This window comes from Syngnathus leptorhynchus, chromosome 9, assembly GCF_054491065.1.
Source record: "Syngnathus leptorhynchus isolate UIUO chromosome 9, UIUO_Slep, whole genome shotgun sequence".
NCBI lineage: Eukaryota > Metazoa > Chordata > Actinopteri > Syngnathiformes > Syngnathidae > Syngnathus > Syngnathus leptorhynchus.
In genome coordinates, this window is record NC_141203.1 from 13,617,945 (window position 1) to 13,755,277 (window position 137,333).

At 48.0% G+C, this 137,333-nt stretch overlaps 10 protein-coding genes and 1 long non-coding RNA gene across 22 annotated transcripts; 5 read left to right on the forward strand and 6 right to left on the reverse strand.

The window, feature by feature from the left end:
- The first annotated feature begins 5,133 nt into the window (after positions 1–5,133).
- Positions 5,134–12,838, forward strand: LOC147051405 (poly(rC)-binding protein 3). The gene is made up of 14 exons (XM_085920756.1): positions 5,134–5,164; positions 5,362–5,461; positions 5,541–5,675; positions 6,810–6,833; positions 6,917–6,949; positions 7,203–7,319; positions 7,379–7,510; positions 8,058–8,186; positions 8,318–8,392; positions 8,563–8,604; positions 9,367–9,445; positions 10,116–10,168; positions 10,259–10,428; positions 10,758–12,838. The coding sequence occupies exons 3-14, from the start codon at positions 5,601–5,603 to the stop codon at positions 10,810–10,812; spliced, it is 984 nt and encodes a 327-aa protein (XP_085776882.1). The 5' UTR covers positions 5,134–5,164; positions 5,362–5,461; positions 5,541–5,600; the 3' UTR covers positions 10,813–12,838.
- Positions 12,839–14,632: 1,794 nt separating this feature from the next.
- On the forward strand, positions 14,633–17,649 carry lrrc3 (leucine rich repeat containing 3). Its single transcript, XM_085920755.1, has 2 exons — positions 14,633–14,682; positions 15,737–17,649. The coding sequence occupies exon 2, from the start codon at positions 15,941–15,943 to the stop codon at positions 16,730–16,732; it is 792 nt and encodes a 263-aa protein (XP_085776881.1). The 5' UTR covers positions 14,633–14,682; positions 15,737–15,940; the 3' UTR covers positions 16,733–17,649.
- Positions 17,650–17,804: 155 nt separating this feature from the next.
- LOC147051407 (protein FAM171B-like) lies at positions 17,805–23,937 on the forward strand. 2 transcript variants are annotated; one of them, XM_085920731.1, is made up of 9 exons: positions 17,805–17,990; positions 19,789–19,915; positions 21,591–21,824; positions 21,918–22,010; positions 22,082–22,240; positions 22,304–22,474; positions 22,539–22,655; positions 22,719–22,842; positions 22,916–23,937. In XM_085920731.1, exons 1-9 carry the CDS (start codon positions 17,892–17,894, stop codon positions 23,715–23,717), a joined length of 1,926 nt encoding a protein of 641 aa, XP_085776857.1. In that variant the 5' UTR covers positions 17,805–17,891; the 3' UTR covers positions 23,718–23,937. The 2 variants fall into 2 exon arrangements, with proteins under 2 accessions (XP_085776857.1, XP_085776858.1); XM_085920732.1 differs by lacking the exon at positions 17,805–17,990 and having other exon boundaries at positions 19,433–19,915.
- Positions 23,938–35,632: 11,695 nt separating this feature from the next.
- Positions 35,633–43,390, reverse strand: LOC147051408 (calcitonin gene-related peptide type 1 receptor). 4 transcript variants are annotated; one of them, XM_085920838.1, is made up of 13 exons: positions 42,909–43,105; positions 38,907–39,005; positions 38,507–38,660; positions 38,295–38,405; positions 38,103–38,215; positions 37,946–38,037; positions 37,741–37,867; positions 37,444–37,597; positions 37,316–37,376; positions 36,646–37,009; positions 36,198–36,239; positions 35,892–36,091; positions 35,633–35,779 (listed from the first exon to the last, which is right to left on the reverse strand). In XM_085920838.1, exons 1-13 carry the CDS (start codon positions 42,909–42,911, stop codon positions 35,773–35,775), a joined length of 1,527 nt encoding a protein of 508 aa, XP_085776964.1. In that variant the 5' UTR covers positions 42,912–43,105; the 3' UTR covers positions 35,633–35,772. The 4 variants fall into 4 exon arrangements, with proteins under 4 accessions (XP_085776964.1, XP_085776966.1, XP_085776965.1 ...); XM_085920840.1 differs by having other exon boundaries at positions 35,637–36,091; positions 36,646–36,864; positions 36,943–37,009; positions 42,909–43,099; XM_085920839.1 differs by lacking the exon at positions 42,909–43,105 and adding an exon at positions 43,212–43,390 and having other exon boundaries at positions 35,637–36,091.
- A 555-nt stretch (positions 43,391–43,945) lies between these two features.
- On the reverse strand, positions 43,946–49,873 carry tfpia (tissue factor pathway inhibitor a). Its single transcript, XM_085920584.1, has 7 exons — positions 49,618–49,873; positions 46,317–46,520; positions 46,035–46,211; positions 45,859–45,918; positions 45,693–45,761; positions 44,838–45,026; positions 43,946–44,613 (listed from the first exon to the last, which is right to left on the reverse strand). Exons 1-7 carry the CDS (start codon positions 49,703–49,705, stop codon positions 44,546–44,548), a joined length of 855 nt encoding a protein of 284 aa, XP_085776710.1. The 5' UTR covers positions 49,706–49,873; the 3' UTR covers positions 43,946–44,545.
- Positions 49,874–65,449: 15,576 nt separating this feature from the next.
- Positions 65,450–72,690, forward strand: gulp1a (GULP PTB domain containing engulfment adaptor 1a). Its single transcript, XM_085920578.1, is given in 11 exon segments — positions 65,450–65,522; positions 67,715–67,776; positions 68,939–69,010; positions 69,572–69,670; positions 69,743–69,880; positions 69,948–70,064; positions 70,146–70,232; positions 70,319–70,543; positions 70,648–70,757; positions 70,928–71,051; positions 72,116–72,690. Coding segments are annotated over 11 exon segments (1,134 nt in total). The 5' UTR covers positions 65,450–65,494; the 3' UTR covers positions 72,188–72,690.
- LOC147051411 (uncharacterized) lies at positions 68,232–71,485 on the reverse strand. The gene is made up of 3 exons (XR_015067267.1): positions 71,318–71,485; positions 68,697–69,031; positions 68,232–68,614 (listed from the first exon to the last, which is right to left on the reverse strand). It is a non-coding gene; the product is annotated as an uncharacterized LOC147051411 (long non-coding RNA).
- Positions 72,691–72,740: 50 nt separating the features above from the next.
- col5a2a (collagen, type V, alpha 2a) lies at positions 72,741–92,439 on the reverse strand. 2 transcript variants are annotated; one of them, XM_085920331.1, is made up of 55 exons: positions 92,230–92,439; positions 85,744–85,980; positions 85,527–85,546; positions 85,415–85,447; positions 85,303–85,335; positions 85,159–85,212; positions 84,659–84,751; positions 84,469–84,540; positions 84,273–84,317; positions 83,715–83,768; positions 83,582–83,635; positions 83,460–83,513; positions 83,319–83,372; positions 83,156–83,209; positions 82,994–83,038; positions 82,782–82,835; positions 82,610–82,654; positions 82,482–82,535; positions 82,275–82,373; positions 82,095–82,139; positions 81,926–82,024; positions 81,793–81,846; positions 81,598–81,705; positions 81,415–81,468; positions 81,202–81,300; positions 81,047–81,100; positions 80,867–80,965; positions 80,738–80,791; positions 80,574–80,627; positions 80,434–80,487; positions 80,250–80,303; positions 80,075–80,119; positions 79,896–79,994; positions 79,645–79,752; positions 79,461–79,514; positions 79,156–79,209; positions 79,020–79,073; positions 78,866–78,919; positions 78,664–78,771; positions 78,518–78,571; positions 78,347–78,400; positions 77,951–78,112; positions 77,600–77,707; positions 77,401–77,508; positions 77,270–77,323; positions 77,087–77,194; positions 76,794–76,847; positions 76,591–76,698; positions 76,197–76,250; positions 76,008–76,115; positions 75,546–75,855; positions 75,177–75,358; positions 74,705–74,947; positions 74,436–74,599; positions 72,741–73,566 (listed from the first exon to the last, which is right to left on the reverse strand). In XM_085920331.1, exons 1-54 carry the CDS (start codon positions 92,312–92,314, stop codon positions 74,453–74,455), a joined length of 4,497 nt encoding a protein of 1,498 aa, XP_085776457.1. In that variant the 5' UTR covers positions 92,315–92,439; the 3' UTR covers positions 72,741–73,566; positions 74,436–74,452. The 2 variants fall into 2 exon arrangements, with proteins under 2 accessions (XP_085776457.1, XP_085776456.1); XM_085920330.1 differs by having other exon boundaries at positions 72,741–74,599.
- Positions 92,440–99,584: 7,145 nt separating this feature from the next.
- slc4a3 (solute carrier family 4 member 3) lies at positions 99,585–111,916 on the forward strand. 4 transcript variants are annotated; one of them, XM_085921311.1, is made up of 22 exons: positions 99,585–99,638; positions 101,373–101,547; positions 101,844–102,073; positions 102,162–102,328; positions 102,410–102,636; positions 104,460–104,605; positions 104,735–104,915; positions 105,131–105,266; positions 107,211–107,388; positions 107,898–108,003; positions 108,400–108,584; positions 108,714–108,933; positions 108,998–109,213; positions 109,290–109,438; positions 109,495–109,689; positions 109,759–109,938; positions 110,045–110,134; positions 110,241–110,407; positions 110,734–110,987; positions 111,073–111,242; positions 111,319–111,492; positions 111,839–111,916. In XM_085921311.1, exons 1-22 carry the CDS (start codon positions 99,585–99,587, stop codon positions 111,914–111,916), a joined length of 3,678 nt encoding a protein of 1,225 aa, XP_085777437.1. The 4 variants fall into 4 exon arrangements, with proteins under 4 accessions (XP_085777437.1, XP_085777436.1, XP_085777435.1 ...); XM_085921310.1 differs by having other exon boundaries at positions 102,162–102,327; positions 102,391–102,636; XM_085921309.1 differs by having other exon boundaries at positions 101,844–102,058; positions 102,096–102,340.
- A 3,905-nt stretch (positions 111,917–115,821) lies between these two features.
- Positions 115,822–117,921, reverse strand: LOC147051414 (receptor activity-modifying protein 2). Of its 4 annotated transcripts, none has more exons than XM_085920900.1 (4): positions 117,587–117,921; positions 117,334–117,406; positions 117,063–117,201; positions 115,822–116,474 (listed from the first exon to the last, which is right to left on the reverse strand). In XM_085920900.1, exons 2-4 carry the CDS (start codon positions 117,374–117,376, stop codon positions 116,240–116,242), a joined length of 417 nt encoding a protein of 138 aa, XP_085777026.1. In that variant the 5' UTR covers positions 117,377–117,406; positions 117,587–117,921; the 3' UTR covers positions 115,822–116,239. The 4 variants fall into 4 exon arrangements, with proteins under 4 accessions (XP_085777026.1, XP_085777027.1, XP_085777028.1 ...); XM_085920901.1 differs by having other exon boundaries at positions 117,852–117,876; XM_085920902.1 differs by having other exon boundaries at positions 117,063–117,198; positions 117,852–117,862.
- A 7,728-nt stretch (positions 117,922–125,649) lies between these two features.
- igfbp5b (insulin-like growth factor binding protein 5b) lies at positions 125,650–134,133 on the reverse strand. Its single transcript, XM_085920745.1, has 4 exons — positions 133,384–134,133; positions 128,524–128,738; positions 128,338–128,457; positions 125,650–128,253 (listed from the first exon to the last, which is right to left on the reverse strand). The coding sequence occupies exons 1-4, from the start codon at positions 133,721–133,723 to the stop codon at positions 128,116–128,118; spliced, it is 813 nt and encodes a 270-aa protein (XP_085776871.1). The 5' UTR covers positions 133,724–134,133; the 3' UTR covers positions 125,650–128,115.
- Between the last annotated feature and the right edge of the window lie 3,200 nt (positions 134,134–137,333).

Below are 137,333 nucleotides of genomic sequence, written 5' to 3' on the forward strand. Positions count from 1 at the left end.
CCTTCTTCCCGACACAAAGGTTTGCCAAACAGTTACTTTTGCCTAAACTCTATATTGTCCATTTTGTTTGTGCCAGAGCCCAGAAACGTAACCATAGTTAGCAGCTGCTAACTATTTATTTTTTATTTTTTTATTATTATTATTATTATTCATTCTTATTTATTATTTATCATAATATGTTTTTAATATATCTATAAATATATTTTATAATATATTTATAATATGATTTCATTCTTATTTTAATGTCACACTGGCTGTGTCTTCTGCACCGCAGTTGATACATTGGCACCCGGCAAGCGTCTTTCACCTGTGCGTGAGCCACGTCCAGCCGGTTTTACACGGGTGCCTCCATTTGCGTGACCAATGTGAGCAGATGAGCTGTGATGGCAGAAGGAACTGACTGGAACAAAACGAATGAAAAACCATGGCATACACACAACGCGCGTCATATTGTGGAGCTGCTTTGTGAGCCGGCACCCAATGTCGAGACGACGGCGGCCGAGGTGTTCGGAAATCCTGCGGCCCATTGACCCCTCTATTTTTAGACGCGCTAATACACACCGGTGCTGGTCGAGCGACAAGTAAATGTTATTGCCGCTTCCAGGGTTATGTTCTGAAGCACGGCGTCGGCGCTCAACGGATCGACCGCACGGGCAGCCCGGCATCCGGTTGGTTCATCAATTAGTCATGCGGCCTCTTCATCGCTGTGCGAGGTTCATGTAAACAATGACATGTTTGGGCCTTGATTAGTACCAGCTCGGACATTTTGACGGGCTACTTTTTGAAATAATAAATAAATCTCATTGTTGAGATTCCAAATTGAGTCTGTAAAAGTCACCAGCTCGGGACTAGCCCGAAAACCTGAAGGTGGAGACTCGCGAGAGCGGCCATATTGTTACTCGTGCAAATCGTTCCTCCGAGTCACTCCAAAAAAAAACAACGAAAAACTGACGATTCGCATCACACCACTGGGAATGATGTGTGTGTGCGTGTGTTTGAGCTGCTTGTCAGATGATGTCAGAAAAAAGTCAAAGCTATTGGAAATCTCGGCTCTTGGCACTCGTCGCTGCCTCTCAGCGTTTTCGCTTGATTAAAAAGCTCCCGGGAGTTTGTAAGCACGCGGTAGGCGAGCCTTCGCTCACTTGCTAGCACGCGCACGCGGACGCACGCGCCTGCCAGCTTAGCATGGCGATTATTCAAGCCTCTTAGGCTAAGCCACGGCACCGGAGTGACGAGCATCATCTCCCCTTCCTCGCACGAGGCAAACCTGTTGTCTGGGAAAGCGGAGACGGCCGGCCGGGATCAGTGACACGGTCCGATGCGTACGCCGGACGTTTTATTTAGACGCCTAATCCAGCCGGCCCGCCGTTCAAAATCTTTCATGGACTCAGAGAGCGGCGTGGTCTCATCCTAAAGTGTCCTCGAGAGTGGAGGAAACCAAATCCACGACTAGGGCAACCTTTTCCCCCCCCCATGTTTTTGGTTCCGTTCCGAGAGAAAAGCCCGATAGGCCGTTTTCCTTCACAACACACTTTCTTCAATGGCAAGTTCCTCCAGTAGTGTCTGTCGCAAACAAAGCAATTGTCATTGTAGTGAAAGACAATTTTTAAAAAGATATTTTTTTTCATTTGCCAGAGCACAGCTAAAGATGTTTTCTTTACTTTTGTCCTTGGTGGTCTTCGGAACACATTGCAGCAGCTCGAGCGGCGCAAGCTGTCGCTTTGTGTCGGCTCAGCACGCCGACCGGGTCGCGGGAGCCTGACCAACAGATTGGCCCCAGCGGGCGACGGAGAAGCAAAGCAACAAAGAGCCCAGGCCGAGGCCGAAGCTCAGACCATTGCTTTAACGTTCCATTTCTTGATCTGCTTTTATTTTTCTATTCAATAATCCGTGCCTTCGAATTAAACATTAAAGTGGAAGACGAGATTCAGCTCGGAGGCGCCGCGACTAAACAGTAAATAATCCGAAGGGAGAAACGTTAACCTTTAACATGTGATGCGCTCGCGTGCACACGTCAGGGTTGTAAACAATGGCTGCATGAAAACGGAATTGACCTTGGACAATAAAACAGAATAACTCTACTAGATGATTTTTTTTTTTTACGCCAGCCAAAGACATGAATAAGTGAAACGCGTGCCTTTAGGAATCTATATTTAGGCTCTTGTATGTTTGGCTCCCAATCAGGTTGACAAGATTGCACGAGAGTTTAAGGAGAGCTTCCAATCCCGTCGCCCGTCCATTCATCATTGAAAATTGCTCTGCGATGCTCGAGGAATGATTCAATTCACCCGAAATCCCGCCAGAAAATTGAAGGTCAACTTGTGGCGGCATTTTCTGCATTCAGTTGTTCTTGTGGGAAGGAGAAGTACATTGAGCCACTAGTCGCTGGGTCGCTCGTTCCGCATGATTAATTGACGAGGCTGAAAGTGTGTCAGAGCAGCTGGTGAGGTGAGGTGAGATCTTGCGCCAGGATGCAGCTTGCTTGCTTTCCTGCGACTCTGGAATGTTTCCAGAGACGGGCAATTCCTTTAGCGGGCCGGCCGGCCCGCCGGCTGAATGAGTTGCACCTTTTCCAGCGTCCTTGGGCCGACCGAGTCAAACTCGACGACGACGCAACCCGAATACGTTCTTCAAATGTATAGCGGGTTTTTTTTGGTTTTTTTGAAAGGTTACAATCTGGAAGAAGTGCTCCAACGTGACAAAAGGCAACATTTGCATGTTGGAGGTTGTTGGTGGTTCCCCCGTCTCGGGGATTAAGAGCTTTTAAGACTCAGACTTCAAAGCCGAGGCGTCTCTTTACTGAAGGTGTGAGGATGTCAAACGCTGCTTAGTCGGACGGGATATTAGCTTTCCCCTGACACGCGCACACACACACTGAAAGCCATAATAATGACTTTGTGCAATTCTGAAACCTAACCCGGGAAGCTTCGTAGGCGATAAAAACATCCTGTCCTCTTTTTGCTTCAAGGGAGAACATTTGAGATTTGTTTCTCCGCAAATCGGTTGGCTTCCACAAAGATCAAGAATTAAAGTCAACTTCCCATACCTGCCGGAACTCGGGCTGTTTTGCGGGGGCGGTCTGGTCTCATTTTCCTTTTTCAACAAGCCCCGCCTTGGATGTGTGCCAATAAACGGAAGCTCGTCTGCTCCTAGTTAGCCTACGCGCAATTGCATGTGGAAATTAGCTTGGACAATCTCCGTTGATTGCGTTTCATTTATGGGCAGTCTTGTTATCGCAAACGCGCAGCGGAGGCCCCGCCCCCACCCACGCTTGAGCGTTTGCCAGTAGCTGTGATGAGCCGGCAGAACTCTCCGACATAAACATGTCCGGCGTCGAGATATATGACGGGCAATTCCATCGCCGCTTGAAGCCCGGCCAATTGCTAAACGGAGGCGCAATCCCCACAAGGGCAAGGGGTCGCTCGCGCAAGGGATGTCAATGTTAAATGGAGGATTATGGAAATATGTCCATCAATTAGCGACCCTTTGTGTGAAGCCATGTCAAAGTCCGTGTCCTTTGATAGCCTTTGCATTTTTTACACAGAATGAATAAAGTGGGGCCCGATCCGGAAGGATTTTGAAAGGCCGCCAATATTTATATTTATTATAAATAAGAAATCCCGCCAAGGCTGCAGCGGGGAAATGCAGCATGACTAATGGCTCATCATGGGCGACAAGGCCCGCCCGGCCATCTTGCGCACAATCGACCACTTTGCTGGCTCCAAATGACTTCAAAGCAGAGTCTTAGGCCGGCCGGCTCCAGCGTCGGCTCCGATTGGAGCGAGTGCTCCGGCTCCGTGGCTCCGGCTAAGCTCTCCCGCCTTTATGTTGGGAAAATGACCGCGACGTGGCTCCTTTTGGAAGCGCGTTTGTCCACCTAAGCGTTTCTTCCGCTTGCTCGGAGCATTCGCTTTGCATGTCTGCGCGTGTCTTTGCGGCATATTCTGCACCGAGTAAATCCATCTTTTTTTGCGACAGACAGTAATCCCGCATTTATTATTTAGGGTTGTGTATGTGTGTGTGTGTGTTCAGCTGAACTTTGACAAATCAGGCCTTTGCGGACTTGAGAGCGGAAATGATCAAACTGGGGCCGTTCATCTGTTTGTGTGCACTCTGCTCAATAATGGATTATTCTATGATATATAATAATGGAAAGGACGGACGGACGAATGTGGTGTGTTCCATTTGGGGGTGTGAAGTGCTTCAGTTGACAAAATGTGTGCCGAAGATGCTGTCGGGATATTTAATGAGAGCCTAAGAGCCACGCTGAGGAGATGGCGCATTAGCCTTTTTCATCATTAAATATTAAAAGTGTCATGGGAGCGCGCTGGGGGCCTTTCCATTGACGTGATAATCGACTTTTTACCCAGAGGGACCTCGGCGCCGCCAACGGCTCCTTTGCCCCTGCAGGAAAGCTGAGGAGAAATCAGATTGCTGCTTCTGAGGATTATCTTAATGTGTATAAGTGTGGAGGGAGGGGGGGCAAAGATTACGCACATTATTCCCTTCCTGGCTTCTTCTTTTGGAGGAAAAGGTCACAGCGGACCGTGCGACTCCAAAGTGTACTTAACCAGGCGAGAGGCACTTGGGTTTCCAAACAAAGTCAAACGAAACGGCACACACACGCAGGGAAACAAATATATTTACCATCGTGACACGTGAGGTCGTCAGGATCGCATTTAAAAAAAATAAAGAAGAGATAGCAAGTGTTAGAATATTCTTCATTTTATTCTTTTTCCCTGGCATTCTTGTTGAAGAAATGCACTCGTTGCAATATTGTAGATTTTCTGTCACAAAATACAATGTAAATATTGTCAAGATTACATCACTGAGAAAAGGGCAATGGTGCATTTGTGGTGTAAGGCCAAAAGAGGGCAGCAACGTCCAGTTGCAAAATCCGTGCACGCGTACCTGAAAGCGGCCGGCAGATGACGCTACAAGCAGCATCATTTGAACCCAAATGCTCGGTTTCATTCACAGAATCACCTCCCCTCACTGTCCCCGGCCGGGGGTCTTGTCTTCTGCGAGCTCACAATGTAAGAAATAATAACAACGAAACCGTGACTATAATATGAACAACATGCATTCATCTTTTGATTTGTGCCCTCTCATTCTCAGATAACTCCTGATTGGATTATTTGGCACCAGGAAAGCTCACCAGAGAGTAAGTAGATGGTGATGACCAAGAAGATGCCACAGGCAGACCCGAAAGTAAATTTGTGCATGCGAGAACGAGCGCTGTTATCACCTCTGACAGCGGTGATGTCATCAAGCCAGGACCACTTGTCACAAATGTGTGGATTGGCTGTCCGTGATTTGCAACGAGGACAAAATGTCCATCACGTGTGTTTCTATGTTCAGACGTCAGCATGAGCTGGTAATCGACTGGAAGGCCGACGGCTGCTGGAGCAAACTCTGCTGTACTTTATGACCTCACAAAAATTCTGCCGCAGAAGCTCTGGTGAGTGGCCCCGCTGCCGGCGCCGCCGCTTTCATGTGGACGACCTTCAATATTTCTTTCCCTGCGTGATGATCGTCAGGTGCCTAGCTGGCCGCCGTCCCATCATATTCCAGGCATCGTCACCCGACCTCCTCCCGCCATGGAGTCGGCCCAAGTCCAGTCGGAGGGCGGCCTCAACGTCACCCTCACCATCCGGCTCCTCATGCACGGAAAAGTAAGCCGACGGTGGCGAATGTGTCAAAGCGTGTGACCGTTGGAGAACAAATACTCCAAGACAAAGTTGGTTTTGAGGTCACACAGAGCTTCCCGCATGCAAATGATCTGCTCAATATGCAGCCTCCGCAGCCACACGAACACAAATCAGCAGGTGGCCTCACTGGGAGGTCAAAGGTCGTTGACAGGGGGGAAACTTCCTTGTTGTTGCATCAGCGTCACTTGTTTGGAATGTCCTTCCTTTGAATGAATCGGGCCACCGCGCCGCACCGCGCCGCACCACACGCTATGTTCCTATAACAGTGGCCCGGATCAAAATGATGGATAAGCAAAAAAATCAAAAGCAGGAGTTTGCTTAGGGGTGACTCGTCTGTTCCAGAAATATAAAACCGGTGAAATCCACTTAGGATGTTAGTACTCGTTCATCTTCTGAATCATTCCCGCTGACAAACCCAAATGGTTCATGGAGTACGTCTGCCTCCTTAGCTTTCCAAAATGAGTCCTCGTCGATGAATTGAAGGCCTTTCGGCGTGAATGTGATCTGCTCTGTACTCCGCTGCGCTCGAGATCCATCCATTCATCCATCTCTCCATCAAGCCGCCCTCCTCCTAACTATCCATTTACGGCCAAGGTCACGCACGGCGAGCCGGAGCCCGTCCCGACAGATCAGCAGTCAATCACACGCAGGCAGACAAATATGAACACTCGCGTTCTCACCTCCAGGCAAGTCGGCTTTGAAGCAGCTGAGGCGCCCCGGCGGAACTGAGCGAGTCCATTTGGTCGGGGAAAAGGGAGCCCCAATGGCAAGCCGGCCTTCCAGATTGATGAGGCTTGTTCCATAGCAAAGCTTTTTTGTTGTTGTTGTTTTAGCAAGCTGTCAACACACATTTGCTCCACCACAGTGAGTTTGTGTGGTTGGACAGGAACAGCAATTGAATCAAAAACTGATTACAACCTTGGCAGGCCTGGAAAAAAAGGCACAAAGGGGAGTCGAGGAGAAATATTTCTTACCAAAAGCCCTGTGGTCGGTTTTGGAATATTCATAGCTACTCGGGGGGCTTTCACCATTGCCATTGTATGCAAATGGCTGATGAACCTCAATTGTACTGACAGATCTCCTTTGTGTGTAATGCAGGAAGTGGGCAGCATCATTGGAAAGGTAGGCTCACCTCCGTCCGTCCGTCCGTCCGTCTCTCCGTCCTCTGCCACAATATTCTAAAGCTGCTCTCTTATTTCATCCAGAAAGGGGAAACGGTGAAAAAAATGCGCGAAGAGGTGAGTGTGCTCATTCGCAACATTTACGAGTGCGCAAAATGGATTCGCATTAGTGGCAGTCAACTAAATTGGTGTCGTTTGCGTCTTTTTGTCATCAATTCCGATGATATCAATTGTTGCTTTTCTTTCTAAATGCACATTTGGGCTGGAATGGATTCACGGCATTTCTGTCTTTAATGGGGAAAATAAATTTGAAGTTAAAAGCGTGGAATCTCAAGTTGTGGCGTGATGGGGTTTATTTTTGGCTTTGCAGAGCGGCGCACGAATCAACATCTCGGAAGGCAACTGCCCCGAGAGGATCGTCACCATCACGGGACCGACGGACACGATCTTCAAGGCCTTTGCCATGATTGCCTATAAATTTGAGGAGGTGAGCGCGAGTGGGAAGCCGTGACGACGTCAATGGTGAACAACGTGTTTTGATGGCAGGACATCATCAACTCCATGAGCAACAGCCCGGCCATCAGCAAGCCGCCGGTCACCTTGAGGCTGGTGGTGCCGGCCAGCCAGTGCGGCTCTCTCATCGGCAAAGGAGGCTCCAAAATCAAAGAAATGCGTGAGGTAGGATCAAAGTTGTACGATTTCATCCGGCAGCCTCGATGAAATACAACGTTGACGTCTATATGCGTCAATGGTAGTGAAAGAGTTCCAACATGAATGCATTCTGCTTTTGCTTTAAGGAGACTTGAATTTTTCTTCGTAATGCAAAACATTCCCCAGAGTCTCTAATGTTATTCTGTCCAAATCTGAAAGCCAGATTCCTGTCCAAATAGGAAAGTAGAGAGACGAGCTTGGCATGTCTGGGAGGGGATAATCTTGTCAGATGAGTTTCTGTTTTCTCTGTTATGGTTGAACCTTTTCTCACAGAACCAAATGATCGGGGGCAACAAAAGAACCTTGTTGGTGCACGTTTCAGCTGAGGAGAGATTTCCCTCCCTCAGGCTGAACCTCGGGGCGCATCCTTATTGCAGCCCATGTCGTAGCAATAAAAAAAACTCTTTCCAGGTATTCCAAGTGGCGAAAGACAATCCAACTAAAGCCTGATACGGTGCCGCCTCAATGAGATGGAGTCGATTGCTGCTCTGAAAAGGCCATGTGGCTTCTCTAGTCCACAGGGGCGCAGGTCCAGGTGGCCGGAGACATGCTGCCCAACTCCACCGAGCGCGCCGTGACAATCTCCGGGACCCCCGAAGCCATCATCCAGTGTGTCAAACAGATTTGCGTCGTCATGCTGGAGGTACAAACATCAGTTCCACTTTCAATTGGATCTGCAATGGGGCCAAAATGTCTGCTTCAAACCAAAAAGATGCCAGAAACTTTTCCAGATTTGATGTCTAATGCTCGTTTGTGTATCCGGCTCTCTCCTAGTCGCCGCCCAAAGGTGCCACGATTCCTTATCGCCCGAAGCCCGCTTCCACCCCTGTCATTTTTTCCGGGGGCCAGGTAAGAGTCCCGGCCTCCGCTATGGATGGCTTTCTACCGAGTACAGAAGGCCCTTTTATTTTTAGATGCGGACACAAAAACGCAAACACACTCCAAGGCACAATCCAGACATGAGAGAAGATCTCCATCTTGGTTTATTGACGACGCCTGTCTTGTGTCTTCCCCCGCAGGCCTACACAATTCAGGGACAATATGCCATTCCACATCCAGATGTGAGTTTTCTTCTCTTCTCACCGTAACATCACGAAATCAAGAGTGAGGATGCGGGAATCGAAACATGACAACCCACCTCCGGCAATCTTTAAAGACAATACGAGATCACAAAAGCGCGGTCCATATAGTCAAAAGTGCAAGTCGCTTAATTTCCAGCCGGCCGGCAGGCCGAGTAATAATCCGCCTTCGTCCGTCCTTGTCGCGAGAGCATCTGAAGAGTCGGTTGCTGTCAGATTGACTAATTTCAAGTTGGGCAGTGATGGATGCGCTCGCGGGTAACCATCGCTCAAGAGCCGACTTGACATCCTCTTAAAAGTCTGTAAAGAGGGAGAACCTGAATCTAAAGCGCACGCCTCCCCCGTTTGAGCTGGGACTACTCAAAAAAAAAAAAAAGGGGTTTTGCTCATTTGCGACGAGTGCATTATTGGGAAAAAAAAAAAAAGGATTTGGATCATTTGTGACGAGTGCAATAATAAAAAGAAAAAGTAAAACAAAAATAAAGTAAAATAAATAAATATAGGCTTTTGGTCATGTGTGACCAGTGCAGTAATATTTAAAAAAAAGGAAAAAAAAAAGGGGTTTTGGTCATTTGCGATGAGCGCAGTAATCAAAGTCAAATTGTCCGAAAGCAGCTTCCTCCTTCCTCTCTCCTTCCTCTCCCTCCCTCCACCATCTTGCTCTCCTCACCGTGTGGACTTTGCCTACATTGTGTTGGTGTGAAGAGTAACCTGTTAGTTGTCCTTTCCCTCCTAACCCTTCAGCAGCTGACCAAGCTCCACCAGCTGGCTATGCAGCAAACCCCCTTTACCCCCCTCGGACAGACCACCCCCGCTTTCCCCGGTACGTACCCACAAGACCCCCCCCCCCCCCCTTCCGTAGACGTGCCTGTCCTTCTCTGTCCTCCTCCATTCTTTCCCTTCTCTCCCCTCCCACCTTGTGGCTTTTTCTTTTCCGTTCAGCCTGACCTGCTCGCTGTGCTTCCTATTCTTTTTTTTTTTTTGAGAAAGCCATTAGGCCTGTGACAAGCAACATGGCCGCTTAATGCAATCATGTGGTAATTATTGTTTGGTAAAGGCCATGCAGCTGTCCTTGAAAACACTTTGCGTTATTTCATTTGTCTAACATGACGACGCTCTAATGGCATAGCGGCTCGCTTAGGGTTGGTTCCAAACTGAAGCGGAATGCGGGAAGTGCCAAACGCTCGGTGCCCGTGATGCAATTGCTAAAAAATGGCTCTTTGGCTCGCTCAGATATCTGCTCTGACCTCCATGATATGAAAATGCAATATGATTGTTTCAATTGAAGCTTCAGTAACATTCCAGATTGTGTTCGGCTCAGCTGTGTGCTCATGCAATTTTTTTAATTTTTCCACTTCCCGGGTGTGGTCAGAAAAATGTCAACTTCCAAAACGCAGTGTGACTTGCGTCAAAATAATGCCTCAAAAATCCCAAGAACTTTCAGCTTTCAACCATTCCTTGTTTGTTTCTTGTGCTTTGTTTGACCAATTCAGGTTTGGAAGCGAGTCCACCGGCCAGCACCCATGAGCTCACCATTCCTAATGACGTGAGCAAGCTTTCAAAAATGTCATTGATGTATTTCTTCAGCTAACCATGTCGTCATCGTATGACCTGTGACAATTGATTTTTATTCCAGCTCATAGGCTGCATCATCGGACGTCAAGGCACCAAAATCAACGAAATCCGCCAAATGTCGGGAGCTCAGATCAAAATCGCCAACGCCATCGAAGGCTCGTCCGAGCGGCAGATCACCATCACCGGGACGCCCGCCAACATCAGTCTGGCTCAGTATCTCATCAATGCCAGGTTTGTGGGACATATTTATTCGTCTGCTGAAACATTCTCAATAATATGATGAAGTTTTTCCCTCAAAACAATTTGAAGAATTGTTTATTCGGTTCACCCTGAAGAAATATGCGTACGTATGCCAATGGCAAAAACAGCCTGGTCACAAACGCTCTTAATCAAAGTCACCTCAAAAGATTTATTTGCTCACATTCTCTGCCCGTGCTGCTGGCAAATCAACTGACACAAGCGTCACAAACAAGGCAAAGTCAAACTCATTCAACACAATTGCAGTGAAAGTCATTATTATTATTATTATTATTATTATTTCCCCTAACTCCCAATGGCAGGTTCAGGGACGTGGCCGCCATGTGGAATGAGCCCTCGGCAATGACAACTTCTTGAAGTGGCTGCCAGGTTTTCAGACAAGTCCCCCCCCCCCCCCCCCCCCATCCCACAACAAATATTCCCCCCGGTTGAAGAGTGAAAACAAAGTGGACTTTTAAAGCAATAATATTTACGAGTCGATTTGACCCGGAGCATGGTTCATCATAATCAAAAGAATCCAAATGAACATTGTGTAAATGTCACAATCAAGTCCAAATGTGAGTGTGTGAATTTTATCAGTAGTAAAGCACTAGCAGCCTAATATAAAACCGACGTTAACAACAAATAATCCCAATCATCTGTTATTTTCTTGTCACACTTTTTTGTTTGTTTTTCTTTTGTTTTTTTTGTTTTGTACTGTCCTAGGTTGACATCGGAAGTCACCGGAATGGCCACACTCTAATTTGTAGCCATCTTCTCTCTGTGAGCCACCTTGAGATCATGCCCTTGATTTATCTATCCTCCATCGTCTCCATGTTGACGCTCAACTTTTGCTGTAAATTCACTTTGAGATGCTTCTGCAACCACTTTGCTTTGCTTTGCTTTGCTTTGCTTTTCCTTTCTACTTCACGTTCCTCGCTCTAAGATTGAGAAGTCTTTTTTTTGTGCAGCAACCCAAAAGAACTTGCTCGGCACTGTGGGATTTTTTGAAATGACAATTCCAGGGGCCCCTTGCTGTGCACAAGTTGTGACTCTTCTGTGATCTTCTCTTTGAATGGCTACACCCAAAATGTTCAGTGTGACCTGCTGCATGTTTAGCCAGTCAAACAATGTACATTTTTTCTTTTATATGTTTAGTAGTATCGTTATTTATTCTCAATTGTTTACAATTGTAAACCTTATATGCCAACAAAAGCCATTTAACATTGCTAGAATTTAATCTAGTGTCAAAAGACAGAATTTTGGGGTGTTTGTATACATTTTCTTGATTTTTGTATTTGACAATCCGTATGGAAGCAAAAATGAAACTGCAGCTGACGCAAGACTTCTATGCAAGACTCTGGCAAAGAAATTTGAGCATCTTCATCCCAATTGCGATATCCCATCCCGCGCGCACCCGACTCGCTTCCGAGCCCAAAAGGTCACAATCATGCCACACGGTGGTGTAAATCCAGCCAAGAAATCTAATGATGCCTATCGCAATGATGTCACTGCAGCTTTGACTCGTCATTTGTCGTATTGGCATTCCAATCCTGTAGGGGGCAGCATATCGGTGGAAAACGTATCAATGAATCTGTTTTATGAAATAGTTTTGTAGTTCATTTGTCGTATCGGCATTCCAATCCAGTAGGGGGCAGCGTATTGGTGGGAAAGTCCTAAATCTTTTTCGGTGCGCATTGTGGAGGCGACGCTGTAATCAGGGCGACAAACAGACAAAAGCCATTTTTCATGGTCTTTGAGCGAAAAGTGAGATGGTATCGGTGCTGAAGCATCACCTTGACAACCCTTTTCCAGCCAACGCATTCAAGTCAAGATCTCCGGGGACTAGAATGGGACAGAGATATAATGAGCATCTTGCCTTCCCCCACTCCACTCCAATCCCAAATGGTAACCTTCCAATGTTTGCTAAAGATCACCATCGAAAGGTCGAGACGAGGTGCAAAATGCCGCACGTCGAGGCGGGGCATCCTAGTCAAGTGGGAGATGGTCTCGGGAAGAAGGACGTCATTTTCAAAGTCATTAGCTGTCATCGATGTCGTGATGGAACTGCATTGTTGGTTTTGACGAACCTACAGGTCCAGCGTAAGAGCAAAGGGCAGCCAATAAAGTTCCAGCCATCATTTCATTTTGTGGACGAAGCCTCCCCTCGACTCTCAGGGATCGGAAGAATCGCAACGGCGCTGTTGTGGTTGTCTTGAAGACTTTTCTCTTCATATCTGAGCAGGCTTCATCTGTTGGATCTTGCTCAGTTTTGATTTTAAAGCGGACGTGTGTTTTCCTGAGACCCACCCCGCCCATCTGTACTTTGCAAAGATCTCCGTTGCCTTTGCTCATGTCATCATGTTGTTCTTGTTTTGTAAAAAGAAAATAAAGTTGGAGTTGTCTTTGTCCCAACCTGGGACTTTGCTCTCGTGTTCTCGTGAGGTGTGGACGACCCAAAAATGATTGAGATCAGGTCGTGTTCTCGTGACGACACACAAACACGGTCCGACGTGCGCTCAAACGACACGTAATGCAAACAAATGGGAAGACCTCGCAAGGACGTTGATCACGCCACAAATGCGCCAGAAGAGCATCTTTCATTTCAAACGACAAGCCTCATTAAGGGAGCCAAGAACTTAATTTCCTGCTTTCCAGGGTCCATTGTTGATGTTGTCTCTTGTCATGTTGTGTTTGTGCTGGTGGTTGACCTCGTTGATTTTTGGAGAGAAACGTCCGTTTTCAATTTGCCTTTTGGGAGCGCTTTTGCCCTTCGCAGGCAATTTTGTTCTGACGGAACGGCAACGTTGCACCTATAATCAATCGGCCCAGCATTTCCTCTTTTCTCCAAAAGCGAATCTATCACTGAACAATACAGCAAGCAAGTGGAGCACTTAAGGCTGGCGCCTGTCGCAAAACAAAGAAATACTCACAGCTCCTGTAATAATGGGAGCCGTGGCCTACTTTTGAAACCCGAGGGAAGCGGTCAGTGGAAACTCATTTTCCCTAACCCAAATGACTATGCCTGCTTGGCCAAATGAAACATTACCTGCAGCAACCGTCGGACTGCTGGCTTTTTGATGTGCCGGTGATGAACTGAACGATGGCAACGCACCCGATCCTCCACATTGCTTCAGCGAGTCACGTAATTAGCTGAATCAGGAGGCCACCATCTTGATTGGACGAATTGATTTCAGTGAGGCAGACGGATCGCTTTGATTATCCACACGTTGTGCTTTTTTTTTTTTTTTGTCTCCACAATTTCAAACACTTCCCAGGTGTCCAGATCAGATCGCTTTTGACATGTCACGCTGCCGAGTATGACTTTTGTCACCATGACGACGGGCAGCAGAATTTCAGTCACATGGGGGCTGGCTACCCGTTTAGCAAAGGTTTCTCGACTTGTCTGAAAGGCATTTTTTCCAAATAAGCGACGTGCAACAGGTTTTTACAAAACAATCGCACTAAACGTGCAGCCTCATAAAACGAGCGCCCTGAATTTTCTGCTTGTATTTTCACTGGCGGCGGCAGCACTTGGGCACCGAGTTGCGAAATTACAATTTGTCCATTGGATACACGTGTGCATTCGGCATGTGAATGAGTTTTAAACTGAAACAACGGACGTTTTGCAAAAGGTCCCCATTCATATCATTGCATGGGAATTATTGCGACAGCAAATGTGTTTTGTTGTGTGAAATGTGTCGGAAAGGTCAAAGAAAGCCCGGTGCGGTCAAAAGCAAAGGACAAAAAACCCCGGCTCCGTTGTTCAATGTCACGCTTGATGGGTGGCCGAGACTGGCAAATATTTGTTGAAATGGTGAAAGTACGTGACCACATTTCCTATTTCTTGTACATACGAGAAAGCAAATGAAATATTTATTGATGTGATTGTTTGTTGAGTCACATCCAGGCGGAAATTTGAAACGAGTTCATCAACCCCCGGACAGAGACGCACGCTCGCGAGACATTCCACCTGGAACGAGGAGCATCCTCCTCCTCCTCCTCCTCCTCCTCCTCCTCCTGTTCATCATCTTTCGAGCAGCACACGGAAAGCGCCCACCTCCACGAGTGAGGCGTGATAACTTCCAGCCGCTTACGTTTTCAGCAGAAGGTTGTACTTTTTGCAGAGCTTTCTGAGCAGAGGATCCTGCTTCTTTTTTCATGGTATGAGAAAGTTCCCGTCGCAGCCTCGTCGGATGGGGACACAATGGAGCGGCGTTTTCCTTCTCAAAGAAAAATGTGCCAAAGGTAAGTACCTTTTGTGTACTCCTTATGAATCAATCAAACGTGATCATCACGCCTGCTATGTTCATTTTGTTCTGCTCTTTTATCTGAGATGTTTGTCTTCATCTCTCTCGCTCTCCATTATCCATCCATCCATCCATCATGTGTATTTTCTATATGATTTTAATGATGTGGTCAAGCCACAACCTCCCTGCGGCGTGTGCGTGCGTGCGTGCGTCACATGTTCAGCTGAGTTCCGAAGAAGACAAAAATGAGAAGCTTATTTATGACCACGCTTGTGTGTCTGTGGCCGTGGGCTACTGAACCCCTGCAAGTGGCACCATGTGGTGGTGGGGGGGAGCGCAAATATGATTGGACGGCAGCGCATCCAGGGCTTCATTTGTACGAGCAATTAAGCCCACCAGTAAAATGATGATACTGGCGAGACGGACCCAATTTGCTGCTGTGAGCCGTTGCTGTGTTTCAAAGAAATGACACTTCACTTGACTTATGAGTCTGGCGCCCACACTTGTGTGTCCTTTGGCTTTTTGGCAGTGTAATCCGTCCATCCGTCCGTCCATCCATCCGTCCATCCTTCCAGCCACGGCTGGTGCAATTTGGGGAAAAAAGCAAGCCACAAACGATTGACTCTGTGGTGTAATTTGGCTCATGATGAGCGGGCAAGTCGGCCAGAGCCGACCGACTCTTTGTCAAGGGGCAATTAGAAAGCCAATTTTCCATCATAGGTTTTCATCAAAAGAAAACGAGGCGGCTTTCTTGTTTGCAAAGAGCGTAATGACTATTGACGGATACACAGCATGGAGTCAATCACATTTCACGCCAACGTGATGACCACACAATAAAAACACCCCTCGTCCCTTTTCCAGTTGAGTAAAAGAATCTCGCTGCTTGATGAAATGTCATTGATGTGGATCGTAAACAGTCCCCTTGACTCGTTTGCAGGAATTTGTCATTTGTCGGCAGAAAATGGAAATCTCACGCTGCATTTCTGAAGCGGTGATGGCGACAAGGTCCCCTTTCCTTGCTAGTAACATGGTCTTTCATTTTGATTTTCCAGCCATGACGCTTGCTACTTTGCCATCTGGAATGGTACCGCAGATTCCCACTTGGATATTAGCTCGCATGAGCTCTCCTGAAATCAAGGCTCCAAGACGGATGGACGGCGAGACATAATCGGAAGCTTCGAAACGCCATTCTCCTCGACGATGAATTGTAAAATCAGTTGAGCGCTTTGAGCCGAGCGGACCCTCGAGGAATCGACATGCGGGAGCTGCCGGGCCCCGGCGTGGCCGGCAAATCCCCAGGACGCTTGACAGCCGTGCGGGCTTTGCTCTTTGGACTCTTCTTGGCCAGCGCGTCTTCGTGTCCCAGCGGCTGCCACTGTACGGAAAAGAGCGGCGGCGCCGCCGTGGTCCGATGCACCGCCGGCAACCTGGAGAAGATCCCGTCGGACCTCCCGAGAGACACCGTAGCTCTGATCTTGGCCTCCAATCACATTAGCGAGATCCCCAACCGCGCTTTCCGAGAGCTCCCCCGCCTTCGGGAGTTGGACCTGTCCAACAACGAAATCGAGACAGTGGACGCGGCGGCTTTTCACGGGCTCTCCGACAGCTTGCTGGCACTGGATCTGGCCAACAATCGCATCCGGAGCGTGCCCAAGGAGGCCTTTGCCCACCTGCGGGCCAAAATCAACCTCTCCAATAACCCTTGGCACTGCGAGTGCGTCCTGCAGGAGGTGCTGCGCGAGCTGAGGCTGGACCCCGAGTCGGTGAAGGACATGCTGTGCCACACGGCCGTGCGGGAGGAATACGCCGGCAAGGCGCTGATCCAAATTCTGGACTCGGGGATCAATTTCTGCAACTTCCACCACAAGACCACCGACGTGGCCATGTTCGTCACCATGTTCGGCTGGTTCTCCATGGTGATCGGCTACGTGGTCTACTACGTGCGGCACAACCGGGAGGACGCCAGGAGGCACCTGGAGTACCTCAAGTCCCTGCCCAGCAGCTCTCACGTCGCCAAAGATCTCGACACCGTCAGCACCGTTCTCTAGCGGGATGCCCTTTGTCTTCAAGTGTGTGGGCCACTGGACAGATTTTTACATTTTCATGGAAGGGACATTTCCGTTTGTTCCCAAAGATGCCAATTACAGGGGCTCCTTGGTTTATGCCCACCTCCCAAATGAAAAGGGATGGGTCTAAAGAGCCCCTTTCCAGCTCCTTCACTGCCAGCATTTTGCAAGGCCACAGAGAGCGCCATCCACCCTAGCAGGAAAGCGTAGCAAAAAAAAGTTTGTGCGTGTGTGTGTGTGTGTGTGTGCGTGAGCGAGAAGCAACTCAGTGCGTAAATCTTGAAAGCACACAAACGGCCACTTAACTAGCGTTATTGTCAGACTCCATTACCGGCACATGTTTTTTATGTGCAGAGTTATTTTCCAAGCCCCCAGCGTAGCTTTAGCTTTTATGAGCGCGTGTTGTCTGCGTGGCGGCGGCGGCGGCAGCCTCGCCAGGGTCCATTGGGCTTTGGGCTGGGCTCGGTTGGCATTGTATCGATGCTCTGCTTCTTCTGTTTCTCCACCGTTTGTGCATTGTGACTCTCTATGCTGTTTTGACGTTTTAGCCAATGTAATGGTGACGTGAACATTGCATTAGAATGTTGTACTTCACGAAAAAAGAAAAAAAATGGGTCGTAGCATTTTGGGGAAGTCATGGATGGATGGATGCTTGTTGCAGTGGTGACAATTTAAGCACAATATATCAGTTTGGCCTCTGGAGTGCTACTAAAATATTTCGATTTGCGGTTCAATTTGATAGCAATGAACCGTTGCCAAGTGCCTGCGCCAACCAACTTTGTCTTTTGGGTCACAAGAAAATGGGATGGCTCCACTTGCGCATTTCTTTCTGTGATGCCACTCCAAGGGCTCTGTTCATTTGGTCCAATTGTCCCGTTTGTAATTTGCATTTGAGTGGACGGTGTTTGTCAATAAAGCATCCTTTCAAGAACAATACTTTTTTTAGGCTGAAAAGGGGTTTTGCGACATCTGTCAAATCGATTTTCAGCGACTCAGTAATCCTTCGATTGACGAAAAGGTGAGTGCATTGATACGAAGACCTTTGACTTGATGATTGCTTCATTCATTTCTCTGTGAAGGGAGACAACAAAAGTCAAGAGAAGGGAGATGTGCGCTTTCCACAATCAAGGGACAGACGGAAATGGAAATCAAGACGTTTGCGGGGCGATGCAAAACAGGACAACGGGAAAAGACAAAGTCGTTGGTGGAAACCAAGCACGGAACCTTCGTCAGTGACCAAGTCAGTGGCCCGAGGAAAGGAATGATGCTTTGTTATTTCAATAATTCTGCATTTTGGAGGACGTTCCTCTTGAAATCAATAGACTTAAAAAAAAAAAAAAAAAAAAAAATCCAGGTCAGACAGTGACAGGCAGCGAAGCGTAGCCAATCTGATTTTCAATCAGACGACCTCAGAGCAATTTTTAGTAAATTGATTTTCCAAACGGGGACATATGCAAGCGCGGTGACTAACGCTCCATAGATATTTTATTTATCTGGTGAGGGAAATGAAATAAAAGCCATCAGGATTTTATAGCGCTCTCATGAATAGCAACGCCGTCCTTGAGAAGAGCACTAAAGTTTATCCTCGGGTTGCGCCATTCAATTTGACAAAAGTATCTCGGCGCGACATCAAACGAAGACATTTGCACTTTTTATTTCACATTCAAGGCTTCGGCCCAAAAAGTGCAAGATGATGACGGACCCGCATCGAACCGCCAGTGCACCCAGCCACTCATTTGGTCATGGAACAATTGGATGCTCTCCAGCTGACCCCAATCGTTGGCTGGCCTTTCTATTGACTAAACGCTAATGGCCAACGCGAGTAGCGCGTGGTGCACGCGACCGTCCGTCCGTCTCTACATGGCCGTCAAGCAAGGTCTTCCTCGCTCTTTGACATTAGCACCGCTGCCGGTGGTCCAGCTGGGCTATTTTGAAGAGGAACGCAGCTGCGACAGGCAAACACCCTTTTTGCTTTTCTCTTCATTAACGATGTCGCTTGGGCCTTGCAGACATTTAAATGCTGCTGCTGCCGCTGCTGTTTTACAATTAAAAAAAGAAATAATTCGTCACTCCAGAAGTGACAGAAATTGAAAAGGTTCTCTCGCAATGCTATTTGTGCAATGCTGTTTTTCACATGCATCACGAAAATGACGTTTTCAGGATCCGATTCAGATCATCAGTTAAATATAAGCTAAAGAAAGTAGATGGAGGTTTCGTCCTGTTCTTATTTGATCAATGCTGTGTTGCAAAAAGGCACCTTTACATTCATAGGAGCAAACATGTCACAATCGTCAGAAAACTGCCTCGGCTTTTTGTAAATATTTGATGACGTCTTTCAAGGAATGCTACTTGGTAGTCACTTTTGTTGCCAGTGGTGCGGATCTGCGTTGAGTTAGTCCTCGGAGACCTTTTTTACTTAATATTGACAGCTGCACACTTGACTTTGTAGCAAAGTGTCACTTTGTCAGTCTTGTGCCATGAAAAACAAGAGAAAATGTGACGTCTGTAGGAACAACTGTAATCAAAGCTGCAAATATACACCGCAATCGGGCTGTCTTTGTCGCCCTCTAACGGTCACAACAATTACTTTGTTTTGAGTTGAGGATTTGTTAGGCGATAGTCGGTCGACTCGGCTTCTTGTTCTGTTACTGACCCACGTTCATGTTGGAGGATGCAATTTTATCTTGCTTACATAACAATATGACGAGACGAAAGCGTGACCTAACAAAAACACATAGCAAGGGACATCAACAAAACGATGCTATAATACTGGAATTGTATCAAAATAGATTTAAAGTGACAAATACAGGCGTCCTCACGCAGCCTCGAGGGGGCGGAGTCCCCCCCCCCTTTTTTTCTCTCTCTCTCTCTCTCTACCGCCCCCAACGACGCTGACAGCAAAGATGGATGCCCCTCGAACAAGTTATTGATGACGCTTGCGCGATACTTTTGCAACAGAGCTTTTCTTAACTCCCCTCCTTGTTTTTCTGCAAAACATGCTGGTGTCATTTTTGCTCTCTGTTCTGGTTTTATGCAAGAGCGAAGCGACGGGCGCGTTCCCCCGCAGCGGAACCGGGACGAGCGCCCCTCTCCCTCCTCTGCATGTAGATGAGGATGAAGACGAGGGCAACTTTGCTCCGCAGCCGGACGCCGAGCCTTCGGACGGTTCGTATTGTACGCTCGAGCCCAAACTTACGTCGACCAACATTTATTTAGCTACATTTACCACTTCTCATGACTAATTCATTGCGTGTGGGAGGAGCGCGCTGGTGGTGGCTGCGAGCGTCACATGAGCCCGTCTGTCCCACACACACACAGGCAGCCAGCCGCACTTGGAAGCGGACCAAGTGCCTTGCCTTTCTTTGCCCCTTGCTTGCCATCCTCCCTTGGCTCTCAGCCGTTTCTCACCGGAATTTCTTTGGAAGCTGTGCCTAGTTAGCGGCTGAAAGAAGTCTTTTCATTTGTTTTACATGCCGACACTGAGCAGCGGGACTTTAAAGGGTGGCGCAACATGTGTAGACAGACAATATAACAAAACGGCTTTTTTCTTCTGCAAAAAAAAAAAAAAAAAACACATGACTAATGTTATTACAGAATCTTACGGAGTCATCTGTGGGAGTTGAATGAAACTCTTCAATTGTCTACATGACTGTATTATACTGCCGCCTGGTGGCCAAGCAACAATGTGCAGCCTCTGCACCTACGCTTGATCCAGATTTGTCTTTAGCGTGCGTTTTCCTCTTTCTGTGGAATGCATGACCTAATTCTGACACAAACAAAACTGCCCATGTTTTAGATCAGTTCAAGTGGGTGAGGGCTGTGTATGGGATCCCCGCCCCCCAATAGCTAAGTCGCTGGAGGCCCATCTGTTCCTGACTGTCTGGCGGTCGCGCAGACCCGAGCACTCGTGATTGTGTTTCGCAGGTTAACAGTGGGATGAGGTGGCTATATCTTCTTGAATGATTGTCTTTCAGATGGATGGATGTGTTGAAGCTCCAGCGCCCGTAACACGACGAGCCGTGTCTCATCCACATCACTGGCTTCATTTCATTTCATTTCATTTCATTTCAATCGTCATCGTAAAGCTCTTTGCCGGCCGCTTGGCCAAATGGGGGGATTATTGTAATCTGGCGCGAGACATCTCCACATTTTGTGAGCCCCCACTTGAAGAGCCTCGTTGTGTTTATGGAAGAACACTCACAAGCAGCAGTCCACTTCATCTAGCCTATTTTACTGCGGAGGCTGAACAGTGTCGGTGCTTGTTTGACAAGAGCGGGAGTGAGGCGCGATGAAGAGCCGCGATGCGGGATCATTTTGTGATCTGCCTTTGGCACTTGCTGCTGGACTCTTACGTAAAGCGAGCGAACGAGTGGCGTGTCCGTTCCTATAAACTAAGCCCGGGCCGTGCTCACGGGCGGGGGCGGCATTAGCAGGAAGAAAAAAAAAAACACGCACACACACGCACGAGCGCGTGATGTGACAGTAACATTTGGGGGGGGGGGCAAGAAATACTCAAATCGAGGCTCACACATTAAATAAATAAATAAAATCAACAGCATTCGAGGAGACTTCGATTTTGTCCGTTTTAATCAATGCATGGCTCTGTGATGGATTTTAACAGCGCGCTGAACTGTGGAGGATTTACTTCATTGTGAATTCAACACGGATGCTCACCCGATTCTTGTTGTCGTGGCCACGAAGCAGCAATTGTCTCCACAGCGTGATAGCGGCTAATTGGATTTGTGCACATGATCATGACTCACCGACGCGGCAGAGAATTTACGTTTGCTAATTGGCCGTATGACCGACGGAGTCCCTCAATCGCTCGTTGCGTCGGCAGGTTGGACCTTCACCCTGAAGGTGCAGGTGACCGACATGCTGACTCGTCAGTACCTGGCTCGGGCGGAGGTGGATCTTCACGTCAACTACACCAGAACCAAAACGATTCTCACGGGGGAGGACGGCGGCGTTTTGCTCCAAGTGCCTTTTCAAAGCGGCTCGCCTGTCACAGTGCGGGCGTGCAAGGACGGCTACGTTTGCGCGTCGCTTCCCTGCGAGACTGTCAGGAGGCCAAGTAAGTATCCAAGTATCACCGCTCAAGTGGGGAGCCGGCCACCCGGCCGGCCGGCCGGCCGACCGGCTTCTAAGTGGCTTCTTTGCGTTTCAGTCTTCTCTTCGGTGACTGTGCCCCTACGTCGCCTGACGCAAGGGAACGTGTGGCTTTTTGAAGACTCCTTCCTGATCAGCGACAAAGCTTCGGGTAAGGCAGCGTTCGGAAGCCGTCTCAGCGTTTCGCGAGCAAAAGCTGCAAAATGGTGGATTGCGCCGCAGATGCTTCGTGGCGACCCGTTGTCCAGTTCCCCAAAAGCCTGCTGAACCTGAACGAGAGTAGCGACGTGGCCTCTTTGAAAGCCTACTTGACCGTCCCCGAGCCACCTTCAGCGGGAGGGGGCTTTCTCCGCGCCTTGGGCGTCATGAGCAGCACAGCAGGTTTGGACACCTGCCCATGGTGATCAAAACGCATTTTTGAACAACTGTGTTTCTCTTACCAAGGATACATCAGCACGGAGTTGAAACCGGCGGCAGCCGTTAGCGTGCGGCTATTCCGCGGGGACACGGAGCTGCATATCGGCGGCCCCGTGAAGATCAGCCTGACGCTCCCCGACAACTGCGGACTAGGGTCTTCAAATGCTCTTCCGGCGTGGTTCTACAACCGCACCACCGGTGGGTCGCTGGCTCGCATCACGTCATCCAACTTGCTCACCACCTGCTTGCTTTTGTCATTTAGGCGGCTGGATGAGACGGGGATTAGGGACGCTGGTGTCGGAAGGTGGAAAACTCAGATGGACGTTCAGCGCTCCTCATCTGGGTTACTGGATGGCGGCGCCGGTGCCGACGCGTGGAGGTAAGTAAGCGCTGCCCTCAAATTCAAACCGAGCAATCTTCATCATCAATCTTTGCTCTTCAGATTTCATTGGAGCTGACATCCTGGGTGACTTCTTTGCCCGCCATTGGTCTTTTGTGGCGCTGGCCCTTGGAGGAATGCTCTGTTTTGTCGCCTGTCTTCTTGCTGCCTTGTTGTATTGTCAGAGGTAAGCCATCGGATGGCTCTCGCTCTTTGTGTGAAGAGCTTCATTTCAAAGTCTTCTCGCTGTTCTGTCGAAGCTCCGCGAGGAAAACGAAGGTGACGCACGCCCCGCCGAAAAAGGACCGAGCCACGACCACCGGCAGCGATGAAGACATTGAAGGATCTTCTCCATCTCAGCGTGGCCTGAAGCATCCAAGAAGGGAGGAGCACTGCCATGTCGCCGTACCCGTCCACGAGGGCGACGTTTGCACCGCAGCGGCCCAACCCGAGATCCCTTCGAGCGACGCGACGGAGCCGATACGAGTTCCGGAATCTTTGACGGACGCTCTGTTGTTCTACAGCCAGCCCGTGGCCATTTTGCACGCGTCGGCGTTTTTCCAAGCCAAAGACCAACCGCAGCAGCCCCGCTGGACTGAGGCCACGGAAGCCAGCCAAGACAGCTCCAGCCCAAATCTGTCACAAGGCTCCATTCAGAACCAGGAAGGAGATCCCGAAGCTCACGCACAAAATACTTTGCTGCCGACAAGCAGAGGCCAGCGCGGTCTCCTGGAATCGGCGTCGGTTCCGGAAACCTTAAGTCGACTGAGGAGCAGCAGGCGATCGATGGAGGCCACCGGCGAGCTTTCCAAAGCGCCGTCGTGGCAGCCGCCGCGGGCCTGGTTTGTGAGTCTGGAGGGCAAACCGGCGGCCGAGATCCGTTACGCCGTGGAGGAGCAACAGCGGAGAAGAACAATTGCGGGGAGTCAAGAAACCAGCTTGGATTCCGGCGTGGATATGATCGAGATGAACCAGACGCCCGGCCGGAGAGCTGTCACTCTGGAACGCAAGGGCACCTTTGTCAAGAGGGCGGCTGGCGAAAAACATACGGCGCCGCAGTGAAATCCTCGCTTGGATGTGGCTCTCTGCACGTTTCTTTTTCAATCTGCATTTTAGCAAGACGAGCCGGTGTGGTATCTCGTTGCTAGCGCATGAACTCTCGCTTGCCACTAAATTCCGTTTCAAAGGTTCTTTGCATGAGTTGCTTGTGATCTCCACTTTTGTTTGCCTTGATGTGCGGCAATAAATGCACGTTTCATTTATTTGTGGGGTTGGGGGGGTTCTGACTGACATTTTTTTTCAAGTTAATAAATGAAGTTTGTGCAAATGAAGCGCTCTCTTTTCACGTTAATTGTTCTGCATTTTAGAGCGCTGCACCGAGGTAGCTTGTATTATATCCTCGCCGTGCATTTGAATGAGCGACTGGGTGTTGCACGGCTCGGGAACTTCCGCGAGAGGGCAGACTTGCACAAGCTCTGTTTCCGGAAGGTGTTTACATGGCACACGCACGTCAAAACATACGAGTGTCATGTATGAAGGGGTGAAAAACATGCAAGGGCAGGGCTGCTGGGTAGATGGTCTGCATGTCTGTCCGACAGCCGACAGGTTCTGGGTTTGAATCCTGGCTCAGGCCCTCCACGGTGCATGTTCCTGCTCGAACCGTGATGGCTTTTACTTCGGCTTCTCTGGCTTCCTTCTCCCGCGGAGCAGAAGGGCAAAAGCTCGCTTGATCTTGATTTGACGTAAGTATGCCGGAATTGCCCATCCTTGAGTTCGACTAATAGTTACTAACAGGTTGTTGTTGTTGTTGTTGTTTTTTTTGCAACAAAATTTTGAACATGTTTTTAAAGAAACAGTTGAAACGCTTAAAACGCTTGCCGAATGTCTGACGAACGTCTTTGCGATTGTTTGCAACTTTGAATGAAGACAGAGAAAAAAATCCACATTCCGGCCCCGCTAACTTGCTCATCTGAGATGCACGCAAGCGATCATCCGTGCTGTACACACACACACACACACACACACACACACACACACACACACACACACACACACACACACACACACACACACACACACGCACACACACGCGCGCGCGTGCGCTCTCGCCACCGCTGAAAATAGAATGGCTCGGCGTGAATGAGTTCCAAAATAGCTTGCGCTTAAAGACGCTTGGCGAAAGATAGCCCGACTGATTCCGTTGCTCCTCAAGTGACATCGGCCGGCTTTCCCACATTGGCCTGGTTGTGTGGCCCCGCTGCGCACATTTTGCAAACGCCTTCTCTGTCTCCAGAGGCTGGGAATTAGTCGGCCGTTTTGGTTTGTGCAAAGCCCTTGCAAAAGTTGAATCAAGTAACATAACTCTTATTGCACGTTTGACTCCAAAAGACATTTCTAAATGTGATGACAGCTTTTCTCTGGCAAACGCGAGAAATATGTCAAATGTCATCAAGTCACATTGCCGAGCAAAAGCCCGGACGAGTCGCTTGAAAACGTCATCCGGTCGTGCGCACACAAGACAAACGTCGCTCATAAAGCCGGGATGGAATGTCGTCGCGTGCCTTTTCGGCAAATGCGGAGCAGATGTCTTTTCCCGTCTCGTATAGGTCACGTTAAATGTAAAGGAAGCGTTCTGACTCGCAACTTTGTTTCTTTGTGGCCTGCACGTTTTGTTTTGTTTCGTTGCGGGAGATTGAGCTCCACATCTACTTGTTTTCAATGTGTTTGGGAATTAAGGGGGACGGGCGTTTTAATTTTCAATCAGATGAATTCAGACATGATAACAAAAGGTGTTTTCATTTTTCAGAGCTGCAGAAATTTGTAATGGCCCAATCAGACGAATGGCCGCCATGCGGATCAGCCGGCGAGGTCTCTGGCCTGTGGCGAAGGTGACCCGGGCCTCAGCTGTGCAAATAAAAGGAAGCACGCCGGATGAATGTGTTTGAGTCGCCCGCCGTGTTTGCGCTTTGCCACCTGTATGCCGACAGATAAGGCTCGGACTTTTTTGGACGCGTTTGCTTGAAGGTGAAATGGCTGATGGAAAGCGCTCGGATCCGCGTATCAAACGGCCAAAAGGCCCGACCGCTAATTGGGAAGCGTAAACGTGCGGCCGGCCGCAGGATTCGATGTGACGGGAGACTGCGGCAAATGTTGAAATGTCAGCTTAATTGAAGCAAATCATCTCGGTCGGGGTCGTGGCGCGGTCAGGAAGACGAGGGGGTCGGGGGGGGGGGGGCGGGGGGGGTCTATCCTTAGCGCTCTGTAACGCAATCGTGGCCGGCGAGCACCTTGAATGTGATGCAAATTTCATCCATTAAGTCAGAACCGAGTCGAAGGGGAAGAAAGTGAGAGCCAGCCAGCCATTGCGTGTTTTATTTGCATTTCCCCCTGCCTTCCCCCTCAACATTTTCTTCCCCGGGGCCGAAGCGCAACTCGCGTTGTGTTTTTGCAAGCCCGTTGCTCCTCTCCTGTCTGTCTGTTTTCATCGTCAACACCTGGTGCGCAAATGCCGCTCGCTTCTTACGTAACGCTGTTGGCCAACGCTCGGCGCTCGTAAAGCATGTCCGCCTCTTGACCGGCCCACTCAGCCTTTGCTTCCAAAGCGATCCTTCTGCGTTCTACTGCTGCCTGCCATGGCGTTGCGAGCACAGCCGGGCCGAGAGAGACAGACAAATAGATAGCGAGACAGATGGATAACGAGAGAGAAAGAGAGAGCCAAAGAGAGAGAGAGAGAGAGAGAGAGAGACGCAAGAATTGGGCTTCCCGGGTCAAATAACCTCCCAGATGAAACCATGACCAGAAGTCGCAGCAGATGTCGGGATGGGTCGGCTTCCACTCCCGGTACCGAGACGGACGTGTATTGGAAATGCAGTCGGACAGAATGAGGTTGAGTATGCATTATTAAGTCTCCTTTCAAATGTCGTCGTGTGCCCCGCCTTCATCTGGCCACCAGTCTCGGGAGAGCCTGAAGAGCCACGTTGCGCTCCAAAAGGCATCCTGAGCAATGGCGTGCGTCCCTGTCATCTCTGACCCACTTGTAACCTTTGCCCAAGATCGGCCGAATCATAACAACGCCACTTCCTTCCTCTTCCTCACTCCGGGTCGCTGGATAACACATGTGGCAGCTGCTTTTGTTGATGATGAGAAAGAAAGGGGAAAAAAAAAAGCAATATTGTTGAGATCTTTCTAATCCGCCCAAGCGTTTTCACACTGTTGATGCAACACTTTGCTCACTGAGCACAGGCTTGTTGAAATAATATTCCCCAGATTCCACACTCTTTGTGTTTGACATGCAAAAGTACCTCAGGGATCAATATTCAGCCTCCAGCCATTTAGGAACGTGGCCACAAAACATTCATTTAACTTGTCAGAGAGTGCGACGGATGAAAATCAACACACAATATCATCTTTTTCCTCGAAATAGAAGTGACCCCTCACAGATTTGCGGCCAGTGGTGCTTTTATTGTTTGCCCTCCCCCAATGATTCATACATCCGACGTGGTATTGTTTAATCCGTACGTAAAAAATAGCCGGGAATGGTTCAAATCATTCCGCCGCGTGATATTAATACATCTTGTCTTGTAAACAAATCCAAAGCCTTCCCGGATCCGCCGCCGTGCCCTTTTGTTCTTGGTATTGTGCAGCGTGGAACGTGTTCTTCCTCCAGCCAAAGGCTTGACAGGAAGCGGCGTGACAAAAAGGTTCAGCAAACATATGCGAGGAGAGGAGGGAGGGTGGGAGGGAAGGAGGGAAGGAGGGAGGGAGGTCATCAGCTGTTCTGCGAGCCTCAAGTTCACCAGCCAGTCAAACTGTGCCATTTTCTCCCCCCCTCGTTCTACCGACGTCCGTAGTACATTGGCTTGAGTGCTTGCATCTGGGATTGATTTGGGTGTGTTGTTCTTCATGCGAGGCCTGGACCCTTTCCTTTGCAGAACTGGGTGACAAATTATCTGCTAAAAATGTCATCCGCTATCAGATCCGAGGGGCTTAGCTGAGCTTCCACCGTGTGAATTACATGCATGGCCAAGTGGAAAGTTGATTTTTTTTTTTGTAACATTGCACCTTCATTCAAAAAAAGATTACAGTCTACACTCGCAAAAATATGTTTTATTTGATTTCTTTTTCTTTGATTGAATATTTTTAGAAAGCGTCCCGTGTCAAATGTTTCCTGCACTTTTTCTTTCCGGCGACTTGACTGTCCCATCCTTTGACTTGACGGCATTATGGAAACATTGACAGCACCATCAAGTAGGAGCTTTTCTAATTTGATTTGGTAATTGGATTGTCGAAGGCAGGGGAATCTCCATTACCTCGGATGGGAGACAGTCGGCACCGTGACTTCCTTCCTTCGTGGACTCCATCCTTTGGATGTCATCAGCCAACATAAACATAACAACATGCAAGGGGTTTCAAACTAGGCTACGGGCTTTTGAAACCCTTAGCCTAGTTTTAAGAAATGACACGGGTCTAATGAATATCATCTCGCCGGCAATCTCGGGTCTCCGGAGCAACTGCGCCACGTCGTCTCCTCGTGCTTTGGCCTCCCGTCCTTCAGTCTTATCGTTTATTAACGGGAAACAGATTGCAATAAACACCAGAGCGCCACGCATCGACATCGTCTTCATGACATTCGTCCCGGCGTAGTTGTTAATCTCTGCGAGAGGCCAGAAGCGAGACTTTCAAGTGTAATCTGATGAGGTCCCAACTCCAGATGAGCATCATCTGCATTTCATTGTTTTGCTTTCTTGTTGTTGTTGTTGTGGCTCCAGATAGGGAGGAGTGATGCATTAAGGAGCTTCAAATATTTTACTGAAGGAGTCATGTCAAGACAAGTTATCCGTTGAATCTTTCCGTTGAATTCATGTTATATACAATGGCCAAAAAGGAAATATTTGGATGAAATGACCTTTAGAAAAAAAATCCTTCTGCATGACACAATATATTGCTGTCGTTCATTTATTCTTCTTCTTTATTTAAATAAAAAAAGAATGAGGCCATGTTCAGCAAATGTGGACATTTTCACTCGACAGTGACGACGATGCGCTTGCTTCTCGACAACTGAAGTCCAGCCAACGGTGACATCATCGGGGCTCTCCCCGACGAAGGCCGCGTTCAAGACGTCATCCGTGGGCGGACGTTACGCAATGGTCCATCCAGCAAACGTTATTTTGTGCCAGTTGACTGCCACTCCAAGTGGGCTCGCAGGTCACGTGACTCATTGTTGTGATGACTCATCTGCGCCACCGCCGTGTTGGAAACTCACAGGACAAAAGAACTTACCGTCTATTTTTAGAAGCGCCACTGTACATCCTCACGTTAGCGCAAAGCTCCCCGTTCAGTGCGCTTAGGGGACGATGGATGGATGGATGGATGGATGGATGGATGGATGGATGGATGGATGGATGGATGGATGGATGGATGGATGGATGGATGGCTTATTCGCATTTCCGAATCAGACAGATTGCCACACAGAGTTTGAAGGACACATTTTATGCCTCCCATCATATTTTTTTTCTAAATAGCTCCAGGATCAGGAATTATTGGACGTTAGCTATTCATTCACCAGCTCAGTGGCCTAGTGGTAGAGTGTCCGCCCTGAGACTGGAATGTTTTGGGTTCAAACCCCGGAGAGGTCATTTCAAAGAGTTTCAAAATGCCATTACCTCCCTGCTTGGTACTCAGCATTAAGGGTTGGAATTGGAGGGTTAGATCACCAAATGATTCTCTTCTCCCCCAGGGCATGGATCAAAATGGTGATGTGCATTCCAGTTCTTTTAAGTGAAGTGAATCTTTAGAATCAGTTCACTCAAAAGATTCGTTCAAACAAATCGCCCCCCCCCCCACCCATATACACACTGATCCGTTTTTTTGCCACACTCACCCTCACCTCCTGATTTGCTGTTTGATCTGTGACGTCACTCGGACACGCTATTAGGTACACTGCCATTTTCAGCTGTACCTAATCACAGGCCACTTCATTAGGGAAAAAGCTTAAGTGAAAGTGAAAAATACCACACCCGCCATCACCCCTACTTTCTGATTGGCTGTTGGATCTGTGACGTCACTCGGACACGCTATTAGGTACACCGCCATTTTCAGGTGTACCTAATCACAGGCCACTTCATTAGGGAAAAATCACGGTCAAAATTTAAATGAAAGTGAAAAGTGCCACACCCAAACAACCCCCCACTTTCTGATTGGCTGGTTGATCGGTGACGTCACTCGGACACTCCATTAGGTACACCGCCATTTTCAGGTGTACCTAATCACTGGCCACTTCATTAGGGAAAAATCATGGTCAAAATTTAAATGAAAGTGAAAAGTGCCACACCCAAACAACCCCCCTCTTTCTGATTGGCTGTTTGATCTGTGACGTCACTCGGACACTCCATTAGGTACACCGCCATTTTCAGGTGTACCTAATCACAGGCCACTTCATTAGGGAAAAATCACGGTCAAAATTTAAATGAAAGTGAAAAGTGCCACACCCAAACAACCCCCCACTTTCTGATTGGCTGGTTGATCGGTGACGTCACTCGGACACTCCATTAGGTACACCGCCATTTTCAGGTGTACCTAATCACAGGCCACTTCATTAGGGAAAAATCACGGTCAAAATTTAAATGAAAGTGAAAAGTGCCACACCCAAACAACCCCCCACTTTCTGATTGGCTGGTTGATCGGTGACGTCACTCGGACACTCCATTAGGTACACCGCCATTTTCAGGTGTACCTAATCACAGGCCACTTCATTAGGGAAAAATCACGGTCAAAATTTAAATGAAAGTGAAAAGTGCCACACCCAAACAACCCCCCACTTTCTGATTGGCTGGTTGATCGGTGACGTCACTCGGACACTCCATTAGGTACACTGCCATTTTCAGGTGTACCTAATCACAGGCCACTTCATTAGGGAAAAATCACGGTCAAAATTTAAATGAAAGTGAAAAGTGCCACACCCAAACAACCCCCCACTTTCTGATTGGCTGGTTGATCGGTGACGTCACTCGGACACTCCATTAGGTACACTGCCATTTTCAGGTGTACCTAATCACAGGCCACTTCATTAGGGAAAAATCACGGTCAAAATTTAAATGAAAGTGAAAAGTGCCACACCCAAACAACCCCCCACTTTCTGATTGGCTGGTTGATCGGTGACGTCACTCGGACACTCCATTAGGTACACCGCCATTTTCAGGTGTACCTAATCACAGGCCACTTCATTAGGGAAAAATCATGGTCAAAATTTAAATGAAAGTGAAAAGTGCCACACCCAAACAACCCCCCACTTTCTGATTGGCTGGTTGATCGGTGACGTCACTCGGACACTCCATTAGGTACACCGCCATTTTCAGGTGTACCTAATCACAGGCCACTTCATTAGGGAAAAATCATGGTCAAGATTTAAATGAAAGTGAAAAGTGCCACACCCAAACAACCCCCCTCTTTCTGATTGGCTGTTTATCTGTGACGTCACTCGGACACTCTATTAGGTACACCGCCATTTTCAGGTGAACCTAATCACAGGCCACTTCATTAGGGAAAAATCACGGTCAAAATTTAAATGAAAGTGAAAAGTGCCACACCCAAACAACCCCCCACTTTCTGATTGGCTGGTTGATCGGTGACGTCACTCGGACACTCCATTAGGTACACTGCCATTTTCAGGTGTACCTAATCACAGGCCACTTCATTAGGGAAAAATCACGGTCAAAATTTAAATGAAAGTGAAAAGTGCCACACCCAAACAACCCCCCACTTTCTGATTGGCTGGTTGATCGGTGACGTCACTCGGACACTCCATTAGGTACACCGCCATTTTCAGGTGTACCTAATCACCGGCCACTTCATTAGGGAAAAATCATGGTCAAAATTTAAATGAAAGTGAAAAGTGCCACACCCAAACAACCCCCCTCTTTCTGATTGGCTGTTTATCTGTGACGTCACTCGGACACTCTATTAGGTACACCGCCATTTTCAGGTGTACCTAATCACAGGCCACTTCATTAGGGAAAAATCACGGTCAAAATTTAAATGAAAGTGAAAAGTGCCACACCCAAACAACCCCCCACTTTCTGATTGGCTGGTTGATCGGTGACGTCACTTGGACACTCCATTAGGTACACCGCCATTTTCAGGTGTACCTAATCACAGGCCACTTCATTAGGGAAAAATCACGGTCAAAATTTAAATGAAAGTGAAAAGTGCCACACCCAAACAACCCCCCACTTTCTGATTGGCTGGTTGATCGGTGACGTTACTCGGACACTCCATTAGGTACACCGCCATTTTCAGGTGTACCTAATCACAGGCCACTTCATTAGGGAAAAATCACGGTCAAAATTTAAATGAAAGTGAAAAGTGCCACACCCAAACAACCCCCCACTTTCTGATTGGCTGGTTGATCGGTGACGTCACTCGGACACTCCATTAGGTACACCGCCATTTTCAGGTGTACCTAATCACAGGCCACTTCATTAGGGAAAAATCACGGTCAAAATTTAAATGAAAGTGAAAAGTGCCACACCCAAACAACCCCCCACTTTCTGATTGGCTGGTTGATCGGTGACGTCACTCGGACACTCCATTAGGTACACCGCCATTTTCAGGTGTACCTAATCACAGGCCACTTCATTAGGGAAAAATCACGGTCAAAATTTAAATGAAAGTGAAAAGTGCCACACCCAAACAACCCCCCACTTTCTGATTGGCTGGTTGATCGGTGACGTCACTCGGACACTCCATTAGGTACACCGCCATTTTCAGGTGTACCTAATCACAGGCCACTTCATTAGGGAAAAATCACGGTCAAAATTTAAATGAAAGTGAAAAGTGCCACACCCAAACAACCCCCCACTTTCTGATTGGCTGGTTGATCGGTGACGTCACTCGGACACTCCATTAGGTACACCGCCAATTTCAGGTGTACCTAATCACAGGCCACTTCATTAGGGAAAAATCATGGTCAAAATTTAAATGAAAGTGAAAAGTGCCACACCCAAACAACCCCCCTCTTTCTGATTGGCTGGTTGATCTGTGACGTAATTTGGACACTCCATTAGGTACACCGCAATTTTCAGGCTCGTTCGCAAAGATTCAGGAGTGAGTGACATACAGCGTTGCTGCTATGCCAGCCGACACACGTTATGCCGACATTGATGTTTTAATTTTGTATTTGTTGGATTGTAGTTGATGGCGTTAATATACCGAATATGTTTGTGTTTGAATAAAAGGTAGAAAAAAATCCGTTATGATGACATTTGTTATTTTGGGGGACACCAACTCATATAACAACGTAATACACATACGTATTGTCATATAAAGCAGTTAAATCACTCTCGTTCACTGTTCTTTTCAACGAATCGTTCACTCACGAGCCAACACTAGAACCCCAGACCACAAAGGTTCAAGGACGCTGGCGCTCTTTGTCACTCAAGACCGAGGCGGCTGCACCCTTTCTCCCGACTGTTGACTTTGCTAATGTGTTTTTCTCCAAGTGGGCACTGCTTGACGGAGCGGCTGAGCGGAGGAGCTCAAGCAAATGTTGAAAATAGGGATGACAATCGCAGGAAGACGTCCGCGCGTCGGAGCCTCTCGGTCATTAGCGGGCCAGCCAGACGTTTCCTTGAGCGATAGCGGCGGCCGGACTTGGTCTCCCGATCGGGCGTCCCGACCGCTCGGCTCCACAAACAGGCGGCCCGGCCCGCGCGCGTCTTCCTCTTCCGAATGCCCCGCTTGGTGATGGAGCGCTTGATGAATGACAGCTTGAAACGTTACAAAATCCTCTTTAAAGTCCACGTTACAAAAAGTTCCCGATTGCTGCACAAAGGAGTGAGTGAGTGAGTGAGTGAGTGAGTGAGTGAGTGAGTGAGTGAGTGAGTGAGTGAGTGAGTGAGTGAGTGAGTGAGTGAGTGAGTGAGCGAGTGAGTGAGTGAGTGAGCGAGCGAGCGAGCGAGCGAGCGTGCGTGCGTCTGTTCGTGTTCTTTGTCCAGCTCATGTCAGGACACGTTTGTCATCAGCAGCTCTCCTGCTCTCCTCTCGCTGCTTCCTGGAATCTCCTGGAGCTGGATGTCGACGCAGCAGCAAAGCACTTTCACAAGCTCAAAAAGCAAAACAAAAAGCTGCCAGTTGCTGACACAGAGTGTTTCTTTCCAAAGCGCAGAGGACACGTTGAAATGAACACACCTACAGTCTTTGTATATTTGGATTTGATAGCTTCTATTTGAAATCTGAATATGAAACGCTCGCCATTGTTTTCAACCATACTTTGAAACTCGGAGCCTAGTTTAGAACCAAGCAATATCCCTGTTCACGTGAAAGAGTGCTGCTTTTATGGTACGTGATACTTTGGTCACCATCGACTCTCAAAGGACTTCAAAACTGGCTAGGATAGTTTTATTCGACAAAATCACCAAACTAATTGTTGAAGAGCAAAACGTTTTATTCAGCGTGAACTGCTTTGGTCATTTGGGAAAGGGAACAAAAATATCACGTGTGCTTCATTTGGAGATTGTGCACGAGTGGGCCCGAATGCCCGACGACAACACGGACAATAACGCCAACGCTATACGGAAATGGTGGTTCGCCTTTATTAGGGCAGTGTAAGAAAGAGGCGCCGAGTTATATTTCTTCACAATGAACTCGAGAAGCAAAACAAAGCTTGCAGACAAACAAGTGCTGCCTTTGACACGACGGCCACGTCACGTCGTTCACTTCAGTGGAATATTCATAAAAATAGACATTGAATGCAAATATAGTTGCTTTGTCCACGTCACAGAATTTGTTACATTCAAAACAGCAGAACTAGAGTGGAGCTCGACGACCTGAAGGTGGTTGCAAAATAAATCGATGACCACATCATCGTCAATCAAATTGCAATGTTTCGCAACCAACCAATCAGCATTCTTTGGCAGATTGCGACCTTTCTCAAGATGGAAACTTTCAGCGATGATCAGTTGGCCAAATGTCAACATGTGCCCAAAAATTGGCTCCAACCTCAAAGTTGGCTCAAAGTTGGAGGGGTCCGATATTTGCATTCATACGGTGGTTTTGCACGCACAACAATTGCGTCCAAAGTAATGATAAGAATAATCATTCAAAAAAACGTTGAATGAGCTATTTACAACTTGAGGTTGAGAAACATTTTTCATTCGGATGCCAGAACCTCATAAAACCTGCCCTTGGCAATCACGTTCATTCCAATGATTGAAGTCGACAAAATGAGCTATATACGTACTACATGAAACTCATTTCTTCATCATACGGCACTGTAGCGGTGTGCAACGATAACAGTCAAATGACAAACTTTTGCTCATTTCAATGCTTGACCCCGCCCCCCCCCTTTCCAGTGTTAGCAGGAGCTCTGGCTCCGCCTCTTCTTCAGAAAGAGAAAGCTCGAATGCTTTTCAAATGTGGCTAGAGGAATACGAGGTACGTACGCATATGAGAATTGGACCGACGCAAAAAGAAAGCTTATCAACAGCGCAAATAAATATTTTCAGAATCAACAGGAATAATAATGGATAAATTAAGATGGTGGGGAAAAAATAGTTACACGGAGCATCCGTGCTTTGTAAGTGAGGGGAGGGGGAATAAAGCTAAAGCTCATCTTCATGGCGCAGCCTCGAAACCAATTGGGCCGAACCAACCTTAACCCGTTTTGGGCTGCAAAGGCGATCGCTGTACAAGCAGAGAAATGTTGCCAAAATGGCCGACTTCCTGTTCAATTTGGACTTTTTCACGCATCCTGTTATGACGGAAAAAAAATCATCAGGAGGCATACGTTCCACTTGCTGTGGCACAAAATCTGGAGGTGAGCACGGAAGATATGTGCCGTGTCGTGTTGGAAAAGCTATTGGACAGAAACAGAGTCAAAGTCAGTCTCGAAGATCACAGGAAACTAGCGTGTCGTCTCGGAAGGCCTGCTCATTCGGGCTCATTTCTTCACATTGGCCACACTTCAAGTCCTTCAAAATACGGGCTGAGAAATGTCTCCTAAATGGCCGACTTCCTGTCGTCGAGACTTTGTCCGCTGATAAGAGGCACGTGCAGCCATTTTGAAACCGATGCCAGGGATTCCCAAGCTTCATTGGAAACCCTGAAATACGATTCTGGTGATTCAGTTGCTGGGAAAAGGAGAAGAAACTGTGATTCCAAGAGGGTCTTGTCACTTTGGCATGAGCCAGCTCAAAGGCATTGCCCGCCCGCCCGTCTTCTCAGGCGAAGGGGTTTTCCGACCTGAGGATGGACGCGTCGGCGTCGTGGCACCCTTTGCCGTTCATGTGCTCTGAGTGGCCGTCGATGCTGTAGCAACCCTGCACCTCGGTGATGGACGAAGCCGTGTAGGACGCCGAGCGCAGGGCGTCCGAGTGGTTCCCGGCGCCGCTGCCGAACTGCAGGTTGTACTGGTTCCAGTGTCTCCGTAACACCGCTTGGACCTTACGGGAGAAAAGGCAGGATTATCGGCCCATCCAAAATGGGCGAGCGAGCGTCTCGCGTGGACGTGACATTTGGATCCAATACAAAGAAGGAACCAAGTCTTACTTCTCCGTTGAAGAAGCAGAAGATGGTGGCTACCAGCAGACCCTGTCAAGCAAACAAAGGAAAAGGCCGTGAGGGCGGTCGGACGCGATAACCATCAAAATCGGGGCCCCAAACTTGTGGCCAGTTTGTTTAGGCCTCTTGCTTCCTGCGGCGCCTTGCCCATCCTGGAAGCGCTCGCGGCCATCAGATAGCAAGTCGGCCCGGCAGCCCGGACGGAGCCCGCCCGCCCGCCCGCCCGCCCATGTCAACACTTGTGCGCCATTTCTACCTTCCTTCCCACTGCCCGCGACCGCAGCAATACAAAAATGAATGAATAACTTAATTCAATAAAAATAGAAAAATAAATACAGAAAAATACAAATTAAAACAAAAAAAATGGAAATAAATAAAACTCGTCTTCCTTCAAAAATGTCGACGGCATGACAAGAAAGAGCGAAACGGCGCTCACCTGGTAGTGCATGAGAATGTGCATGATGTAGTCATAGATCTCGGAGGAAACGCGTCCGTCCGGCTTGTAGGGGAGCAACACGTACTGGATGCCCAGCAGCGGCACCAGGATGAGTGTGGCTCGCACCGCCTTCATGTACAAACTGGACTCGGCTTGGTGGGTCACCTTCAGCTTGGTGATGAGCACTCTCACGATGTTCAGCAGGAAGAACAAGTTGACCTGAGGGAGGTGGCGAGCGGGCAAGCGGATGAGCTGCGACCTTTGATCAGCGTCCGAAGAATTGACAAAGGTTCTTACCAGGAGAGCAGCGCAGATGGGACCGTGGATGATGTAGAGCAGTGATGTTTTGGAGCTGATCCAACAGCTAATGTGCACAAGACAACAGGAGAGGGAGGGGCGGATAATTCACGATTAATGTGACATGTGGCGGATGAACCAGAGAGCCTGCCGGCAGGATTTTCGTCTCGTCTCATCAGAACTGAAGCAAATTCAATACTAGCTGGACGTTTTTGTTGTGATTTTTAATATGGACTTTTTTAATATGGATTTTTATGGGTGTTTTTGTGGTATGGATTTTTACGTGCATTTTTTTTACAGATTTCTTTTCATCTAATAAATAAATGGCTAGCAAGTAGCGTGCAACATCTACGTCCGTCGTTTGTTCCCTTACTTGTCATTGTAGTAGTAACTTCTTGCAATGGCATGAATGGAAGCAGGAATGAGCGGGAAACCTGATAAAAAAAATCCAAACAGTCAATTCTCTAGTTGCCGCGATGACGACCTACTGAGCCGACGTACCCCAGCCGAGCAGATAGTACCACATGAGGTGCTGCTTCTCGGCAAAGACGGCCACCACGATGAGGGTGTGCAGGTAAATGCCCTCGCACAGCATCCAGAAGTAGTTGCAGCCAAAGAGGTAGAGATGAATGAACTGCGACACTTTGCAGCTTGTCTGAGCCGGAAAAGCAACAAAAAAAACATTTGGCGTGCAGCGCTTTTGCTTCTTCTCGAGAAGCAGCGAAATGAGCCAAAGCAACACAGCAGCAGCTGCAATTCTTCAGTGGGCGGAGCTAATGACCGTCAAGATTCACTCACTGGATTCCTCTGCACCAGCTCCTGGTTGTTTGCCACAGCTGTCAACCAAATGATGGTGATGACGGAGTTGAGGACAAAAGAGAAGAAGAGGTTCTTGTGCAGCGTGATCCTCTGGCAACTTAAACTCCTGTCGGGAGAGGCATAACGAGGATTCGGTCACAAGATCCGCGTGAGCGAACGACGCAGTGAAGAAACGATGACGCACTTGAAGTGGAAGAATATTCCAAGAGAGACAAAGAGGGAGGTCAGCGACAGTCCGTGTCCGATGAGAGCCAAGTAGAAGAGATTCATTGCTGTCTGCGGGGAACACAGACAAACACTTAGTTCCTTCCCATCCGAGTGGATTTTTATTTTCTTCTTACCACTCTGCCTTCGCTGGTGTGCTCGTTGCAGCGCGTGTAGTTGGTCCACGTGCGGTTGCTTTCAGGATGCAGGAACCACTGGCCGCTGGCCGAGCAGATCTTTGTCACCATTTCTGCAGACGAGGAGAGCAAAATACATCATGCTCAACCCAAATGGACACTGGGTAGGGGGGGGGTGCACGAGTGAGTCACCCGAAGGATCGAAATCCTGAAAGTAGTCTGGGCAGTGCTGTTCGGAGGTGACGCCAGCCATGGTGTCGTCCCAACACAACCAGCCGTCCCAGGTGCGGTTGCACAAGGCCTCTGCAAGCACAAAAGGCAAGCAAACGCTGCAGTCGGCCCTCCGCCGCCAGTCAACCTCTAGCCGGGCAGCCGGGCAGCCGGGCAGCCGGGCGGCTGGCTACCTTGCTTGTCCGAAGGCTTGTCCTTCAGGATCTTCTGGTAGCACTCAAACTGGGCCGTGACGATTTTGTTCCTGGTCAGGCCCATGTCGTGATACACGTTGGTCGGATGCTGCTGCTGGCTTTCGTTGACCTCCAAACTTGCCCTAACGCACAGCTGCAAGGACAAATGCACACAAATGCTACGTTGCTCATCTGACCAGCGGTCAGGCCCCACATGAGCATTTTCGTGCTCTTTGGTGGTCTTTTGCGCTCCCCCTCCTCGTTGATATTTTATGCTAATGACAAAAAACAGTGTTGGGTTCTGGGTATTTTGGCAATAGCAAAATCAGACACAGCCTGAGGGTTGACATGTTGAGAAAAAAAAAATTCCACTTAGTTGTGTGAGAGCAGGCACCCATACCGTTGCGAGGGAACACGTTAGCATAAGTGCCACGAGTCCATTCCTGCCGGCGCTCGACATCCTCCTGTTGGGCATTTTACGGAGTTTGCAGCTGCGGATCTGGAACACAAGATTGAAAATGACAAGATGAGGTAAAAGCTCGGGCGGGGGCGGCTTTAAAACAAGCCAAGAGACTTTCAACGCTCCCATCTTGTAATAGAACGTGTCTTGTTTGCAGCAGCAGCGCATTTCATGTTTGCGTTGCTGCAGAGCTGAGATGAACAAACAATGGACGAGTGTCCCACGTGCTAATTGAGGTTGGAAAAAGCCACAGGGGCACTTGAAAATGGATAATTCAAGCCAAGCGCAAATCAGCGGCTCCCGGCTAATCTGCGGTTACCGGCGGCTAACTCGCTCAGTGACTCCCGCTGTCGCTCCATCTGGCTGGAATCTGCATGTTCATTAGGCGGCATTTGGGGTATCACTTGATGAAGGGCAACAATTACCAAATCTGAGTCATCGAGGTTGCCCACGGTTTTGGCTGCAAACAGAACCACCGCACCGTGGTTAGTGCAAAGTGGAGGCGGCCTCAAGCTTGAAAAGTGCTTGAACTGAAGAGGAACTGGCGAGCAGGAAGGATCAGCTTGGAAGCCTTTCCTCTCTCAGTCAGCCATACCAAATATAGCCTGAGGACATTTCCCCTGGGATCAGCTGGACATTTGAGCATCACAAAATCTATACACTAACACATGTCCCTAAACACGAAATGGACCCTCGTGTCAACGGCGCCAGATGTCATGGAAAAGAAAACACATTCCCACGGATGTGAGGGCGGAGCTTCCTTTCAGTGCCAATCAAGGCCCTTGACGCCTTATCTGCGGAGCTCTTGAGGAGCCGGGTCTACGCTTCGCATAAAGCATACTGCATGCATGAAGAGTCAATGTAGCGCCACAAACCAGAGCGCCCTTTGCCAATCAATTCAATCAATGAAGCAGAGGGCGACAATCACGGGAAAGCGACATAAGCGTCGGGCACAAAGTAGCTACCGTTGAGTTTGGCAAAAGTGAAAGGATTTGCGGTTTCTGTGTCGATTGCTGCAGTCCATCTGTTGTCAAGACGCGCGCATTCCGTGCAGGTACACCACGAGAACGCCGCTTTCCCTGCAGGCATGTTTCCATATTCTGTTTCTGGCCATGACTTTGGCGGCTTTTCTCATAACGAGGCGATCCTGTTCCAGGGGCCTCTTGTCTGCGCAAGGGAAAAATTGTACAAATAGCTTGATAAAAATACACAGCTTAAAAATAAAGTTGGCCCCGGCCGGGCCGTGCGCGACACCTGCAATGTTACTGGCACTTGGCCCGAGCGCTCATCTAAATGTTTGGATGCACTTTGCGCACATCGTCACCTTGTTGAAAATGGCCTCACCTACTGGCGCGCAGCGATCCGCTGGCAAAAGCGGCTTCATTCCTCTAACTTGGGCCCGTCCGTCTTTTAGCGAGAGCTCCAAAAGCAAAGAGGAGCCGCTCACGTGGACCTTCCCCACATTCTATCGAATTGAGTCAAAAATGAGGACAATCTTGTTGATATCTGTTCATTTGATCCAGCAGCTTTGGGCTTTATTATCATCTGTTTGTGTAGGGGCTGTGAAAACTCGCCGCGAGCCAGAACAAACCCCCCCCCCCCCCCCTTCATGTTCCCATGAAAAATATGCGCTAATACAAAGGTTCTTCATCAAGTGACAAGTGAACTTGTCCCGATCCGGAACCATTTGAAGGAATGCAAGCGAAAACCTCCCCGTCGGCCACCGCGCTGGACCTCCAACCGAGCGCTTTGCTTCAGAACTAAAAGTTCCTCGGTGGGCTTACGTAAGAATCGTCTCAAATGTTCTGATTTCTCTCGAGCGGTGCTATGGACTCGATCAAGCAATTCAAAGCAGTTATGACAGCGAGGCACGGGCCTTTGGAGCTAATTGGGAGCCCGACCGAGAGGTGACCTGCAGACACCCAGCGGCCCTCCCAAATACTCGGGAAAGGCAAAAGTGGCTGGACCATACACAAAGCAACATTTTCATACTTTGCTCCAAATGATTGAAAGGTTAGCGCGTGGTAACAAAGCGGCACCGCAAGTTCACCTTTGGAGGACAGATGCACTCCAAGCCCCCGGGGGCCATTTCCTCTCTGTGCGCTCTCTGCCAGGTGACCCTTCCCTCCCACACTGTAAATCAGGAAGCCCGTGTCAGGCCGGCTGCTTTGTTTAGCTCTCCCAAACACGGAACACTTTGAGAGAGTGCACGCGCGGCCGCGGCGGTTTCTTTCCATGCACTGTCCGCCGGCGGGCGGGCGGGCGGGCAGACTTGGCGCGCACAAACAAAGCCTCCCTCCCTCCCTCCCCCTGGCCGTGAAGCACCTCGTGCGCCCAAATTAACTGGGATCGTAAAACACGGTCCTTCATAATGGATGAGCGGAAATATTACCTCAAAAGCTTTTTGAAACTGAAGCTGAAGGTACCGACCGCTGCAACGGTGCCGTCGCTCCTTTGTGCACTTTGAGCCGGAGGAAGTGGAATCGTTTTACTGTCGTTGCGTCAAATCATTTCAAATAATAAGACTGACGAAAGCGATTAAAAGCAAGCTAGATCGACGATAAGGAAATGAGCGGCGGGGATTAAAATAATGGATTAAAAGGAGAGATTCACAAGAACGCTGCAGTGGAGTTTTCGGCTCCGACTGAAATGAATTGTGACGCTTTGAGCGGACCTCGTTCAGGTTGGGACGTTTGTTCGGCACAGGAACATGACACAAGGTGTCACGGCTTCGGGCCCGTGACAGCAAAATGTCGTGTGCACGCTGAATGAGATTCCACTGACAAGAGTTTGTAAACGCCATGGCGTGTTTGGGAAGGCATCCACCGAGATGGTCTGCAGGGCTTTGGTGGCATGTCTGGAGCGCACCACCGTGCTTGGCTCTTTTCAAGACTGGCGCTGTAAACACCCGGGGGGGGGGGGGGGGGGGACTGTTTGCCAGCCATTCCCACCGACCGGTCACATAAAGATGTCAGAGCCACATGGATCCCAGCCCTATTTGGCAGGACTCCCAACTGGCAAGTTTGAAAGCTTCACAATCCTCGCACATCAAGCATCTGATCCGCCAGTCTTAAAATCCCAACGCTTACGATGGCTAACCATGCAAATGGAGCGCGCTGGCATTTTCGTCATCCATACGAATGTGACGACACAAGTAAAAAAAAAAATTTAAAAAAAAGCTAGTTAAGGCAAATATGTGGCCTGCCACCCAGAACCGCCCCGACCCCAGTACATTTGTTTGTTTCCCAACTTTTGTTTACATTTCTTTTAGCTGATATTTATTTCATATTCTTAGTCTTTTAAAAGACTAAAGTCAAATTTGACCCCAGATTCCAAATAGTTCAACTGGAGATTGAGCAAAGCACACGTTGAGACAAACTTTGTGTTTCCGAGCCACAAGTGTATCTGGAACAGATTACAAATGCCTGCTTACTGCTCAATGATAGAATTTCCCAATGTCTGCATATTGTAAAGCATAACTAAAGAAAAACAATAACCTATCAACTCCAACGGCTCACGTTTTGAAAAATGTACAAACAAACAACTTAGAACTTCCAAGTTCAAATACGTGTAGTTTTCTTGGAGTTTTGCCGCGGGTAGCTACTTACAACAACTCGTGACAGCGATAATGGAACAAACGCGACAGATTTCGCAGGTCCGATAACACACGACAAGAAGCAAAGGATTTGGCTCGGGGCTCGCCCGCCCACTCCAGCTGGAAAAGCACTGAATGTTGCGACGCGCGCTTTCAAAATATTCGCACTGGCTCCAATCTGGCGATGCTGCAATCAAATCAAACCAAACAGGCAACGAGATCCAAAGTATGCACGAAGAGAAGAAAGAGCGCGTGAGTTCAGAAGCAAAAGCAGATTGCCATTTGTCAGCCGACCAGTGCGCATGTCGATCGGGGGAAAAGGGGGGGGGGGGGAAGGGGGTACTTACCATTAAAAGAGGAATGCATAACCGAACGGAAACCCTGCCGGCACATCCATGTTGTTATTAGTCGTTGGCGTGATTGCTAATGGACCGACGGCACGGCACGGCACAGCACAGCACGGCACGGCACGGCACAGGAGGCGGGTGGGCTGGCTTGCTGGTGCCATCTATGCATTACGCATCAACACGCACGGCTGAGCAAACTGCAACCGCGCATTCATTCCGCTCTGCATCACCGCGATAACCCCGCCGCCGCCGCTTAAAAACACACCGCACACACTCACGTCACAAATTACGACCGTGTCTTACCGCGGAGGTTGCTTCCAAAGAGGCAAATAGCAAAGGCGTCCGTCCACTCTTGCGTGTCGTCGCAGTAAATCGACAAGATGCATACGAAGCACTGCAAAGTAAGACTGTGTGCTGCCGCCGCCGCTGCTGCTGCTGCTGCTGCTGTCAGGTTGGCGTTGGGAAGCAGCCCACCGCTTCCTGTGACGTCACACTCAGCTCGGCGCATCTGCGTGCGCGCACGCACGGGGTTGTGCTCATTCACACATAACGCGGAGGATTTTATTGTGATTTAATATAGAACAAAAATGGAAATGAGTTTATAAATAGTTAAATGTTTTGTTTCGACTCGTTTCACGTTGATCATGAGAGTCATGAGACAACTGCAGTTGTAAAAAAAAAAAAGAAAAAAAGAATAACCTATGGAATGAGGTTTTGGAGCTTTTCAAGATAATCTGAATTAAAAAAAAAAAAAACAGTGGCCTGAGTCATGAATATGAGTCTGGTTACTTTCTTCGGCCGCTTTATGGAATCTGTCTGCATGGGGCGTCTTGTACGATGAAATCTCAAAGCCATTCCAAAGCGGAATGTCGTGAATGGCTGTTTATACTCATCATTCCCAAGGGTGAATCATAACAGGAAAAAGGCTCAAGGAATGATGCAGGATGTCAGTCATTTGTGTTTGAACTTTGCCATGCAGGCTGGAAGCGGCAGGTATTCGAGACTTCATTGCCAAAGCAATTTTTGGCAACGTCAAGCTTTGACGACCATTCGGAGGGAAAAGTGGATGGAAGTGGAGTCAGTGCATCCAAACTGCTGACTGAAGCCTGTACAACGTCTGCTGTCACCACCAATACAAATGCGAATTTTAACATTCGCCACTACACGCGAGACAAGGAAAATACAAGCCAAGAACAAAAACTCAGCAAAGGCTATCTTTTATATGTTCAGTAAAAAAATAGGCATCAATCGGTGCGCAAAGCAAAACATTTGGGAACAATTCTCAGTCTGGCCCTGGGTTGACACTGCATGACGTTTTTAAAATTGACTCAAGCGATGGTGCAGACATGCTTGGAGAAACGAGAGCACGGCCGGGATCATGAAACAATACTGCCCCCTTGTGCGGCTTTAAACAACATCGTCAGCCTGATCACAGAATGTTGATGTGAATGACATCTTTGGAATTTAATCACAGTGGCAAAACAAAAGTGCTTTTTGTCCAGGACAAAGCAAAGCGTTTCTTATCAAAAATATACAGCAAGCTCAAAAGCTACACGATTTTTTTTTTTTTTTTTTTTTTACATGGTGATGAATACGGCTTATTCGTGCCAAAGCCAGCGCAAGTGTGGCCAACGTCTTCAGACGGAACCCCGAAGAATGTTGGGGATATTTTTCTTCCTTATTCGAATCATCTTCACGCCACCACCTGCCAAAGACAAACAAAAGTCGGTCCAATTAAAACAAGCAAACATTTCTTCTCGTGACATTCTTTGACTCGGCCGTCGGACGGCACCAAAGCTCAACAAATATGTCACAGCTGTAGAGTAAGCGGCGCTACGGCGTTTCCAGGGCAACAGCTTTATCTTTAGCTTCGCCCCAATTGCCCAGGTAACCAATCCTCCTATAACAAGGAAAAGAAAAAAGACGTACCCTTTTGACTTTTAATGCACTTGCGGATGCACTGCCGGCGGTGTTTGAAGTTGTTGCCGTTGCCTCCGCAGCCGCTGTAGAGGAACTCGTGACAGCGCTTCGTCTCGGCATGGTAAGCAAACCTACGCACGCTGCCGTCGCACGTTCCTCTCTCTGCGGGACCCGAGCACGCATCTGGCAGCGTCGCATCTGTAAAGATCAGATCTGTAAAGAGCGCTCGCATTTCCCCCGAGGCGGGGCCCCAAATTTGAAACATGAACGTCATCAAGCACAAAACCACAAGAAAGAGCAGCATCCAAGAGGGATGGGCGCAAAATATTTTTGAAGTCATAGAAATGTAAATGTGCTGCTCATCAAGTCACAAATTCTCCAGTCACATTTGATGAGTGAGTCCAAATTGAAAGCAGGCAGAAGAACTGTGGTTGTGCATGTAGGTGTTGTTACCGCCACGAGAGGGCGGTGTTTCATATCCATTGAAAAGGAGATGTAGAAATGTAGACGTAAATGTGCTGCTCATCAAGTCACAAATTCGTCAGTCACGTTTGATGAGTTCAAAGTAGGCAGAAGAACTGTGGTTGTGCATGTAGGTTTTGTTATAGCCGCAAGAGGGCGGTGTTTCATATCAATTGCACAAGAGAAAAGGCTCGCTGAGCTGGCTGGCTCATGTTTTTGAATCCTTCTTTGTCTTTGGGTCAATTTAAAGGTCTGACGTGATTGAGACAATCAAAAACAACAACAACAACAAAAAAGACTAGTACTTGACTGGCCGTGGGAATGTTTGGAAGTTCTTGTCAGGGTTCCCGGAGCCCAAAAATTCAAGGTTTGCATTTGTTTGTCTTTCTGCAGTTTTGTTACCTTGCGAATGGTCCGGAGCCGTGTTGTTCGTTTGCACCACATTCTGATTCATGATGACTGTCTGCTCACCTGAGAAATCAGATCAAAATATTTGGGGGATGGAATCTGCAATTTGATGTAACAGCGAAAAGAATCCCATGTCACATTTAGATCCTTGAACTCTTACCAGTTAAGGTTGGCTGCACACCCATGGTTTCTCTGGCACTGTTCTGGACCGTGGCGGTTTCTACATCAGCACAAAGCGTGCAAAAGGACAAGATGAGACAAAAAGCAAAAATTCTAAATCGTTGGTTTGACGTTGATTGGCTGTCAACAGGTTTGGTCAGATGATCGAGGACGTACCTTGTTTTTGACATCTGGCCCGGCACTCGCCGATGCTCCTGAAATTGTTGGCGTTGCCAAAGCAGCCGCCGTAATAGAAGCGCTTGCAGCGTTGACTGCTGCTGTCAAAGAAGAAACGCGTGACCAGGCCGCGGCAGGGGCCTTCCGCTTCGGGTAAATGGCACGGGTTTTTATCCTCTACCAAAACAAGACAGACAGGCAGAAAGCCGGAGTGGCACCGTGGACAAAACCGACCAAAAGTCACACAGATGACAACATGACATTCCACGGTGGGCCACCCACCCGACACCAGACAGGTTTCTTGGCAGGCCTCCGGCGTTTCGAAGTTGTTGGCGTTTCCTCCGCAGCCGCCGTACTCAAAGAGCTCACAGCGGCCCGTGTCCACGTTGAAGAAGTAGTTGCTCTTCAAGGAGCGGCAAGGCCCCGGGTCCGCCTTCATGGCGCACAGCTCGTTGAAGATGAAAAGCTCCGTCGGGGCTCCGGCCTCTGAAAAGCAAAATGAAGGCACGTGTCCATTCTGACATATGAAGGCCGAGTCACGTCAAGAACGGGACACAATTTAGTCCGTAGAAATCATCAAATGGAATCCTATAGTAATAGAGGTTCCACCTTATCACGAAAGCTTTGGGGCACTAAATGTATTTTTTTTCCCACTTTTATCAGCAGCTTCTGTTTCAGCCATTTATAATAGAAGTTGTGGCCATCGGCATCGTCCCTCAGTTTCTTCCGTGATGAGTGTTTTTGCTGAGACGGTGCTTTTCATCGTGCAGCCTAAAGCAGCATCGCAAAAAGTTAGGAGATGAACTTTACCTTCCTGCAAAGTTGCTAGCGAGAGAGAGCAAAGCCACCAGCATTAGCGCAAGCGCTCAGACTTCAATACGTGACCTCAGTGTTTGGGGGGCATCCTGGAATCTGATCTGTGGATACCGTTTTGTACACGCTCCTGAAAATAAATCAAAGCTTCCCTCGCCCTCACAAAACGCAAGTGTATGAAAAATGGAGCGTGCCCCATTGATGCCCCGCCACCCCCACTTTTCATCTGTGTCTCTTGGCCCGCTGCGAACATGCGAGAGGATTGCCAAGAGTTGTTTTCGTGCAACACACACAAAGAACAAGAAGCTTTTCGTACGTATGCAGGAGGGGTCTTGATGTAACAGGAAGTCAAGTGACTCGCTGTACAATAGAAGAGCAGGCCACCAAAAAACATCACTTTCAATTCAGTCATAGTTCACTGGCATGAACTTTTTTTTTCCGGTCAATCAATGTATTTGTTTAAGGTTGGGTCAGATTGCAACACCTGGTCACTGTCGAAAAAGGGTGCGGCCGCCACGTAAGACTCAGTTGATCTAATTTCTCAGAACAGTTCCTTCAGGCGAGTCACCAAATGGGCTGGAGGTGACTCATAGCTTGTCCCCAGGCCACGCTTTTCAACACCATCATATAATTGCCACCCATGGATGGTTTCATCAACAACCTTTGGCATTGATAGGTAAATAAATAAAAATCTGATTTGGATGGGTAAATACTCACAAAATTAGCAGAAAAATAAATCAAGTCTAATTAATAAATCCATTTCTTTTTTGGAAAAATTTTAATTATTTTCAATCTCCAATTTGGCGGACCACATGTAATACCGCCACGGGTCGCAGACCACCGATTGACAACCCCCGGTTCACACCACATTTAATTGATGCATGATGTCGATTGTACCGCGTTGATCATTTAAAACCTCACAACAGACTCGGGAGCCACGGGCAAATCGTGTTAATCGACGACAAGGCGCGCGCGATGAATTCATTTTTAATCAGCGACCGAAGCGGCGAGGGAGCAAAGACGGCACAGAGCGGAGGAGATTGATGGCGCGTAGATCCACGGTCTTTGTCGAGCCGTATGTTCACGTCAAATCAGATGTAACCGTTTGTTTTTTGTCCTCCCGCAAGAGGCTTATTGTGTTCTTATTGCAAAAGGTAAACAACCGCCGCCACATGTGTGCCAACTGCAAATATCATCCGCCCGTTTTTGGAGGCACACTTGTGGAGATGAAGAATCAACGTGATGGCAGCTCTCTGCTGAAACGGACTTCGAATGAGCCAAATGAGAAAAGCGTACGCAGTCGTGGCTCTGTGCGCGCGCACACGCCATGCGTTCCATTGCGATTGTGCGGCCGATTTGACAAGTGCGCTGGAACAGAAAGATCGGATATTCGCACTTGTCACAAAATACGCGAGTAATCCCTCATCGGACATTTCCAGTGAAATACAGGCTCGCTGTTATCATTGACTGGCTGCGTATCCTTTGACAGTCACCACTTCCTGAACCCATAGGAAGGTCCCAAAATAGGACTCGTGCCAGAAATAGAGATAATGCGTCCTCAGCTTCAAGTTTGCAATCGGTAAAAGTAAAGCAACGGCGAAGGCGCCACGGCGCCGATTGCTATTCGGCCCGCACGCGTGCGTGCGTGAGTGAGTGCGTGCGCAAACATAAGAGAAGCATTTGCCTGAGATCGCATGCAGTCATGCGTCATTAATCATCTGGCCAACAATACCGGTGTCACGCCCAACAAGAACCGCTGCAAAGCTCCAACACGCAGAGCTCCGAGCGTGAAAGATCAGATCACATTTCATGAAAGGTGCACTCTGTTTTTTTTTTTGGTTTTTTTTTTGCCAAGCACAACCCAAACAGATGCACATTTATCCTCATTTCTTTCTCTAATTATAAGTAATTAATTATCGGCATTAACATTTATTAAATGCCTGGCCATTTCATTAGGCTGCTTTTGCATATTTAGGCTGAGCAGGACCATTTTGTGTCAGGAGATGAACAGAAGAAGCAAAACATTAGCTGGGCAGTGAAGCGTGTTCATGTTTGATGCTTTCATTTGGCTACTTCTTGTAAATAAAGACAGAATATGACAAGCGCGCATTCCCGAGGCTTGACCAGAAATAAGAGAGGGCCGGCCAGCCGAGTCCATGGCGATTCCCATCATGATCAGCATCCATCGAGGGAGCAACCTAATGAATGCAGACGACGTCTGGCCATAAAAACTGCGTGGCGACGAGCGCACAGCTTTCGGTTTCATTACGGTAAAGGACATCGACAATAGATTGATACGTTTTGCTTCAATTCCAATTCAAATAATCCTAGATAATGACGAACAAAGACTTTACTGTGTTTCTGCCGCACACGGTGATTCACAAATGTGTCAAAGGAGCACCAACTACTAGTAAGACAGACTTATTTGTCTAAAGTATCGACGGCGGTGGCATCGGCATCCTTTGCAAAAACCGATACCTTGAAAGATTGCCGGTATCGTGCGGGCTTTTTTTAAAAATATTTTATGGATAACAGGAAATGTTCTATTTCTGTGACCTGATATGGCAGCACAACAGCCCGGCCCAATAATATTTTTTGCGTGAGTGTGTGGATGTGGACTTTGGACGTGTCTTGACATGGCTGGAACAATCCGTGTGTGTGCTAACTGACTATAACGCGCTCACGTTGAACTACTACATCTCATCCGAGTCGCTTCAGGTTGAGGGATTGCAAGGTAAACAATTTGGGGAAACGTTTTGTGTCGTCTTACCTTGCGCGGTTGCGCTGCAGGTCCCCAAAAGGCAGACGCACAAAAGCCACCGGCGCCGCCGCTGCTTGTCGTCGTTGCAAGGAAGCATAACTCGATGCTGGTGGTGGTGCTGAAGAACCGGCAGCCCGTCCCGATCCGTCGCGACTGGCAAGTTAGGACGCGGAGAAGGGAAACTTGTGTTGACGCACTCGAAGCTTGTCAACTTGCGGTGTGGGCGCGCGCACTTCCCTTTGATTAAAGTGACGGCTGCGCGCACGACGATAGCGTTCAAGAAATGGTCAGTCACTTCCTGTCCACGGAATTGCAACTTCTGTGCAATTTGATGATGTCATTATTTTACGTGCTAAGCAGTACACGTTCTGTATACACACTAAGATAATAAAAAAAAAAATCCGTTCGAAAAGATGTTATCTTCTGTTGAGTCCAAATTAAACCAGTGCAAACATCTGCTTGTACTTTGAAAGACAATATATGGATTTATTTTCTGCACTGTCGATTTGAAATCATGTTTTTTAAGCAATGGTTGTTTGTTTTATCGATTCATTGGAAAATGATCAACATAAAAATGGATGATTAAGATCATGGTAAATCGCAGCTGTAGTGTCTTTCCAAAGAGGCCGTGTTTGAAAATGGAAGTGAACGTCCGTCGATTTGAGTTGAAGCAGCCATTTTGGCTGATTTACAGGGTCATCATTGGAAAAACTTTGAGAGGGGGATTCCCCAATGGAGAGCAGGTACACAAGACAGATGGGCGACGAGAAATTGTTTTGCTGAGGCCCTCTGAAAGATGAATGAATAATCACACTGAGGATTGGCTGTGAAAAATGAGGTGCGAGGGGCCATTCATCACGTTTAATGACATTGTCTTTATTCTATCTTCAAGTATTTGCTGAATTCAAATGATTTCTCATGACTTTAGTTTTAGCTATGTTTCCTCACAGTATATCTCGTGCGTCTGTGAAGCGAGGCAAGCCGATAAGAGCGTCGTGGGCTCGAGGCTTCCTGGAAATGCAAAGGACATTAGCCGACTTTTTTCATCCTTCTCGCCCCTCGACATGATTTACGGCCATGTTGGAAGCGCTTCAGCTTCCGTCATAACACATTTGGAGTGCCTGCGCCAATTGGTCTCATTTTGCCACAGTCACGACTCTCTTCAATAAAACACCCAAGGATAATAATGCTGAATGAAAAAGGAAAATATCCCGTCGCCATATTTATATATTCCCTATGCTACTGCATTTATTTGTATAGTGCAGCGACGTTGTGGAAAATGGACTTTTTAATTGCTTGTACGTCAAACAAAAGTTGCGTCCCCGGAGTGTCGGCCCACCCGCCAAGTGTGAAATTAAACACACTTGTACCTGCGTAAAATGTGCTGTGGAAATGCTTTGATTGTTGCCCGCCCCGCTCGTTCGACTTCCGAAAAAGGATTTGAAAAGAAGCGCACCTGTCTATGTAAATAATCCCTAAATAAATAAATAAATAAATACATGTTAGCTTCCGGCTGCTTTTGAAAGTTCCTGCTGATTACAAAGCCTCAAATGAATTTGGTTAGTTGCATTTCAACCCGTGTGTGCATGTGTGTGTAATGTAGTTAGTTGCACATGTCAGCAGACAAGAATGTGCCTGTTAGATTATTCAAACTGCACTCTTACTCACGTGCCTCTGTGCTTTGATAGCCCCCCACACACACACACACACACACACATACCGTCATCCGGATGGACAAAAGTTCAATAAAGTTACCAGATCTGCAGCAAAGCTGGCTGGAATTTCCTGTGCACGTCTTTTCCCACACTCCCAAGTCTCATGTCGTTGCGATCAAAAGCATTGGTGACACTTCTGCTGGAGATTTTGTCCCCGTTGGTCAAGAAATGCTGGCTCGGGAGGTGTGATGCAATTGATCAAGGGTGACTTTTAGCGCTATTAGCCCTTTTAGCGGCCATCTCAGATGACGAAAAAAGTTGCACTTTCCCTGAAACACCAAACTCCAAAGGTGACCTGCATGAGGTGCTGACGTCACTCGGAGTGAAATGATTGCGGCCTTTATGAAAGCGGGCGGGCGTGCGGGCGTTGGTCACAGCAGCTGTCTCGAAGGCGAATCTCTCCAGCCGGAGTCGTAAGCAGTCGCTACGTGACGTCTGCTTCATTACTTTGCTCGCCGTGTACACCATTCATGTCTCATGACAATACACGCATGAAGCTTGATGTCAATCTCCGGAGCCTGAAGGGATTCCGCCCGTAACTTTGCACACAAACGGCTGTTCCACGAGTATCGGATTATGGTTGGGGTTGGGGTAACTTTTTATTTTAGGATGAAAATTCAAATCTGCATTCTGTTGGTAACCAGCCCACGGTGTCGCCTGCTTTATGAATATGCTGCCTCTGTTGGCCCTGAGGAAGGGGGGGGGGGGGATTTTTTTCATACCCAAGGACAGAAAGACGCAGCAATGACTCTGGCAATGGCTGTGTGGAAAGAAATAAACACATTTATTTGCTTTTTTTTCTCTCTCTCATCGTACGCAAAACAGCCATGATAAAAATTGCTGTAAATAAGTACGCATTCAAGAGAGCAATTCAATGCTTCAGTGTGAATATTAAAAAAAAAAAAAAGGCTAAAACTAAACTTGTAAAAGGCTAAAGTTAAGAAAAGGTCACAGTTGGAATACAATTTGAAACACAAGATGGAGATTTGTCCAAAGGTGTGATGGGACATTCACAACGGCAAACGCAATTCCTCAAATACGCCGCTCTTAAAGAGCTGTTGGAACAAATTCACTTTCTGATTTTTAATATATGTTTAGCCGCCCCCAAGGAGAAATTCAATTTGCGCTCGGTGGGCGGATGCAACTCGCAGTTGGCCATACAGTGCGATTCTGCTGACTCACATGTTTCACAAGTGCCCCCCCCCCCCGACATTCTTTGGTCAAAATACACAAAGGGTAAAGAATTACAGCATTCACCTCTGAGGACTGGAGTGCCAATTGAAAGCCCCCTAAAATAACCAGGGGTCAGAGGTCAAAGCATCTCCAATCGTCACCCAATTACCACGAGGATGAGCTCAGCACGTGCATTGACGTCTTTCACCTCCAAATGTCTCATCAAGCTGCCCGGGGGAACAGATAAGTGTCCACTAAATTGCATCTGGTCACCTGACAGTGCGCTCTTTGACCTTGAGAGACTCCTTAAAGTGCTCTGACTCATTTTCGGTTTTCAGTTTGGAACTCAGCGTACGGTTACCTAATAAATGCGATGAATGAAATTCCAGCATTGATTGGCTTTGCTTAGAAGGACACCATGGAGCGGAGCTATCAGCCTCGTGAAGAATATGACGACAGCTGCTTAGCACAGTCCAATGAATAAGATATGAGGGACATCTTTTTGAAAGATTCAAGTCAAAAACAAAACACGGATGGGTAAGTTATGCAGTGAAAAGCTGCAAGGAGAAAAACAGATCAAAACTGTAAATTGTAAAGTAGTCAAAAAAAAAAAACCATACAACAACAATGTCTGCCCACCGACAGATAAAATAATGGACTTCACTCAGGCTTAGTCACCATGACGGACTAGGGGCAGTAATTGACTGTGTGCTACGTTGGCGCCAACTAGTGGCGGGTGAAAGAACCACCATCCAAGTACAGTTCAGTTGTTGGCTCCATCTAGTGGCGGGTGAAAGAACCACCATCCAAGTACAGTTCAATTGTTTTTCACTTTTCAATCAAATTCGTTTGTACTCGCTTGATCTGGCTACAGTTTCATTGAACTTTTCTGTAAACTACATTTCAATAAAAGCGGCAATGTTTATGTACACGATTGTCTCTTAACCTTGGTCACTCGAAGAGCACAATTGTTTTCTTTCTGCAGAGTTTAGAAGCACTCAATGCAAGAAAATATCAAGGCCTTGGAAGCCATGGGACTCAATTTGCCTGAGAATGTTTTCCACCGGAGGCTCGAGAGGGGCCGAATGCTGGCCGATGCCAAAATGGTGAATGGCTCATTCAACCGAAAGGACACTGGTGGGCCTGGCCCAGAAGAATGCGTGCGCCCGGCGCTCTTTTGTTTTTGCTTTTGCTTGCGGGTCAATTGACATATTTGCTTGGTGGAGTGCCAACATTCATCAAGGGCTGGCTTGGCATTCTTTCAAACCTTTGTGTCCATTTTCTTCAACATTTGGTGTCACAGCTGCCCCGCCCCGCACCAAAGCTAGATGGAGTCGAGAATCACCTTTGCCGGTCCCTTAAGAGAACTTGGACAATGAGATATCCTTCCATGCTCCTCTTAGCGGCTTAAGCGCACGGGGCAGCTATCGACCAATTTCGTCTGGACCCGAGACAAGCCTAAGGCCCGACCGACCGCTCGATGAAAAAAATAAAAAATAAAGTGCATTTGGACGCAGATGACAGCGAGTGCCAACTACACCATTAAATCAAGCGTGAGGCCAAAGAGAAAGAGCTCTATAGTCAAGGCAAAATAAATGAGAAATCACATGAATCATAGAATTTTGATGCACGGCCAATATTCAAGACCTTCTGAGCCAGCTGCAGTTTTTTTTTTCCACGGTGAGATTAGTTAGCGGAGGCCGAAAGACACTTTCACGCTTGACTGCAAACCTTTGGAGGATTTTGCCACTCCGGCGGCTTTACTCTTGGTTGCTTGGACACAATGCATTTGACCCGCTCACCTTCATCTGGCCACACAAAGGAAAAGATCAATATTTTGTTTTGTCACCTGCCAATTTCATTTCCTGTGATTGTGAGCTATGTTTTGAGTTGTGACCACGGAACAAACAAAAGTCACATCTCAAGGCATGACTCGTCAGTGTCAGTTTACGAATGATCATTTGGAAGGTTTAATATCAGGTGTGATAAACGCTTAGGCTGAGCCGCGTCATCGACCGGCAGAAATTGAGTGACAGGGAGGAAATCAAATCAGATTTTTATTATGGAGATTTTCATTACGGCGGCGGCAGCGGCTCCCCTCGCACTCCCTCCCCTTCATGGTTTGAGCAGCAATTCCTTTTTGATGAAGTCTGATACGCCGATTACTCCTAATGAGACAATCTGCCGGCCCGGCTTGGAAACAAAAAGAAGAAAAACACACGGCACTCGCTAATGTGAAAGCACATTGCCTCTTGGCCAGCTGAAGACTTCAAATATGACCTGAGCAATATTTTCACGCCGCCCTGCAATTTGAGAGAGAGTTTGCGCCTTTAATGCACTCTTAGCCCCGCCTCCCGGCCCTCGGTCGGAAGCTGCCGAGTGACATCATTTGAAAACCAGAGACGGGCGAGCCGTCGGGCTCGAGCTCATTTGGGCTGATTAAAATGCAGGCCAGTGAAAGAATGGCGTTGTCCTCAAACAAAGCCTCTTTGATGATTGGCGCTAATACCTTCATCTCACGAGCGCCCACTAATCACACTTGTCTAATGATACAAATTGGAAATGCAAATTTGAATGCAAATGGTGAGCATCGGTCGGTGTTGGCCACGTGATGATTTTCTATCCGCCGGTTTGTAGCTCACGGCTGGTCCGCCCGGTTCTTGTGTCAGAGACGAATTTGTCTCCCCGCTGGGCTTGTCTTTTTCACCAGGCCAAGCTATTAGCGGCCCGCAGCTTTGCCTCGCTTTGCTCCCGCTGCGACCGTAGTCGCTTCCAAAGGCGCGAGCTGAAAATAGACTCGCCTTTACTTTGACCCGCTTGTAAGCTTGTCATTGTCCGGCAAATCTGGAATATAACGGAAGCGGCACAATGAAGGCTTTTTCTGTCAGTCCAATAAGCAAAGTTGTCGCCACCGTGCGGCACGGAAACGACCCCAAACGAGATCCTGCACGCTGGCGTTTTGTCCCACCATTGGAGATTTTTTTTTTGCAAATGTTTGGCTGGCCCCAAATGGATCCTGTTTATTGAACCAGTGACATAACAACTGAGCTCATTTCTTACACTCGTGGATGTAAACTAGGTCTCTCTTTTTCCCCCCATGGAAACAACATGCAGCAAAAACATCAGCCCCCAACTGATGCTGGCATTTGCCTTGCATGAAGCACAAAATCTATTTTCCACATAACACACGCCGCTCGTCGCCTCGGTTGGGAATTGAAACCTGCAGACTGACAGACGCTTTTGACACCTTTGGTTTTGAAATGACAATCGACAATGACATGACAGCTCAAGTGAATCCATCCGAACGGGAAGCGGCTTGTTTGAATGACCTCGTTTTGCGCCGTCGTAGAGTGCTTGCTCCGATGCGCACGTTTGTCACCACGTCGTCGCAGCGGGTTAGCATACCGAAAGTGCAACGTCATCACCGTTCTTTGTGAAGTTGCCCAGTCAGTTGGGGGTCATCAGGATAATCATGGCGCTTTGGCAAAGAACAAGCGCGGCAATTCCAGTTGACAATCTGCCAGCTTCCTTGAGAGAAGAACACTCAGCATTCCCATTTTTGACATGATTATCGGACTCTTTGAATAATTAGGTCGCACACCGCCCTGGCTTGCACGTTCTAGCAACCCAGTTGGCCAACTCAGAGTTTGCATTGTAGTGCTACTTTTCAATCATTGCTAATTGCGTCCACAAGAGGACGCGCTGACAACCGCTGAGGCGTCACTTCCATCTGTCACTTGCGTATGAGGATGGACAGACGGACGGACGGACGGACGGGCGGGCGGACGGACGGATGGACGGATGGACGGATGGATGACTTCACTGCGTACCAGGATTGCAATGCTACGTGATGAAAGATGTTTTTGTCGTGTCGCGTGCCACTTCATTTCAAGCAAATTTCGGTGGTGACCCAAAGGCTGGTGTGCCCATGTTCTGCATGATCGTTGGAGGCTGCGCGCTCACTGACGTCACAAGCCGTGAGGGAGGAGAGAGAGAGAGAGAGAGGAAGAAGAGGAGGAGGAGAAAGAGGAGGAGAATGAGCAGTGACATTGTTGGTTGGATGTGCGCGTCGAGCAGGGGCGGGAGACACCGGACCGGACCAGACCGGACCGGAGAGGAGAGGAGAGGCAGGCTCGCTGGGTCTTTATCGTGGGGATACGGGGACTCGTCCACCGTAAGTGAAGACGCGTCTCTTTTGCTTCGAGCGAAAAGTTGCAAGTTGACTGTTGCGCTCGCTCGCTGGCTCGCTCGGTCGCTCTTTCTTGTGCGCAATTGTTGCTGAATTGCTCGAGCGGTCAGCGCCTTGGCAGAACGGGGGGAAAGTTTGTTGCGCAAGTCCGCAGAAGGTGCTCGAGCCTTTCTTTTCTCTCTCTAGTTTGGAAAAACACGATCTAATTACGGCTTCGTGATTCGAGTGCATATTTTGAACGCAGTTGAATATGCTCTCCCTCTACTCTCCAAATGTTTTGGTAGAATCGGGAAAGCGGGGGAGTGGTGGGGGGGGTTAGTAAATCATGCGAGTGTCATTTTCCTCATGCATCCTCGACTATAGATGGATCGAGCTGACCTTTGATGAGGGAAGCGGGCTCGACCCGGATTGGTCGCCGGCCAATCTCAGGCCACTTACCGACAAACAATCATTTAGGCATGCACGAGATCACGCAAAGTGCACTGAGGAAGAAGCTGCTGTAGAATATTGTGAATGGCATTTAGCGACATAGTCAAGTCTCATGCACCAACATGGTCGGTCGGTCGGAGGTGGTGGTGCTGCTCACACGCTGCGCAGGAGGAGCGCTTCGCACGCGAATCTCTCAGCTGAGAGCTTGTGGATGGATGGCATCTTCACTCCTGTCTGTCTGTCTGTCTGTCTGTCTGGATGGATGGATGGATGGATGGATGGATGGATGGACGGACAGACAGACAGATGTTGTCGTTTCAGGGAGACGTTGTTTACGCTCACTATGTAAACTTGACCCTTGAGTTGGCAGCTTAATTGTTCAGACACACCGTGCTTCTACCTCAAAGCATTTGTATCTCAAATCATTTGTGTCCATTGAAATGAATGCCAATGCAATTCATTCATGACAGCCTCTCCCTGCAATCAAGCTGTATATTGGAGCTGAGGATGAGGAGCAGAGCAGAGCAGAGCAGAGCGGAGTGCAGACAGATGTATGCCTCCAACTTGAAATTGGAAATGGGACGGGGGGGAACGGAACCATCCTCACTCAGTCCCGTCTGATTATCGTTGACTTTGCTAATTTGGACGAGTGTGACATCATCGGCGCCGTGATCAGGACGCCTCTGATCTCCTGGTGAAAGGAGACTGAATCTCTCCACTTTCACCTGGAACCACCTCAAACAATATATTATATATAGGTATATGCTATATTATACGTTATAGTTATTATATGCAATATAGTTGTATTGGTCAATCTATACGTTATCGTTATTATATGCAATATGGCTGTTGTATCCATCAATGTGGATATTGCTGCAGCCTTCTACTGTTGTCATATTGGTGAATTCCTCCTGTCAGATTAGCGTGCACGTTCCCCGTTGTAGGCTTTCTTCTCGACTTTACGCAAAGGCCTCATCCGTCAACAAGATCACACGCGGTGACTGATAACATGGCGAGAAGGAGTCGATGTTCATCGTTTTGTCAGTGTCAGCCGCAGCCCCGTCGCCATGGCTTCAGCTTTCCATCTTAAGAGCTTCCGTGTCAGTTGACGTGTGTGGAAACATGAAAGAGCTGCTAATCCGTAACCGTTTTGCATCTGTTCCTTGTGGAAAATGAAAACGACAAGATTAGAGGCTGGCTGATTCCAGCCCGCTTGCCTCTGATTCCGCCATCTCATCGTGATTTATGTCAACACACAAACGCGGCTAATAAGTGAAACGCCCGCCCAAGTCAAGATAATGAATATTTGTCAGCTGCGGGGCAAATGCTTAACTTGTCATCTGAATAATGGCGGCTATCGTCAAGGACGGCAGCCAAAGCCCGCCATCACAAACGGGGAACGATGCCGTTAGCTTACTACAAAAGTCTTTTGAGTCACGTAAAGCGGACTGGCTTGCTTTTCACGAGATTCGGGTCAGCGTTTGACACCGTGGGCTGTCTTTACAAGATCTCTTCAAAGTCAATCACTCTTTCGACCTTGTCCGACACGTTTGCGGCTGATTCAAGGAGTCCCATTGGGGCTGCTGACAGACTGACTGCTTTGAGAGACTTTTAGTCGCCATTGAAAGGAGCCATTGTTTGGTTTGGACTTTTTGCCCCACACCACGGTACCGAATCGTGCTAGCGACAGGAGCTACGAGGAGGCGCCGGCTGCGCTTTCCAAATGCACCCGCAAAGGCTAGCAAGAGCTTTTCCCAAAGTATACTTTTCCTCTTTCCGCTGACCTTTTAAAAGCGGTTTCCCGCGCTGCAGTCGACAGGGCTCACGTTCTGCCTCGGCTGCCCGGCTTTGCCATTTCGGTCCCGATTCACGTGTCAAGCTCGCCCCCGCAGTCCGGGAGGAGCGGACGGTGACGGATACTAATCACTTTGCCCGTCGCCGAGTCCGTCCGACATCACAGCTTAAGTGGCTTTTTTTTTCGGTGTCACGTGAAAGCGCATATAAGAATGCCAAGACATCTCCGAGTCGATCCGTTTGCCTTTTCATGGTTAGCTTGAGCTGATTGCGGAAGTGGAAGGATCCTGACCTCCGCCTTGAACCGCTTCATCAAAATGAACTCGAGGGAGTCTGAAAATGTGTTTGGCTTGCTCAGTCGCTCGCAAGGCCATTTGTCTGTCACCAGGGTGACAACCAAGGATCGCCCCCTCGCTAAGATTGTTTTGGCCCGTGTCCCACGCTTGCGCTGAAGTCGCTCCGAGGCTCCGTCTGCCCGAGTTGAGTCGGCGCGGCTTTGAACGAACGCCATTCGAAACGGGCCTCCCGTTCCACTTCTGACTAGATTGACATTTCCGAGCGCTTGCTCTGCTCGCCAAGTTGTCCATTAAAAGCCGTGGCTCCAGTTCAAACGCAAAATATCAGTTGAATGTCAGGGTATTGACACGGCCGGAAGCCAGGGAGAGCAACGCAGCTCTACGAGCAATGGCCGCTCCTTTCAAACAGGTTGAGTCAATCGATCGGGAGCCGCAGCGGGTGAACGAGGCTACTTTTCCGCTCAATCGTTTCTTTGATTGTTCACGTGAAAGCAAAACGTCAACCATTTCCATTTGGGTCCCTCTGATAAGCTTTGCTGAGGCCCACTTTACCAAGATGCCTTTTGGCCACAGAAGCTTAATCATTCCTTTTAATCAAGAGTCGGCCCTGAGGAAAATCATTGACTTAGCAGGCGTGACGAGGTGGCCTGCCGCTGCTGCTCCAGCAGCTACTAATGATTGACAGCCTAAAACGCGGGGGTCAAACGCGAGGCCCGGGGGCCAGATACGGCCCGCCACATTGCATGTGGCTCGCAAAGACCAATTATGCATCGACTTCATGTGTCACTACTAAAATTACAAAGTGTCTACAAAACATTGAAAAATCGCAAGCAATTTTTATTAGGATTCATCTATTGAAAATATTTGAACCTCATCAGTTTGTTGTGTAGCCTATACTGTATATCATATAAGGCGTCGACAGTCATAATGGCCCTCCGAAGGAAACTATGACTTTGATGCGGCCCATGACAAAAATAAGTTCTACACCCCTGGCCTAAAATGATCCAAGACCACTTCCCTAATGGGAACCTCCAAGCGCCGCTCGCCTCTCCTGTTCCGCTTCATGCCGATTCCGTCTTAACCACTTCCTCATTCCCAATGTGGACTCCCCCCGTGGCAGGCTAACTGAAAGCAGGCCGCCTACGCCCCACCGCATCCACTCAAGGTAATGCTTCTACAATCTCACACGCCGCCGGCCAGGATGTTTTCTGCGCCGCTCCATAAATAATCAGATGTGAGTTTCATTTTCACAAAAGCCGCAGCGCGTAAATAAACACAGGAGAGGATAAGACAATCGGCTCCGTTGCAGGAGATCAGCGAGTGGACGTGGAGTCACACTTGTACACTGGACACGTCACTTGTATGCCTTTGGGGGCAGTCGCGCAATTTTGCAGCAATAAGTGAAGCTGCACAAGCACTCTAGGGAGAAAAAAGCAACAACCTTCCTCACAATTATTTTGACTGATCCTGCACAATGATTACAACTGATTCATTTCTTTCAAAACCTTGTTCCTATTCAAGCATCAAAACTCAACGAGTTCACAGGAGCGTGAAGGTCTCCCGCCCCATTCGTCCGTGCACGTTGAGCAGCGTTACTTGAAAGACGTCCAAAGGTAATATGATGTGATTCATCGTTTAATTAAAACTTCCCCCGGCCGCAAATTGATTCCCTCATTAAGTAAGCAAACGGGATGCAGACGATCGGGTTTGACGGCTCATAATGAGCGTGGCGATAAATTAATGCCCCCAAAAAGGTGAAGCGCACTGCTTGACGGTGGACAATAAATAAATACAATTAAAATATAAAAAGGCAGCCACTTCTCTCTTTTGGAGAAAAGACAAGCACCCATTTAAGGGAGTTGTGAAGAGAAGTTCCAAGCAGGGGATTTGTGTTTCCAGAAAGAGCCTGTTTGCTCACTTTTGGCAAAATGAATTCCCATCAAAGTGAAGTCAGCTCACACGTTCAACATGTATGCCCCAAGGGAGTCCTGCGCTTTTAAGATCCAGCCGCCAAATATAAACAGAGGCGGGTCTCCCGTGACAACCACCTAGATAGCTAGTCCAAGGTGGAGCTGGCTTCTCACTCCAAAAGTCAGCTCATTTAGCCATGAATAGCAAATGAAGCGGCCCACCGGGTCTCCATTAAAAGCTCAAAATCGGCGGCCGGACAAATCATTTCGTCGACGTGAATGGCTATCACCATGTATAGACTGTATTAGCTTAATGCAGTCCGGGAGGGAGGAGGGCGGGCCACTTGCCGCAGTGCTCCATCATCTCCTACAGGTCGGACGCTAAGTGATTTTTCTTGTCTCTTTCTGTCGAGAGATGAGCCGGCGCTCAGGAGAGCCTTTAGATGAGTGTGGCGTAGTAAAAAAAAAAAAAAAAAAAAAAGAGCTCAAGCTCACTTTACAAATATGTCTTTGGAGGTGAGCTATTATCCGATAACTCCATCTTTGTTAATGCGGGAAGGGAGAGACAACGGTAGGGGAGCAGAAGCCTTTTCCACAACAACCCCCCCCCCCCCAATCACTGACATTTATACCTCAGAGGACCTGCCTCAGATTGTCACACAACATTTCCGCCATAGACTAATAAGACCAGAAACGCATCACGGGATTTGTGTGAAACGCCAGAGACGGATGAATATTTGGTTGCGTGCGCGCAAACAAAAGCCTTCATGATGGCGCGTTTATTCACGACAGCCAGAGATGCTGAAATATGGCCCAGTGAAATATAAACGGTGGCGTCGAAAGCCTCGTTCAGAACCAAGGAGATTGTCACCGTGATTAAAAGGGCCTTCATATTGCCTGCCGATTGCGAGCGTAAATCGTGACGTCGCGTCGAGCTTCAATCAGCCAGAGTTGCTTTGCCTCTGTCGGAGAGCGACAACTTCACTTTTTTAAAGTGTTGCTGTGGGAGGAAAAAAATGACTGGGTGGAATTTCAGAAGGAGCTCCAAGCCGACCTTGACAGCTCAACAGCTGCTCAGTGTTACGCTTCTCCAACACGGAAAAATTCCAGAGGTCGACTCAAGATCATTTTGAAATTTCAGCTAAAAGCACACACCAGAAGAAGTGTTGCCGTTTTTAAACGGGCCTTCCATTTTGCGACAGCGGGTTTCCGGCCAAGCGCAGGGGAGAGAATTGATTAGAGGAAAGGTGTCTAAGCAAGCTGTGAAAACGCCCGCTGAGGTTGAAATTTTCTCTCAGCCATCGGCCAACCTGCTCGCGGCTATGCCCGTTAGCATCCGGCCAAACGCACCTTTGTGTTTGTTTGACTGCTGATGCGAGGACTTTCTTCCACACTCCCGCTGCTAAGAGACGTGAGGACAGGAACGCTCCCCTGCTCCCAAAATATCGGCACCTGGCTACCTTTCTGGTTACTCGATTTACACGTAGCCTCAAATGCGTATTGATCGTAGCGCTTGGCTAAAGTCCGGGTGACTGCCCAAGGCTGTGGCTGACTGCCTCTGTTCTAAAGACTCTTGACAGCTTTTAATAAGGCCTTCTTCAGACTCGCTGCCACATCCTGCTTGCGTTCACAGGTCCGACAATCCCGCACGCCACGCTGGATGTTCATTCGACGACTGTCAGTTCCCTTTTGTGACGTCTTCTGATTTGAGATGACGTGTTGCCGTTTCTTCCATTGAGAGTAGATGAGACGCGTTTGCCATCCCGCTTCTCCGCCCACAAAGACGCACGCAAGCCCGACAAGAAGTCCAAATAATTGGAGCCGTCGTTCGCGAGATGGAAGACCGTGGGACGGCTTTGCCACATGATGTCGTTAGCTTCAACATTCAAAGTCTCTCTTTGTGTCCGGACCACCGATGTCCAATCGGTTTGGGACAAATTCATAATGAGTCAGTTCAAGGCCTTAAAGCAACAATCGAAATGGCGGGGTGAAAAACGGGCCACGCTTTAACTGTGGCCAGTGGCGGTTTGGTGCCTTCAAGCGCAGTGCGCATGCTGTGGCCAAGTCGCCGAGTCAGCAAAAGTCTTGAGATTTACTTTCGCAACGAGTCAGACAGTCGAGGTAGCCCGACCGATACGAGACATTTTGTTTTCAGTGAAAGCCTTGGACTTGTGCTTCGGAATGTGCGGCCAGGAGTTCGCCACACCTGCGTTTCAAAGATGGAATAACACGGCAAGTGTGAAGGGGCCAAGCCCACATCCGCTTTCTCATGCACGAGTCAAAAAGTGGCGTGCCAACACAAGCACGGCCACACCCAAAGGACCCACCTCGGCGCGCACACGCACATGCAAGAAATGTGCATGGCAAAGTATTTGTGCCAAGTTTGCGTCCATGTCGTTTCCAAAACGGGGGCGCTCTGATCAAGTTGTCATCGTTGCAACGATATGGAACCCGACGTTTCCGATTATAGGCCGCTGCCGTGATGATGAATCACACTTGGGGAGGGAGAAAGGTCAGACTGCAACCTTTGCCGAGCTGCCTTTTATAAGTCACGTCTGGTCCGCCACCATACATCTCGGGGGCCCTCTCGCTAGCACTCCCAAAGAATTCCGGACAAACAGTGGGCGGTTGGTTAGAGGGAGGCGAAGGTGAAGTATCGCATGTCCGTTTCTTGTTGAGTTTGCAAAGTCCTCCGCATCTGGCCGGCAGCTGGAAAGCCTTAGCGTGGCTTCCTTTGTGCTCTCGAGGCACGTGAGTTGCTTCCATCTTGGCGTTCTTGCTGCTGGCGTGCTTTTGCCAAATGCCAGCAAGCAGAGACAGAGAGAGAGAGACAGAGGGAGAGACGGAGGGAGGTCAGGTGCCGTCTTTGTGCCTGCCACTGGTTGAGTCAGTGGCATTTGTTGCCGCTTCAATAGAAAGTCGTGTTCTTCTGTTAGCGCGTAGCATTTTCACTAGGCGACTAAAAGGACCTTTGTCGATTTTCTCTCACCACCTGAGCGCTCGCTATGTTAAGCAGTTGGATCTCCAACTTCTCCTTTTTCTGCCAGCTTTTTGGCAAACGCTATCGGCGTGCTATTATCTATCTCAAGTAGTGAGACTTCAGGGATTATCTGACGCACGGCTTTTGTTTTGTTGTTTTGTGCGCGAAGCAAACAAAGATATTTTCGAGAAACACAAAAGAATTCCGTTAGCGCTAGGATTTGTTGATGAAGTGGAGTGTGGCCATGTGTTGAGCAATCAATATTCATGTTCTCCAAGCGGTGAAGCCTCAGGGTTCCGAGATGTTCGAGCCTGGAAGTGAACCAAGCTGTTTTGCTGCAGTCGGTCAACATGGTGAGACTGCGGAGGGAGTTGGCAGAGTTGTGTCAAGTCTGCGACTGTGTGTGTGTGTGTGTGTGTGTGTCAGCTCTCCTGCAGCTCCGTCACCAGACAGGATGCTATTAAAGCAGGCCAAACACTGCGGCAAGCCGCCAATCATGCCAAGTGACCTCACAGCCTGGTGTCAGGAGAAGTTTCTCACTTGACGTCATCGGCGTGGCTTACTTTCAGGAGCAAGAAAAGAGAAGCAGCATCAGCTTTGGAGGCATTCCTTATTTTCTGACCACTTTTTATATTATTTTTTATTATTCTTTGTTTTAATTATGATTTTTTTTTATGATTATTTATTCTCATTATGATTAACTTGAAGGCAATATTAGCCGCGAGCCGTGCTAAATGGAAAATGCCAGTCAACGCATGTTGTGAAATTGCAAAAGTCATTAGTTTGCAACAATCTGTCTACCTTTGGTGGCCAGTCTGGCATATTTCCCCACAGTAAAAGTGTCGAGAATATTGATCGGAGGGGACATGTGGTGGCTGACAGCCACCCACTCACCTCACGTCTGGACATTTTGTCCTTGCATGCACATAGATTATTCAACTCTCTGGATAATGCATTAAAAAAAAGAAACTTGTTTGATGGGGAGACACGCCAGCACTCGGTTGTGGCGGACTTGCAGAGTTGAGACTACGTCGAAGGATTTTGGAAGCAAAATGAAAACATGAAGAATAACTCCATTCTGTGATTGAAAGTCATTTCAGGTTTAGGATCACAAAAAAGAACAACCATTCTAACTTTCTACTTTGCATTTCAGGACAAAAAAAAATCCCCTCTCATATTTTGAAATGAAGATGTTAAATATGAGGCAGTAAGCGCAAAAGGCCCCCCGAGGAATAAATGTGCTCGCGCTCTGGCAAGATTGGAAAGCTGACGGAGTTGTTTTCCTATTTTCGCCAGACGCTCACTTTGAGTTAAATGGCTTTCTCCTCTGCTCTCCCAGGTGGAATATCTGAAGACGTCGGGGAGGGGGAGGAGCCGCCGCGCGGCGTACATTTTCCACTATGAATCGTGCCTTCAACAGGAAAAAAGGTGAGCCGAAAAAACCCAACAACATTTAGATCAATAAATAGAAATAGCCTGAGTTGAGTCCAAACAAAAGATGAACAAAAACAACATCAAAAAGAAAAAAGGCAAACAAAATGGGGCACTGCAGAGAAAATAAACATCCGGCCGGGCTGGAGGAATGTTGACACTATTTGGAGGTGACCCCGCCTATGAAAATTTGGAGGTTCCTTTTGGGGAAAACAGTCACCATCTGCTCTTCAGCTGCAACTCATCAGGGCAGGAGCAATTTGGGGGTGCTGTCCAAATTGTACCAGACCAGGGTTAGGGGTTAGGGTTAAGGCCAGGCCAGGCCAGGCCAGGCCAGGTGGCTATCATGAGGTTTGGGCGCCACAATTCACATGTGGAATGAGTTTAGCACGCGCAGGGGGAGGTGCTAATGTCCAAATGGCTCAAACTGAACATTGACCAAGATGCCAACTTCTACCGGCCCGTTTACATTTTCAAGTGATTCTTTTGGTGAAACATGGTAGTGTTTATTCAACAGATTTGATCGATATCGCCTCGGATACGATTGTAAATAATTCCATCCGTGCTTTGTTTGACAAAGGTCCTTGAAAAAATATCAAAGTGATGGACAGCTGTGACGGCCTTGACAGCGGCTTGGCTGAGAACGCAATTAGTTCCCCGAAGCGTTCATTACCCAAACTGAAAGATAACGTTAGACACGGACAAGGCCGAGCTCGACTTGAGGAGCCGAGGGAGAAAAATCATCGATGCAAAAGTCGACATCCGGAACCAGACAAAGTAAACAAAGCACCCGCACGGGAATAATATTGAAAGAGCAAATGAGCGCAAATGAGAAATCCAAAATGGAGTCAGAGCGTGGAAGATTACCCGCTGTGAGCATTTGTCAGATGGGGATGTCCCCGCTGCCCTCTTCTCCTGATTGCTACAGCCGACTTGGGCTTTGGCGAAAATTGAAGTCAACAGGAACCAAGACGCAAAATCCCTTTGCGACCTTATTTCGTTTTATTTGATTATTTAAAGGCCTGCTCAGTCGCGCGTTGGGTAAAAGTGGATGCCTCTTCCCGCCATCGGTATTCCTTCCAAGATACGAAATGAAATTGAAATATATCGAGATTTGTATCCAACGGTCTTCTTGGAAATGGCACATTTACACATTTCAAATCCAAATGACGTCTGCATCACAGCTGCCCTCTTGAACTATATCAAATGGAATATTTTCTAGGCGTTGTGTTTAGACGAGCGTGCCCTCGCAGTACAATTGCTGATGTCGGCAGAAGTGTGATAAAGGTTGTCCCTGGAGCCCGTGGCTTTCTTTTTCTTTTCTTTTCTTTTCGTGATTGGTGGCGCATACTGCTTGTCTGCATGTTTGCCATGTCACTGCATCATAAATCAAGACTTCTTTATCCATCGTTTCTTGATTTCAGGAGGGACATACAATGTAAACGCAGCCCAGTTAGCTCAATGCCGACACGCTACGGATCGACCCGATCTCGTCTGTCGTGCAAAATTGAGCAACCTTTGCTACACTTTCTGAGCCCGTGGCGGCTTCACCGAGTATTTTCATGGTGATTAGGTTTGGCCTGTGATTGCCACGCAGCGCAAAACTTCATAGCTCAGCCTAATGACAATGAAGGCTGCGCAAATGAAGACTAATTACGATCAATGCGGCCTCGTGCACACGCACAAGGCGGGACACGTGATTTGTTTTCACCTCCTAAGTGCTCTCAACAACTTGAGAAGGTGGCGATAAGCCACTCATAGATGAATTAGAAAAGAACGGAGCTCTTATCGCTCGCTGCTAAATGATGCGCTTCTTGCTGCACAATTGATCCATTACATCTCAAAAGTGAGCCTGCAGAACCGTTTGCTTGCTTGATCTTGCAATGGTAGAAGGGAGAACTTGCCGAGCCAAGCATGAACGGGAGATTATGGTCCATAGTCGCTTTTAATAGCTTAACCATTTTTTCCTTTTTGGAACAGAGCTTACAAAAAGTCCCCGACTGCCTACTGTTGGGCCAATCGCAATCAGAAGGATTTGCCACTCTGAGCAATAAAAATCATAATAATCACTTTGAAAACATCCCACAGTACGCGAGATTGTTTGAGAGGCTACTAATCGGGACTTTGCTGACTGGAAAGTGAGAATAATGTCGACAATTAAATGCGGACTGGTGCGTTTTTGTGCTCAGAGAAATCATGGATGCACATGCCCGAGGCCCTGGCCAAGCACTACATCGCCTACAACGCCAAGGTATGTTTTTGTTTTCGCCACAAGCTCTCCATATCAATTGCTCATGACGTTTTGAAATCTCACCTCCGAAACAGACCAAAGAAGGCCCTAAAAAGCTTTCAATTACCAAACGCAAACGGCATGGCCACGTTTGCGTGGATCGTTACTTTGAATGGACTCTCACCAGGTGTAAATCTTTGCTCTCATTGCCGCGTTAATTGCATCCGCTCCCGAGACAGCCACGGTTTGTTATTTCCTCCGGCTGGGTGAGCCTCTCGTCTCGGTTTGCGCCGCAAAATGACCGGGAGGACTCGCCTGTCACGCTTCTCCTCTTCGACTCTGGCCATATTTGTATTTCTTCTATTTGTTTATCTTGATTGGTGCACCTATATATTCCCGTAGATCAAAGTCTTTGCAGAAACATTTGAATTCGATGGCTATTGTCGAGTGCGGCTGGAGTCTTGGTTTTTATTGCCGTTAGACTTGAGAAACCGATTAGCTTTTATACTACGGCCTCAAACAGGGAGCGGGGAATTACCGGTGGAATAAAAATAAGAAATTCAGCGTTTGCTTAGGACACGGAGGCATCTTTTATTGGGTGTAATGGGCCAGGCAAGACAGTAATCCACATATAGAGCGGGCTTCATGCCGCGTCATTAGCTGGCAAGCCAAGCAGCAAACAAAAGCAAAGCCTCGGAATGATTCGTAGCTATTCGAAGCACCGAGGTGAGCCGCCGACGTCTGCTCGAGCTCGTTTCAGGGCCGGCCCGGGTCACGCCCGCGTTTATGATGCCTGATATTGAAAGAAGCCGGCTTCAGTTTTCTGCTCCTGCTGCACCATGGTGTTGGACAGCTCCATCTGTTGGTGAATGATGGAGCTGCGTGCAGAATTCGAGGCGAGGGCAAATTCAGTTGCCAGATGTTTTCAAAGATTGACTTACAATTAAAAGCAGAGGAGGGTTCATCTCAGAGAGCCACGACTCATCACACCGCGGCCATTACTGGAGTCTCGTTACGCCCTTTCCGTGTCCACGATTGGAGAGGGCTCCAGCATTGGTGTATGCTCTGCGATCGAAAACTTTGCACTTTGGTTTTGGAATTGATCTATCGTGACACCAGCCCTGGAACTTCTGGCACACTTGAAAATCACCGTGATTGTCATGTGACTTGCGTTCTCTTCCAGTTCCTTGGTAACACCGAGGTGGAGGCCCCGAAAGGAACGGAGGTTGTCAAGGATGCCGTGAGAAAGCTCAAGGTAAAAGGACGACTCCACACACTACGGCCAGAAGGAGCAAAAAAATAAATAGTGTGGTGAAACTAAGATGAAGATTAAAAACTCAGAGCAGACGGTTGCTGTGATAAATATTAGCTCGCCCGCCAGCCACTGGCAAGGTGCCTTTGAACTTTACCTTCTGAGCGTAGATGATATTTAGTGACTCGACGCGGCGGGTGATAAAAGACATCATTTATCTACCGTAAAACTGTTTTCAAATTCCCAAGTTAAATCCCAGAGTGATTTAGAAAAAAAAAAAAAAAATAAAACCCGACAGTGTACACAGTTGAGCCAATAAATCAACAGTGGGCAGCAGCGCCTACGTTAGCGCCGTCCGTCTTCCAGACAGCTCCCGACGTAGCCAGACCTCGCTTTGGACTAAATATTCGCTTTTCTTGTCTTTGATGACACAAGAACAAAAGACCCAGAACGCCGCTTGGTTTCATGATTGTCATTAGCGGCTAAGGGGAACGTCGCCAGCGCCATGGCAACGGCCGACTCGCGTCGCTGGTAAAGCCGATCAACTAACGTGGGAAATTGAAGTTTCAGAGACACATCAAGAAGTCAGAGGGACAGAAAACCCCCAAAGTGGAGCTGCAGATTTCCATTTATGGCGTGAAAATTCTCGAGCCCAAGACGAAAGTAAGCGCTTCGACGTGGAGCGTCTGCTTTTGGCGCCGTGCGAGCCCTTTGACGGCCATTTTGTTTTTCCAGGAGGTGCAGCACAACTGTCAGTTACACAGAATATCCTTCTGCGCGGACGACAAAACAGACAAACGGATATTCACCTTCATTTGCAAGGACTCCGAGTGCAACAAGCACCAGTGCTACGTCTTTGACAGCGAAAAGTGTGTAAGTGGCCGACCTTCCCGCCGAGCCAGTCGCCGCTCCACGTCACTTGAGTGGAATATGGCCACAGGCGGAAGAGATCACGCTCACCATCGGCCAAGCCTTCGACTTGGCCTACAAGAAGTTCCTGGAGTCCGGAGGCAAAGATGTGGAAACCAGGAAGCAGATTGGAAGTCTGCAGAAAAGAGTATGTCCGACTTTTTTTTTTTTTCCAACTTAACTGCAGCTTGCACCGTTTGTATCTATCTATGTTGTGTTTTTCGTGTAGATTCAAGAACTGGAGAGTGAAAACACAGACTTGAAGCAGCAGCTCCAAGAGCTGGAAGAGCAGTTGATGATCGCACATGTACCCCCAGTGAGGACCGATCGCACATTTCAGTCGTCTCCGCCGCAGCTCTCGACTAACCACGTGCGGCGCACGTCGGGCCTCTTTCTTCTCAGCCGCTGTATGTAAACGAAGCTAACCAAGCGTACGTGCTGCGGCGGCCTTCCTCTCTCTCGTGGTGTCACGACATCAACTCTTGCCTGGAGATCTCCTCTGTCACCCTCACGCCTATGAGCTCGCCAGAGTCCAACCTGTCTGCCGGCCTACTAACGCCCCCGTCTGCCAAATCCGCTGTCCTTCCTCCTAAAGCTCCCGAGGGATGCGGCGTCCCGCGACCTCGCGTAAACTCCCGCGCTCTTTTTTTGTGCTTTTGTCTCGTTGACTCGTGCCCGCCGTCCGTCCCTCTGTCCGTCCGTCTTACGCCGATGATCGCCACTTTCCGCAGGCCGGGAGCGTCTCCGTGCAAGCGCAGTCGACAGACGTTTTTGACATGGTTCCCTTCTCGCCCGGGACGGCGCCGGGACCCACGCGAGCCAGCAACGGCTGCCCGACAGCGCTGACCGCGGCGCCGACCGCGGCGCCAACCGCGGCGCCAACCGCGGCGCCAACCGCGGCGCCAACCGCAGCGCCAACCGCAGCGCCAACCGCAGCACCGCCAACCGCAGCACCGCCCAACATAGGTGCCCAACTCGCACCTCACTTTTTGCTGCCAGCAAAAGTCTGAGTCCCACTTGGTGAATGTGTGTGTCCGAAGGGAAAGACCTATTTGGCGCAGAGCCGTTTGATCCCTTCACCTGCGGCTCGGCCGACTTCCCTCCAGATATTCAGTCCAAGCTGGATGAAATGCAGGTGAGCGCCAATCGTGAGCATGACAAATGACAGCAAGATGGAAGCCCAACTCAAGCTGCCATTTTTCATGGTCAATCTTAGAAATGCTTGTCAAACATGGATAAGCGAACAAGGACATTTTCAGTGGCGTTCGTCAAAACGTTTGACTTTTTCAAGCATGTTTTGTTGTCGGTCAGGTAAAGAATCCTCAAACCTTCTGAGTATAAAAGCCCAACCCGAACACACAATTTACACACAATGAGCACAAGTGGGCTTGTCATAATTACCAATTGTTGGAATTTCGCTCCTGTGACGTCGTCGGCCTCCTCCAAAATGATGCGTGAAGCTGTTGTCGCCATTCCAACGTTTGTGCAAGCTGTCAAATGCGCTATGAACGTGGCGTCCCTATTGGGTCCTTTTTAAAACCTCTGCTGCCAATTACCGTTTGGTGATTGGCAGTCAGGCCAACCAAGTCCGATTCTGGAGTTGACTGACAGGCTGGCTGCACTCTTGCCCAATCCGGGTTTCACACACGCACATAAACGGCCGCGCCCTCCAAAGCTCGAGGTGCTTTTATGCCGAGTATCTCCAGCAGGTGGCGACATTGAATGCTTTTGTGTGCTTGAAGCTTTGCCTCCCTCATTCTTGACACTTGGACAACTTTTGAAACGTTTCTCTTTGTCCTCTGCTTGCAGCGTCAGAGATGGTTTGTACTTTTTTCCTCTCTCTGCCTTCGTGTCATCTGTTGGACTTTTTTTTTCTTTGTGATGCATGCTGGTTGCGCTTTGAGAAGGTCTTTTTGATCCATCCTTACAGTTGAAGATCTGCTCATACGACTGGCACCGATTACAAGTTACTAATAGATATACCGTTATATGCCATAGAAATTAAATTTTCAAGAAAAACACTGTCACGATTCTTTTTTTCCCCAAGATGAAAACATTATAGAGTCTTTTTTTTTTTTCTTTTTCCAGTTGATGCATGCTACATCTTTGGTTTAAAGGCACATTTAGGTATTAGAGAATGTGTGTCATCCATTTGCACGAGTTCCAACACTCTTTGACACTGGTGTAACTGCTTTCCAGGAGGGGTTCAAAATGGGACTAACTCTGGAGGGAGCCGTCTTCTCTCTGGACCCGCTTGACGGCCGCTGCTGAAGATGTCTTTTGTCGTCTTCTTTCAAATCGTTTGTACCATTTTTGTACAAGTGCCAAAACGCGCTCCCCGGCCCAGTTGGGATGTCCCCATTTCTTTTGGTTTGTTTCTACATGGATTTGCATTTAGATTGTTTTGTTGTGTTCAATATTTGCAGCTCGGGCGCATAATTGAGAGAGACATATTTTTGTAAAAACTGGAAGGGATTGTTTTGACGACATTTGCTTTGGATGCAGTATGTGTGATTCAAGCTGCCAATGAAATATGGAGGACATATTTGACTTATCATTAACGCGGTACACATCTTGTTCAAATGTAATCCATCTTGTCTTATTTTTTTTCCTCAATTTAATTTGCTTTTTTGTTCATTGCTGTCTAACCTTGTCTTCTTGCACCATGAGGCACTTTTGGATGGGGGGGGGGGCTACTGTACGAAATGACAATATGCAGTACAATGTCCATTATTTTTACTTGTTAAGTCCCACCACATTTACTAAAAATAAAATCTGACTATAAAAAGTCATCGCTTTGTCATCTGAAACAACAACAGGCGGAGTGAATGAATTGCAATGTTTATTTCAAAGGATGAAACTCAAATGCATCCAGTGTGGGCAAAAAAAGGAAAATGGGTTTGTCTTCCTTTTGCCTTCTCTGCCTCAGAAAGGTTAAAAAAAACCTAAAATAAATAAGTCGGAATGAGCACCAGATGATCACATTAGAATGACTGGAAGGCACATTGAACAGCTCAAGTTACAAAGCAGCCATCCTGTTGTACTAAATACAAATCTTATCAATACAGTTTGTCAATATGTGTGCAAAAAGACAAAATTAACATTCAAGCAACAAATTCTTAAATTAACATGACAAGAGTTTAGGGGATTAACAAGCATTTTGTTTAATTTGTTGCATAGCAGGAGATACAAAGCAAATAGGCACTCATAGCCACCTCGGTCTATTCAAAGAAAAAAATGGTAAATGATTTGAAGATTATATAAAAACCCAGTTTAATGAAAAGGGACAACCGACATGCATAAAAAAAAAGCAGAATAAGCTGTGCTACCGTTGACTGTTTCAGTACTATTAGAAGTAAAAAAAGAAAAACATTACAAAGCACGACGGAAGGTTCCGCACCGTGATAACTTGGAGGAGTTAGCATCATGCTACTTCACAAAACAGCGGCGCCTAGATATGGAAAAAAAATCTTGCACGGGTGGATGTCAGTCTCGGTGACGAGGTAGCTAACAAAGGAAATGGCAATCGGGATATTTTTTGGGGGGTGTGGACATCTGCAGAGTCCTCCTTGGATTAAAATGAAAAAGAAAAATGGCCGACGTGTTCCCAGATAGGTGGTGTGTTGGAATCTTTGCTGTTCTGCGCTGAGCTATCAAAGAGATGAACAATCTTTTAAGATTTAAAACACCTTGTGTGTGTGTACCAGGCCATAAAATTGTACAATTGGGCGTATTTTTGGAATATTGACTTTTTAATAGCTTTTATACCAACTGTTGGGTGGGTCATCAAAGTCAAAAGGGAAGCAAAGCTGCGGGGAGTTTTGTTGGACACACATTTAGCATTAGCATTAGCCTCTGATGCATGGTGGAGGTATGGACACACTTGGAAATTTGGGGGTGGATGGATTTGCAGCACCCAATCGACACAAGCATGAAGTGCTGCTTCCGTCTTTCTGTGGCTGGTCATTTATTTTCCCCCAAACTGTGGGCTGCGTATCCGTTAGTAGAAACCGCTTACCACGGTTGAGCCCGAGAGCCGCCTCTGGGTAACGAAAGCTTTACTCCGCATTGCTTTGGCAGAATGCCACGAGACGGGACCGCCCCCTCATAATAGGCTAAGTTTGTTGGCTCTTGAGGCACCTCGATGAAATTGCAAAATGTCCCCCTAAGTTGCTCCACTGCATGGTAAACAAGGTAAACATTTCAAATTTATAAGTCTTTATTTGGACATTTACGTTTTAGTGGTGAAAAAAAACAAAAAAAACAAATCAGGAAACGTTGGACCTCAATGAGGCAGAAAGTCAAGACATACATAGTAAAACGAAAGGGAATGCTTTGAATGGCACCAATTGTTAATTTGTTGGAATTTTTCAAACTTTCTGCGCATAGCTTTGAAATCTTTGGATGTGTTCAGAGTTGAAAGGCACAATAAATATCTCGCCACAGGGCCAGAATAGTCCTCAGTACTCGTATGTACAATGTGGCTGATCGGGGTCAGCTGTCAGTTCAATAGTCTCACCATGTGACGTTTTGGTTCTATAAGAAGCACACTGGCCCGATATCGATGCCAAACTCTTGATTGGGGCCGCCAATGTCCACAGGGGCGAGATCCACAATGGGAAGTCGGGCGGTTTTCTGTGTCCTGTACTCAAACACTGTCTTGCCCCAGTTGCCGTTTGCTTGCTGGAAAAGGACAAGAAAAACAAACAAACAAACAAACAAACAAACAAACATTTGACTCATTCGTTAGCACGTATGGAAGCTTGGAAGTGGGATGAGCAAACTTACAGTGCAGGAGTCTTCCACCACGGTGTATCTGAAGCGGTTGTTGCCCTCGGCTTTGAGCTCCAGGTCGTTGGAGGCTTTGAGGACCACGGCCTTCTTGAGGTTGCCCGCCTTCTGATCCTTGTAACCCACAGAGTTCTTGCAGTGGTAGGTGATAGACTGAGACGCTTCTTTGGACAGTAGGCGAATGAAGGTCATCTGCACTCTCAGGGCATTTGCAGACTGCTCTTTGTTGCCGTAAGTAAACTGCAATGAGACGCCACAACCAAAGGAAGTGATGCAGGCCGGCCGGGGGATTTGCATTTTAATTGACTGTATTGTGGAAAATCTACAACCGCGGTAATCCTGCCCCCATTGCAGGTGGTACAGTCCAGACCAGCCCCACAACCGGGTGAAAAATATGTGCAATTGTTGGAAAAAATGCAAACACAAAGGTGAAGCCATCGTGAGAAAAAAATGTTTTCAAAGCACTCACAAGTGTTCCTCTGTTGATGTCAGCTCCAAACCACACAGGTTTGTTCTTGGAAGAGCTCCACCAGTTTTTACGAGGTAGGCTGGCTGGGTTGGCGGAGATGCACGTCTCCCCGGTATCCAGGTTGCAGTACACTTTAATGGCATCCTCAGCGCTGCCTTGGTTAGGGTCCACCCAGAATTCTCCTGTATCACAGAGGGAAATAAACGGCTAAGTGACAGAGTTTAAGTCTGTAAAAACAAGCCAGTTTGCATTTGAAGATTCACTGCAAGCCCTCCCAGTTAACATGGATTTGACATCAATAGCTGTCAATGGCAGTCAAAGACTTGGCTCAGGAACCTTCAGTTGGGAATAGCGTCTTTGGTCACTAACCGCTCTTTTTCGAGGGGTAGCATCTCTTGAGATCATCGCAGGTCCTGGCAGGGTGCTTGCGGCTGCCGTCTGGACTCTTCATGCTGTCCATCTGGCTGCTGAGAGCTTTGAGGGTGGCCTGCACGCCAGGGTCCACCGGTAAGACGCTGGAGTTGTTGGTGTTGGGTTGAGCCTCATCTTCGCTGAACTCTGGTGGTGGAGGGGGGGCATCTTCGTAATCGTGAAGGCCTCCAAACAAATCGTCCATAGCTGCCACGGGAGGTCCTGGTGGTCCAGGAAGGCCTGGGGGTCCAGGTTCTCCTGGAGGGCCCTGTGTTTCAAGGAAGTTAGTTACACTGTATCGTGCAAGATGTGCAAAAAGCTCAACCACCAAACTGTTGAAAACATGTTGAGCAATTTATGTGCGGTTTCAGTTTTTACTAGTTGCTTCCACTCTTTCATGATTGTCTCATGAGAAAATACCTCAGGTCCAATTTCTCCTGAGATTCCACGTGTTCCTGGAGGTCCCATGGGCCCAGGCTGTCCAATGTATCCTTCTTTTCCAGGCGGCCCGATAGGACCAGGTGGCCCCTGAAAATTATCCAAGTACAAACAGTAAAAACAATTGTCGTATCAAATAATTAAGGAAATGAGAGGACGTTTTTCAATTACCCGTGCACCATTTGGTCCAATGATTCCAGAAGCTCCCTGTTCACCTGTTGTACCCTAAAAGGCCAAAATATTATTTTGGATGGTCTTGTTTTTTTAGACACAAATCTTAATGGAAAACAATCACATGTGAACATGTATGTCAGAGGTCCTCAAGCCTGTTCCCGGAGGGCCAGTGTCCTTCTTGATTTCTATGCCTCCTACCGTTATGCAGCTTCTGCAGACCTTGCTGACTATCCGACCATTTGAGACATACTGTATCTAACACGCTGGACACCAGCCCTCAAGGAACAGGCTTCCCTGATGTATGTTACCAGCAGAGCAATGTTGCTTCTTGCGGCAGTCTCTAAGTAGAAGGAATACATTTCTGTGATTGCTGTGATAAGCTGGAACTTACAGGAGGCCCAGGAAGACCCTGCAAACCGGTAAATCCACGATGACCCTTCTGGCCTCTCTCTCCATGATCACCCAGATCACCCTTATCTCCACGTGGTCCTTGGGGTCCCTGCGATACAAGTGCACAACAAGTTATGACTGATTGAAAGCCGCAATGGTATTGCCTTCCAACATCAATTTCAAGTCAGGGAAGAGCGAGCTCACCACTAGTCCTCTCTTTCCTGCCGATCCGGGAGGACCAACAGGTCCTCTGGAGCCCTGCAAAATAAAGAAAAAGGCTTCAGGGACTGCCAACACCTCTGCTCCTACATTTTAATACCCAAATCCTTCCAGCATGTGGAGTTGAGTTCATTCAAGCACTAACATGTCCTCAGAATGTTTTAAATGAATCAGGCTTAAGATACAAGACGCAGTTGTACCACGAGGGAGAGACAAAGTGATACTCTGACTACCTTTGGGCAAACAAGATACACGTAGTATGAGAAAAATCAGCTTACAGCGTGGCCTCGTTTTCCAGCTTCCCCAGCTACACCAACGGGACCCGAGGGGCCCGGAAGTCCCTGAGGACCAGCCAAACCCTCTGGACCATGATCCCCTCTGTCTCCCTGCAAAGGTATCAACAATTGGTTTCTTGCAACATTTAAAACCGCTTACATATTAACGTCCTCTTTTGATCGTACCCGTTGTCCAAGAACACCTTCTTTGCCTGGTGGACCATCGGAACCAGCGGGGCCCTGAGGATCAAAGACAAGCATGAAGGCGCAAAAAACGTACTTGGACAACCACAGACACAGTTCGAAAGACTACTGACATCAGGACCGGGATCACCACGTGGTCCATTGGCACCTGGAACGCCAACTGGTCCCGGAGGACCTTTGTCTCCGGTTGATCCAGGGGATCCCTGTTTTCCTGGCAGTCCCTAAAAGTCAAAAAGACTGGTGAATGCACCGACCAATTTTGCTGTATAACATCTAATGTATGGAAGCGTCATAACAAAAGCAGATACTGACTGCTGGCCCTGGGAGACCTGGCATTCCCCGTTCTCCTCGTGCACCTGGAAGACCCACAATGCCTCTCTGTCCTGTAGTTCCCGCTGGCCCTGGAGGACCATCAGGACCCTAAAGTAAAGTTCACAAACACAATATTTAATACTGAGAAATTCCAACGTTAGCTCATTGAGCTGGTTCTGTGTTTTAACTGCAAATTGAATATGTTTATTGTACACTGACCTATAAAAATCCTAAAGAAACTACACAACACTCGTGCTTTAATTCAAATTGAAAATTGTGTGGAGAACATGTTAAGATGAGCTGGTGTAATTCAATTCAGAGTATTTTCCCCAACAAAAGAGTCACTCCAACCGTAGGGCCGTCTTCTCCAGAATCTCCCTTGTCTCCTGAGGTTCCCGGAGGTCCTGGTGGTCCTCGCTCTCCTTGTCTTCCATTTGCTCCATGGTCACCACGAAGACCGGCAGGACCCTCTTTTCCAGGTGCTCCCAGTGGTCCAGGTTCACCAATTGGACCCTGAGGGGATTGTGTGTTCATGATAGGGAACCTGATCAAGACTGTCACTATATTTTATATGGTTTACGCACAACAGGTGTCCACAAGTTAAAAACTGTTTTGTGCTTCATGCGTCCTTACTTGAAAATGTATCATATGAGCTGTACTCCTTCCATTCAAGCAAAACCGCTAAATCCTGACACATATTTGGTATTCCAGATTGGTCTGGAATGCCTGAAATACTGCAATACTTACAGTTGGACCTGGTGGGCCAACTCTTCCTGCAGATCCAGGGAAACCGGTGGGCCCCTAGGGACAAAACATGACACAAGATCATTGTTGTTAACGTTCCTCCTTTTGCTCACTGATTGCTTTATGTTCAGTCACATGATCAAAACATTTTTTGTGATTATAAAATTCCCATACCGGTGCACCCTGTGTTCCTCTTCCGCCTTTTAGTCCAGCAACACCAATCGGCCCCTTGAAAATGAGATCAAACATTTGACTTGTATGCAGGAATTGCTTTGATTAACATTTAGAAACGCTGTCGGCTTGTCATTATTATAACGTACAGGAGGACCATGAGCACCAGCTAAGCCTTGCGGTCCAGGGGATCCAGCATCTCCTTTCTGGCCGGGTTCCCCTGTCTCCCCTTTTACTCCAGGCTGGCCATCGGGACCCTGTGATGAAATAGTAAAAGAGGCACCGGACCTTTTTTAAAACACTGCCTCGGGTAATGTTCCTGTGTCCTCGAGGCAATCAATGACAACTTACAGGCGGTCCAGCAAAACCAACTGAACCAATTGGGCCAGGGTCACCTCTGGCTCCCTGCAAACGATGAGCAAATTGTCAGCCTATATTGTTTGCAGTAACCGGGACTATGCAATAAATTGCACCTACGCAATTAAATCACTGGCACAATACTCACAGGCACTCCTCTAGAACCTAGAGGTCCAGCAGGTCCTTTAGGTCCAGGTTCTCCCTGAAATATGTCACATACTTACTTAAATTGCTCCAGATGCATTGTCCTTTGAAAAGCAGTCATAGGTTCTGAAAAACACTACCTTTTCACCACTGGGCCCTGCAGGTCCTAATGGGCCAACTGGTCCAGGTGCACCCTGAAAACACAGGAAATGCACAGACATTTAAATATACCGTTGGCCCCATTGCCGTTCAGTGGTGAAAGCCAGTAGAGATAATATCATGGCTTGAGCATCCATGTTTTTTTTCTGAGGGGGCTTTGAATCGTTCCAGTTATGGAAGCACAAAGTGAACTTTAGGTCCTCAGAAACAAAAAAAGAAAAACAAGTTCATCTGGAGAGAAAAAAACTCCCAATGTGTGACATGGGTCAAGAATACAATTGCTCACCCTTGCTCCGTCATTTCCAGGTGTACCTTCTGAGCCTTTCTCACCAATGGCTCCCTGCACATAAGACAACACAATATTGCGAGTGTTCACTTTGGGTTGTACCTCAATCACAACTCCATTCATTCGAACTTGCTTCTTCCAATTTCACAAGCGAAATAAAATCGAAAATAATGGGAACACTTACTCTGTCACCTTTCGGTCCAGATGGGCCAGAAATGCCTCTTTCCCCTGGCATCCCCTGAAGACCTGGAGGACCCACATCACCAAGGGCACCAGCAGGACCAGGACTACCCTTCATGGACAAGCAGAGAATGTCACTTCAATACATAATGTCTCCTTAGCTAATTTAGTGGCTGTAGCGAATCGATCTTGCCTATCGACAACAACCTACTACGAATTTCACGTTGAATCTTGACTGTGCTTGACATCTTTTACCTTTGGCCCGTCGGGACCAGGAGCTCCTGGGATTCCCTTGGGTCCCTGCAGACCAACTGGACCCAGCTCGCCTCTCTCCCCTGGAGTGCCGCGCTCACCCTGCGGAAGAAACCCAACCAGTTCTCAAAGGATACCCACACCATGCATTAAGGACATTCTGAGAAATAAAGTCCACCTACCCTAGGTCCAATTTGGCCAACTGCACCAAGCTCTCCAGGAATACCCTGAAAGAAAAATATCACATGCTTGCTAAGTAAACCCGTATATCACTCAAAATCATAAAATGTTATGATTGTAATCACTAATAAGATAAAGAATGTGATTGCATCAATTTTTAACTTAAATTATACTCACGAGGTCACCTGGTTTCCCAGATTCTCCAGGGGGACCTTGATTTCCTGGTAAACCCTGATCAAACAATAGACACATCAGTACCTGATATTTTTCTGAACAACATTATAAATGTTGACAAAATTTAGCTCTGTCATTAACATGGCCAATGCCTACTGCAGTTAAATGAGATACTTGGCTAACACACCTGGAATCCATTTACACCTGGGGGTCCCTGTTCTCCTCTGTCACCCGCAACACCCTGTTGATTGATTTAGTATTTAGCACTTTAGTCAGTTCTGATAATGGTAGAGGAGCCAAAAGGACTTTAAAGGTGATAGCGCTTACTGATGGGCCTGGTGGACCGGCAGGTCCAACCTCTCCATCTTTTCCAGGAGGACCCTGAAGGACAAAAGCACAAAGGTCAGTCCTGGAAAATCAAATTGATGTCATAGTCAAGTTTCAAGACAAAAAAACAACAACAACAACAACACACATTCCAGCTTACTCACCCTTTGACCAGCTACTCCAGCAGATCCTTGTTCACCTGTCTTTCCCGGATCCCCCTTTTGAAGGCAGCACATGTTTGGAATTTGAGATCAACACGTAGGTGAAATGGGTAGCTTCAAAATGGGACTTACATTAAATCCCTTGGGGCCTGGTATTCCCATCGTTCCTGCAGGTCCTCTGTTGCCAATGGAGCCCGCAGGGCCTGGGCGACCATCTTCACCAGGCCCACCCTAAATGACAAGCGAAGCCATACATAGACTTAACCCAATTCCCACATATAATGTCAAAAGGGATAAAGGACATTCACATACCACTGGCCCTGGCTTTCCCTCTGCCCCCTGCACTCCAGGAGTACCAGTAAGACCCTTTGGAGAGCACATTGAAAGGTCAGCGATGGAAACGTTTAAGACTGACCCGATGGACCAACGGAGACTGCTGCTAAAAATGTCAAAGTTGTCAGTGTTACCCTTGCACCTGGTAGACCAGGTTCTCCTGTACGACCAGGGTCTCCTAAGGAACCCTTTGGTCCTGATGGGCCTGATATTCCACGATCTCCCTGAGAACCCTTCAGATATAAATACAATATAGATGGAATTTATGAAATATACACCATAATTACACAGACAAATGTATATAAGGCAACTTGAAATGGAGTCGTGATATAAAAGAAGAACTCTACCTTGGGTCCAGGCAAACCATCTGCACCGGGGAATCCTCGATTACCTGGGGAACCCTGTAAACACAGCCAAAGTTACCCTTTGATTCCCAATCATGTCAAAGACAAACACTGCTAATAAGCATATGGTAGCTTTGAGACTTCTAAATGCCGAAGGTTACGGCCTGAAGATGAATGATGACTCACTCTCTCACCAACAGCACCAATTGGACCAACAGTTCCTGGGTCTCCCCGAAGTCCTCGCTTTCCTTCCTCACCCTGGGGGCCAAGCACTCCCTGGGATCCTGGGGGACCCTAGAAATATGACACCGGAGGGGAAATGAATGACAGACGTGACCTCTGTGACACGTATGAGCAATACAGTGTATGAGATCATCTTACAACTTCTCCTTTGGGTCCAGCCTCCCCCTTAAATCCTGGTACACCAACATCTCCCTAAACAAAAACAGAATATCAATCAAAAGCAATCAACCATTGGCAAAATGCAAAATCCAACCTGATGTAGTCAACGTACCAGTTGTCCTTTGATGCCAGGCTGGCCTGTGCTTCCTTGAGGTCCGGGAGGTCCCGAGGGTCCAAGATGCCCGCCTGGGCCTTGTGGACCAAGGTTTCCCTGTAATAGTTCAGCCTTGTAATCCAAGCCTTTTGACATATTTTTATTTCAATTGCGTTGTTTTACATACCACTGGGCCTTTGGTTCCTGGGCCACCATCTGTACCCATAGGTCCCTTTGGATGCAGAACACGAGCATTTGGGTGACACGTCATAGGAATATTGCATATGCATATCAGTCTTTAGAATTGACAAAAGAAAATTCCAAATGTTTCCTGTGTTGAGAAGTGTGACATGAAAGAAGGCATTACCCTTAGGCCAACTGCTCCAGGTCTCCCCAGATGACCGGTCTCTCCTCTTTGCCCTTGAGGGCCCTCTGGACCCCGTACACCAGTGGGGCCAGGTTGTCCCTACGATACACAAACACAGATGAAATACAAGTACATAGAAATCAAAATGTTTTCTTGTTTTTAAATTATACATCGGATCTCCTTGAGCATGTCATTGGAGGAACTTGCCTTCATGCCTGGCGTTCCCGGGTATCCGGGAGGGCCACTGAGACCCAGGGGACCCTGCAGACCAATACAAATTATAAACAAAGTTATACTCAACCTCCTTAAAGTCAAATGGGTGATAGCTGACTTACAATTGGACCTGGTTTTCCAATGTTACCAGGTAGGCCACGTTTACCCTGGGATCAAAAAACAGCCAAACAAAAACCTGTTAGTCATGAAATGTATTTGTCCTCATACTCAGTCATGCCTGTGGTGAGAAGATATCGTGGCAGAAAGTTTCCCCAGAAATGATTTGCTGCATACCGCTGCGCCACCAGGGCCAGAGCGGCCCCTTTCTCCAGGCATCCCAGCAGGACCCTGTAAACACAGAGCTTGATTGTTTTTACTGTCCTCCAATTCCAACGTGTCGTTTGGTCCATAAATTCCGGTATTTAGCAACATGTGTGGTTATTTTGCAACAACTGTTCTAGCGATAGTCAATACAAGCTCATTGGATAATTAGCCATGATACTGACCATTGGTCCAGGTGCTCCCATTGGACCAGGTGGCCCTGTGGAACCCTGAGAAGGCATTAAGAAACATTGATTATATTGTTGTCCTATCCAAAGGGAACATGAGCCTTTCAGGTCTGCTTAATATGCATACGATTTGCCAAACCAACACCAGCCTCATTATACCTTGGATCCAACAGCTCCATATTCTCCTTTTTGCCCAAGAAGTCCTGCGTGTCCCTAATAAAAACGATGATACGTCATCTTAATTGGTATAAATGCAGGAAAAACATGGTATAAATTGTAGAGTATTGACATCACGTTAACCAGTGAAAACACTTTCACTCACTCTGTGACCTTTTAGCCCAGGAGGCCCTGGTGTACCTGGAAATCCTCTTGCTCCCTAAAATGAGTCCAAATATTGTTGGTGAATTATGATTATCCTTCAACACGGCACAACAGGGTCAGAGCCCAGGACAAATGTTCATACTTGGGAACCTGGGAATCCAACTTCTCCGCTATTTCCTGGCTTGCCTGCTTCACCCTGTGTGAGGACAATGGGTCAACAAAGACTGCTGCCGTTTGCAGTAAGATATTTCAGGCTTAACATACGTCTTCTCCTGGTTTCCCTGAGGGGCCCTCGGGTCCTCTTTGCCCAGGCGGACCCTAAAAATGCACATTTCCCTTGTTAACATTTGGACAACTGCATAGTATCTGCTCATGGAAAATGGAGAGGCCGTTATACCATGTGCCCTGGATCGCCAACATCTCCTGCAGGTCCTTGTGTTCCAGCCTGACCCTTTTCGAGACAAGAGAAACAAAGATTCAAGAAAGGTGCAAGCAGCAATGAACAGGTCCTTGCAGCTCCTTTTTTTGTAGAAATTGCTGAATTTGGCATTGACTGTTTGTTTCCTGTTGGCACTGCGGTCGTTCCCGAGTAGGCCTTTCACAGAGAACGAGCCTTGAAATTTTGCTGAAATTACTACTTCAAACCAAAATGGCTAACCCCCTGTTTTTTTTCCAAGTATGGGTCCAGGAGACATTTTGATTTCGCCCCGTTATGACAAACATTCCCACCAATAAGTGTCAACTGGTAAAACTTCTGTCAAGGATTCCAGAGGGTGCCAAAGAATTTTAGGGGTTAGGGTGAAGACAACTTTTAGTTCTAAAAGTACCGTACATGTCAAATATTATAATGTGCAACATGTTCATCGGGACTCAAGGGCACTTGTAGCAGCTGATGACGTTTTAGGCATATTGAGGGCCCCAAAAGGCGATTTGCTGGTCAGAATATTGGACTTACAGGGGCACCACTTTGCCCGGGAGGTCCTCTTGCTCCAGCTTCACCCTAAAGCAAACAAACAGTTGATCAAATAACCGTTTTCATTTCAAGGATAAAAAAAAAAACACAATAATGAACTTTGTGGAGGAGGGGGTTCAAAGCAATGAGTAAATTTCGGGGAAATGTTTTTTACATTTGTGTTGTGCGAACATCTTACCCTTGAGCCGGTCAACATGCTTTGCGGTGCATTCTTTCCTTCCAACACTCCGGCCATCTGCGAGCCGAGACCCTGCAGTTGAAGCGGACCATGAGTTGGTGTTGCATGAATAAGGGGGACGGAAAGGATTCTCTTGGACTCTTTGTATGTGGAGCATTGCAGTAGGTGGGGGTTGGTGATCATCACTTACTCCAGGATGAGTTGGGTGTCCAGGAGGTCCAGCTTCACCGGGCTGACCCGGAACTCCTGGCTCTCCATCGTAACCGGGAGAGCCTCGCAGTCCCTGGAAGCAAACGGAAGACTGTACTCGCACTGTCTGAACCTGTGTCATGTTGTGAGTCATAGTCTGGTGACCCGTCCAGGGGGTAAGCTTGCCTCCCACCCCAACGTTGTTTCTAGGGCAGACGCCACAAATGCTATGGAAAATAAGCTTGGCCAGAAAAGATGACTCTTATTTGGACAAGCTACAGTTTCCTGTCTTTTTCAAATGAACCGGGTTGATGTTCCCTTATGGCCAAACAAGGCTCTAAGCCTCAGCACCCTTTTTCAGCATGGACTGATTGCTGCTCTGTGACTGTGTGTTGCCCCTTTGATTGACTGTCAGCCAGTCAGCCTGCTAGGATTAGCTCCGGCTATTCCTCAAAACGTACAAAATGGATGGAGGCAAGGATTTAAGTGTCTGCAACTTACGGGCCTTCCTTTGTTTCCTCTGGGTCCTCTTGCTCCTGGACCACCAGGCGGTCCCTATGAGAGGCAAAGATGTAAATATGAGAATGCTTTGCATTGCACCTTGCAGTGTGTGTACCATCTGTAGCCTATTGCCAAGATGCTCACCATAGGTCCAGAACGACCTCGAATCCCAGTCACCTGCAGGTACAACCGGTTAGATTTGGCTTGGTTTTCCTTAATGGTCTGAGGAGACGTGTTAAACAAAGAGCATACTCACGATTGGGACCTCCCCAGGCTCTCCTTTCTGCCCCTGCAATCACAGACAGACAGATGAAACAAATCAAGCAAACCAAATATGTGGCTACACTTGTGTAAATCCGGTTGCCTACCTGGTAACCTCTGCCCCCACCTACAGACAAAACAAAAGCATACATTAGTAGTTTTCCCTGAATGCATTGTTTGTGTGGACTGTTGATGTAAGATGGGACAGGTACATGAATGGGGCAGAGCAATTTTACATTGCCAGAATGCTCTATTTGAACTGAAACTGAGATCAAATTATTTTGAAAAATATTCATCATTAGTTTCAGGTTGACTGTCTCTCACCATATGAGCCGCCGCCGCCGCCGCCGCCCCCGCCCCGGCTGGGGGTTTCACTCTGGCAAATGGGACAGCACTCTCCCTCGGGGACGACCACCTTCTCACAGTTGCTCAGCTCCTCGCACTGAATGTTGTCGCAGAGGACCTGGCCGTTGTCGCAGACGCAGATTCGGCAGGGCTCCGGCTTCCAGATGTCCCTGTTGGGGAACACTTGGCCATCTGCTTTGCAGCTGCCATCGCCTCCTAGGAGCACAGGAAAGGCCTTGTTGGAGCCGCCGGCTTGAGAGAGGAGGATCGTGCCATTTGAAAAGGCTCTGAATGCTCAAACTAACTTCCTATTTATTTGTCAGATAAAGAGGAAATTGGCATTTTCATTGCTTGCATGCAAGCAGTTGGGTATCAGGAGGGACGTTCCATCATTTCAAGATGTCACATTGATTAACACATTGAGTGTCAAGTTTCTACCATGTTGGAGCTCAGTCACTCTCATGTCAAAGGCAAAAAGGTAAGCGAAGATGCAGCATTAGCACAGAGTAGTCGCTGGTAAAAGTTGTCAACGTCAAGCCAGCAGCAACTCAGCTGTAGCAAAGAATGCAAACATGCTGTACACGGGAGAATTTACCCCAAATAACCAACCAAAAGGTTTTAGCACCCATGCTCAGGTAAACCAGGCGGAACCTGACGCTACAAACATGATGAAAAAAAGCTTCTGGAAAATGTTTCAGCAAAGCTCCCAGTTGCTAGACATGACATCATTTCCACCAGAGGATTCGTCTCTGAAATGAACTCATTGAAGCACACCAGAGAAAACCTTTTCAAGCGTTCATCACCTAACATTGTCGTCTTTGAAGAAAAAGCACGTTGTTTTTTGTTTTTTTTTGCCCACACAAAGCACAACTCTGATGACATTTTGCTATCTCCTTGTAAAATATCTGTTCACATTATTGTGGACAATAAAAAGAGCACAATGTCAAGCAAGCTATCAAACAAATCACCACTGGTTCCTTCTCCAGCCCCCAAACAGCAGGGGGCAGCTCAGCTGCAGGTAAGTCTTACCAGACCACCACAGGGAGAGCAAAGTTACCTGGCTTCTTCTTAAAGCAGGCGATGCATTTAGCATGCACAAGCCAAAACAATCCGATGATTATATTCCAGTGTTAAAGCAAAGTAAGAGCTCACGGTTACAGCAGCCGTTGACAGACTGAATACAAAAAAGGAAAGCCATATCCGAGAATGCCAATGTAAACGGTATTTGAGCTGCTCGTGCCTCGACATGACAAGAACGTAACGCGTGGCAATTAAAGGCTGTCCGTTACGTGCACTGTAAGGGAGTCTATGATTAAAGAATGAAAAATATTCATCAATCATTTTTTGGGTGTGTTGCAGGTGTGGAAAAATCGTCCAATCACCTTGACTGCCATCACACGACAACCTCGTGTACAACTGGAAAGGGATTTCTCGGTATTTCACAACATTGCATATTTCATGGAAGAGCCGCGTGGTTTTCAGTGGGGGTCTCAAAAGCCCGACCGCAAGTCTGGAAGAGTGAGATGTTCACCCCCGCCCGTGTCCCACGCTTTTCCATAAACGTACGAAGCACAGCTCGCTAATGACAAAGAATAAAAACCATCCGTGTGTCAGCGTGATGTGGATTTTCCACCAGGCAGCTCACAGAGGAGCCATTTTCCTCTCAGCGTCAAACAAAACATGGAGTCGGGAGCACGACCCGGGCCTCGCGACTTTTTGTGCACCGAAAGACGAATATCGCTTATATCTTCGCTAACCTGTGTACATATCATGCCAGACAAAGCCAAAAGCAGCCCCGAAGCAAACACGGCGTTTGCCGCCATTTGCTCAACCGGCTGCTTTGTTTTAAGGCTCTGGCCTGTTTAGCTTTGTAATGCGTTGAGGATTTGCCGCATTACTGGCTGTTGATAAGGCTTAGCGGCCGAGGTTTGAACACGCTCCTCTGCTTGGCCTCTCCAAACAAAAGTTGACATTCTCCAGAAAGGGAGGAGCTGTGTGCCAGGAAAGTTAAAACAGTGGACAGCTTACATGTTCGGGCTGCCCCCCCCCCCCTTCTCCAAAATGTCACTGTTTACGAATGGCCATGGTTTGCTAAGATGGAGCCTTGCTGGAAACCATGGGAGAATTTGTCTACCAGCGTTTTTACAACTTTAGACAGGTTAGCATGGCTCGCCATCTATTGGTTTGGTTTGGCCGTCAGTTCTCAAACTCAAAGACCAATTGAATTCCATAGGAATGCTGGTGGAGATTTATGAGCCCTTCTCTAAGAATCATTTTCTTTGGAGAGAGAGAGAAAACTGGAAAGATAAATCCACCACCCCTGACAGTTGTTGCAGGGTGTGAGAGGTGTTGTGACTGGCAGGAGGAATGATGCCTTGCCTGAAATGAAAAAGTCTACAAATGTCTCCATGGGCTCTGTCTCCATTTTGTTATAGTTGTGAGAAAGAAATGCAGCTGCTGGGATTTGGTGCTTCTATCCATGCACTGCATCGTATTTTACGCCCCCCCCAGGCCAGGAATGCTGGACCACTGGCAAGTATGAGATTACATTCACATGTTAGTATTTTACATTGAAAAAGCATTTTGTCATTCACTTTACAGGAGCTAACCGACACACCATACCCGCTTACGTCACAGGACGTAATGACTGACGCTCGAGTCAATCGAGTCGAGCCCTGTAAAAAGCGAGCGGCGCCATACGAGTCGTTTGCCGTGCTCGGACAACGTTTGTCTGAAGGTCAAAACGATCAGATGATGTTTATTTAATTCTTCTTATCTGAGCTCAGCCTTGCTATTGTTATTGGGCGACAAAAGCCGACGCGCTCAAGGGGATTGTGTATCTTCAAAGAAAACAGCAAGCCACCGTCGTTCTACAAGTAGACCGGCATTTCCAAGAGCCCGACAACATTTGATTGGTTTAATTACACAAGGTTTAATTCTCCTTGTTTTATGACTATAAACTCAACTCAAATCAACTGTTTCCAGGCTGTGTGAATGCAGAGGATTTGCAGGGCTTGTTGGAAGCCCCGCCCCTTCCCTCATCTCCAACACTCGCATACTTTACACAACATGTCATGCACATCTGTGTGGGCCGCGGCAACGCTTTGCTCGTGGTGGACACAGTCACCAATAAACCCCCTCAGCAACTCTTTCTGTTGTTTACGTTGAATTGAAAGAACAAGTTCAGAACAGCGCGTCAAATATGGAGATGAATGGTTGCCTTTGCCCCTTTCCTCAGGAATGTCTTTAATGGCCGTGGGTCAGTTGGACCCACGTGCGTGTTCCGTCGTCCAAAAGTATCGGAAAAGAAAAACGATCATTAAGCATTTGACAAACAAAGACATGAGCTCCAAATGATGAAAATACGATAATTGAACCGGGTCAAAGTGAACCAGGCCCAATAATGGTGTTCCAGAGCACCGGCGTTGTGCCCCAATATGGGAGAGTGTGCTCAAATACTAATGCAGCCCTTCTGTATCCCGCTGAAAAAGACAAAGCGCGCTTTTTAAATTCACGTCACCTTTAAAACGTGTCGGGTAATAGCAACATGCTTTACACACAAGCGAGGACCTTCCCCAAAATAATAACAATAGGCTTTGGAATTGGATTCAGAAATGTCATAGCTTACAACTAGAGCAGGCCTTTATGGGTCAAACACAAGATTGACGTGAATGTGTTCGTTTTTATAGGTATCGCAAAGACGTCAGCTTGAAACGAGGGAATCCTCCGGCCCAAAGCGCTTCCAATGGCTTTTGCAGGTGTTCGGCCGACAAACGGGAACATCTGCATTTCTGTCAAACGACAAGCGGAACCTTTGGATGGATTTGCGAAAGACATTTGAAACAACGCTAACGTCAAGCCAATAACAAAATGGGCTTCCATTGCAAAATCCATGTTACAAGATGAAAGAACAGAATCCTGCCAAGGAAGCTCTTCACATTAGTGAGAGAGAGAAAAAAAAGGTGTCTGTCCAACAAGCCGCAGAGCCCAAACACACGGACCGCATTGCAAAGCTTCGGCGGCCGGCGGGACCTCGCTCGGACTCCCGCAACCTGCAATTATGGCCTCCGCTCACCAATTTGTGGCTCTCGTCAAAGTGAGCTTGACTTGTTTTGAGGGACTGCCGCAAAGAACATTTACACTCACGCTGCTTGTTGCTCTGACAACACAGCGACGCGTTCAAATCTATCATGTCCTGATTGGTTTCGGTTCATCGACATTTTGCAGTGGGAAGATAATTAAGTGTGGCATTTTGTGGCAGTTGAGAGTTTTGGAGAGTAGCAAGTCAAGGCCAAACAAAACGGACGATGCCTAGGACAGCTTGTCCGTCACGCGTGGGTTGAAATGTTCCATTTCAAGTTGCCCTTCCGCATATCTGCCCGGCGACGGGGGCCCTTTCCTTTGCTAATATTTTCCAAATAGGGCCAAAGCGGCGAGTTTGAACATCTGGAAAGCATCGCTTCTCAGTTCTCCCCTCGTCACCACTGCTCCCCCCGTCCGCCCCGGCCTCCGTTTGTTGACTGCAATCGTTTGGTTCCCGTCCATCGATGCTCCTTAAGTCAGTGGCTTCGGCCGCCGAGACGAGACGAGCGACACCTCGACTGACGTGGCCCCTTTAGAACGGACACCCCGAGGCCAAAGTGTGCAACGATACCCCCCCCCCCCCAGAAACGTGTCACCGAGCCAGAGCTGAAAAATGCAGCGTGTGCTTTTAATGGAAGCCGTCTGCCGACCCGCTCCAGTTTGGCTGTTTGGACCGTGAAAAGCGGCGCAATTGTGGTGGAAAAACAACTGGAAACAATTTGCAAAAGCCCCAAAAAGTAGCTCATGTGCATTTCATTGATTTGGAAAAGCAGTTTCGAGCCATTTCGTTCTCTGAGAGGAGACGTTAACGTGAATATTAAATTAAAGTCAGCTCATTTACTTGAGCTCTTTAGTAGTTATTTACATTTGACATTTGGATTATGAGGAGAAGCGTTTCTCCAAGAGTTTGAGAATCCCTCATCAGTCATCCACAAAAAAAATAAGAAATCACGTGCAAGCAAGCTGTCCACACGTGCACGCATCTTACTTCCATCCAGCACCATGTAAGCGCACAAATGTGAGCTAGACCTTCAAAGCATCCCACCAAGTTCTCGCAAATCTTTCCAGCAAACCCGTTGCCCTCCAGACAACTTTTTTTTTTTTTCTGGATTGACTTTTCTGCCAAAAACCATTTGGACAGAAACGTGTCAGCTTGCAGCAATGCGGGCCTCATCGACGGCCGACCGCACGCGCTGGACTTTTCCATCTCAAAAGTTTCGTCACCGTTTCTTGATCTTTCTTCTCATGAACGATGCCATCCAATAATAAGTTCAAGTTAAAAAGATGAAACATATTTTCCTTTTGGAGAAAAAAGAAGCACCAGAGATCTCCACCGTTTCCGTGGAAGGATTACTTCAAGAGCCAGTTGTGCTACAAGGTTAGGAAAAAGTACAGGAAGGGAAACATCTACTAAAATGTGATTTTGTACATTTGTGCTTTGAATTGTTTCCCAGTGAAGAGCTAGCTTGATGGCTAGTCCACTCAAATATTCCAACGGCATCACCTCCACGGCTAAAATAATTCAAAAGGGCTACATTTCGTTCAAAATATCCATAATAGCCTACATTTACCACAAGGTGGCGCTCTATCATCAGCATTGTGCGAAAACAGACTCAGTTAACAACTACATAAAAAAAAGAAAAGAAAATTAACCAGCACAGTAGCTGCAGTGAGACAAGTGACATCATCACTGTGTGACGACGTCATGAGATCTCATTCTACTACTGAGGAATAAAAGAAAAAAGCACAGGTCAGCTAAAACAAGCACACTCAGGTGTTCCATCCCCGACTTTAGCAGACCCCCCCAACTCAACGCCCGAGTCCTCTTGGGCCTTCCCGTGACTCAGAGACTCCAGCCCACCTTCTCCACCAACGTTCCCGCCCCCCGCCCGCCCGCCTCCCCCAATCCTCAAGTCCCTTCCTTCACATCTGCCCCAAATTAACATAGCAGCGAGTCCATGTTCCCTCCCCGACGCCTTAGCAATGAAATTGTCTTTGCAGATGTACAATGTAGCGCAATGGTGGGGGGGGGGGGGGGGGAGCTGCGGGCTTGTGGTAAGACAGAATGAATGTTCCAATGATGCAAGTTGTGCAAGAGTCATGGAAAACCGCAAAGGTGCTTGTTTCCTTCTTCAATTGCAATTACTGACAGATGTCCACATTTCTCCGACGTCTCCCAACGTCCTAAAACAACAACTTTTTCACAGCTCATCCGACACAACGCATCCCCCGAGCATCTCCTGCGGCCGAGCGGGTCGCCCTGCATTGAAAGCACTGCCAAAGGTCTTGTTTGACATGAAAACAAGATGAGCACTCAGCTTTTTCAGCAGCACAGCAATCAGACGATCAAATAAACAATGCGAGGTGGCTCACTTTACTTACCATCATCCTGGCTTGTAACAATCAAAACCTGAGCGCTGGAGAGCAGCAAAAAAAGGAAAGTCCTCAAATGCACAAAGTCCATCATGAGCGAAAAAAGGGGGAGAAGGGGAGAAAAGAAAAAGAGGGGAGAAGAAAGCGATGAGCTTATGACTGCATGAATAGCAAGCAGCTTCTCTCCTTGTAAGCAACGAGCAGACCCAACCCAGACTGCTTGAGTGCTCCCTTCCCGTCCCGTCCCGTCCCTTCCCTTCTTTTCTTTTCTTTTTTTTCTTTCTGTAGTTACAGCTTTAAATGAGAAGAATGCTGGCCAGCCTAATTTTCCTCCCCCTTTTGTCAGCCCTCTCCCGTTCCATCCCATCCCATCTCGTTCCATCCCATCCCATCCCATCCCATCCCTCTGGCACTACAGCCGTGTTCACAACTTTCCGAGCCTTCTTTGTGCTCAACACCTTCAGGAGCATTTGTGATTCACTTTTCACGAGTGACAAAACAATCGTTTCGTAGTCATATTGTCGTTTTATTTGTCCCCCAGTATGAAATTGCTCATTTGGCAAATTTGTACATTGAAAAGATTGTTAGTAACAATGAAACGGGTGAACCAAGAAGATCCGATCCGCGTGTGACGTTTGGATGGCTGAACGTGAGTTAAACTGACCTGGAAACATTTTCGCTGTTGCTGAGGAACAGACGCGACAAGGGAGTTAAGGTCTCCAAATAATGACGGCTACCCCCGACTCTCCTCCCCTAATTTAATGGGGACAATTTCAGATCTGAACAAGCCACAAGTGTCGTCTGTACGCAATCGTAAAAACACTTGCATTCGACCGCATCAAACGACGAGCTTTTTTTCTCTTTGGGCGGCCATAAAACCGAGAATACCATTTACGGGCGCAATCCGCTAGCAAACACGCCAACTGTTGAGTCGGGCTCTCCGTGAGAGGTCATCTTTGGATGGACAAAGATCGGCACTGCGGGTGGCCATCAGAGTGGGTGGTCGACATGGAGGAATCCAAATTTCAAGGTGGCCACTGACCACGTGGGATCTGCTTCCCGTGACCTGCTCCAATCTTCAACCGCAAAATTCCCAGGTTTTGTTGAAAACACTCCGAGGCGCCACGTTACTGTAGCAAATATTAAGCGAGGCAAGTCGCCGCGAAATGACAAGTCGAGTCAAGTCCTCGCAAACACGTCAGGAGCCGGGTTCAGAAAGTCGGCGCACCATATTCACGCGTGACTTAGCACTGTCCTGCTGCAAGCTTGCTTTGCTAACTAACAAAACATCGTCCATGACTTGATTGTCTCATGCTAGCAAAGATTGGAAGAGCTGGAGAGAAGGTAAGTCGTGACTTCCTGAAGGAAGCTCGGGCCATCGCGTTCCCACTCCGTGCATGTTTCACTGACTGCCAAGGATGTCATTTCCCCAACATGCGCTTTCTCATCTGCTCAAGTCATCTTGCTCCCACCCCAACAAGCGCAACAAGACGCTCGAGGCCCATAAAACGCAGACCGAAACAAAACACCAGTCGGGAAAACAAGAAGAGTAAATGTGAGGCAAATCAAACGTGTTTGCAGTTCTTTGTCAGCGACGCTGTTGCCTGCCAACGTCTTGGGAATCACCAAATACACAGGATTCACTTCCCCTATCTGTCTTTAGCTCTTCCTCTTTGCCATGAAGTAAAGACATTTTAGTCAGCTGCTATAAAAAGACATTTGCATCTTGGCTCGCTCGCCGTTCCTACTCGTAGCGATTCCGGCAGCTCGATGAGCAAGACGGCAGAGCGCTGGAAAGTTAACCAAACAAGTCCCGGCAACAAAAAGGAATGCCGCTACGGGTGACAAATGATCACGCATAGCCAAAAGACTGCAGTCATCAGTCACACACTCGGGGAGCTTCTCCGAGCCAGAGTGGAAGAAATGGGAAAACAAAAAGTTGTTGTCAAGCCACTGGCGGAAAAGTCACAGCACCGCATTGAAATTTGTGTTCTGCGTTCGCCGCCCAAACTCATACAACCGTAGCGGAATAAGGTCGAGGCGATTATGGCACTCGTGGGTATTCCTGCCAATTTGGGCCGCAATTCCACCAGTGGGAGGAAATCTTTTTCACCTTGTGGAAAATGTGAGGAGGGCCGCGGCCCTGGCGCATGAGTCATTAGCCAGCTATCTTTGGGGGGTGGGGGCAAGTCTTGCCTCGGCCAGCCGGACTTGTTTACTTTGTAGACAGAAGAGTTGGGAGGCACATGAGGGGACGAGAGGACGGTCATTAAAGTTTCCGGGACCGTCTTGCGGAGTTGAACACGTGACCGCCCGCCCCGTGTCGGAAGTACTTCATTTGTCAAGTTCGCTGTTGGAGATTGACAGCTGCCATGGCCAATGGCCCATGACCAACTTGAAAAGCAGAAGGTTCCTACTCAATCCCAAGTTGGACTGATGCTTGGCTGTCTCCATTTTTCTGAAATGGACGGGAATGTGAGGAAAATGATCATTGCCATTGAGTGCCAAAGACAAATCGCTTGAAGGACACGCTTACCCTGAATTATTTGACCTAGGCCATGGCAAACTCAGTCAAAGTTCAGCTTTAACCAATTGCAAAGCTCTTTGCTCCAACAGCTGAGACATTTTAGATCACTGGGTTGAAAATGGCGGAGTAGCAAATGCAGAAGGCCTCCGAGCGCCGTTAACCGCAAGCTTGGAAGTAATTCTGCAAACGGAGGCAGAAAATGTCCAGAGCTTTTGGAATAACGCCGTCTCGTCTTACAGTCTATAGTGAAGGAGATGAGGTCAGCCCAAGTCTGGAAGTACAAAATGTGGAGGGTTAAAAAAAAAAAAAAAGCATTATTATTTATTGGAGTGACTCAGAGCTTGTCTAGCAATGGCGTCCTCTAGTGATGCCACATCTTTATTGGTTGGATTTTGCCTTTGTGGTTTCCACAGCCAAGGATGGGTGGGGATGGTGGAGGGGTCCCAGCACATTGCTCAGTGCAAAAACACAAAGCCGCTTCTGTCAACCAAATGACGCCTTATCATTGGCAGGGGCTCAAAAAAGTAACTTCAAGCCTCTCTTAGCTGGTTGTGCAGCTGGCAGACCTGAATCTCCGTAATGCTTTTTTTTCCACCGCAGAGAGAGCTGAAAGTCGCCGTGGTCGCCGAGCTGATTGAGGGATGGGGAAGCAAAGGTGACCTGAGGCAGATGGCAGATGCGTGAGTCATGACAGCCGTATTTGCAGAACTCTTGCAGTTGCTCCCGGGAAGGAGGGATCAGGAGCAGCGCCTGCAGCGCCTGCCGCTTATCTTTTGATTTCACCGACAGCGTGCTCGGCTTCCTCCACAATAATTCATGGAGCTCAGCTTTCTTATCGGGTACGGACCTGTTTGCTGTGAAAGGAAAAGCTAAGTGGGTTGCTCCACCAGTCAAGATGCTCGCTCGTTCCTTCAAAGCCAGCCTCCTTTATTTTTATTTATTCATTTCTTTAAATCTATATCTTTGTAGCTCTTCAAGTCGGCCTTAGTGTGCAACGAATGTACACTGAAGCTCAAGTCAAAAAATGACCTCATTGCTCCTCCCCGCCCCCCTCCCTTGAACTGGGAGGGCAGAGTCATTATCGTTGTTTCCTGTCAATGCAACTGGCCTGGAATCCCCCGCTTTGAATCAATTTAACCCTTAAAAGTGCTGAGTCATGGCCTCGAGTGCTGGCCAAGGGACAGAAAAGGTTGAGAGGGCAAAGCCTCCCATCTGGGCTGTGCGCTCAATGACGGACGGGGGGAAGCTCGCTGATCCTGGCTTGCAGCTGCCCCCCACTTTCCTCCAGGGAAGCGCGTCTGCTTTCTTCACATTGTTTGGCGTACAGCTTCCACCACAGCCATTTGCATCGTGCAACTGTTCCTTTAAGAAGTGGCTCAAAGCGAGCTCCCCAAAGTTCTGATTTTCATCTTCAGCCATGTTTACTTTCGACATAGTATCATTCGCCTTGCGCTCTGAGAAGGGGCCGAACATAAGCTCCGCCCGAAATACGCCTTCTAACGGAATGAGATGATTATTTGACGAGGTAATCCATCATCTGAACAAAAGTGGAAGGGGAAGGCCTCGCCGTGCCTCCCCCTTTCAAAAGCTGCGAGTCTCCACTTGCCTCGGCCAGATGAAGGACGCCTGATAAGAGTGCAGCGGTTCAAGAAAAAGGACAATCTGTGTTGTATTTTTTCATATTTTCACGAGAAAAAGCTGTGGGCTGATAGCAAACGGCGGGCCATGAGAAAAAGCTGCTGGCTGATAGCGAACAGCGGGCCACTGCCCTTTTCCTCGCGATAGTATTCCGATGGCATGACTTCATCTTCTGCACACAGAAGCTCCTTCATTTGAAATGCTGTCAGATTTTCTAAACCCGAGTAAGTGTGAGGCTCCGTGATTTACAGCCAGCCTCAGTGTTCAACGAGTCTCGCCCTTTTGAAGGATGAGCGCAAGTTTCCAGGTCACGCACGGTAGGTGTGTCACAAGTCTGAACGGGAAAATGGGCAGAAAGGTGCACAAGGCAGTGACACAAAAATATGGCCCCAAATGAGCTTGAAGGGCCATTTCCTACGAAGGGCCCTGTAATCGCTTGACAGGCTGATATTTATGGTTGCAAAAGTAGTTACACCCGATGCTTTTGTACAGGTTGTTGTCTGTTGAGTGAAACATCAAATAAACTGCAAAATATCAGACATCAAATCTCTTGTTCAACACAGTTCTTCAAATGTACAGTCAAGGACTTTTTGTTTTTTTAATCAGCCCAAAAATGTTTTGTTTTTTTAAATATGTGACAATTCCACAAATTGGCGATGGAAGCTCACCTTTTTTTCTTTCAATTTTGAAGAAGGCCAAAGGTTTCTCCCATCTGAGCGGCCAGCTGTCGAGTGTTTGTGTCTGATTTTAACACTATCAGCTTTTCAACAACAACACTTTTCATTTTTCACCTCCAATGGGCACGTCGCAAAAACTCTAATTGAAGTTTACGTCCACCTAATGTGTCCTTTCCCAGGAGTTTGGTTGAGATTCTTTGCTAGATTGAAGTAAAGTCCTGCACATTTGATGGCCCATCTTGTTCACTGTACCGATTTATATTGGAAGTTAGGCTGGCTGCCTTCTAGTGGCACATCGATTTATATTTGAAATGAGGCTGCCTTCTAGCGGCAACATGAAGAAATGTCATTTGTCTCTGAACATTGTTTCATCACAAGACCTTTCTATTGTTCGGAGTAAAATGAACCTAATGAGATCTAAAGCTAGAAGACTTGCTTGTTACAGAACCACACATGAACTATTTTCTCAGGTGAACATGTGCAAATTGGAAACAAAAAGACAACTTCAAAGCATGGAAAATGCAGCTTAAGTTTTTGGTATGGTCAGCCGACCACGACTAATGGTGTGCTGTCGTGCGCTTCCTTGCATGTTGTCCATACAGCACTTGAGCAGGTTGTCCTCCACAGTCACGTGATCACGAGGAGATTTTTTTTTTTTTCTTCCAACCCATCCAAAAAAAAAAACACTTGGCGTGTTCTCGAGGACTGAGGACTTAACTTCCTGTTTTTGTTCGCGGATTGCCGTGCAACTGCCCCAGGTATGAAGTCGAAGGCGTGCTTGCGTGCACGCTGGAGTAGGAATAGGATGCTGAGTCGCGGTTTCCCCCCCCCCCCCCCCATTGCATGAACGGGGGCGGGGGTGAAAAATCAAAGCAATATTTTTGCAGAAGGACCGATGCATGTTTGCAAGCGCGCAATAAGTGAGGGCGTCCTTGCAGGTTTGTCTTTCTTCAGCGTGCATCGCGCGTCGTTATTGCGAGCCTCCAAAAAGCTGGCGACGTGTAGCAAAATAACGGCGAGGGGAAAAAAATAAAAAATAAAAAAAGCATCGCTTGCTGCAAGTCGCGCGTGCATCGCCGGGGTGGCTGCAAGGTCACACACACACACACACACACACGCATGATGTCGTCATGACTCGGCAGGAATGAGGACGATGCCGGAGTGATGCTGCGATGCGAGGCTGGATGTTGTTGTCGTTGTGCACAAGGACACGGACAGTGACGACACCTGTCGTCGTGGGATGATGACAAATCCTTTTAGAAGTACATCAGGAAAAAATCCGCCATGTGTCTTGTGTTGTGTGTGTCATTCGCGAAGTGGCGTCCACGTTTGTGTTGTGTTCGTTATATGTGTGTGTTTGATAACGCTAATGCGGGTATTATTCTTAGTTCGCCGTGCTCACGTTCTCCATTCTTCGGCTGCATGATTTTATTTGTGGATTTGTTCTATTTTTGTCATCCAAAGCACCTGATATGGATTACAACTATATTCAAATAGCTAACCCTGTTTACTCTACACACACATTGACAGTTGCAATTTGCATGACCGTTTTGTTTGTTTTTTTGTTAAATGCCAAATAATCCCAATCTTTGGATATTTTCATCCCATCTTGGTCTGATTGCAACACGAGCAATAATAGCCTGTGTAGAAATAGAATCGCTGTAAAATAATCAATAACTGGCAATTTAAGTCTAATAAAGAAATCCCAGATGTTAAAAAGTCAGCTGTGATGGAGCAAGCCTCGGTTGCCACGGTAACAAAAGATGTCCTCTTCATTTGCATGAGACAAACCAGCCCAAAATACACCTTTCATTTCAACCACTTCCAAAGTGGGAAATGACTTTGAATGCTGTTGCATGTAGAAAGACTTCATCTGTGTTTCTTTTCAAATGCAGCCCATCTCCAATAAACGTCAACATTCATAAGTGGGACAACTAAATGGTCACGTGTCCATGCGGCGAATGCTTTGTGTATTTGTGCAGTCAAGTGGCTGGAAATGTCTCACGGGGAGCAAAAGAGAAAAGAAAGCTGAGCTCATAGCAAGTGAGACTTTTCTGTGACAGCAGCTCCAAATAAAAGTGGGTCAATAAAAGCTGCCTACAAATTGCAAAATAATAATAATCATTTTAAATTCTTTTATTGGCTTGATGGAATCGACATGGATGTTGGCGAACTTACTAGTGACATCTAGATTTAATATTCCAGGTAATTTGATTCCCTTTGTATTTGTCTGTCTTGCCTTCCATGCACCTTCCATTTTGGCTGTGTCATCCATCAATCATCAGGCGTGGCACATTGCACAGAGGCAGCACAACGTAAATCATGACTTGGTGTGGATCTGTTGCGTAGGTGATGCCAGGCCCAAGGCTTCCTGGACGCCAGTTAGTGAAAGAGAAGGGCTGAACGCCGCCGCCCTCCCTCAGCTTCCCGCCAGCCCCCATCCGGCAGCGCCCCTGCGACAGTAGCCGACTCCTGGCGGATCTCGCCGCCCTGGTCACAAACAAGGCAGAGGGCCAAAATCCATGGCGACGGGCGGTCGTGCTCCTGACATTGATGTTTTGATCAACCTGCACCAGGTAACATTCCAGTTGCGATTCCAAAAATGTGAATGCTGAAAAGCAGACACTCAACTTGAGCGCTAAGGATTTCAAACTAAATGTTATGTTACATTGAAACAATTGGGGGAAAAAAATCAGTCTGCATTATCAACAAATCAAATTGCTTTGTTGGTGTGATGAATAAGCTCAACAATTTGAAGTTGAAAATGCTCCACAAATGTGCACAGATGATTGTGAAAACAAGTTTGGAGCTGTTACTTGCTTGTGATCATGCAGAGCCAAGTGCAAATGTTCCGCCGACGTGACAAGAAGCAATCACGATGTGGGTACACCACTAAAAAAAAAAAAAATCACAAATGAACAAAATCATGTTCGATTTGCTGCCAAACTCACATTCACCTGTTGGACCACATAAGCTGTGTGTAGCTCCACACACACACACACACACACACACACACACACACACACACACACACACACACACACACACACACACACACACACACACACACACACGCACACACATTGAGCGCCCGTGTCCCAATTGACACTTCGTGACTGGCTTTTCCTCCTCAGCTATAAGTGAGAGCCGTGTTAGTTTTAGTAGCCAGAGTTGAGCCATCTGCCACGGGAATGAAGACAAAAGGATTCCAAATGGACCCCAAGCTTCGAGTCTTGAGCAACACGCACTAAAAAAGGAACACCTTTAACTGGAGTGCCTTCGTGTGCTGAGGTATTTCCCATTTTGCGACTTGCTTCTTTTTCCCTCTCCACCTTCTTTTTGGTTTCTCCTTCATCCAAGAAAGTGCTCAAGGTGATGGATGGACAATGACCCCGACTACAAAAGCAGCCAAAGAGGAAGGAAGCAAGCCGTGCAATGGTCAAGCCAATCCCCTGACGGGAATCTGAATGAGCACGCTGAAGGCCAAAGTGTCCAGGCAACAAGAGCGGAGGCGTGGAGGCATCCCTGCACCCAAAAACTATGAGACCCCCCCCCCCAAAAAAAAAAAAAAACATTGGGCAAAGCGGGTTTCTGGCTTTTAATGCCTTGCTCACGTATTTCAAGGCATCCTGTCCCTTCATCCCACCGGTCATTAGGATTCAATGGAGCCAGCCCAGAGCGGAGAAATATGAGAGCATTCGGAGGAGGACTCAGTCACAGCAATGGCAGGCAGAGGGTCCCGTGGCCCATAGCCACTTGACCTATCAAAAGCGGCTAACCACCAGCCGTCATCGTCTCCGGAGGCCGTCGTGGAGCCGAGCGCATTAGTCATGTGCGGCTTGTTTTCATGCTCACTCTTCTTCCATGTTTTCATGCTCATTGTTGCTTGCTCTGCTGCGACATGCCGGAACTATGCGTAGACGTCGCCGAGGAGCTGTGTCGTCACGTTATGCTGCGAAGCCGCTCGAAATAACGCTCATGCTCAACCCGCGAGTGCCCCCAACCATTTTTTGCATTCTTGCTCAAATGCCTTACGGTGCCACGAGATGGCATTAAAGGCTTGGCTCAATTGATACAAGAGAGCAGATTGTGCTCAGGTGGAACATCTCTGCTCCAGGACAATCTTTGTACGTATGGGAGAAGAAATAACTTTAGCCTGGGTCGTTACTGGGCATCCATAAAGTTGCTCCTTTCAGTTTGTGATGAAAAAGCTCAGAAAGAAACAGAGATGACTTCATCTTTCCAAAACGATTCTACAGCAGATGGTGCTATTGCACTAAACATTGAGACTTGATTTTTTTTTTTTTCAGATGAGGGAGAATGGAGACAATGAGGAAGAATCATCGTCTGTTCACCAGAAAGAAGGGGAGACGGACGACTGGGAGAAAGCGCTGTCTGTCCAATACTTTGCCGATGTCATCAGTGATTCGCCATCCACCAGTGGAGACCGGATGGGCCCGCACTACACAGAAAAAGATTTTGATTGTGGGTACACCTTGCACCGTGTTGCGGTCCAGTCGCTCTTTTGCATTTGAGCTTGTGTTCATATGAAACGCCTTGGAAGATATGTGAGGTAGTCTTCAATTGTGAGAACTTGTGAGGGAGGGAGGACTGCGCCGCTGTGGGCGTGGACAAAATGACTTAAGTCATGGCCAGTTAAAGTGGCTCCTCTCATTCCCTTTAAATGTGTGGGATGAGTTAAAAGTAGGGTCAGGATGACTTTGAACACAAAATATTTTGATATGGCTGCCAATCCATCGTGATCGTTTGTCTGCATCCAGATCACCGGCACACAATTCATCACGTCCATCACCCCCTCTCCACTCGCTTGCCCGTAACGCAATGCTTTCGCAAGAGGGTGCACGGTGCCGAGCGCAGGCGCAAAAAGAAACGCAAGAAAAGAAAAACGTCCCTGCCTCCCTCCGATGTGACGCCCACCATCCACGAGGTCGACGAGGAGGAGGCCGAGTGTGAAATGGAAAGGCGGGAGGCTGTGGCCGGTGACGCGCAGGTAATATTTTGATTTGAATTAGTGCGGTCGGGCTCGGTTGCCGCCCCGCACTGCACTTCTCTCACCTCCATCTTGTGCTTGCTCTCAGTTTAGTTTGGAGAGTCGAGAGCACTTGGACCAAGCTCTTCCAGTCGCATCCGTCCACACGGAAAATGAAGAACGGCGCCGGGCCCAGAAAGGCCCGATCTCTCGCGACGGGAAGCTTCGCTCCGGAGGACAAGATGTCATCGAGCACCTGGAGGAGGAGCCAAAGGAGTCCCGCAACAGGTAGGTCGGCTTACGTACGAGTCGGCACCTTGGTTTGGTTCCAAAGCGCCGACGGGCATTCTGTCCCAGCGCGATCCCGGGATGCCAGTCGTCCGCCGGCGCCGCCACCCCGAGCTGGTTCTGTCGAAAGGCCGCCCACCATCGCGCGGCCGGCGCCCAGCGTTGCAACTACGACCTGAGGGAGCGCATTTGCATCGGCAGCATGACGGCGACCGAGACGGCCGTCTATCAACAAGTGCCAACCGATGAAGCTGAGGCCCAGATGTTGGCCAGCGTCGACTTGGATGACATGAAAAGTGAGTGAGGTGGAACGGAGGCCCGTTTGTTTTGGATGGGCCATTGCGGTACCCAGCTTGCATATTACCAAGGCACAGGGAAAACGTTAGTGGTGGGCAGTCATTAACTCAGCCCGCAGTCGATTCCCCTTCACCAGCGACCCTGCCTCTGGCCTTTCCTGCTTTGCCAGACTGGAGTAATCATTGACTGCATAGAAACGGGGCCACTCAAGTCACAGCTGCCGGCGGGCCGTGCTTCACGGTGACGGGCCGTGCGTGTGCTTTGGCTGGAATCTACCATTTAAGAGCTTTGGTCGCGTTGTCTGCGGTGTGTTCCGATTGTCTCAGGGCAGAGAAGCTTCTCATGGCAGCTCCGTTGTTTTCGAACTCCTGTCGGCCGGCTGCTGTATATCGGAATTTCCAACGTGTGGCACTAATAAAAGAATGTCACAGTCCAAACCACACACGTCAAGATTGCGTTTCAGAAATCTTGCTTGTACGGTAGCCGAGACTTTCTGAAGGGACTTTTCAAATGGGAGGGCCTTTTAGAATGGTCATTTAGACAAAACAGAAGAAAAAAAAAAACTATTATCAGGACAAATCTGGGCTTAACACACCTCAGACTGAAGGATCATCTTTTGGGACACTCTCATCGTATAAGCTGGTCCAAAACAGACCACGTACGCAGACGCCATTGAGGTCCGGCAAATGAATGCTTCCGTCATCAGCGTTTTGGTGTTTTTGTTCTGGGCAGCAGGCTCGGCTTGGCCCTCTCGCCCTGGAACGCTAGCTTGGAGTTTACTCTACTATACCAATGAAAACATCAGATCGTCCACTCTGATTCACTCTGGATGGATCGTTATGGCACAGCCTCAGAATCAATAGCCCGTGGACGAAACCCAAAACAAGAGAGGCAATGCGATTCAGTTCTCCCAAAGAAGACCACGCCTTTTCTGCCCTTTACCACCGTGGCCAAAGGAAACCTCGCCAGTGTTGTTCGCACTCCTCTCCGGAAAGGTCCTCATCTTCCGGCTCCCAGGTTTGACTTTGAAAAGAGTTGCCGGGCCCTGGATGAGCAGTAAGCCCACCTGGAGCGAGGAGGACCGCAGGAGGTACCAGTCGCGGAGATGACGGATCTGGACGGACAAGAGGAGAAGTGCGATGGATCCGAGCGCTGCTCTGGCGTCCACAAAGGCTCGGGCACTCCGAGGCAGCGGCAGAGCGAGCGCCAAGGCTCGCTGTCCGTCGTGGAAGGCTTTGAAGACTTCGAGGAGTTTGTCTTTGATTTTGACGACTATGACTTGCTGGAGTCCATTCACACTCAACTGGGGTCTCCGGACGATTCCATCCGTAAGTTGTTTGGGTCCCAACATAACGTTTTCGCCAAGCCTTTGATTCTATTTCTGGCCGCAAAATCAATGGATGTGAGTTTCCACTGATGATAAAGAATGCTATGGGGCGCATGTCAGAGGGCCCCGTTGGTATCGAGTGAATTGACGAGGCGCTCGGCCGCTGCCGCCGTTTCCCGTGCTTCCATTGATCCGGTGGCATCCGTTTGGCTTTGGGCTCAGCCGCAGCTGGAGCGGAAAGAAATTTCATTGACAATCACTGCGTTCCATTCTACTATTTCCATCCTCATTTTTGCGTTCATGGTTCTGAAGTGACCAGGAAAGGATTTCCTTGGCAATTCAGCTGATGTCATATCGGCACAGTAAAAACAATATAGTATTACAAATATACGTAGAGTGTATGATCAGTAAGACGATATACGGTGGAGTCAGCATGATGCCAACGAGGCGCTTTGCAAGTTGATCCCTCCCAAAAAGGTCCGGCTTTTCCTGCAGGTCACAGATTTGAAGACAACCCCGGGGTGAGACGCCACTTAGTCAAGAAGTCGTCCCGGTTTCAGATGGGCCGTACCAGCAACAGTTCCACGCCGCTGTCCAGCCTGAAGATGAAGAAACGAGCGTCGGAGAAGAAGATTCACGAGGTTTGGGGCACTCACGATCAGGTTTTTGCTAGGGATTGGTGATGTCCTTTGTGTCGCGGGTCAAGGCAAGGACCGATACCCCGGTGCAAGACTGGACGACTCGACTTATGTGGTTTTGTGATATTACAGTTGTTTGTGGAGCTCAACGAGCTGATTGTGGAGAAGGACCATGAAATGCGTTGGAAGGAGCGCGCCCGCTGGATCAAGTTTGAGGAGGATGTCGAGGAGGAGACGGAACGCTGGGGCAAACCTCACGTAGCTTCGCTGTCATTTCGCAGCCTCCTGGAGCTTCGCCGCACCATCACGCACGGTAAAGGGACTCTTGCGTGGCCTTTCTCCCAAACACGCATACTCGGTTCAATGAAGACTCTTTGTCTCCAAGTATGAATGCGAGTAGACGGTTAAAAGCTGATCAAATAAGTCAACAACAATGTATTCGCACAAGGACGTCAGGACTAACCGTCGGTGCCGGTGAGCGGAAACCGAGAAGCCCGCTATGTCTGAACTGACTCTGATCTTTCCAAGGTGCGATCCTTCTGGACCTGGAGCAGAACTCTCTTCCGGGAATTGCCCACTTGGTGGTGGAGACCATGATCATCTCTGATCAAATTAGAGCTGAAGACAGATCCTGCGTGCTCAGGGCTCTGCTGCTCAAACACAGGTCGGTTAGCAGGCCCATTTTCTTCCTCCACGCGGTTTATTGTCAAGCGTGTTGGTTTTGGTTAAGCTAATGACACATTGAACAGCATCAGTGCGTAGTGAGAACACGACAGGATGTCGTTAGCAAAATTGATCCTGAAAGTTCAATCGTAAGTGTTCATCTGGTTCATCGTAAGTTGTTCACTGGATCTCAGACTCCATGGGATTTTTTTTCTTTCACTCTTTGTGTCGGCTACTCGTTGTTCTCAGTGGCTTCAATGGCAGAATTTTGGCTAGATGTCAACATACGCAAGGAGACACGGGGAAGATGGGAGCTGGCCTCTTCCTTATTCTCCTGCTTTTGGTGTTAGAAAAATGCTGACGCAGTGAACCCGCAGTGGGAATTTCCAGAATGTTAGCTTTAACAAGACTTGGCTCATCATCTGAACTTTCCTGCGGTTGACAAGGCTGCAGATGTTGAAGCTGTACTGTGGTTGAGCCCGGCTTGAAAGACAACAGCATCATCCGTGCTGCGCGGTGGAAGGCAGCCCTGGCTGGCCGGCCAGTCGGCCGGCCTTGCTCTGCAGCCTTGCCAGACTCCTCAACTCCATTCAATTGTTATTTTGCACCTGACACTCACAAACCACATGTGTGGGAAGGCATGAGCAATTGATCAGTTAACTCATTCACTGCCAACCCAGTTCATATCGTCGATGACCGTCAATGGCACCGAATGTGTTTACATGATAGGTGACATTTTATTTTTCATATCTTTGACGTCTATAACCCTCAATGGCACTGAATGAGTTTGCGTGATACGTGACATTTTATTTGAATAATGTTCACTTTGCTATTGCTTTATGTCTGTAGAAAAAAATGAAGGTTAGAGAATCGTATTATTCCATATTCAGAATGTGGCTATAATGTGATCCACGTGACGGTTCTCCCTCCTTCCCGCCTATTGACTTTGGCTTCTAATGACCTGCCGCTAAAGCTGCCCTGAAAAACAAAACCTCAGCGCTAATTGATTAGACCTATAGATTTTAAGGATTACGTCATGAAAATACATTAGCCACATGGATGCTGTCAGTAGGAATTAGCGGGACACAAAACAACTCATGCTTGTCCAAATGCAATAGCCGGCCGGCGAGTCAAACGCAATCTGTCACTGGTGCGCTGGCGTCTTTTTGCTTGACGTTCTCACACAGAGCTTCATTAATAAACATGTTTGGGAGAACGGCGTTGCCCAAATGTGGACCACTGCACGCACAACCAATGCGACCACGCCAAAATTCCAAGTGGGCCACGGTGCGGTCATTGTCAGCCTTTCCACGTAAATTCCCGGCATATCACTGGCGGCTTCCACGGGGAAAAGCGAGCCTCCGTCATTATGAGACTGACATCAGATTTACAACGTGGAAAGAAACACATCGAGATGCCGTTAGCGTTTGGCTCGTCTCGCGCTCGGCCCACTCCAAAGATTCATTTGCGCAATTCAAATACATCTCCGCCTCCTTAAGTCGAGAGCTTGTTTTTTTTTTTTGTCAAAGTCTGGTACCATCACACCGGACCATGTGGTCCTCATGAGTGGGGGCTGATGTCACTATTGGACTTGGTGGACAGCAGTGAATTTCACATGACATTCGAGGGGGAGTGAAATATTGTTGGAACTTGACAATTCACAAATAAGGCTGTTTTTTGTTTTTTTGTTTTTGTTTGTTTTATTGTTTCTTATCGCCAGCTTTTGACTTTTCGTGGTCATTTGTGAAATTGCCTGAGATGCGGCCAAAGCCCTGTCTGAAAAGGAATCTCAACTGAGCCCTATGTGTTAGCGGGGGAGCTAACATTAGCCTGGCTCGTCACACTTCTGCTGCATTATTTTCAAATCCCATCATCGGACATTCTGAATGTAAACCTTTTTTTCTGACGAAATTGCACACTCAAATCATTTTTGGTTGTACCGCAGTCATCCGAGCGACATGAAGCATCGTTTTCACCGGCACCACTCATCGAGCAGTTTTCACGGCAGTTTCAATCACAACCACGTGCAGGACACCAGCCTGCCTCTCGTGACAGAAGAAGTGGAAGAGGATGGCAAAGGACCTGTCTATGACCCCAAGCAAGAAGTCTTTGTCAGCCTGTTTGTAAGTTGTTCATCCTCTTGGTAGATTTGTCCGTAGGCATGCAGCGTTCTCAGACTCTCACTTTGAGACGTTGGATGTGTGGAAAGGCTATAAAGAAGTTGAAAGATTGCAGACAGTTGTCACATCATCCACATGCACTTGGATTTTTTTTCCCTTTCTCTTACGGGAATCCCGCAACGTAATTTGCTTGGGAGCCCCTTGGAGAGCCTTGAATGTCACATCCAAAGGCTTGGCCAGGTCACAAGTTGCGGAGGGCCTCGCTGAAGTCACACAGCCCGCTTGACCACATGCCTTGAATGATTTTCAACGCTTCCTTTGAAGAATTGTTGATGCATGGACTGCGATGTTCTTAATGATGTCAAATGTTGCCATTGTGTGTTTTGAATTTAAAGGAGGGGTGGGGGAGTGTCAATAAGTAATATCTGTTGGCTCAATAAAAGCACATAATTGCTCTGTGTTGTCCCGTAACGATCGTGCACGCTAATGCCTGTACTGTTTCTTCCTCCAAGAAATCTCTCCACCCCGTATCTCCGGAGAGCCATCCGGCGGCCGCCAGATCTTTGAAACTCTTGGCCAAGATACCGAGAGATGCCGAAGCTGTCATTGTTTTAGTGGGTAAGTGTCGGGACAAACTAGCAAGTCCGTGACCACTTTTTCTTCTTTCATATAGCATCGAAATGATTCAATTTACAGTCAATTTGGGATATTCACAGCAGCTTGCGTTGCATTCCGAAGATGAGGTCGTCCTCCTTTACAGCTGCTCGACCCTCAGTCGTTGGCTGGCTTTGTGTCTTCGCGGCAATGCTCGCCTTTGTACGTCTGCTCACCAAAATAACCAATAAAATGCGACGGTTAATCGACAACCGTTTCGATAATACTATCATAGTTGAGCTTCAAAGGCTGGGATGTGAATATTCTCCCATTTCTGTGGTCTCACCAAAATCGGTTTCCAAAGTTGAAAAAGAAAATGTGGGTGGGAAAGGCCCCGACGTCCATTGCGTGTCCCGGCAGGCTGCGTGGAATTCCTGGAGCAGCCGGCCATGGCCTTCGTCCGGCTGAACGAGGCCGTGCTTCTGGAGTCCGTCTTAGAGGTGCCGGTTCCTGTTCGCTTCATTTTTGTCCTGCTCGGTCCCAGTCAGTCCAACGTGGACTACCACGAGATTGGACGTTCCTTCTCAACGCTCATGTCTGACAAGGTGAGAAATGTCAAATTTCAGCCCAGCCGCTTCTGTGAAGGATTTCTTTCACCTAGGCTGAAGAAAAACTGTATTCTGGAGAGATGACATCCTCAATGTACAATCGCTCGATATGTCGCTGAATCGCAGAGCTTCCACGAGGTGGCTTACTTTGCCGACAACAGACAGGATCTCCTAAACGGTATCAACGAATTCCTGGACTGCAGCATCGTCATCCCGCCATCCGACGTAGAGGGCAAAGACCTGCTGAAGACCGTAGCAGACTTCCAGAAGCAGATGCTGCGCAAGCGCAAGGAACGGGAGCTGAAGAAGCACCACTCTTCGTCCGGCATGGAGCAGAACAACAAAGGTAATCAATCCATCAGAAAGTGTTTTTTTCAGAAGACGTGCAAACTGGAACCTATTCCACCCAGACATGATTCAAGAGGAGGAAGAGGATGGCGACCAAGAGACGGACCCTTTAAAGCGTTCGGGGATTCTGTTCGGAGGGCTGCTCCATGACATTCGGTGCCGCTACCCCAACTACGTCAGCGACTTGAAGGATGCCGTGGACATGCAGTGCGTGGCTGCCGTCATCTTCATCTACTTTGCTGCTCTGTCGCCCACCATAACGTTTGGGGGCTTGCTCGGTAAGGTTCCCGTTGCTACGTTTGGGCTCAAAGTGACCTGCTCCAAAGTCTTCCTCCTTTGCGTCTTCACCCGCAGGGGAGAAGACAGAAGGCATGATGGGAGTGACCGAGTTGATTGTTTCCACTGCGACGCTCGGCGTTATATTCTCACTCTTGGCCGGTCAGCCTCTTCTCATCATTGGCTTCTCGGGACCTTTACTGGTTTTCGAGGAAGCCTTCTACAAGGTAGCGCACGAGCGCAATCAAAGTGTCACGACTGGGCCCTAAATGTTGTCACTCAGTTCTGTCAGGCCTACGATTTTGAGTACCTGACTGGTCGAGTGTGGATCGGCTTCTGGCTCGTCTTCATCGTGCTGCTGATTGTGGCAGCGGAAGGCAGCTTCCTCGTTCGTTTCATCTCGCCCTTCACTCAAGAGATCTTTGCTTTCCTGATCTCCCTCATCTTCATCTACGAGACCTTCTCAAAGCTCTTCAAGGTCATTCGAGACATCACGTCGTCAGACCGAGCTGTTTGGATTTGTCACGTGACGCTTGACGTCTTTCAGATGTTTCAAGAACATCCGTTGATGGCGTGGTACCCTGGGGACGCCACCCCTCCGTCTGAGCTTCAGGAGGTTCAGAACCAACCCAACACCGCTCTGCTGTCTCTGGTCCTCATGATGGGCACTTTCTTTGTGGCGTTCTTCCTCAGAAAGTTCAGAAACAGTCGGTTCTTAGGCGGCAAGGTAATGATCGACGCAAAACCGTCTCGTTCCTCGACCGGGAACGAGAATGTCCCTGGGTCCCTCAGTGGAAGTTGAGTCCGTATTCTGTTTCTTTTTCACCCCGCAGGCAAGAAGAATCATCGGGGACTTTGGTATTCCCATTTCCATTTTAGTTTCTGTGTTGGTGGATTACTCCATCACCGACACTTACACACAGGTAAACGGATCTCGAGGCTGGATTGAATTCTTTTGATTCATCCATCCCAAATATGTGAATTGGACTGGTGTGCGACACAGTGGCCTCTGTTTGGTTTCCTTTTCAGAAGCTGGACGTGCCGTCCGGCTTTTCAGTCACTTCCCCCAACAAGAGAAGGTGGTTCATCAGTCCCTTTGGAGATAAGCAGCCCTTCCCCACTTGGATGATGGGAGCGTCCATTGTGCCCGCCCTTCTTGTGTTCATCCTCATTTTTATGGAAACGCAGATCACTTCGTAAGTACAGAGTTTTGTGTTTTGGAATCTTTCTTTGGCTCTATGCTAAAAAGAGAAGAAGAAAAAAAGCTTCCTTTGGGCAAATTCTCTGAAGCCTGCTCTGAAAGATGGAAAGCAACGGCTGGAAAGTTGTCATTGGTTTCAAGGAACGACAGTGAACCCCCGAATATTTGCGGTCTGCACATTTTGAGGCTTTGGTGTCAACTACCGATTTTCAGCGTTTGCCGTCGGGCTTGACCCCGATCTCTGTTGATTTTAAAAAGAAGTACAAGGACGCCATGCCACGCGCTGTGATTAGCTGACCATGCACTACTTTGTTCTCTCAGCCTGATTGTCAGTAAGAAGGAGCGCCGCCTAGTGAAAGGCTCGGGGTTCCACCTGGACCTGCTGCTGATCGTGATTCTGGGTGCCTTCTGCCCGCTCTTCGGCTTGCCGTGGCTGACGGCGGCCACCGTGCGCTCCGTCACTCACGTCAATGCCCTCACGGTCATGAGCAAGGCCACGGCGCCTGGAGAGAAGCCCGTGATCCAGGAAGTCAAAGAGCAGAGGCTGACGGGGCTTCTCGTGGCCGTGCTTGTCGGTAAGAAGGACGGCAAACGCGCCAAGAGACCTTCTGATCGAATTCACCATAAGATGCAATACTGCGTGTGGTTTATCCCGATCAGGTATGTCCATCGTGATGACCGACGTGCTGCGCCTCATCCCTCTGGCCGTGCTCTTTGGCATCTTCTTGTACATGGGGGTCACCTCTCTGACGGGGATCCAGCTGTACGAACGCATCACGCTCATGGTCACGCCGGCCAAACACCACCCCGACCACATTTACGTCACCAAGGTAACCGGGGCCGGGAGATCGCAAATGTCACCCGAAGTCACGACTCGGCTTTGAATGCCCTTCTCTCGACGTGCAGGTGAAGACATGGCGCATGAACATGTTCACCCTCATCCAGCTGGGCTGCATCGTCACACTGTGGGTCGTCAAGTCCACCGCCGCCTCGCTGGCATTCCCCTTCGTCCTCATCATGACGGTGCCGCTGCGCCGCGTCATCCTCTCCAGGATTTTTGAGGAACGGGAGCTCCAGGCGGTAGGTGGTGTGCCGGGAGGGGAGGGAGGGAGGGAGGGGGCTTTCCACAAATGCGGGAAGCGGCGCCGGGCTGCCTCTCGTCCCCCGCCGGAACGTTTGGCATATTTTACAGTTATGTTGATATGCTTTCACAAGCAAACGAAATTAAAAGCCGCAGCAATCGGATGACTGTCACGCATCCAAGCAAATGCAAATATTCAACTTGTGATTCATTCATGACAAATGTCTCACGGTTCTACCTGGAAACATTCACACCAACTCTTGCTTGACTAGCAAAAAAAAAAAAAAAAAAGGGAACTTGGTAATGTGGACCAGCCAACCTAAGTCGCGCTCTTTACCTTCACAGCTGGATTGCGATGAAGACTCGCCCAACTTTGATGAAGATGGGCGGGATGAGTACAACGAGATTCACATGCTCGTGTAAAGTTGACCGAGCCGAAAAAGACCCAGATTATATATATATATATATATATATATATATATATGTTTTATTTTTATTATAAATACATATATATATATATGCGCGCGTGTGTGTGGTGCGGCTTGAACTTCCCCAAAATTATGTGCAAGTCCCTTACCTGAAGTTACGAAAGGACAATGACTAATTCTATCCCTTTAATTAGCGTGCAGGCTTCGGGCCAATGTGCAATGTTAGTGGTCAGCCACCCCTGAGACAAACACAAAGCGGCTGCTGGATGAATGTCTTTGAAAAAAATGTCCACATAATGACTAGGTGAACTCTTTGCCCCCAAAGCAAAAAGGATGTCGAAACCAAATGATATTTCCTGAGCTCCCTTTACTCAACTGCCAATTTCTTTCCAATGCAATGCAATGTTATGTATGCAAAAAGGCCTCGGACGCTGTTGTGATGAGACGTTTGCTTACACTCATGCCAGAAATTGCCTTCAATATCATGGCTGTCCAATGCAAATGTCGCTTTCATGAAAAATAGAATGATGCCGACTCGGCTTTAGTCGAGAGAGCAAATAGTGGTGGCCCACTGCAAAAGCAGAACTTTACAGATGTGATCCAGGACAGGTCAAATGTCCAAAATGTGCCCAGCCCAGAAATGTTCAAAAAGTCCAGATGAAAAAGACGATGGCGAGTGTAGAGATGTTGACGGGCACTTCGAGCACTTTGGCCAAACAAGACGTCAACACTTGTTCAAGCCAAACCTTTGTGGGCAGGCGAAACACAGCACAAAAGGAACACTTACAAATAAGTCACTTGGCGTTTTCTTAACCTATTTTTTTTTACATTCTGCTGCTCGGTAATGTTTAAACTTTAACTGCAAATAAGGTGTTGGCCCACAGTTAAAAGGACCTTGTGTAATGTGCTTCAACCCACGCCGCCTCCTAAAAGAAGAAAAGAAAGAAAAAAAAAAAGTCCTTCTTCATATTAGCTCTTTCATCTTCTCGACAAGATTTCCAGTACACATTTCACATATGTCATGAATAATACAACAAAACACGTCAGCCGAGAAACTAAGCAAACACACGTGTAGCCGACACGCCGGGGAGCGTTGGCAGGCCGGCATTCCGTCACTGATGTATCGGATCGTGCCACTGTCAATCAGAATCTTCCGTCATCGGCCAAACGCCGAGCTGGCCGCATAATTCCAATTAGCCGCAGTTTGCTCAAAAGTCGTCGTTCCTCGTCGTCAATGTCTGCCGATGATGATGCCTTTGGGCTGCGCCGCCATCTTTGCCAGATGTTTTTGCTCATGAGGCGTATTCAGGAAAAGTCCTGTCAGACAAATCCAGCGTATTAAGAGAGCAGCTGGTAAAAATCCTCTGATAAGCAACGTTTGAACCTGCCGCTGTCTCGGGAGTCTCCGCATCCCCCGAAACGTTCCATGCGAGCCGAGCAAAGTGAAAGCGGACGGCTCGTAACTTTTCTACGTACGGTGGCTTTGTTGTGTATCTTTTCTTTTTTTGCCCCTCGAGGTCATTTTGTTGGCTGTTGTGCACAGGCACTTGCTTCTCAGTTGTCAAGGGCTTTTTATTTTTGCTAAGAGTTGTGTGTGGCTCAAGATCACCAAGCCTATTTTGTTGGATGACCCGGATTTATAGTTGCAGGAATACAATCAACTGCCCCCGCTCAAAGTGCTTCAAAGTGACGAGCGAACCTTTATAGTTGATATGTGGACCAATCAAATGTTTGCTGGCCCCGATGTGCGTTTACACAAGCGTGGCCGGCCGGAGCCATACAAGAATTCTCTCAGGGTAAACTGACCTTTGAACTGTAAATTCCCAGCCTTTAGTTAGCTGAGATGTGTTTGTACAAAAATCACATGTGGCTTGCGTTGCTCAATTGCAGAAGATGAATGACGTGTTGAAGGATTTGCAAATTTCACACCTCCCTCTATTGCTTGATTTGGTCAAGTATGTACCTGCTTTTGGAGCGCCGTGTTCATTCGCTGCGTTTCAGAAAATGTATGTCGTACTGTCAATCTTTTGTCGGCAATTGTCAAGAACATGAGCACGCAGCTGTTATTTTTGGAAAGGCGTCGTAAATGAGCGCAGGCGCTGGAGCTTTGCGGCACATTGTCCGCGGGCGCGTCCACGTGCTGCCGTTTGTGCCACAAGTAAAGCGTCAAGCGCAGATCATCAAATGTGCCGTGTCCTGTCTGCTTGTCGGACGTCCAAACGTGCAGGTTGCGACTTGCGTTTTGTTTCTTTTAACCCTCTAAACTTTGGGCCCTGTCAACAGTCTTTGTTTTGTCACCTCCATTAGGGCAGACCACCCAGAGCGCTTCGCTTTATTTCAAAAGTCTTCAATTGAACGGAATGGTCAGCAACACAGACAGATAAGCGCTCGTCCGTCCCACAAGCACATCGCTCGAGCTCAACTTTTCGTTTTCCTCGCAAAACATCTTTGAAACAAACACGTGGTGACACATTCCATTTGTATTCCTGCTCCTTAGCCCACGTAAATAAAGTCATACTGATCTTTTGAAAAGTCATCATGGCAAGACCTTGGCTAGTTCTCCAAAGATGGCGCTGGAGTGTTTGTTTAAACCGTGCGGCAAGTTCAGATGTTTTATCGCGCAGCAAAAACAACAAGAGGGCAATGAGGCCATTGCGTTTGTGCAACTTTGGCTTTGTCTGTCCGCAAGATGAGAGAAATACGTGACTTTGGTCTATTGGGACCGCTCCCTTTCCCAAACTTCTTATTTACTGCAACGGACACACATTCAAAGAATTTGCAGCGTGCGCGGGACAATGGCATCATAGTCTGTGAGCCCATCGAGAAAAAAAAAAACCCAACAACAACTCGTGCCGTACTACGACGAAGTCTTGCAAATGTATAATGTCGACAGAAAAGAACGGGATTTGTGTCTATGTACAAATGTGAATCTATCCTTGTAAATAAACATATACGCACGTCCGTTTTGAAAAGTATCCACGCTAACAGGTAGCAGTGCTAACACGCTAACAGGTAGCGGTGCTGCACGGCTTCCGTTTGGGCCCGAGCACGTCGCCATTTCTATCAGGTTCAAACAGCTTCATTATTGTTATCGACATACTCGTACATTTTTTTCCACTTCCTGTAAAGCATTATTTTTGTCAAAAATAAACGTGTTTCAAAACATCTGCTTTCTTCGTGTGTCCGGCATTGCGGCAAAGTTAATCATTGGACAGGTTTTGCTTTCTTCAACACACAGTCAACGTCACACCGTCAAATCATAGCTCACAAGTGGAGCTCCACTGTACAGCTCAAAGTTCTGGGCATCTTTGGAGTCCTGGACGGTCTGGAGGCTTGGGTCCATGATCGCGTTTGGCTTTTCATTACGGCGACTATAAAAAGATGGGCCAAATTGAAAAGTATAGTTATTATGCTGATGTACAGAATGACACACCCAGCAATGAGGCAACTCTTGACAGTGATTTGAAAAAGACCAACCTGGGCCAGGAATAAATAGCCCGGATGTTACCCTTGACCAAATGTCAAGAGCGTCACGCATGGCCGCTTGATATACGACACAGGCCGTACAAAGGAAGGAGCAAAAAGAAAAAAAAAAAAAAAAAAAACCACCACGCCTCCTCTCACATATGTCATCCTGGGCTGAAAACAAACCAAAGCCACACATCAACTATTGTGTTGCCTCAAGATGTCCGATGCCGCCTCTCGTCATTTGACCAAAACAACAGCCGCTGCTGGTGACGGTTGATTTACGTGCGCGGGATGCCAACAAATCCCTTTAAGACGACGGCCGCTATATGTTCAGCAAAAACAATGTGGGTGGTATGGCATTCATGTGCAAATCAAGACGCATTGTGTCCGCGTCAAGACACTAGCGTCTTGTCATCTTCAATTTAGCTCCTCGTGTCCATTTCCACCGCACGCTACAAATAGATACACCAGATGCCCTCCGGTAAATAACGGCGCTTGCTTTCTTCAACCGGCACGGTATCCAGACTCGGCTGGCCCGTGATGAGCGAAAATTGTGGAAGTACATCAGAATCAATCGAGAAAAAATACAAGTTGCACCAGAATCAATTTTTTATGCATTCAGGAAATCGGGAAACAACACTGCTGGCAACTTGTGGTGAGAATCAAGGTAGGAAAAGGCAAACTCTGCTCACTCGTCCAACATTCCCAATGTCACTGCTGTGCTTTTTTGAAAAGAGGCCTGCGGGCGGGTGAGCCCTAATTTACAGCCTCCGGGCCAGCTCGTGGAATATTTGGGTGGATTGCTTGTCAGTCAATCAAGAGATTGGACTGGAACGGGATGCGCAAGTGTCTAGAGTTCCCGTGTGGCCAGTTTGGTGCAGAGAAAAGGCATAAGCAGCGTGGCCACGAGAAGCGGAGCGATTAGCGCGGCAACAATGTGGGGCGGCGGGTCCTGGATTCGTCGGCAGGATGCAAAGTATTCCCGATGGACTTCCCGGAACAGGTCATCCACGAGGGAGCCTCGACTCAGACACAAAGACGCGGCGGCCTTGCGATCCACACACAGCTTGAGATCATAGTAGACGCTACACAAGAAGAGAAAGAGGCTTTAGTGGCTGCTAAAGTGGCTAAAAGCGGCATTGGGTCAAAAACAAAACAAAAACAACAGCAATTAAAATGACATTGTCTGTAGGGCATTTGCAAAAACACAACCACGTAGCGGACATACACATATTTTTATTTTTAATATGACAGAAGCTGGACCGCCAAAACATCCGAGCTCGCTCGCCGGCATTGTTTTTGGAGCCAATAGTTTTGATTTGTGAAATGCTCCGGGTGGAGACGCCCACTCGAATGCCGTAAATGTCACGAGAGTTTGCCACGACGTGAGGTCAACATCCACAAGAGGAAAGTCGGATCTACAAGATGGCTGGCTTCCTTTTGATGACAGATACTCCACCCTAACGTCCCATTTACGCCTAAGCCCCAAATGATGTCATCTGAAAAATATAGATCATTATGTAAGGAGTTGGGGGGGGGGGGGGGGGGCATCACCATGGTGAAGGTTTCCCCACAAACCAATGGTGTCCAGAAATAGCGTGCGTATCCCGGCATTTATTTTTGAATCTTGATTTTTTGTTTCTACAACAGATTTGCCAGAATCTCCACTTTACCGTTTTACGGCCGGCCATGCGCATCCCTGCCAGTAGCCGCTGGTCTCCATGCTCTTGTTAAAAGCTGAGCGGCAGAAGCGGACCTCGCTATCAAACATGCGCTTGTCACACGGATGGATAATTGTCTGCGACAACGCTGCTGGAGGAGGAGACAAGACACATGCGCCAGCCATGCCAGCTTGAGAGCAGCACGACGTGCTCTGCAAACACAGCAGACTAACAGAAGATAACAAAGCACCTTTTATGGATTTGTGTTCTCTCCTTGTCTTACCTGTCCCGAGGAAGACAAACGCCAGCGTAAAGGAAGTCAACATCCTCAAACGGGGCTCCTAAATATTTGATGCCTTGAATCAGGAGTAAAAAAAAAAGAAAAAAAAGAGAGAGAGAGAGAGACATTTAAAGGTCACTGCAAACAATGGTTTCGGCAAGGTCGGGCTTAATATTGCTTTGTTGCTTTTGTCTTTCCAATAAACAATAGCAAACTTGCAAAAAGCCATTTAGAATGCAAATTGTTTATTATCAACCTCAAAATATTTGCAAGCTGCAGCCCTGCCAAGCCCTTTGTGTCCTTGTGGTTAGAGTCCAGCTCGCTTTGGCTTAGCGTTTGATGCTCTCGCAATATCTTTCCAAAGCTTTGTTAATGTTGAAAATGCAAATGAGGCCAAGGGCGGAGCCACGGATTATCTGGCTTCCCCGAATCGCTTGAGTCATCTTGGTTAAAGCAGCCAAGATGTCATTTTGTCATCACAGGAGTAGAAAGTCCAAAGTCAGGTAGGCTCACGTACGTACCTTTAGACGTCTTGATGAGAAAAAGCAAGAGCTGGCCGAGCGTTTGCGATCTGCCTGCCCTCTTCTGCTCTAATGGCTGCAACCTCTTATTGTTGCGCAACCGCAACGGACAGCCTGCTTCCGTTCCCAGAGCAGGCCTGACTGTTCCCATGCTACCCAAAGTCATGTTCCCTCCCCCACGCCCAAGAGACCCCCCACGTGTCAACAAGCCGACACGATCCCATCTCCGAGCTTGAACTTCCTCCCAAGTTTTGGGCTTCTTCGCCAGAATTGGGGGTCCAAATCTTGAAACCTGGCTCCAACCTCTTGAAATCTTACTCGGAAAATGAGCCGACCTTGATTTGAAGGGCTGAGGTGGACGCTCGTCGTTCCCGGAGGCCAGAAACATCTCACTCATCGCGACATGGACCTCGCTCCGCCTCGACATTTCCAAGCTTGCCCGTTGGCCTAGCGACACGTAGCCGCAATATTGCCACCGCGCATTTATGAGCGGAGAATTTGTTTGCACAGTGGTCCTAAGAAAACGTTTCCATGGCCCTCAAATTAAAGGCTAAATGGAGGCAAGAGTGCAAAAGTGACGCTCGAGTCTCTCGAGCTGATGGAAAACACAACACAATGATGGCCAAGATGCAGGCAAGCCATTTTTGCTGACTGTGCATTTCCCCCCCCCCCCCTTTTTAATCCCTCACTAGGTGTCCAAAGACACGATGACCTGCTGAGGGAATTTTGAACAGCTCTTATCTTTTTATACGACAGATATCCGACATTTTTCCAACTCGTTGCCTCTGCTTGACACTGTCGAAAAAAGGCGCGCCAGAAATCACCAGTTTCTTTCCCCTCGCCAGGAACATAATAAATACTCGACTTGGAAGTTTATTGTGACACGGGTGAGGTTTTTTCTTTGCACTTTTGCTGTATAATGATAAATACGTTCACGCCTGGAGCATTGGCACCTTGCCATGGTTTTCCATCGTGTCAATAAATGATTGGAAGAGACACTCTGAGAGCAAAGCCTCAGGTCAGAACTTTTGTACGACTATCGGGAAGTCAACACTTTTTCGTCCCAACCCAAAGACAAACCGCAGCGTAATCACTTTGTTTTTCCACACGCTTCTGGTAGAGGACGACGCTGCTCAGTCGTTTCAAAATTGGTAGCAGTAGTTGTTGTTGCTAAAATAGCCAAAGAGGATGCTTGTGAAATGAGATGAAGAAATGCTGAGTCGGCGTTACGCCTCTTGTCGAGTCTTACGGAATACTGTCAAAGTAAAAATCGCATTTAGAGACATGCGGACGAGAAAGATGCCAGATGAAGATGTACTACATTTTTCAAAGTATTATTTTTCACTTGGGGGGTCTTCTACGCAACACGCTCGATTGAAATGACAGATTGCGGCAGGGATCGAAGCTCCACGGGGCTTTGGAGGACCCGAGTTCCTGGCCGCTTTGTTTTGCCCTTTCTTCTTCAAGCGGTGGGAGTTGCATTTTCATCCCTCGTGCTTAATTGGACATGTGGAGCCCGATCTCCACCTACCATAAAGATGATGGCCCTTTAGCCAGGCATCTGGCTCTAATTGAAAGCGGGCCAAAACTTCATTTATTGGCTCTTGGGCGAACGAGCCCTAATATTACTCGCCGACGAGCCCAGCTGGAAGAGGTTACCACGTTGGGAATCCATGAGGTGAAAGCCGCGTGTTGGCACCAGCTGATTGATCGGCTTCTATTTCAGCTTATTGTTATGTTTTACAATCTGCTGTCGAGGAGCCAAGACGCGTGTTTAGCAATCCCCATTTTTGTGCTTGATTATTCACAGACCCCATCGCCATTGCTGTCCGGCCCTGTTCGGAAGGAACTCCATCCAGCGCTACGGTAACAACGGAATGCCGCTGCGGCCAAAATGACGTCGACCCCACCGCAGCATGTTTGTTTGTCACATTTCCGCACCCGCGACGCTCGTGTCGATCCGAGAGGGAAAACAATAGCAAAGTCGGGAGCGGCGCCGGGCCGACCTCGCGGCTGGCATGGGCCTGTGGCGCTTGTTGTAACGTCGCTGATTTACGCTTGGCAGTGTTGAAAACAATCCCGTGAAAAAGCTCGAAAAAAATGAAAGCTGAAGATGTGTTGAGCGCAAGCGCGGTTTGTCCTGGGTTCATTTTGTTTGATTTGGCTCAGGGAGTGCGCCAGCGCCGATACGGCGTACAATTTGAGGTTGCAGTCTGTTGTGAATGCTCCACTGCGGCGTGCGCTCGGCTGGGCTGGGCTCGGCTAGTTTATGGAGTGCTTTTTATTTTGAAAGCACAATCGTGTGATTCTTCACAACTTTGAGTTCACAAGGTGCAAGAACATTTGGCCGCAGCCAGCTGCCAGTGTAATCACTGCGGTATCGTTCACCTTTTCCCCTTTATCTATCAAGCCGTCAAACCGTTTAGGTTTTTTGTGTTGTTTTTTCCTACACTTAAGCCAGAATTCGAGGGCTCGGCCAAATTCAAAGCAGCGAATCCATTCAGCGACTAACTTTTTTCGAACGGCATCAGACTGGCTTCATTGGCCGTCTCAGTACGAAAGCAAAGCTTTCTTCCTCTGTTGTTCAAACGCTCCTTAAAAACAAAAGCATAACAAATGCTATCATTTGTCCGCGACATCACGCCAGAGGCATTTATTGGACTCAAACATTGTCTTATCATGACACGACTTGGGCCGCTTTCCGTACGTTTAGTTTTATTTTTTTGAAGGGGAAGGGAAGAGGGCATTTGTTCTTTGTGACCAAAATACTGAAGACAACCAGAGCAACATCAAAACATATGATAAAAGAAAAAAACAACAACAACAATCTAATCAAATTTGCTCAAACTCTTTCTGACGGCTCCAGTCTGTTACTGTCCAATGCTTGAGGCTCACCACAAATGCCTGCCGATTTGCTGAAGCACAAATTGGAATAATGACATTTGCTGCAAGGGCAACTTCCAGTTCCTCAGCACCTGCAAGCAGCCACTTGTAACCAAACAGAGAGACGCGCCCACCAGCGTCAGCATGCTTCACTTCACATTTTGGTGTCGGAGCTCAGCGCTGGCTTGTCCCTCTCAGGCATGTTCGCTTTACAACCCAGGGATTGAGAACTGTCTCTGTTTTTACAGGCCATAGCCAGCCGGCAGCAGATAGCTCACGTCGCCGTCTCAGCTTAATGACAATCACTTAGTGACATGAACCAAAACGGCGCCGCTGGGGGATGCAAAGATGATGAGCTAAATTAGCTTTAGCTGATCAGAGGCTGCTTTTGCACGATGGCCTCCCTGCAGTAGATCATAAAAGCCAAGGAGTCCCGCCAATAAAATATATTGTTGCGCAGACGTTGCCAAGTCGTTGCCATAAATATTGCCGACCTTGCATTCTTTTTCTTGAAATGACACGTCCGTGCCAGTGTGATGTTTTTCCTCGAACTCGTGATAAGGATGTAAGCCCGAGGCAGACTTGACAAGTTCTTCATTAATTCTTGTGTTGAGAAATCGGTGGCATGTTTTGACGTGTAAAATCCAGGGACACCACGTTTGGCAGGATGGAGAACCGATATTGCTCATTTACGATGTCACCAGACAGAAGAAACTCCCAAGCCCGTCAATAACATTATTTTCCACTGAGCATTTTCTTGTAAGTAACTTTCTTAAGATTCCAATTCAATCACATTTTGAAGTCGTTTGGCGCAAAGGAAATGACGGGAATGTCAAAATAATCCATTGAAGGGCAAAAACAGCTGTTGACATAAAAACCACAATCAGTGATAATAACAGACACGGTAAAGTTTGAGTCCGACCGCACGGGGGCGTCGTGGCTCCGCCCCTTCCAAAATGCTATGTGTAATGGCCTAATCTAACGATATGCACTTATGTGTAAATGCACGACGGCCTTTCACACAGGCTTGCAAGACAGAAGTGAATTTATCACTGATTTTCATATTGGTCAGCAACATTTGTACAGTTTACGCCGGCAGGAAGCAAGGCCCACTCGCCTCACCTCTGCGGCTGTCTGGCGGCCATAAGCGAGCGTGAGAGGCAAGAAATGCAGCGTGCGGGCAACGGTGGCAGATTTATGTGATTGCTGTCAATCGTATCACAGCCTGTTAATGGCCTCAAGCGAAGGCTGGAACGACTAATTGCTTTAGCAAGCTTGGTTTATTGCTGTGCCGGTCCCCCTTCTTCTGTGTCAAAACCAAAAAAGCCTCACACATTGTCAACATGCTCGTGCAATCAAATTTGTTTGCCCGTTAGCCACCAGCGTAAAACCGAGACAACGACCAGCTCAGCATTTCAAGTCAACATTCAAATATTCATCAAATGTGTCATAACCGCTCACTGTCAAGCGGAATAGGCTCCACATCTGGACTTTGGTGGCTCCGTTGTTTATTTACAAGCCAGTCCGACAACACGGCCGCACGGCTCCACTGCAAAAAGTCATCCATTCAAAATGTGATGCGGAAATAGCGTGGAGACAATCGGAAGCCCGGCCAAGTGTGGGAGTTAGCCCGCTTAGCGCGGAAAACCGCATCCCGTCGACGCATCATTCTGTCTCGGTTCGTTTTCTTTCTTTTTTTTTTCTATTTGATTTGCCAGTTGTATGAAAACGAACGTAAAAACCGAACATTTGTCAGGCCAGAAAAATGGTTTGGGTTTTTTGCAGTGACAATGAAAACTTTGCTTTTCTTCCTTCCTTACTTGTCGAATGGATGTCGTAGCCAATCATATGTGGTCACATTAAATTCACTGGCTATTCCTTTTACTCTCTTTGGACATCACTTTCAACCCCATACAAAAACTTCAGTGTCACATGAAAACGTGTCAAGCCAAGCTAAAGTGGAAGTGGACACCTTTGGTTTGAAACGGCCGCTGCGGGCAAAGTCCCGAATAATTCGATTTCCCGCTGGATGAGCTCAAGTGTACGCAATGTACCGAGGCTGCAGGGGAAGAATCTGAGCAAACGACCGGCGTCTGCTCCCCTTTGCCTCGCTCTCATCCCGAGCCAAGTCGTCAGCAGACTCTTTGAACCTGACACGAGCTCCAGTCTGCTCCGTCCCCATTGCGTGTCTACGGCTGGCCGATATAGGAGCTTGCGTGGCTAGTAGCAAACATTTTGCTTGCATGCTTCCAATTCATGTTGCAGCTTCCAACCACAATGGCCACACTTCAATTTGAATTATGAGCATGGTTCTTTCAAGCACTTTTTGTGTTTTAGCGTCTTTGGTGAGACATGCCCATCCAATTCTGTTGGTTGTAATACATTATCACTCGGTGCTGAGTGATTTTGTGTCAATTTTGCGATCCCCAAATCAATTGGCACTGGATGCACAAGCTTTGAGAAAATGGGCAGTCTTCGGCTATGCTGTGGTCACTCATTTGTCATCAAGAATAACATACACCGATTGTAAATAGTCCCAATATTTTGTTGGCTTTTCCAAATGGCTTTAACTTCACAAACACAAGACGTGAGGTGCGGCCAGAAAGGCGATCGACTGGCTGGCTGCCGGCACGGCAGCCGACTAAATACAAGCAAAGCGATGAGACAACGAGAAACACCTGGACGAGACACGAGTGGCCGAGAAAGCCAATTGGTCCGTGTAAGCGGCCCGGCTGATGAGGACAGGTGGACGGGAAATAATTGTCAATTGTTTGTCTATGTGAAGCCCTTTGAGACTGCTTGTGATTTAGGGCTTACAAATAAACTTGACTTGACTTGACTTGGGAAAGACAGATGTTTCATGAAAAAGGGAGACCTGGACTACCAAAAAGCAAATTCATGGAGCCCCGTTTCAGTTCATAAATACAGTAAGCGGTTAAAAACACAGTTCAGGACATTTTCAAATAGATAATGGCCGCCTATTGAGAGCCGCTTTCCCTTTCCCGCTCGTAAGGTCCACCACAAGGCACTGCTTGTCAAGCACGGGAACAAACTGTGCTTCCGATTGGAATGGAAGCGCGTCCAGCCAAATGTGACAGCGAAGGACAAACGGGGGTCACCTTGGAGGAAAAAAAATGATTGAAAAGACGCCAGCGTTGGCTAAAGCGCGCCTCTCACCCACTCGGCCAATTTTCACGGACGGTCACAAACAACGGCATTGTTTGCGCCGTTCCCACTGTACCTCCTCAACACTGGGCTCCCTCTTGAACTTCCTCCCTCCTTGTGGCGGGGCAATTACTGTAACTGTCACTTTTTTGTTCTTTCTCATCCAAGGAAGAAAACGGAAAGTTTTTATGCTCCCCCTCCTTCCTGCGCCTTCATTCTTTTTGTCATCCCAGGGTGCGCGGCGTAAACTGTGTCCACTTCAATCCCGATGTGCTCTCTGATGAGATGTTAACTCAGCTGGGGACACAAGCGGGCGGGCGGGGGGGGGGGGTATTTGGCCTCGGACGGTTAGTTGGGGTAAATAGCGAGTGTGGGCAAATGTCTGTCACGTGCGTGTGTGTCAGTAGATGGCGAGGGGGGATGACCTCAAGATGACTCGTCATTGGGCCGGTCCGGTTCCACCCAATCCGATGGTGCAATGATGCACACACACACACACACACACTGACAGACACACCCACATGTCCAGCACCCCCAATGTCCTCCCCTCCCTCTCATGCAAAAAGTTGACCAAGTGGAGTTGTGTCCGACACTGTGGAAAACTATAAACCTGGGAGATCGATTTGTGTGTGTGTGTGTGGGGGGGTTCCGTTTCATCCTTGCGCAACTCGTTGGAAGGAAAACTTGTTAATTTTCTTCATTTTGCAATGAAGACGTATGCACAAGCCATTTCTACGTGGAGAACCAGAATTATTTGTTCTCATTTCTACTCTTGCGCTAGTTGAAAGTGACCACACAAGACACCAGAAGACTATTTTGCTGATCCGCTTGCGGTGTTTGTATGAAATGCGCGCCGGCCGAGTGGTTTGTGTACTGGCAGCGCTCATTTATTTTGTGACTGTGTGTCACACAAAACAGAGTAAACACAGCTTATAGAAGAAACCAAAGCAGCAATCCTTACTTGTCAACAGGCGTTTTTGTGCCCAACAGACTGGCCCGGGTTGTGGACAAAAGACAGACCTCTAATGGAGTCAATAATTACAGGCGCTGGCTCTTATGGGCTCCATTTGTGCAAATCCAGACGTGAGACTGTGCATTGACTTCTAAACTGGGGACTGTGTTCTGTCCAATCGACTCAAAGTGTCATCTCAATGTATATATACGGACTCATTCTTCCTGCGCAACCTTGTTGAGGGGTCGTCAAATCTCCATCTTTGAACCACGCCCCCTCGGCTTGATGTCGAAACCGGCCTGCGGTGACTTCCTAGTTGCCGTGCAATCTTCTTGGTGACTTTTTGGAGGTTGGCCAAGTGGCATCCTGCGTGCCGTGCCGTGCCGTGCCATGCGGTGTCGTGTGCTGGCTATCCATGAGAGTGCTGGCTATACATGCGAGGCCTGCCTGATGTCTCAGACTCAAGTCTAAGAGGTTTATCAGCTCTGGCCTAGGAGATTAGACACCGCTTACTGCAGGGATGAATCTACTTTAAATGGTGCATTTCAAGACAATCTCAGGAAGAGAGCTTCATCATTATTTCCCAACAAATTAGTCTTAGCCTTTTTTTTTTTGCGAGTGTGTGAGTTGGCAAAAATGGAACGATACACTACCGCAAAAAAAAATACAAAAACATTTGGATAGTCTCTGGTTTTTGGGGAGACTCAAAACTGGAAAATTGCAAGAATAAAGTGCATTTGGAAGTTGACTGGTCAAAACAGGACAGGAGAAAATAAAACGTCAGCCAAGTGCATAAATGAATACATAAGTTTATTTAAATAAATGCTTTGCCATAACAAAAAAAGACAAAGGTTACAAGAGTACATATAAATTACAAGTAGAATAAATATTACACAGTGATATTCGCTTGAATAATTTGACTTTTATTCTTATTTGTCTTTGCAAATCCTGACCGTTTCAACCCCCCCCCCCCCCCTCCGTCCGTCCAATTCAGAGCACCAAATTGATGCGACCCAAAGCAAATGTGTTACGTATTGAGAAAAAGCTGTCGTTACTGTACTACCAAAGTATGAAAAGTGAGTTAAAAACCAAAATCGGGAGTCGCGAGGGAAACGCGATCAAGTCGCCACTGACGCTGCGCCGCTTGTTGGCTCGGGTGAGATGTCAAATGCCGCAGCGGCTCCTCCTCAGGCATTTCCTCGGCTCCCGTCATGCTGTCTTACTAAGTGCTGTCTAATGATATGCGCTCAGGGGCAAAAGTGGCTCGGCCCTGAATATGTGCACTGTACAAGGTGACCGCTCTTCCTGTGTCACCACCTCAGAATTAAAAAAAACAAAATCAGGCCCTCTTGCTGCAAATGATGCAGAGCCCCTGTCGAAAAATTTCCCCCAAAGTGACCCTTGAAAAGGTGAGCACGACATGACACGGACAACACTGAGTTTTTTCTTTCTTTCTTTGCTTCTCTTTCACTGACTTTCTGTTGGATCAATATCAATGCTCGTCTGATTCCTTTGTGGTTGTCGGGAGCTGTCGGGGGAGGGGGGCACTACCTGCCTGCGCAAATTATATTCACAATTGCAAGCGTGTTTTGTTTTGCGTGTTGCTTCACGTCCAAAACAAACGTCCTCTGGCGGCCGCTCTCTCTCTCGCAATCTCGCAAACCAACTATACTATACATTGGCAGTCACGCAACAAACAAAAAAATCAAAGAGGCTTGCATGAATCTTAGCTTATCACTTATCAGGAAGGACCAAATGGAGGCCCAACTGGCCGAAGGTCGTACTTCCGATCAAAGCGGGCAAAGGGAATTGTTCCTCTCGCTTGACCGCCAGTGACCCCTTGACCCTTTGACCCCTGTGTCAAGTGTGACTCCTTGTGAGGGGTTGTCTGAAAAAGTCAATGTCACCTGGGTGGTGTCCATTTCACTAATGAAATGTATTTGCATGAAGGAAGGCACTGGGGGGGGGGGCACACCTATTCACAGATGGGGAGCATCTCGAGTGAAAGGACGCAGCAGAAGCTTTAAAAAAAAAAAAACACACATTCAAGGACTAGATTTCAAAAACACGGTTCCACCGAACAGGGGGGAAAAAAAAGCACGGCTCGGGATAAAAGTGGGCTACCTGAAGGCAAATCAAAAAGCACAAATGCAAGAGAATCTCACCTGTTCGGACTTTATACGTTTGATTGTTCGCTCGACTCAAAAAGTCCAAATTGAGTCCCGTCGGGCCAAAAGCATTTCCTCTCTTGCCTTTGCCATCGCCGTTTGGCAGCGTCTGTTCAAAATAGGCACATTTGGCATATCGGGCTAGCTACGCACGCTCAAAGAGCCATCGGCGTCCTCTTTACGTTGCCAAACCACCAATTGACAGCGGAGAGTTGTGTCCGAGCAGTGAAAAAAGAAAATCAAACCAGGGGAAATGAAATAAAATGACATGATTTGGTTGTGTCTGTAATTGAGACAGCAAAGTGGGTTAATAGGTAGCACACACTTACACTGTAAACAATGCGTTCATGTACCGTGACATGGGATGGATCTAATTGTGAGCACAAAGTACTGAATTGTGGCCGTGAAATGTCATTTGTGGGTTTTCTATCATTGCCATCAACGACTCGGGATATCCGGCTTAGCAATTCCTGCACAACCTTTGTTCATTTTTATATCGTGGCAACAAATTAGCATTCGCGCATGTTAGCGGCTACAATACTTTTTTACCTCACAATATGTTTGGGGCAATTTGTGCATACATCTGCCGCACTGTCCCGACCACCTGAAAGCCAGCAACCCGCCCTCTCCCAGTTCCAAAAAAAAAAAAATCATTCCATACACATATTTCCGTGAGCCAGTTTTGTACAAGGGGTCCTATGAGCCACATTTAGCGAGATGAGCGTTTAGTCAACAACAGAAGAGGAAAAAAAAATACAGGTGTTCTTTTCATTTTCAAATTGTTTTCAAAGGAAATCTCAACCCTCCTGTTATGTATGTCACGGGTCAAATTGACCCATGTCAAGTCTTTTTTTTTTTTCCGGTATGAAACATTTGCTGCTTGGCATAATGGATGTACATAATCAATTCATTTCAAGAACATTGTCGCTGTTCCTGAGAATGGAACGTAACAGGAGGGTTCACAACTCTTGAGCTGAGACGGGAACATATACACGCGTCGTTCAGAGCGGAAATGTAAGCTGTGCGTCTTGGAGGGGAGGGGGGGTGAGGAGAGGGGGGTGATGTTTGATTGTGGTCCTCATATTCTGTTTGTCCTTTACTCGTTGTTGTTATTAGTACTCTCCAGGTCTTTACACTGGATGTCTCCGCCGCTGTAATCCGTGCCGGGGAGTTGAACGCCGTACTTGTCCACACACCAACAGATGCCGCGCTTGCGGCCACGGGACGCCTTGCACTGCGGGTCCACAAGCGGGATTTGGTCGGACGACTACCGACGCAAAAAAAGCAGCGGGCGGGAGAAGAGGGGAAACTCACTCACCTGTTTGCGTTTGAAGAATCCTTTTCTGTCACAGTTAGGAAGGTACAAAGAGAGAGCCATGACTCGAGACGTGTCTTTCATTCCCTGAATGATGCCGTCCAGTTTTCTCCGGCAGGGTCCCTGCAAACGTCGAACAATTCAAAGGTTTGCTTTGTATTCCGGCAGATTTGCGGCCGCCACACTCACAAACTCGGGCTCGTGTTTGTCCACGGGCAGCGGGGAGTAGTCCATGGCGGAACCCATAGAGCGCTGCTTGCCCAGCTTCCTCTTCAGCTCCTTGCGCATGGCGTGCACCTTTTTACTGTTGACAATGTCTTTGGTCAGGAGCGGCACCTTGGCCGGCTGCAGCTCCTCCGTCATCTCTGCCACCGTCGTGTCCTCATGCTCCCGGGACTCGCGCTCTGAACCCCGACAAAGAAAGTGCGGTCAAAGTCAAGCCTGCCGTCCGTTTGTCCGCCAAGGGACCAAGCGCCTGTCTCCGAAACGATCGTATCAGTCGCAAAGATACTCGAATGCCAAAACGTCTTCAGCGTTAGGTCTTTGAGACCTTCTCTTGTTATTTGATATCGTCACACCTTCTCTGGCGCAGACCAAAAACATTAATTCGGGAAGTCGGGACCCAAAGGCAACAGCAGGTGTTTGTGGAGACACCGGAGCTCATTCAACGGCTGATGACACAAGGCTTCCAGAACACACATCTCTTTTGGAAATCTGCTTTGCTTCCTGACATTTTGTATCCCTGGTCAAGCCGAACCAAGAAAACCATTGCTGGTCTCTGAGGCTTCAGGGACCGCGTGGCTTTTTCGTCGCTGCCAATTTCAAAGAGGGTATTGGATGTAGAAGTCCCGCGCATTGGACAACGCCATGTCAGATATTTTTACTAGCGCCGTTAAATCAGAGAGCAAATGATTGGGCTCGGTAAGCACTCAACTGCACTCGCACGGCCGGCCAAAAAGGAAGGACCTCGTTCGTAAAGCCGATTGAGTCCGGATAGGACGGCTATACCTTGGATTCCACAAATTGTCTCGATGGAATCGTCCTTTGTCCTTTGCTTCCCCTCCCCCTTCTATAAGCCAGCAGCCCGGGCAGAAGAGCTTTGCGGCCACAAAAAGAAGCCCTCGGCCCCCCCTTTGCGCCGCAAGTCAGTTAGCGCGGAGACTTTGCCAGACCTCGACTCGCCGGAGCGCCCGTGCCAGCGGATGACCCGGGTTATATTTATCTGACAAGGAAACCCGCTGCGGTGCAAAGGGCCAAGATGCGCTGAACCGGAGAGGAATTCTGGCTGTGGCCAAATACCGCTGTCCAAATATATTTGTTTGGAGTGAGACAATAGGCGGGTAAAGTCGCCCACCGGTTGCTACAGAGCCTGGTTACCGTGGAGAAAGGCAACGGGGACACGAGCCACGAGGAACTGATGTTCAAAGAGCCTGACACAGCTTGAGTGTCTGGAGTCTCTGGTGGGTGGGTGGGAGTTGTGGGGGTGCGGGGAGGGGAGGGGAGGGGGGGGAGCTACAAAGTGATTACCGGAATTGAGTCTTGGGCTTGTGCACAGCCATCTCTTTGAAATGAATCTCGCAACTCATGACTTGGCAGGCCTGGGCTTTGTGTTTGGATGTGTCCTTGTGTGTCTCTCTGTCTCTCTCTCTGTCTCACAGACTGCACAGCTAAATATAAATACGGCATTCCCGTCTAGGCCACCCCCTGGCTGCTCTAGAAAACATACTTAATGCTTAGCCGGCACGCTATTTGCTTGTGCACACATTTAAACTGTCTGTTTTGGGTGTGAAAAAAAACAATCTTTGAGTTTGTTCATCTTTTGTGGGGGTGCGGTCTGCGGATGAGCAGCAGGTGCACCGTGTTTCAAGGAGCCAGCCATGTAGAAGAAAAAAAAAATGGAGCCCTGAAGGCATTAAAGTCAGCCAGGTGAGCCAAGTGGTGCTTGTTGGATTTTTGCCAGAAAGGTCGGCCACGTGTTGTGTCCGTCTGGTCTTTTTGCCTGGGTCTGAAATTCCATCTTTTTGAAGATGCAAGGGAGTTGCCGTTTCATCTCACCCGTGGCTAGGTTACGCTAATTACGGAGGTAAATGAGCCCATGACATTAGTAAACCATCCTTCCGCTTGAATATTTCACCATGAAGTGAGACGGAGGTGTGAACTAACCAGCAACAATGTTTGGGGCTCGGTTTGAAGTTCAGAAACATTTTATGATTTCAATTGAGATGTTTGCGACCCAATAAAAAGTGACAAAACATTTGGAGCCTCCCCTCACTGAGCTTTCTCAATTCCTGACTCAACATGAATCAGAGAAAAAAACCAAACACAACCAAACAAATTGGGGAATATTGCAACATTTTTGCTTTTGACTGAGGTAAATTGTGTCAAAGAAGTGAAAAGGAAAGAGCTGGCTCTCTAGCTTTTGTTTTCTGACAAACAATTGGATGCTGAGAAATCGCCAAAGACCAAATAAACAGAGGATGTGAGTTATTCCACAAAGGAAAAACAGCATTGTGGATCAAACAGGTGCAAAGAAATTTTGCTCTGAGGTCTCGTCCCACCCGTATCTAACTTTGGCTTCCTAATGAGCTACATTGACGGACAAAATCTCTCCTTGGGTTCACGACAAGGGTCAAGGGTCTTCAATCCCGGTCCTCGGGTGTCCCCGCTGCGGCACACTTGATGCAAATGATCAGCTGGAGGTGTGCAGAACATCGGGATCGTCTCATCGGGCTGAGCTCAGCCATTTCCTGCGACCGCACTAGCGCAAATGAAACATTTGTTGCTAAGTGGGCACCGACCAAAACAACACGCCTCTCTCTCAGTCTCTTCTTTGGAGGAAAGTAAGCCAATAGCAGTGTGGCAAAACAGGAGAAGGGATTACCGTTTTGTGTTCTTATGGTGATGGTGTTCCCGATACGCTCTGAGCTGATAATTGAGCGGCCGCTGCGAGACGTCCAATCGAGCAAATCTGGCCCTGAATATTTGCCGCCGACCGGTGCGTGTCGGGGGAGACGATTTGTTAACCGGCGACAGCGCCGAGAGTGTCGCGTGTCACCGTGATGACAAAGTAACTCCAGATCTTATATCGCTGTCAAAAGCCAATGTAGGCCTTTGGCTTTGGCATGTGCGCTCCGACTCCAACTCGCTGACCTTTTGCGGTAACTGGAGAACCTGCAAGGGATCCGTCTTGGGTGCTCAAGGTGAGACGGACGGATGGACGGACGGACGGACGGACAGATAGCAACAACGACGCGCTTTAGTGATTTGGCAAACGCACGGAGCTAAAGGTCCTATCTGAAGCTTAAAACGGCCCGCTGCCACAAAGTCATATTTGTTCCCGGGGGACCATGCGACTCTCCCCATTCAGAGAACTCTTTTGGGCCTGGACTCGGAGATGGAGCCACTAATGAAGGCTTCGCTGGAACACGACCCCCAAACACCGCCGTGGCCTTTGCTTACAGCACGTAATACAAGAAGGGCGAGTGGAAATTTCGGATTCTTGACACCCATTGTTGGGCCTCAAAACATTTGGAAGCAGCTACGGCTATCGTCATGGCCTCCTGAGCTCCCCTCCGAGCGTTTACATCGCTCAGCTGCAACAAACCAGAAGCTGGCCTTGTCGCTTCCAATCCACTCCGCCGTTTGACACAAGGTATTTGACGTTTGTTGGGAGTCTGAGGTTATGACATCGATGATGCAAAGGGAATTTAGGGCCACCAAATGCTTTGCAATGGGAAGAAAATGAACCGCTGGCGAGCAACTCACAGACACACAAAAGCAAAGGCATCCCGGATGAGTCCAGAATCAAGAAAGCCTGCTTTGCGCTCGCCAACTATTGAGCTGACAAGTTGCTAACGCCTTTTGGAGTGGTCCACTCTGGAGAAATAGCTTGGCGGGATTTGAAGCCTCAAATCGGTTCCCTCTCTCTCACTGCTCTCGTTTCGCCGTTTGTCTCGCCAAAGGATGCCGATTTACTGCTAATCAGACTCCAGATAGCGCTCGGGCACAACTCAAAGAGTGAAGAAAAGCATTCTAGGACAGGTATTTGTCAAGTAGCATTTTCAAGAGGGTCTCTCTCGCACAGTTCGCCTGTGAGACTGCCAATTGGTAAATGAGAGTAATGACTAACAGATCTCTGTAGGTGGCAGCACTGAGTCGCTATGGATATGAGTTGAAGTCAAGATCGGGGTGGATTCCGGACTGACGAGAAATGTGTTGCCGTGGTTTCGGAGACATCGGCGGGTAGAGATATAAAAAGTATCTCATCGGCCTGCTTTTTCAGACAAGTGAAGCTGAGAGATGTCAATCAAGCAGCACCATGTACACGCATTGAGATTTGGGCAAACAATCTGCAGAAAGCCTGCTTCAAATCAAATTAAGGCGCTAAGTTAATCAGGTGGCACCTGCCATCTGTCAAACTAACGGCCACTTTACCATTTGTTTTGGTTTTTTACATTCGCCCACCATCTGGGGTCTTGATAGAGGCTCGGGCTCGGTAGATGTTAGTCACCTGGCAAGTTGAATTGGAGAGATGCTAATGAATCATCACAAATTCATTTCAAATATGACGTAACCATTTGTAGTTGATGACTCACTGATTGTATTTGTTGACCGTTCCAATGAGGGTTGTTTTTTTTGTTTTTTTTACTCAGGGCAGATTTCATTGGAAAAATGCCATTATGAACTGATGGCAAACAAAATTGAAAATGGAATAGTTTTTACCTTGGTCGATTTGACCCATGCAGAGCAGGTTCCATTGGAAAGCTGCCAGTTTGCAAGTCACGATTTCGTTGCAAATTTGTCACCATCGCATTGTATTTCATGAACTTGCACATGAGTCAAATTGACCCGTGGGGGTTCAGCCAGCTTGACATCGCCCCCCGCGGTGCGCGCGCCATATGCACTGAGTTAAGAAGACATCATCGCGATGCCAAAAGCGCCCGCACACCCAGCACGCCCGCCCGCACGCCCGCACGCCCGCACGCAGGGCCCTCCATCGCCTGCCTCACCGCCCGCTCGCGCGCGCGCATGCATAGGTCCGTTCCTTACCTACGGGCGGGTGCGCGGGCTTGTATCCCTTCTGGTTGCTGCAGGCTCCGCGGCCGTGGAGGAGGGCGTGCAGAGGCTTCTCCTCGCCGCTGCGGGGTAGGCAGCGCAGACCCTGCGCGCACGTCCCCGTGTAGACGCCGCACGGCTGGCCCTCGCTCAGCGCGCACGTAAGGCAGCAGCCGCAACCCGGCTCCTTGACCAGCTGGCAGCCGCTCGGGATCGGCGGGCACATGGACCTGGCCTTGTCGTCGCACGGCTCGCACGGCACGTACGAGGCCCAGCAGCAGCAACTGCGCAGTCCCCACAGAAGCGTCCCCAACAGGCACAAAGTCCCAAACATTGTTGTCGTCTCGCCTAGTTATCGCGTAAAAGCTGCGCACAGGAGGAGGCGGAGGAGGAGGACCAGGAGGAGGCGGCGGCGGCGGTGGGGGGAAAAGTGGACCGCTCTAATGAAGCACAATGCCTCAATCAGATAATCCAGTCTTAAAAGCTAAAGCCAAGAGTCTTTATCCAAGTAGTGCTGCTATCTAATTCAAAACAAGAGCAAAAAGCACCTTAATTGGAGACGTGCACAAAAGGATCGCCCGCTGCAAAAAGAACCCACTCCAAAAAGAAAAAAGAAAAAACAAAATCAAAAGTCTTTGCGTTAGAGGGCGCCAAAAAGGCGAATAACTATAGCTGCGAGGGCTCCCCTTCAATTAGCGCGACTTTCTCCAGCGGAGGCTCCGGAGCAGACTGATCAACTTGGAAGCTGCTTTGGCTTTTTAAAAACAGCCCGGCGAGCCCAAACCCCGAACTATGAATACGCTTAACAGCAGCCGGGAAAGCAAGGGAAGGGAAGGGAAGGAAAGGGGAGGCAAGGGAAGGGAGGGGAGGCAAGGGAGGGGAGGGGAAGGGAAGGGAAGGGAAGGGAGGCGCACTTGTTCCACGGCTTGGAGCCACGCCAAAACTCTCTCTCTCTCTCTCTCTCTCTCTCTCTCTCTCTCTCTCTCTCTCTCTCTCTCTCTCTCTCTCTCTCTCTCTCTCTCTCTCTCTCTCTCTCTGTCTCTCTCTGCCCCCCCCCACACACACACAGGCTGAGCTCATGCTGAGGTGCAAGACAGGAAGAAAAGTCACCACATTAAGCGTTGCAACATTCTGACAAGAAAAGTCATCATAATCAAGAAAAACAACAACTTTGTATCCTCCCTCCTGTTGCGTAAAGCAAAGACCTTTTGTCTCGACCAATGTGTTGCCATTCAAAATATCAGCCTATCTACAAATGGAAATGTCATTGGGAGAAAGAGGAATTCAGTTGAGCCAAGGTTGTTAGTGGAAAGTCAAATGATCTTTCTAAAATGGAGGGACTTCATCAGGGAAAAGTGGGGGAAATTCCTAATTGGTGTCAAGGAAGTAAGTTGAAGCAATGACGAGCGTGGTGGCTCTCACACACACACACACACACACACACACACACACACACACACACACACACACACGTGTTTGGACGAGAGCCGTTGTTCGCGTGTGTTGCAGGCGAGCCTGACAAGCCAGTCTTGCGCTGACATTGTTGTCTGCATCCACAATAAGAGCTGATTGTTTCAGCGTGTGCTGCGCACATGTCATCCTCGCCAGCCAAGCTCAAGGCTGTTCTTTCCATCTCTGCAGAGCAGATAGATCACTTATCACTTATTTCCAACAACTTGCCACGAATACTCTTCACACTGCTACGTAACCTTGTATGAAGTACTACTTATGGTGTGTGTCCACTAGGAGGCAGTGTTAACGACGCTAAAGGGCACCTACAGGCAGCTACAGTATAGTGTACAGCTGTATGGCTGGCAGGCTGAGTGTCAGTGCGGCTATTGGATCGTAGCGCCGGCGAGCCCAAAATAGACACCAGAGGGTTTGTTTTTAGCAAGAGCCTTTTCGCTCCACAGAGTCAAAATAAGTCGTGACACGTTTGGAAGTTGACTTTGGATCCATTGGCCCATTATGCCGTCTTTTGCGTGCATCCCCAGCAAATGGCCTTTACTGCGCAAGGCCCGCTCTGAAGCCGTCGCCACTTAGTCGCAAGCGGACGTAAGGATAAACAATTTTCAGCCTTTAATGGCAGAAAGAAATTCCAGCGGCGAGCTATCAGGAGACTTAAATACACAAAAATAAATCAGGTCAAGCAAAGGCGACGATGACCCAAAAAAGACCGACGACAACACGGTGTACGAGACAACCGCCTCTGTCAAACATTGCAGCATGGTTTCTTTTCCTCTTTCCGTGCATTGACCTTCAAAAGGTTTCATGGCAGAGAGCCATCGCATGTATGCCTTCTATTTTGGGCAAGAAGCGAGCGAGCGAGCGAGCGGCGCGCTCTCGTTAACTGACCCTGCAATTTTCCAGATTCCCTCCACTCCCAAAGTGGACATTTCAAGTGCCAAAGTCTTGATCGAAGACAGAAAGGCCCAGACGCTGCCAGAAAGCGCTCGTTAAAACAATTCAGCTGGATCGTAGATATTAGTTTGTCTTTGCAGTCATTCGATCAATTCCCGAATCATTCTTGCGGCTGCGAGTCCACACAAGTCCGGGTCGCTCGCTCCTCGCGGATGACGTGAAGGGGCAAAGCGGACGGAGCCCTTCTGACTCGGGCTGACGGTGGAGCGGGGGAATCCATTTTCTTTGGGAATGTAAACCGTTGTGGGGGAAAGAACGTCATTGCCACGGAGTCAGTTTGGAATTGATTTTTCGCATCCGGAATCAATCTGGCCTAAACTAAACCAGCCTCCGACGCTCTTCTTTGGCTTTCTTGGGTTGCTTGAACGTTGTTATCCAATTTGTGCCAAGAATAACAAAATGTTGACTTTACGCACAATACGGTCAACTCTTAATCAAGATATGAGTCACGGGGGAAACTCCCACCGAAAAAAAACCCGCCCGTATCGGCGTCAGCCTCCAAACTTGTGAAATCAAAATCATTTTGAAATGGTACTTCCAGAATGCAATTTTAAGTCTCGCTCTGATGAAAACGGCTCACCTGTTGTTGTTGTTGTTGGTTTTTTTTACCTGGCTTGTCCCCAAGTTGACAGTGTTGCTATAGCGGCATTGTCAACAGCACGCTGGGGAGATTGCAAGCTGCGGGTTTCAATTACCATCAAAATGGCTGGATGTGACCGCGAAAGGACCCGCACCATCTTGTAATGCGAGACCGAGCCCAACCAACCAACCAGCCAGCCGGCCAGCCGGCCGGCCAGCGAGCAAGCGAGCCGGGATGGAAACGCGGCAGATTGAGATAAGATGCCTGTTAAACTTCAAACTGTACACACGTGCGAGTCTTTTTATAGTCTATTAATGTATGCTACGCTTGGCCGAAAGCATTTCCAAAACAAAGCCCATTTAAACACGTGCGCCAAGGCATGCAGAGACGTTGGCGGGACGGCAACGCTTTTGCTTTGCGGCCTGGTCCGAGGCCAAACATTTACACACACACACGCTTCCACGAGCCACGCCTGGCTTTTCTTAAATGCTCATGTATCTGTGCGCTGTCCGTTTGTATCATTTGACCCGCAACCAATTTGAGGATTTTGGATTGAGCCAGAAAAGATGATATCTTTCTTCTGGGAGGAGAAAAAATATACATGGCAGAATGACAATTGAATGTCTCGAGGAATAATCGGAACTCTCCAGATTGAAAATGGAGGAAGTCAGCGAATTGATTTATTCCGGAATCACGAGAGTCGTTTGAAAGTGAGCTAGCATAGCTAGCGGTTCCAGATTGCCACAATTGGAGCTGATAACCAGTCAGGTTGTTCTCCAGGGGTTCGCCGCTCCGAGCCTCTTACGTGCTGCGGACGGCTTGGAACTTTTCTCGACTTGTGGTTGTCAAAAAGGGAAAGCGGCTCAGCCTACTCTCGCTTGAGTCACGCACCGCAACGTTGGACTGGAGATGAGCGTGATGTCGTGTCAGAGAGAGCGTGTCA

What these genes read in the sequence shown, in the direction of transcription:
- lrrc3 (XM_085920755.1), top strand. Translation starts at nt 15,941, where the DNA reads ATGCGGGAGCTGCCGGGCCCCGGCGTGGCCGGCAAATCCCCAGGACGC.
- slc4a3 (XM_085921308.1), top strand. Translation starts at nt 99,585, where the DNA reads ATGGCGACGGGCGGTCGTGCTCCTGACATTGATGTTTTGATCAACCTG. An exon ending in CATGGAGCAGAACAACAAAG is followed by an intron (nt 108,934 to 108,997) that starts GTAATCAATCCA and finishes TATTCCACCCAG; the next exon opens with ACATGATTCAAGAGGAGGAA. An exon ending in TCTCGTGGCCGTGCTTGTCG is followed by an intron (nt 110,988 to 111,072) that starts GTAAGAAGGACG and finishes TATCCCGATCAG; the next exon opens with GTATGTCCATCGTGATGACC.
- LOC147051414 (XM_085920899.1), bottom strand. Translation starts at nt 117,376, where the DNA reads ATGTTGACTTCCTTTACGCTGGCGTTTGTCTTCCTCGGGACAGGTAAG. An exon ending in GCATGGCCGGCCGTAAAACG is followed by an intron (nt 116,475 to 117,062) that starts GTAAAGTGGAGA and finishes CTTCTTGTGTAG; the next exon opens with CGTCTACTATGATCTCAAGC.
- LOC147051408 (XM_085920836.1), bottom strand. An exon ending in CAAGCCTTCGGACAAGCAAG is followed by an intron (nt 38,406 to 38,506) that starts GTAGCCAGCCGC and finishes TTGTGCTTGCAG; the next exon opens with AGGCCTTGTGCAACCGCACC. An exon ending in GGAATATTCTTCCACTTCAA is followed by an intron (nt 37,868 to 37,945) that starts GTGCGTCATCGT and finishes CTCTCCCGACAG; the next exon opens with GAGTTTAAGTTGCCAGAGGA.
- col5a2a (XM_085920331.1), bottom strand. Translation starts at nt 92,314, where the DNA reads ATGATGGACTTTGTGCATTTGAGGACTTTCCTTTTTTTGCTGCTCTCC. An exon ending in TGTTACAAGCCAGGATGATG is followed by an intron (nt 85,981 to 92,229) that starts GTAAGTAAAGTG and finishes CTGTGCTCCTAG; the next exon opens with GAGGCGATGGCAGCTGCAAA. An exon ending in CAGGAAAGAGAGGACTAGTG is followed by an intron (nt 76,699 to 76,793) that starts GTGAGCTCGCTC and finishes CTTGTATCGCAG; the next exon opens with GGACCCCAAGGACCACGTGG.
- igfbp5b (XM_085920745.1), bottom strand. Translation starts at nt 133,723, where the DNA reads ATGTTTGGGACTTTGTGCCTGTTGGGGACGCTTCTGTGGGGACTGCGC. An exon ending in GCCCGCGCACCCGCCCGTAG is followed by an intron (nt 128,739 to 133,383) that starts GTAAGGAACGGA and finishes GTCGGGGTTCAG; the next exon opens with AGCGCGAGTCCCGGGAGCAT. An exon ending in GATTCTTCAAACGCAAACAG is followed by an intron (nt 128,254 to 128,337) that starts GTGAGTGAGTTT and finishes GTGGACCCGCAG; the next exon opens with TGCAAGGCGTCCCGTGGCCG.
- tfpia (XM_085920584.1), bottom strand. Translation starts at nt 49,705, where the DNA reads ATGCTTCCTTGCAACGACGACAAGCAGCGGCGGCGCCGGTGGCTTTTG. An exon ending in CTGCAGCGCAACCGCGCAAG is followed by an intron (nt 46,521 to 49,617) that starts GTAAGACGACAC and finishes TTTGCTTTTCAG; the next exon opens with AGGCCGGAGCCCCGACGGAG. An exon ending in GTGCATTAAAAGTCAAAAGG is followed by an intron (nt 44,614 to 44,837) that starts GTACGTCTTTTT and finishes TGTCTTTGGCAG; the next exon opens with GTGGTGGCGTGAAGATGATT.
- LOC147051407 (XM_085920731.1), top strand. Translation starts at nt 17,892, where the DNA reads ATGGAAATCAAGACGTTTGCGGGGCGATGCAAAACAGGACAACGGGAA. An exon ending in GAACCTTCGTCAGTGACCAA is followed by an intron (nt 17,991 to 19,788) that starts GTCAGTGGCCCG and finishes GTTTTATGCAAG; the next exon opens with AGCGAAGCGACGGGCGCGTT. An exon ending in CGAGACTGTCAGGAGGCCAA is followed by an intron (nt 21,825 to 21,917) that starts GTAAGTATCCAA and finishes TTTGCGTTTCAG; the next exon opens with TCTTCTCTTCGGTGACTGTG.
- LOC147051405 (XM_085920756.1), top strand. Translation starts at nt 5,601, where the DNA reads ATGGAGTCGGCCCAAGTCCAGTCGGAGGGCGGCCTCAACGTCACCCTC. An exon ending in TGGGCAGCATCATTGGAAAG is followed by an intron (nt 6,834 to 6,916) that starts GTAGGCTCACCT and finishes TATTTCATCCAG; the next exon opens with AAAGGGGAAACGGTGAAAAA. An exon ending in TTGCCTATAAATTTGAGGAG is followed by an intron (nt 7,320 to 7,378) that starts GTGAGCGCGAGT and finishes TTTTGATGGCAG; the next exon opens with GACATCATCAACTCCATGAG.